Here is a 144,179-nt window from a genome sequence, read left to right as displayed (position 1 = left end):
CCATCTTGCGAATAGCTTTGTCATGTCCAAATGTTGATGCAAAATATTATGTACCCGTTCATTCGAGATGCCCACAGCACTAGCAATCTCACGCACCTTCACTTTTCTGTCATCCATCACCATATCATGGATTTTATCAATGATTTCTGGAGTAGTAACCTCAACAGGGCGTCCAGAACGTTCAGCGTCACTTGTGCCCATATGGCCACTCCGAAAATTTTGAAACCACTTATAAACTGTTCTAATCGAAGGTGCAGAGTCACCATAATGTTTATCAAGCTTCTCTTTAGTCTCCTCAGGCGTTTTGCCTTTCATAAAGTAGTGTTTAATCAACACACGAAATTCTTTTTCGTCCATTTTTTGAAAATCACTCGACTTCCTCGATTCAAACGAATGCCAAACACAAAGAAATAGACCGATCTGGCTGAAACTTGGTGTGTGTTCTTTTGTGTGTGCAAATACTTTTGTTACTGCTAATGGAACTCTAAGTAGAAGGTATTTTCGCGTTTTTGCAAACTAAGTGCATTTTATTATATATTAGAATTTATTGCACCTTAAATACTGCTCTTTAAACCATCATCTGCATAGAACTAGAAATTATTTTAGAAAAAAAGGGTAAAATTTGTTTTACACTAAACATCTAATTTTCTCGACATCTAGACATCTAATTTTTTTATTACTAATCATTACTCGATTTAAAGTTTCACTTCTTCTAGAGAATTGGGAGAGGTTTACCGGGATGTGATGCTAGAAGGATAGTTCTTGAAGGAAAGTATTATGTACTTGAGGTTTATTGAAAGAATGGAGGGGTTCTGGATTCCCAAGGGAATACTAAATGGCCACTAAAGGAGGGTCTAGAAGGAGGTGAAGATCTAAACTGCAGGTTGTGGTGGATTAGGACTTGACAATTTTCCAGATATAAAGATGGAGGAGGATTGCCTGGATAGGGGAATAGCAGTCGAAGTCCTTTGGAAGTCAGTAAAAACCAATTAAAATAAATATTATATTAGAGAAAATCTTACCTATTTACAGTTTATTTCAGCAAAAAAAGGTAATAAAATATCTTACTTTTGTGGTACATTATTTAGGAATATTATCAGGAGTAGAGGTCTAATAAACACACAACTCTGAGCAGTTGTTTTTGATTTGGTGCCATCAATATTTTCTTTGAAATTAAACAGAAAAGAAAACAATTCTGAAAAAGTCGAAGAAACAAGAGCAATCAATCGACCAAACAAAAACAAAGGAATTATCTCGTATTATTATTATTTAACTATTAAACTACTCTTCATCTTAACTTTCAACAGATTGGACGCGATGAAGTGAGCGTTGCTGAGTCTATGAAATATAAATAAAGTTTGTGTCCGGACGTACTTCCAAGGCCGAGCTTGAACGTGACCATGGATGGGGCTCTCCAGTCAGGATACATGGTGTGTAATACATAAATATTCATAGTTCCCAGTATTTTTAGTTTATTGTTTGCACTTAAGAATTGTTAGAAAATTTTCGTTGAGACTTTTTCTTTTTTATTAACCATTAATCTTAAAAAAAAGAAAAGAAAATAGAGATGGATTTAAGGCCTTGGGAAATTGAAGCTTTTAAATTAATGTAAGAAAATCCTGCTTATAATTTTCTATATTACATAATTCTGTATAAATAGGAACAAAACAATGTTTTCAATAATAATGATGTTAATGCTCTAATGAGCACATCGTTTCGTGTTAAAAAAAAAAAATTGTTGGTAACAAGTGTTTTGACCCGTCGTCGATAACATATTGTTATTTTTGAGGAATATTGAGTTTTGGTCAGTTTAGAAATGCATAATTCTAAAATAGTTCGTCTTCTAGGACTACAAATCAAAAAAACAAGAGATCTAAGTGTTTACAAAGACGGCAGAAATTATTAACAATTCAGCTTAAACAAATTATGAAAACAACAAACGGTAATCCAAAACTTATTCCATATACAAATAGAGAATAGCAGTAATTACTGTAGAATAAGTTTTGAATTACGAGGGTCGTTTGAAAAGTCCGTGCAAAAATAAAAACTACTTAATTTTTTGGGGTAAACCATTTTTATTTTTCAACATAGTCTCCTTTTAGGCTTATACACTTCGTCCAACGCTGCTCTAGTTTGTTGATCCCTTCCGAATAATAGGATTTGTCCAAGTCTGAAAAATAGCCATTCGTTTCTGCAATCACCTCCTCGTTTGAATAAAATCTTTTTCCCGCCAGCCATTTCTTCATATTGGGGAACAAATAGTAGTCCGAGGGAGCCAAGTCTGGAGAATAGGGGGGATGTGAAACGAGTTGGAACCCTATTTCCATTAATTTTGCGACCACAACTGCTGAGGTGTGAGCTGGTGCGTTGTCGTGATGGAAAAGGACTTTTTTGTGGGCCAATCGTGGGCGTTTTTCTTGCAGCTCGGTTTTCAAACGGTCCAATAACGATGAATAATATGCACCTGTAATAGTTTTACCCTTTTCCAGATAGTCGATGAGGATTATTCCTTGCGAATCCCAAAAGACAGTCGCCATAATCTTTCCGGCCGAAGGAACGGTCTTCGCCATTTTTGGCGCAGATTCCCCCTTGGTAACCCATTGTTTAGATTGTTCTTTGGTCTCAGAAGTGTAGTGATGTATCCATGTTTCATCCACAGTGACGAAACGACGCTTAAAGTCCTGCGGATTCTTCTGGAACAGCTTGCAAACCGTCCTTGCAACACTTCACAAGATTTCGTTTTTGGTCAAGCGTGAGCAATCGCGGCACCCATCTTGCGGATAGCTTTGTCATGTCCAAATGTTGATGCAAAATATTATGTACCCGTTCATTCGAGATGCCCACAGCACTATCAATCTCACGCACCTTCACTCTTCTGTCATCCATCACCATATCATGGATTTTATCAATGATTTCTGGAGTAGTAACCTCAACAGGGCGTCCAGAACGTTCAGCGTCACTTGTGCGCCCATATGGCAGCCACTCCAAAAATTTTGAAACCACTTATAAACTGTTCTAATCGAAGGTGCAGAGTCACCATAATATTTATCAAGCTTCTCTTTAGTCTCCTGAGGCGTTTTGCCTTTCATAAAGTAGTGTTTAATCTACACACGAAATTCTTTTTCGTCCGTTTTTTGAAAATCACTCGACTTCCTCGATTCAAACGAATGCCAAACACAAAGAAATAGACCGATCTGGCTGAAACTTGGTGTGTGTTCTTCCAAGAGATGCTACTAACTAAACATAACCTCGATACGCGCCAGTGGTGCTATCTCTCTGACTTTGCACGGACTTTTCAAACGACCCTCGTATAGCGTTAATTACTGTAGAAAAGTTATTGGAGTTATTGTTTATTGTATCAAATTATGTTTAAGCTGAATTATGAATAATGTCTTAAGTCTCCTCATTGAATTTGTAAACACCCAGATCTCTGATTATTTGTTTTTGTAGCTTTGAAGATTAACTAAATATTTCTAAATTTTGGCGATAAAAAATTTTGTATTTCTAAACTGACCAAAACTGAAGAAGATTCCTTAGAAATAGATAATACCAACGATATTATCTAGCATCGCAGACTTAAATTTTTTTTTTATCAGTCAGATGTTATAGCTTTCTCTGACTGTAATAGATAAAGGACTGATTGTGCCAGACTGTGAAATATTTGTTGTCAGAATAACTGAAAATCTAAAGACTGCTGGGAAATTCAGTATCTGGTTTAGGAAAATTGGACACGAAAATTTATGGTTTTTGGAGAAAATAATTCAATTGAAAAATGCTAATTTAACGAGTTAATTTTTTCATATTTTAATATTTCATTAGATTGCTGTCTCTCATGATGTGACTATATCTCACATTTCAAAAACAGAAACCAACTAATCCATTATTAAATATTGATAAGCGATGAATGTGAAAAACTTAATTTAAACTGTCCTGTAGGACAGTGGTATAAGGGGTGATCGTTGAAAACTGCACGAAAAAGCGTAACGTTGAAAAACACCCAACTTTGACAATTTTTTTCTCTTTTTCTATAACAGATAAAATTCCCAAATTTTCTTTAAAATATAGGGCAAATCCTCCTTTATAACTGTAATTTTTTTGCAACAACCCAGATCTAATAGGTTTCGAGAAATACGTTGCTGAAAATGGGCAGAAACGGCAATTTCAGAAAATTGTTGTTGTTGTTGTTGTTCTTCTTGTTCTTCTTGTTCTTGTTACCTTTTTTTTTGTAAACAACGTAGCGCCTAAACGCGCGAACCGATTTTCATGAATATGTTAAAGAATTCTCATCCAAAGTGAAAAGTTTATAAAATGAAATTCAAAGATTCTAATATCTTCTTCCATTACGTTCAGCTCTCAATACTTCATATAAATTGCAAAATCTCTTCATAATACTAATAACTATACCCATTAAAGCAAAGATTTCAACAATATTGTACACATTGAATGTGCTAAGATCAATCGAGCATTTAAATGAGGCACTATATTCTGCATACTGATTGACAGCGTTTACCATTTTTTACCAACTAAATTTTCAGCTTAGTAAGCGAAATTCTGCATTTATTTTGAATATTTCAATAAATTGTTAAGGCAAACAATGGGTAGATCATTTCTTTTCTTTTTTTAATTAACAGATTTCATTCACAAAACTAGATCATTAATTTAAATTGTTAGTATTGAAATGTAAGTTATTTAAGCGGTGGATAGATAGAAATAATCCCACCTAAATGAGCCAGTTATTACATAAAATGCTGTGATGATTGCAACAGTTGCATATACATTGAGAAGCAACCAAATCCTAGAAACTAGTTTTCAGAAAATGATCAAAAACGTGAATAATTCTGGTGCATCTGGTTCAGGTATTTGCTTCAACCTTAATTTAACCTTTTTCTTTTTAGAAAAAACATCCTTTAAAAAAGTGCACAAGAAATAGCACCGTACATTGTGGAAAAATGGTATTTTAGACGGACTCTACTCTTTGGTAGAATTTTGAAGAAAACGTTGTTACGTTACTACGTTACAAAGAATTATTCTTTGTTTAAGCAGAAAATGTAATTATATTCATTTTAAAAAAGCAGTAACAGTTTATTAATTCAAACAACGCGCCGCTAAACAAACAATAACAAAATAAGGGAAACTAATAAAAATAAAATATACATAAAAGCAAATATAAAATACTTATTTATTGCACCAATTAATTTAAACAGAGATTTAATTTCTTAGAATAAAAAATGAAATTAAAAAAAACTAGTTGTTAATAACTTGGAAATATTTTATCAATTTCCTTATCTAAGCAAACTTAAGCAATTTTCCTTGTTATGTATTTTACTTTTTTCATTATAAGATATTATTCTGTTTTTTGTTCCGAACTAAGCTCTATTACGTAACCATTAGCGATATTTACTTATTTATTTCTTGTAACTACATATAGAAGTAAGTAAAGTAATCGCCTATTTTTTCAGGCGGGGCTTAACGTCCAACTACCAATTAGGTGTCGTGGACGGAGGCGACTAGCAAACATACTTTACTGTAAATTTCTTTTATTAACCATTAAATAAAATGCAAGGCCTAAGACCGGGAATCGAACCCAGTACCACAATACATATTAGCGTCGCAGGTCTCGCCTCTAACCCGCTCGGCTACCGTGGCGCCTACTACATATAGAATAGAATAGAAAACGGGGCGAAACCTACACGAAACCTCCCCTACTAAAGAGGTTGAAGACTTTCCCTACTAGTTCTTTTTGCGCTACTATCTCCTTAGGTCTCAACGTTCCAAAGGTTTCATAACACAAGCGCTCCATTGCAGCGCAATCGAACAAGTGAGAGGCCGTTTCCTCCTCTTCCTGACACAATCTGCTCAACGGTTCCGAACTGATAAGCCCCACCTTGTACAGGTGCTTTCTGAACCTACCGTGCCCCTGTGAATAGGCCTGTAATCAGGGTAATCTGATTTCTGCCCAAGCCCAGAGTCTCTTTGGTTCATTGTTTACACAGCAAGGGCATGGACACTCTTGCCGTTTTTGACCTCCAGGACACATCACCCAGTTCTTTTTATGTTCTCTCCAGATCCCAGTCTCTGAGAGCCACACGAACTGCACACCCTTGGTGACCTCCAGGACAGGCTTCGGGCCAATGGAAGGCGTATTAGCTTCATTCCTGGGCCATCTGATCGGATATTTCATATGACCCGGCACCCATTCCAGCCGAACTTCATTGTGCCGAGCCAGTTGTTCCAGGGCCTTTTTACATTCCCAAACCAGGGAAAAATTAGCACTGAAGGTAGTAGGTGCCTTCAGTGCAGCTTGGCTGTCCGAAAAAGGTGCAAATCTCCCTATTTCTAAGATCCATTCGCAGCTATTCTTCAGCTTAAGACGGTGGCATTTCTCCCAAGAGCTCTCTCAATGAATACTTCAGGTTTAACCCCATACACTCCAGCTCCGGTCCCACAGGCCATCAACTCTATAAAAATGGTTCATTCAATCAAAAGTTGAAACTGAAATTGCGCTTATAATATCAAGTGAAGACAACTAAGTAATTTCCGACAACTGATTAGTGAATTTAAGCTGCTTTATTCAACCTTTTTTTGCCAAAATCTCGGATCATCTAGGTCTAAAAAAACGTTTACGGTGAGCATAATGCCAAAAAAGTGCAGCCAACTGGAAGCACAAATAGCAGCGCTAGGTGGAAGACTTCAGGAAGGTCGAAAAAGTTGATTACGGCATTACACCACGTAGTTAAGCATTAGCATGCTTCTTGACAGATGGTATGGCTAGTTGAGTCAACATCGTACGGCCACTGTACGAATTGGGTATTTGCTGGCAATGTGAGAGGCATGTATTGTTAAGAGTTCGGCATTTTGGTGAAGAATGTACTCGTGCCTTCAGGTTTTTTGAAAATTCTAAAGAACGGGTACTCCAACTAGAAGATGCTATAACAGATCCTCTGGTTCACGATGCCAAAGCCCCACAAAGTCTAATCTAAACTTACCTCCAATATTTTTATATTAGAGAATGACAACAAGAACTTAGATAACAGATAGTTACATACATGTTTCTTTACTGTTATTGGAGAATTAAGCCACTTAGCCTCAGAGATGGCATTTCTTTAACATTGGACTTCTTAAATTTGTTTCAGAATACAGAAAACATTTAATTTTTACGAATATATTGTAGGTAAGGATCAATCCCTAACTTTCCTTGGATCTATGTATGTTCAAAGTTATGCCAATTTTTATTTGATTATAATGTTCACTGTTTACGAAAACAATGCAATTTTTCAGCAAACAAAGATTCCAAAAAAAAACTAAAGTTTAATGGCCTATAATTTCTTTTTAAAGATGAACAAATTTTTTTAGTTTCTAAACACTAATAAATAGAGAAATAGTAAAGTACGTTTGCTATTCGCCTCCGTCCACGACACCTAGTAAATGGTAGTTGGACGTTAAGCCCCGCCTGAAAAAATAGGCGATTACTTTACTTTTTACTTTTACTAATAAATAAATCAATAAATTAAAAGAATTTAAAAACAAACAATTTTTTTTAGTTTCTAAACACAAATAAATAAATCAATAAATTAAAAGAATTTAAAAACAATTTTTTTAGTTTCTAAACACTGATAAATAAATCAATAAATTAAAAGAATTTAAAAACAAACAATTTTTTTAGTTTCTAAACACTAATAAATAAATCAATAAATTAAAAGAATTTAAAAACAAACAATTTTTTTAGTTTCTAAACACTAATAAATAAATCAATAAATTAAAAGAATTTAAAAACAAACAATTTTTTTAGTTTCTAAACACTAATAAATAAATCAATAAATTAAAAGAATTTAAAAACAAACAATTTTTTTAGTTTCTAAACACTAATAAATAAATCAATAAATTAAAAGAATTTAAAAACAAACAATTTTTTTAGTTTCTAAACACTAATAAATAAATCAATAAATTAAAAGAATTTAAAAACAAACAATTTTTTCTGAATAAGCCAAATAAATTGCGACAGTAAACAAACAACCGGCGTAAATCATTTTTCACACTAATATATCTTTTTTCTTTAAACTAATTTAGTTACACTATTTCTTTTTTTTCCACATATTTTAAAAAACTTATATGCCTAATGTTGTTATAGATCGTAAAGGTCATATTTAAAAAGTAGAAACTGGTTCTATTTTTATTTAATTGGACTTTTGACTCAGTTTTGTGCAATAACAAGTTTATTGCCAAAGATAAGGTTTTTTTTTTTATTTATTTATTCTGAAATAATCCAAAATATTTCCATAGCTCATAAGTGCTCTTTCTTATTCTTATAAAATGCTTCATTTTTCTTTTTCTGTTTGTATTCTTTTAATTTAAAGAGAAATTATCTTAAGGTACAGGTTATCCGAAAGTAAGCTTTTTGAAAAGCAAAAACTATCAAAATTGATTAATCTTTAAATTGCATTAATTATTCTATTCAATTAAAGCACTACAATTATTTGCTTTTAAATTTTCAGCCATGCTGACGCTGGAGTTCCGCAAGGCAGCATACTAGGCCCCATTCTGTACACAATCTACTCTTCAGACATACCTACTCATCCTCAAACTACTCTTCTCACCTGTGCTGACGATACTGCCATCTTATCTACTGACAAAGACCCAATAATAGCTCATAGAAACCTTCAGTCTCACCTCACCTCCTTAGAAAAATGGTTCAAATAATGGGCTATCAAACTGAACGAAACTAAATCTCAAAATATTACTTTCACTCTTCGACGCATCACTCTTCTTCCTGTCTTTTACAATCTTATTCCTTTACCAGCTGTCAACGTAGTCCGCTACCTTGGGCTTTACCTTGACAGAAGACTCACATGGAACCCTCATACTCGACTTAAGAGAACAGAACTGAACAGACGCTTACGACAACTGAAAAGACTACTCGACAACAGATCAAAACTCACTATGGACAACAAAAGACTTATATATGTAAGTATACTAAAGCCAGTCTGGGCTTATGGCATCGAACTGTGGGGTTCAACCAAACGCTCAAATCTGCAAAGGATCCAATCCTTGCAATCTAAAATTCTTCGCTCTATAGTAAACGCTCCTTTCTACGTCACCAATCAAACCATTCACACAGACTTAAACATTCCTTTCGTCACACAAGTTGCAAAAACACGTTACAGAAAATTCCATCTTAACATTCGAACACATCACAATCCACTTGTACAACATCTATCTACCAGAACATTTCCAAACAACACTTCTAGGACAGTCTTAAAAGACAGTGGCCTCGCGATCTCCTCTCTGATGAAGAGAGTCAGTAGAATTTAGAATGTTTTTGGAGTGCTACGGCTGGGTAACTTCTCCACTCTGATATTCTGTTATTTATTGTTATCATTGTTGCTTATAACGCAAAATGCGTTGATTGTAACTAAATAAATGACTAAAAAAAAAATATTTTTTCCAAATTTGAATACTTAACCAAAGTAAGTAAAGTAATCGCCTATTTTTTCAGGCAGGGCTTAACGTCCAACTACCATTTACTAGGTGTCGTGGACGGAGGCGAATAGCAAACGTACTTTACTATTTCTCATTTAACCATTAAATAAAATCCAAGGCCAAGACCGGGAATCGAACCCAGTACCACAATGCATATTAGCTTTGCAGGTCTCGCCTCTTAACCCGCTCGGCTACCGTGGCGCCTAACTTAACCAAAGTTTAATTGCATTTAATTTCCTAAAACAAAATAAAATTAAAAAATAAATAAATAAAGTGGTGAACGTATTTTCTTCTTATCACAAGTTAAACAGAGATAGCTTAAATCAACTTCTGTTTGGTTATTATAATAAACTAAATAGGTTATCCTAAAAGCTTAGTTCGAAATAAAATATTTGAACCGTCCGCAAGTTTTAGTTTAGTCAATTATAAAGTTGGTAGATTACTCTAGCTGGGCCACTTACGCTGAATGGAAGTGTCAAGGAGTCCCCAGGAAAGCGTAAGTGAGTGATCCAGGTGGCCACCAGCAAAAGACCCAGATCGTAATGGTTACAGATTCTGAAAGATGATTAGCATTAGAATGTGATTAGACAGTGGCGGTGATGAGCAGGTGATAGTTTGGCAACACTTGCTGGAAGACGCCAAGGTTCAAGGTAGTGCCGTCGAAAGAAGATAATGTTTTACTTTAATTAACACGAACAAAATATAAGTATGTATGTATTTAGGACTTTATGTAAACAGAAATGTTTATATAACCCGTCATGGGTGAATAATATCTACTTTTCGGAATCATTAATGCATAAACTTCTCAAATAATTCCAAAAAAATAAATATTTTGTCAAAATAATACAAATTAGGATTCATACTATTCTTATTGTAAAGTACAAAAAAAAAAAAAAATCTGGCAAACAAAAAATAAGGTTTCATTATGTCTATGAATATTTTATGATTGAATTATTGTTTAGAATAAAATTATGGAAACTTTTTATTTAAACAAAACAAATGAAAACCTTCACATTACCTTCTTTTACGTAATTGCCGTAATGAAATTTCGTTGAAACTGTTTGAGTGAAAAAGAACTTAAACTAAAAATCAAAAATTTATTCATTATATCTGCACTTTTGCTGAAAATTTGCTCTTAAATTTTGACTTCTATTTACATACTTACTCCCCTGTGAATATTACAGATAACATAATGTGAGGTTGCAAATACGTAGCTCTTGAATGACAACTTAATAGAAAGCTTTATCCATCTGTTCTTTAGAACTAACTTAAGATGCATTTTGCTGGAAAAATATTTTAGATAATTGTTACAGATTTTGATAAGATAATCGCTGATAATTCAATGCTTAACGACTAATTGTTAAAGCTATAATTAGTGGAAATTTCAAAAAAATCAATCAAATAGGCAGTGAAGATGAGTAGATATTGTTCAAAAATTTTACTAATAAAATAAAATATAGTTTCATCTTTTCATGAATTTCCGTTGTTTAGTTATGGTGGCCCTACTTTATACATACTGGAGCTTACTATTTACTAAACTTATCGAGCTTTCCCCTTATCGATTTGCCGTCCAATCAGAGCTTTCTATTCTCCCAGTCTATGGATCGAATCTCTTTCAATTTCTTTTTCTCCTTGGGGAAGAAGTGTACACTGCCTTATTTGAATTGGCCATTCATTATAAGGTATACGGCATAAATTTTTTAACTTATTCCTAGTTGCACTTTCTTTACTATCCATTGCTTTTAGCAGAAATTTATTTTTAACTTTGTCAGATAATTTTGTCTTAGCTCGCTCTACCAGTTCATTTCTACTGCAATACATTCATCCTTAATTTACTTCCATTGACAGAGGCAAGTTTCAGCCATATAGGATGATATTTCCTCAAGAATAGTTCCTTTTTTTTATCGAATCTCAAAATTGAAAGTTTAAATTGGAGATTTCAATCGATGCTATCTTTAGCTTATCCCGTAGTGCGCCATTTTTATATATTGTGCTGTCTTGCCACCTACTTAATTTTGCTGTGAATCAAATTTAACATGTTAGATTTAAACAAAATCAAATAATGATAAGTACCGCTTCACTAAACGAACTCTTACGGTAAAAAGATAATCCAGAGATAGATAATGAATTTACGAAGTAATGACCAGAAAGAGAAGGATGAACCGTGATCCGAAATCGTAGTTCACATCTTCTAGGTCCTCCTAAACTTACTTCTAAACAAAGAGTACACAAAGCTTCATCGCCTTGCCGCTCCAACCAAATGGACACTATTTATCCTTAACAATTCCGTTCAAATTCCAATGAGCCAACCAACCAAGGACTCGTTAAGTTTGATTTTGTGTTTACAATATGGCCGAAATGGGTTCTACAGTAAATTGATTCACTCTACGAGACTGTATCCATTATCCCCTATACACTCTTATATCCAAAATCGTCTGCTGAAACTCCTTTCCATCCTGGACTGTCATCCTGTCATCACTCTGCCGCGACATAGCCTCCTACAGATCTTTCTATTCCCTACAGACACAAAAGACTAAAACACATCCTTCTCTAACTTCTCTACCCTGCATTCTGTAACCTTCACATCTTAAGCTTTCCCAATATTATTGTTATGAAGGTTATAATGTATTGTGTACATACTTATAATAAAGATTAAGTAAGTAAGTAAAGTAAAGTAATCGCCTATTTTTTCAGGCGGGGCTTTACGTCCAACTACCAATAAGATGTCGTGGACGGAGGCGAGTAGCAAACATACTTTACTGTAAATTTCTTTTATTAACCATTAAATAAAATCCAAGGCCTAAGTCCGGTAATCGAACCCAGTACCACAATACATATTAGCTTTGCAGGTCTCGCCTCTAACCGCTCGGCTACCGTGGCGCCCTATAATAAAGATTATTTATCTAACACTCTATCTGGGTTCTACAGTCAGCTTTGTCTTTTATTAGTGTTTTGTAAAGAAGGAAACGCTCTTTCCGATAGACAATTTGCATTTTATCCATCAATGAAGTCAGTCGTGATTTCCACAAATTAAGAACAACCGAAGTTGCATTAAATACCATCGAATACTTCTAATTACCTTTTACTTTTTGAAGCGGAAAAGGTGGTTGTTGAGAGATTGTCTTAAATTATGATAGAGAAAGCATCTTAATTATATCAGAGACAATTTATTTCTAGATTTTAATGAATGTCGCTAGTAAATAATTTGGATGTAGGTGCACTAGCGCCCACAATAGAAATTACAGATTTAATGTTGGTAGAAGAATAATTAATTTTGTACCTAACAGAACAATAAGGTTTTTATTATGTTTGACTCAGTTAATAATATATATATATATATACACAAAGAGAATGGAAACAACAGTTAAATGTCCATGAACTGACACATTGGTTCAATAAAAACATTTTGGTCTATCATCAGACTGTCCTATTGTATGATTGTCTCTAGAGAGGGAATGTTATGGTGAATGGCCACAATGTCCTCTCCTTACGAGAGACTCTTAACGCTTTAGCCCAGGACCTTCTCCAGGCAGTGTTCTCGACGACCTTGGTCAACTAGTATAATATCCATACTCGCTATAACTACATATCTAAGCGTGCGCCATACTAAACATTATTATGTCTATAACAACAATCTAACTACAACATATAATTCTTTGATTTGTGTTTGTGTTTTTTTGCTGCATTTTGGCCATGACCTCTTATTTATTTGTTTTTATTAAATTTATATTCTTAAATATTATGTCATAATGCATTTTTTTTTTTGACTGTTTTTGTGAAAACAAATGTCCTACTTCTTTTAGGAACCTACTCCAAAATTTAAGAAAAGATTAAATCATTGAGAATTCAACAGCGAAAAATGTACAACCTCAACTTTATAATTTTGCACTGGTAAAACTAGTGTATGATGCTCACTAAATGTTAAACTGTCATCAGCCATTTCATTGTCCTCTACTAAGAGGTGGAAGAGCACTTGATGTTTCCGCAGGTGTTGCTGGGTCAGAAGTGATTGCAAATATAATCAAACAATCAGTAACTCAGCGAATGAAAACAATGTAAGACCAACCTCGTAATAAAGCAGCATGTGGCTTGCTTAGTATTTTTTTATGCAGTTCACGTTAAAAAATTGAATTATCAACTGCAGGGTTGCATCGCTTCGAAGTCTGAGGGCCAGAATTTGTTTTTGATCAAGGCCAGTAGTTGCAATGCAATTAGTACAGTCGAACCTCGCTTAACGAGCATAATTCGTTCCAGAACCTTACTCGTTAAGCGAAACAATTTTTTTCATTTAAATTAAAATAAAAGGGGATAATTGGTTCCATGCAAAAAAAATATTGATAAAATTTTTTTTTATAACATTTATTTCGAAAAAATTATATACATATGTACATATGATGTAATATAATATAAATTACATATATTAATTGAGATAAATATGTACATTCATAATTAATCCTTTTTAATTATAAATTTGTCCAATGTTCCTTGTTTCTGCCGTCGCTTCAAAATGTCTTCAAAATGTGACACAGCATTATCATTAAATAAATTTATAGATCGCATAGCCACAGCCTTATTCGGGTGATAGTTTTCTACGTGTGTTGCAACAGTTTCCCATGCTTTCAACATTTCTCTTATTGCGCTGGAAGATTGTTGTTCCTCTGATATTTTCTCCTCTTTGTCTAATAAATTCTCTTCCACCAATTCTTGTTGTGAAATGTGTTGCAACTCAACAAGTTCCTCTGTGGATAGCTCTTGACTATGATCTGCTACAAGCTCATCAATATCATCTTTATCAACTGTCAATCCCATATCCGTGGCCAAAGACACAATTTCATTATCTAGAGATTCCACAGGTTCGGATTCAATCGCCTCAAAACCAGATTCGACGAGGATTTCAGGCCAGAGCTTCTTCCATGCAGAAATTAGAGTTTTTTTGGTAACCCCGTCCCACGCCTTGTCGATTATCTTGAGGGATGTAACAATATGGAAGTGGTATTTCCAAAATTCTCGCAAAGTAAGGTTTGTCTCTTCAGTCACATCAAAACAATGTTCGAAGAGACCTTTAGTGTACAGTTTCTTAAAGTTGGAAATTACTTGTTGATCCATAGGCTGAAGTAACGGTGTAGTATTAGGAGGCAGATATTGAATTTTGATAAATTGAAATTCGTCAAGAAGATCATTTTGTAGACTTGGAGGATGAGCGGGAGCATTGTCCAGTACAAGCAATCTAAGCCTTTCTTCTCTGCCCAGGTCAACTTCGTTACAATATTTAAACACAAATGTCACTATATGGACTTTCCCTATACACCACTCATTCGGTGAAGTTCGGTTTCGACTGTATCAGTGCATTAGATACGTGGAGAATATGAAACGCATATGCGTAAACAGGAATGACTAATCGAAGAATGCGCAGTTTTCGATGAGTCAGCGAAAACTGCGCAGTCAGCGAAATGTCATTAGAAAACTATCGTTATGCGAAACATCGCTCGCTATAAGAATCAATTTGTTTTACTCGTTATGCGAATTACTCGTTAAGCGAGGTGCTCGTTATGCGAGGTTCCACTGTATTTGACACTTTACATCTCCTTATACAACGTACAATATATTTATTTAGTGGTATATGTTTGACAGAAATCACTATAAATACATTTGTAAACACTATTATACAGGGTGTATACGAAGGAGTGGTCGAAACTTCGGGAGGAGATTCAGCAGCTCGAATGCAGCAAAAAATATTCTCTTTACTTTGGCCCGATTTTCAATAGTGTCCAAGATATTTGCATTTTTAACTTTTCCGTCGATATTCGCGTTTTTCGCCATAAAAACGGCCGTAACTTTTCTATCCTTTATCCTACATCAAATCTGCTTATTCCAAACGAAAGAGCATTAAATTTCCTATAAATCTGTTACTTCCGTTTTATTAAATAATAATTGTTCAAAACTAAAATGGTTACTTTTCTTTTTGTTCCTTCTCCAAAAATTGACATTTGAGTAAATTAATAGTGAAAAGTCGGTTACGCAAACATCCCAGTTTTCTGCATTTACACCCCTCTATTCCGGGTAGGGTTTTATTCAAAACCAAAAAAATCCATATGGTCTTGAAGCTCAATAAATGCGCAATTTTTTCTGAAATTATGTGATTCCTTGATTCATTACTAATTGAAAAAATGCAGTTGAAAAGTTTAACAGAAATCATCGAGAACGAATTTTTTAGACATTAAAGTAAAAATTTCATTGTTATAAGAATCTTTTTGTGGCTCTGGGTTAAGCTGATTTATAGGAAATTTAATGCTCTTTCGTTTGGGATGAGCAGATTTGTTGTAGGATAAAGGATAGAAAAGTTACGGCCGTTTTTATGGTGGAAAACGCGAATATCGACGGAAAAGTTAAAAATGCAAATATCTTGGACACTATTGAGAATCGGGCCAAAGTGAAGAGAATATTTTTTATTGCATTTGAGCTGCTGAATCACCTCCAGAAGTTTCACCACTCCTCCTTATACACCCTGTATACACAATCATTACCTAGATGCAAAATTTGTCCATACATTCACTACCAATCCAGCATACAAGAGGAAAGAAGCTACCCAGCACTCTCTACAGGATAATGACCCCAAGAAAATTTTCAGGGCCTCTGGCGATTCAGTCGATTGTCAGGAATCACATTGGAGGCGAGAATGTGTATGGAAATTTTGATATTTCGTCTTGGCGAGTAGTAATTATTAATGATCGTTGTTAAGAATAAGGTTAGCTTCAACTATCTGTCGGAGCAGTTTTGATTGGAATCTCTGGTTTGTATGTATTTAGATTTTGGCTGAAATGCCATGACAGTATCGTGTATCAATCGACGAAGTATGTAGAAGAAAGACTCGTTTTTTATGTTAATAATAATGCAGGATGTTAAACACAATCGAAGGATCAAAAGAACTTGATCAATACTGTTCTCTCTTTCCAGTGCTGAAGCAATAACATCAACAACCCGGTGGCATTGTTGAACAGTCCTATGATGACTCCTGAAACCAAATTGGTGGTCTGGTATAACACCAAACTTCGCTAATATCGGGGTTAATACGTTAAATTAACAGTTCTTCCAGAACTTTTTCTAGAGTCAGCAGTAAGCTGGTTGGTCTGTAGGTTATGGAAAACGTGAGCAGGTTTACCAGGTTTCGGAATCATTCGCACTACTGAATACTGTCAGGGTAGCGAAAAGTATGTAGAACGAAGGACCTAGTTAAAATAATACTATGTTTAAATAAAACATAGAATTAATAATTGAATAAATAAATGCTTTATAATATCTCTTGATTGAAACATGATTTACTCATTATGTTCGACTATATGGCGGTCTGGAAAATGAAGCGGCGTGCAGCGGATTGCCCGCAGCTGTTCAAGGGTATCTAAATCATCAATTGAAATAAATTATCCTCTTTATATATAAAATAAATTTATTATTAACAAATAATAATACTTTTAAGTTAACTTAAAACTTTTACTTCTACACACAATTCACGAAAAACTAATTTAAAAAGGGTAAAAAGATAGTAAGTAGGTAGTTTGAGAGAGGTGCCATTTCGATGTAGTGCACGATTTTGTAACCTATTTACTGTAAAGAGGGTTCTTTATATTCACATAAGATTTGATTTGTTTTCTAATAGAAACCATTAAATCCATGAATCTCGTAAGCGCATAGTTTAACTCTTTGCGGCTAGGTGGGTTAAAAACTGTCCCACCTTTTGCTTAGCTTTTGCTGCAAGGTGGGATATATTTTAATCCACCTCGAAATGTTGAAGTTATTCACACATACAGCTTAATATGTTATTTAAAGTTTTTCATTCAGTTGGCAGTGCTATGCACCAATGGTAAATGCGTAAATAAGTGAAATAATTTTTATATTTATTATAAACTTGACCGATAGTAAAAAATGGTGGCACCGCATACTGTTCTATTATTTGGATGCAGCTGTTGTTAATTCATATATTGTTTATAAAAAATTGGGTCAAAACATGGGACTTGAAACATTTCAAGGAACAGTGCGCTGAAGGACAGTGTAAAGTTCCGCTTTGTTTTGGTAAAAAGTTGTGTTTGAATGAACATCATATAAAGCATATTAGTTGCTTAGTGGTATTATACAATACCAGTGTCCCACACTGAAAAAGGACTATTGAAATGGTATTAATTTTTTTCTTTTCTTTTTCTCGTATTTCGAGAGTAATGATTACGAGGGTCGTTTGAAAAGTCCGTGCAAAAATAAAAACTACTTAATTTTTGGGGGTAAACCTTTTTTATTTTTCAACATAGTCTCCTTTTAGGCTTATACACTTCGTCCAACGCTGCTCTAGTTTGTTGATCCCTTCCGAATAATAGGATTTGTCCAAGTCTGAAAAATAGCCATTCGTTTCTGCAATCACCTCCTCGTTTGAATAAAATCTTTTTCCCGCCAGCCATTTCTTCATATTGGGGAACAAATAGTAGTCCGAGGGAGCCAAGTCTGGAGAATAGGGGGGATGTGAAACGAGTTGGAACCCTAATTCCATTAATTTTGCGACCACAACTGCTGAGGTGTGAGCTGGTGCGTTGTCGTGATGGAAAAGGACTTTTTTATGGGCCAACCGTGGGCGTTTTTCTTGCAGCTCGGTTTTCAAACGGTCCAATAACACCTGTAATAGTTTTACCCTTTTCCAGATAGTCCATGAGGATTATTCCTTGCGAATCCCAAAAGACAGTCGCCATAATCTTTCCGGCGAAGACCGCTTTTTTGGCGCAGATTTCCCCTTGGTAACCCATTGTTTAGATTGTTCTTTGGTCTCAGGAGTTTAATGATGTATCCATGTTTCATCCACAGTGACGAAACGACGCTTAAAGTCCTGCGGATTCTTCTGGAACAGCTGCACACCGTCCTTGCAACACTTCACACAATTTCGTTTTTGGTCAAGCGTGAGCAATCGCGGCACCCATCTTGCGGATAGCTTTGTCATGTCCAAATGTTGATGCAAAATATTATGTACCCGTTCATTCGAGATGCCCACAGCACTAGCAATCTCACGCACCTTCACTCTTCTGTCATCCATCACCATATCATGGATTTTATCAATGATTTCTGGAGTAGTAACCTCAACAGGGCGTCCAGAACGTTCAGCGTCACTTGTGCGCCCATATGGCCACTCCGAAAATTTTGAAACCACTTATAAACTGTTCTAATCGAAGGTGCAGAGTCACCATAATGTTTATCAAGCTTCTCTTTAGTCTCCTGAGGCGTTTTGCCTTTCATAAAGTAGTGTTTAATCAACACACGAAATTCTTTTTCGTCCATTTTTTGAAAATCACTCGACTTCCTCGATTCAAACGAATGCCAAACACAAAGAAATAGACCGATCTGGCTGAAACTTGGTGTGTGTTCTTCCAAGAGACGCTACTAACTAAACACAACCTCGATACGCGCCAGTGGTGCTATCTCTCTGACTTTGCACGGACTTTTCAAACGACCCTCGTATTATTTGGATGCAGCTGTTGTTAATTCATATATTGTTTATAAAAAAGTGGGTCAAAACATGGAACTGGAACATTTCAAGGAACAGTGCGCTGAAGGACAGTGTAAAGTTCCGCTTTGTTTTGGTAAAAAGTTGTGTTTGAATGAACACCATATAAAGCATTAGTTGCATAGTGGTATTATACAATACCAGTGTCCCACACTGAAAAAGGACTATTGAAATGGTATTAATTTTTTTCTTTTCTTTTTTTCGTATTTTGAGAGTGATGATTATTTGAGAGAGATGATTACATATGGAAAATAATGGAAAAGAATGTTTATTTCCATTTTTTTTATAATAAAAGAAATTCTGTGCAACTGGGGCTTTTATTTTCTTTAAAATCGTGTGCCTCAAAGAGTTAAGATTCTAATTAATGATTCATTTTAAAAAAATTCTACCAAACGTAGATCTAATCGTAAATACAATATAAACAATGATATTTTTACGAGTTCAAAAAAAAAAGAAGGTAATATATTATGATTTTATTTGAAATGAAATCAATGGCGACCCAATTGTTTAACAGTTTATGTAACATTACAGGACATAATTTCTCTTTTTATGTCAGAAACATAAACTAAAATTTTACAAGAAACAATTAACACAAATAAAATGAGAGTAATAAAATTAAGCCTACAATGGAAAAATTAAAAACAAAAGCTAACTAACGGTGGAGAAAAAGAATGCTTTTGTTTATATATTTTTTTAATTGTTGTTTTATTACTGAGTTACTATTAACAATCTGATGTTCGAGAAGCGGCAGTAACCATCTTCAGCTTACATCATCGGCATTGATTTTAAATAATTGATGCTTACATAAAAACAAAATCCATTAAAGTATTGTGTAACTGGAACTAATAAATCATTTAAGTCTTAGCTTGTGGAAGAACCAACTGTAACTGCTAAGTACGCAGAGCTTTGCTAGATTTCTAGCTTAAATACACTGCTCCACAAAAAAAGTGGCGCACTTTAAAAATGCGTTATTTTTTTTCTCTGTAACTTTTTTATTCTACATTTCATTTTAGTTAGCAAATATAAGAAGTATAAAGTTAAGGGAGGGCTAAAATTAAATAAAAAATTATCTAAAAGAAATAGAAACCTTTAATTTAACGAAAAAGTACTTCTCGGCAAAAAATGAATTTGAAAAAAAAAGTATTTCTTCCGATTAAAAAAAGAGAAAAAGAATTTTAGTAACGTGTATTGCTCGCATTACTGCATCCAATCTCCTCGGCATACTCCTTATTTTTCTCACGAAATCTTGTGTTAATTCCTCCCATATCTCCACCAGAGCACCTCGCAACTCTTCTAAGCTCCTGGGAGGATTATTTCTCCATCTTAATCGCCTACCCAGCTCATCCCAAAGATGTTCAATTGGATTTAAATCCGGGCTGCGTGCTGGTCATCTCAGAATACGAATGCCAGTATCGTGGAGATATTGAACAACACAGGCGGCAGTGTGTGGTCGGGCATTGCATAAAAATAAAATTTTCCCCAATAAATGGTGCATAGGGTATCACATATTGCTGCAAAGTTTCCCTCACATACAAATCTGTATTCAAGATTGCCCTGTTCAACACGTGGAGCTCAGTATAAGCCCCCATAGAAATCCCAGCCCATACCATCACTGAACCACCTCCGAATGGTAGTCTACCAAAAATATTACACGGAGCGTAGCGCTCCCCAGGCCTTCGGTAAACTCGTCGCCTCCCATCAGGTGCGTAGAGAGCAAAACGGGGCTCGTCTGAAAAGAGAAAGTTTCTCCAATCGTTCTCAGACCAGTTGCGGTGTTCCCTAGCGAACTCTAGACGGGCTCTCCGATGGTCTACGGTGAGCAATGGTCCTGTGGCTTGCTTCCTAGATCGTAAATTCATTTCAGCGAGCCTTCTTCGTACATTTTCGGCACTAACTGAAACTCCACGAACAGTAAGCAGTGTTTGAGCTGATTCAGAAGCAGTTGATGTACGATTTCTCTGAGTGTGAATTCTAATAAATCGGTCATCCAGTGCTTCTGTGGCTCTTGGTCGACCCGAACCTTGTCTGCGAGTGCAGAGGCCTGTCTCCCGGTAACGATGGATGGCTCTACGGACGGTGCTCTCAGGCAACCCTAACGTTCGTGCTGCGTACCGCTGACTCCGTCCATCCTCAACTAATGCAATAATACGGGCCACTTGCTCTGCTGTAATTCAGAGTTTGCAATGCTTTCAGCTTGAAAAAAGTAGAAACGCAACTGTAGGGGTCAATAAATTTATTTACTGATGAGGTAAAGTTCACGTTGTTGTTTACACAAAAAGACCGAAGGGGATTAAACGAGGAATTGCTTCTCTATTTACAAGAAACTTTGGGCCTTGTTTCGATCAATTGTTCCCTGACAGTATATGAAAATAATTAAAACTAATAATCTTTCCCCAAAATGTGATAAAACAAAAAATAAACGCTTTTTTCAAAGTGCGCCACTTTTTTTGTGGAGCAGTTTATTAGAAATAATTTTCATCTTTTTCAAATTATTCAAGTTTGGTCAACAATTCATCTATATTTATATATAATATAAAAAATATATCACGGTTCGCCTAGAACGATTTTAATTGAAAAGTTCACCAACATGAAAAATTTTTCTTTCTCCTTATTATTTGGGTCAAAACTAACCAAAATCCACTGAAAACCAAATCGGTTTACGTTGCGGATTTTTTTTTTAAATTTTTTAGGTCAAAAAACGGCTTTTTTTTTTTGCATTGTTAAGCCTAATAAGGAAAAACAATACAGTTTCAGAAGCTGAGGGAATTTCAGACAGATTGATGTATTTTATAAATGATAAAAATGAAATTTCGATATTCAAAATCAATAAAAAAGACATTTTTGAGCAAAATAAGGCAAAAACAAGGGTTTGTTCGCATTTCAAAGCTTACTTAACAAATAAATCATCGTTTTTGTGTGGAAGGGAATGGGACTTTTTAAAAATGAGAAAAATTCCTGCAAAATACAATATTTATACACTGGGAAAAGGGAAATTTTCCAAGTCAAATTCATTTAATGAAACTTTTTGGATTAAATGAGACCAAATAATTTTTTATCGCATTGCAGGGCTTAGTTTGAAATGCGATCAACCCTTGTTTTTGCCTTATTTTGCTCAAAAATTTCTTTTTTATTGATTTTAAATGTCGAAATTTCATTTTTATCATTTATAAAATACATCAATATGTCGGAAATTCCCTCAGCTTCAACATGAATGCATTGGTTTTGCAAAAAACTGTATTGTTTATCCTTATTAGGCTTAACAATGCAAAAAAAGCCGTTTTTTGACCTAAAAAATTTAAAAAAAAAAATCCGCAACGTAAACCGATTTGGTTTTCAGTGGATTTCGGTTAGTTTTGACCCAAATAATAAGGAGAAAGAAAAATTTTTCATGTTGGTGAACTTTTCAATTAAAATCGTTCTAGGCGAACCGTGATATATATACTATTATATTTGCCCAATTTTGAATATTATTTTTAAATTTTTCTTATTTCGGCAAATAGATTGTCTTTCTCAAAAGCTGTCTTTTATTTCCAAAAAATATTACACTTATTTTAACTGAAAAATATCTATAAAAAATATAAATAAATAAAATCTGTAACACACCAAAAATTCAAAAAGTATTTTGGTAACTGGTGAATACATACATATCTTCTCAAACTCAAATGACAGAAACGATTACTTTACCTTCTTTTACTCAGTAGGGAAAGTGAAAGTAAAAAAATAAGCAATGCCTATTTAAATATCTCCAAAGAAAATAAAAATTATTTTCCTCAAACATTTTTTCTCTGTGTACAAAATGGTGAACAGCCAGAAGAATGCAGAGGATAATTATTGGTGATTCAGAGAGGCCGTGCCAATTGTACAAACATTTGTACACTTTGTTCAGTTCTTTGCGTCGCCAAACTACAGGTTTTTTTTTTATTTTTCCACAGTGTAAACGCAGATCAAATATTATTCAGCTCGAAATGTACATTGTACGTGATTCTTTCAATTTTTGCAAACAACATTTCTGGGAATATTTAACGAAATATATAATTTTGGGTTGGATACAACTATTTTGCCTCGTTCTGACTTCAATGAATTCTTAACCAAATTGTAGAGAAAAGTTAACTCTATAACTGGTTCAAATTGCAATGTTTTAGTGATAATAGGTAATGAGATATAGCAGGTTAAATTTTAGGGATTTGCAAATACGTCAAATTTCAAACCTTTATATCTCTCTTTCTACTGTTGAGAATTCAATGAATTCTTTACCGAATTGTAGAGAAAAGAAAGCTCTATAACTGGTTCAAGTTGCAATGTTCTAGTGATAATAGGTAATGAGACAGCAGGTTTAATTTTAGGGATTTGCAAATACGTCAAATTTCAAACCTTTATATCTCTCTTTCTACAGTTGAGAACTCTATAACTGTTATAAATATAAAAAAGTTATCAGATATAGATGGTTAAATTTTAAATAAAAGATATGGCTGTCGTCGGTCTCGACGCTGAACACGGTCATGGAGAGACATTTGCCCCACGTATGTAAAGCCCCCTCTAAAACTATTTATACAAATTACTCTGTAAATCTTATTCCGATTTTTATAAAGTTTGGCCGGAAGTTAGGGCTTGTCTACGTGACATTTAAGTATTATTATTTATTTACACCTACTAAGGGAGAGTACTGCAATCGTTCACATTATGGACGCGTGTACCGATTTACGTGAATGGATTGTCATTCGATGCGAAATTTTATGTGGATATAGCTTTTGTGGATAACCACGTCTTCAACTTTGTTGTGTTTGCCCCACTTAATTAAGGCCCGTTTTAATAATCAATAAATATGTCCAGAAAATTTGTAAACCAGATATGAAACTTTGCAGAAGGGACAAAAAGGAAAATCTATCCAAAAGGTATGAAAATGTCTTTATAAACAGAAACTTAGTATAAAAAGTAAAGTATAAGGGTTGATTAAATTCCAAAAGGTACAGAAATCAACTAGACCCCAACATTTCGTTCATACTTCATTGATATCATTTGAACAATTTTGCTTCTGTAACTTTTCATTTATATTTTTGAGAATTTAATAGATGTCACAGACCCTTATGCTTGTTGGTGTAAACATTTTTTTAAAGCAATTTTTGAATCATTTTGCCTAATATTTACTTTTATTTTTTATAAAGTTTTTATTTTTTTTTAACCTGTGATTAACAGTTTGATTATTATAGATTAATAGATAAAAGCAGTCAATCTAAGTTAAATGGTGAGCTACTTGAACAAATCTTTTGTACATGAATTTAGCCAGCATTAGGGTCTGTGTCGTCTAATAAATTTTAAAAAATATTAATGAAAAGTTAATACAATAAAATTACTCAAATGATATCAATGAGTTGTTAGGTACTTGCTGATTTGTGTACCTTCTAGCGTTTCAACTACCATTATACGAGTACTTAACTTTTTACTTACGAGTACTTTATACGAGTACTTAACTCGTATGTACTTAACTTTTTAAACCGCAAGTTTTTGTTAAAGAGATTGTATTAATGAAGGTAGAACTTACAAAATAGTAAGTAATTCAAGATACACAAATATTCTTTTAAATTAACATTTTTTTACATAATTCTGTATTACATTAGAACATATAATTTGGTTTTAATTGCTTAATTTAATTAGAAGTAAAGAAAGTAAAGCCTTGATGAATAATTATTTTGTTTTAATGTATTTTGGCTGGATGAAGTTGACTGAACAGACGGATATTTTTTAAATAAGATGATGTGAACTGGAAAATAATTATATAATTCATGTTTTAATGAATTGTTTATGAAGTATTATTATGAAGTTTGGAGAAGGTTTCTTTGATGTTACTTAACTTATTTTGAGAGCATTGTGAATTTGGTATTGTTCAATGTATTTTTTTTTCCTTTATTGGTCACTTCAACGTAACATAATTAATTTGTTTTAAAAAAAACAGAAAAACAGGTAAAAAGATTACAAGTATTATATTATCTTAAGCTCGATTCGCTATAAATTCCAAAAGTGAAAATACCAAAATAATAATTTATAAAGACGTATTTAAAATAAACGAAAAGTAAAACCAAACAGATCTTTTGGGTGCCGCCTGTATGTTATATTCCTTTTGATAATGGTTGTCCTTGAGAGGGATAAATAAATGTTACATAACTATAACTGTATTGTAGAGACTTCGAAAAGTCATGTTCTTAAATTTTAATGATCATGGACCCAGCATCCTGTATATTATACAACTTGTTTATTAGAAGGTGCCATTGAAAATGGGAGCGAACATTTTTATTTGACTTTTTTAAAGCTTAACAATTTTTTCATGTCACTAAGTAGAACAACATTTTAGAATATAAATTGCTTTTTTTTTATTTTAATCTAATAAAAACTTTAAAGAGTTTTAACATTTAAAAGGCCCACAAATTTCCAAAACCAATTTGTGGACTAAGACTAATTGTACTAATATCTAAGAAATAAAAGAGCAACTGAAATGGATTATTGCGGCAGAATGTCGTAAGTTTCACTTCGTTTTATGTAAATCTCTTGATCGATTACGTACCATTTTTAGTTGGGTATTTTTTTTTTTTTTTTTTGAAAATTTGGTTAGGTTGGCAGTGCTGGATAATATCTTTGACTTCATCCTTCAAAGCACGGTTATCCCAGGTTGATTTGGGTTTTTATCAAAGATAATTAAAAGCTGAGGAGCATTGCCCAACGAAGCAACGAGGACAATATGGAATGTCCTCAACACATCCGGAGCAGAGAAGTTACCCAATCTTAACTCTCAAATAACACTTCTCTTGTTTTGACTTTCGACATCTAAGATTAGTGATCGCGAGGCCCACTAACTTTTAAGGCCTCTGCAGTGTTTTCTGGTAATGTATTGGAAGAAAGAAGTTGTACCAACAAAAGGGAACATAGTTCTGTGTGAATGGTGTGATTGGTAAGTTGAAAATCAAATGAAGAGCGCAAATTGTTGATTGCTGAAGACTCGATCTTCAAAGTGATGCAAGTTTAATTGTACTAGACAGTTTGAGGCCACAGTCTCAGAGTGGGTTTTAATAGAATAACATTCAAAAGCCTGTTATTGTCCAGGAAGAGTTTCGATCTATGGTCTGGTAGTCTTCCAACTTGTTGGAAACGTCTATTTTCTTAAGTTTTGTTTGAAGGAGTCTTGATGCCTAGAGGGTCTTGATGTACTTCGATTATGTTCTTGTTCAACGGTATCTCTTGGAACTCAGATCTAATAGTGGCCAAGTCGGTTGATAGCAATAGAGGAGCCGCTAAAATTGTCCAGATCGCCATTTGCACTTTGCTTTGGTCATAGCTTAATCCAAAGTTACCTATTATTAACTGTAAAAAATATGTGTAACAAACAAATCTGTAAATATTTTTATAGAGAACATCGCAAAGGACTGAAAAAACGATAAGCTGGATTCGAACCCGGGACCTCCGCGTGGGAGTCCAGTATGCTAACCTCATAGCTATTCCGTTCCCTATATAATTTTTAATAACGTAAATAACTTAATTGTACTTTTTATTTCATTATGATTATTTTGATGTTAGATCTTGTATTATACACGGTTTCATGTAGCAGAAATCTACTTCACTGATATAGTTAGTCAAATTAAATACGTTTGGAAATTCCTAATTTGAAAAAATATGTAAGTTAGAACTTCAAGAATTAGTAGGAGAAAGTATAATGATTGTTTAAACAAGGTTTTATAATTTATTTATTTAATTTTTGTTTAAAATTTGTTAGATAATTATTTCAGTAAAACTTTTAACAATATCGAGTACAAAACATGTAAGATTTTTCCCTACAAATTAATTAACATTCAATTAATACATCGTTATTTAAGACAATGAAGTAAGCGAATATATGCAGCAGGCAATCAGCCAAGGACTGGGACACAGCCTCATATATCATCATCTTGACAATACTAATGGCAACTGCAAATCTGTTTATTTTCCCCTCTTTTTATTATATCCCATGGAAACGTTCTGATTCATATTAAAAACAAAGAAACCAAATTAATTACAATATTGGCGCCAACCGTCGCCACACAACTATTACATCCGCTATGAATTAATATTTCACAGAATGCGTTTTATGAAGCACAATTACTATTTTTTCAACTATTCGCTGTCTTATCAACTTCCATTGTGATTTGTGATAAATTTATATTTATTACGAATACATATATCATAATGTTACCTTTTGCGTTACGCAATAATACGAGGGTCATTCGTAAAGTAAGGTTCCCATGATTTTTGAAAATAGAAAACATGATTTATTTCCTTAGCATTATACATCATTTTAAAGCTTAAAACTTACGCTATTTTTCTACATAATCGCCCTTTCTGTCCAGGCACTTTTGCAGACGATGCTCCAGCTTTTGTATACTAATGTCATAAAATTTTGCCGCCAATCCCTTGAGGAATCGAATAACCTCTTCTTTGACTTCTTCATCGGTAGTGAAGCGTAAGCCACCCAAGTGTTCCTTTAATTTTGGGAACAGGTGGTAATCACTTGGGGCTAGGTCCGGACTGTGGGAGGTGGGGGTGGGGCATAACTGTCCAGCCAAAATCTCTCAACAGTTCCTGAGTTTGACGAGAGGCATGAGGTCGAGCGTTGTCGTGAAGAAGCCTCACACCGGTGGACAATCTTCCTCTACGGCGGTTCTGAATTGCACGTCTCAGTTTTTTTAGTGTGTCGCAATACCTTTCAGAGTTAATCGTCGTTCCACGAGGCATAAAAAACGATCAACAGTAGGCCTTTCCTGTCCCAAAAGACGGTTGCCATGACTTTCCCTGCAGACTGCGTTTGTTTGAACTTTTTTGGCTTCGGCGAAGTTGAGTGACGCCATTCACGTGATTGCTGCTTGGTTTCGGGAGTAAAGTGAAATGCCCATGTTTCGTCGCCTGTAACAATGGAATCCAAGAATTCTTCTTTGTTCTCTTCACATTGTTGAAGAAATTGTTGGGCACACTCGACACGTTTCTGCTTATGGTTTTCTGTCAGCATTCGCGGCACCCACCGCGCACACACATTATGATAGCCTAATTTTTCGGTTAAAATCTTGTGGGCTGTGGTGTTCGAAATGTCAGGAATATGAAGAGCAAGTTCGTTAATTGTGATCCTTCGATCTTCAAGCAGTATGCTCTGGACCTTTTGAACAATTTCATCTGAATCTGATGGCCTTCCGCTCCGGTCTTCATCGTGAATTTCAATGTGACCTTCACTAAATTCTCTACACCATTTGCGCACATGTTGAACTGATATTCACTTTTTACCATACACTTCGATCAACTGACGATGAATTTCAGTAGGTAAAATCCTTTTTGCGTTTAAAAAACGTATTACTGCGCGAATTTCGCATCTGGCGGCAACGGCGATAGGGAGCTCCATCTTCAATGGCTGCCAAGCCGGCGGTGATCGGCGTAGCGACACGGGAATGGTGGGGATAGAGCGCGCGAGAGTTGCTGAATGTGCCAGTGTAGCCAGATTTCACCCAGCACTTCGCGTTGCTCCGGTACAGCATAGGGAACCTTACTTTACGAATGACTCTCGTATGTTGGTACGATTTCAATTAAAAACTATAATTAAAGTATTTCTTTCTCTATTCTTATCTAAACAATTTATTGAAACTTTTTGCAATAAAATTGAGGCCCTTTAAGTTGGAAATGTTGTTTTTAGAAAACTGAGAGGGAGCGAAGTAAAAGTGTTTGTAAAGGAAATATTTCAAAAAGGAAAAATTGTAGGATGCTTAAATTTAACCTTGGTTTGTGAATTATTATCTCCAAGGGATCTATTTTGGAAACATCCATGTGCAAACATGGCCAAAATCCCTTGAACTGGTAGTAGCCCTTAGTCAATTGAGGGTTCATGTATTCTTTTAAAAGTAGTGGTTTGAAAATTCAAGATATTAATGCTTGTACACTATTTAAGACGGTTAAATGTGTAGCTAAACTCCCGCATATTGTAGCCATATCAGAATTCTTACCAATGTAAGAAAAATTACGGCTGCGATGTGATGTGGGCACAATGTTAAAAAAAAGAAAGAAAATAATTTGCCATTTTCAAAAATAGGTACAAAAATTGAAAAAAATGCATCCAGTTTTAACATTTTAAGAAACATTAAGCATCTCAAGTTACTCACATAAGTCAAAATAGAGTAAGATGGGCCAAAAATTCCATTTTTCTAATAAACCCTCTGTAAGGGCCAGCTTGAAATGTTGGCTAAAATGCTGCTTCACTCAAAGTCATGGTCTTTAGGAGGCTTTAGAAATGATTGTCAGGCGTAGAGTGTTAATGAAAGTCGAAATAACAAGAGTTATTTGACGAACTGCATTAACATTCGGCCGAGGCATAGTGGTAAACAAGCGTTGTTGAAAGCATTTGATTATTTTTCGAAAGATTTTGAATTTGAATGATTAGATATAGTAGAAATTGAAATGCTTTGTTGGGCCCAAAACATCATAGTAGTTTGAGACTTACTCATAGTGGTTGTTTATCATTTCACAAAAGTCTTCCAAAACGAAGAAAGTAACGAACTCACTCTAAGTAAGATTCTAAGGAGAAGATATCTATCCGGTAATTGTACTGGATTGTAAAAAAAAAATTAGGAGCAAGAAGAACTAATTCTTGAGAAACTCCGGCTTGAATTTTAGGATTGTAGCGGATTAGGAAGAGATGAGTGGATTTAGAAGAAGCGGCTTTTCAGAAAGATTACTTTTTAACTTCGAAGCATAAAATGATGAAGATAATGATGCGCCCGATTGGCTGGCAAAAAAGGAAACTTTGCAGCAAATAGATGGCACTGAATCCTCTTATATCATCGCTTAAACAATCCATGTTAAGCCAATTTGATCACATAGTATCAAATGGTAGCTGGAAAAGTAAAGGGAAAAGATTCTTGATTCCTGCGAGGCTTTGATTCAAAGTTTTGATTAGAAGAGGGTTCCTTAAAATATTTAAAGATTTAACACAAATGCTTAAATACTGGATATGTGTTCCGCAAAGAGGAAGGACTAATGTGTAGAACCGGTGCACATATAATTGCGCAGTTTAATTGGCAAAAAATTATTTCCTCTATCCAGGGCCGGAATTAGATGAAAAGAGGCCCTAGGCTATTCCACTTATGAGGCCCTTTCACCTCCCATTTTTAAGTTTATAAATTACATGAGAGATAATGAAATAGATCACTACTGTGATACGAGTACACAGCGTGATCCATTAAAAACGCACCAATCGCTAATAACTTTTTAGGAAAGCGAAATTTCGAAAAAACTCACGAAGTAAACTATATGTTTTTTTTTTGGTGTAGTTTTCAAATTTTCCACCCCCGATACTGTTTTCATTTTTGGCGGAGTTACGGCTAAAAACCCAATTGGGGTTTTATAAGGACCACTGGTTTTGACAATGATTTTGAAAACTACATAAAAAACTGAAAAATGACGTTAAACCCCGTTTCGATATCCCTAATATTTGTCAAGAGATTTATGATCAAAGTTACAATTTTATCTAATCCATATTCTTACCATAATCATAGGTCAACAAGTCTTGCATACTGGGTGCATTAAAATGATCTGATGATTGCATTTATTTGATGATAAAACAAATTTATCCTTATTTACCCACAACCATTAAATTACACTTCATGTTTTAAAATCTTCAGTTATTATTATTTTTTTACTTTGCATCACAAATAACATTTTTTGCAATCAGAGGAGCTCCCAAAACGTGTATTTCTGGTGGAAAATTAACATTGAAAACCGTTCACGAATAGATAAAATTGTAAATTTGATCTTAAATATATCGACTAATATTAGGGATATCAAAACGGGATTAACGTCATTTTTCACAGTTTTTTATGTAGTTTTCATAATCATAGTCAAAACCAGTGATCCTTATGAAACCCCAATCGGGTTTTTGGCTGTAACTCCGCCAAAAATTAAGATACAGCATCGAGGGTGGAAAATTTGAAAACTACACCAAAAAAAACATATAGTTTACTTCGTGGGTTTTTTTCGAAATTCCGCTTTCCTAAAAAGTTATTGGCGATTGGTACGTTTTAAATGGATCACCCTGTATATCAAAATGTTAAATGAAACATGTTGTTATTGGTACTATTTTTAGAATAGTGTAATTTAAATCTTGAGGCCCTAGGCTGAAGCCTAGTTAGCCTATAGGAAAATCCGGCCCTGCCTCTATCGCAAAATGCGAGAGGTAGTAAAAATACAAAAACTTAAGGAAAATATATAAGGCAATAAATTAGAATTTTAATCATCAATAAACATCACAATATTCCAGCATATTTACTACTTTGCCAGCAAACTTACAATAAAAACAAAAACAAATCTTTACCATCAGTAAATGAATTGATGATTATAGGCATCATTGAGCGGAAGTCACGCCCCTGATGATTATTTTTCTAACCGTTGTTTTGGGATGGCCCACACAACCATAATTTGCATATTTTAACAACTAATGTATCATAACAATGGCAAATGGAAAGGGTTTTTTTTTGCTTAAGGAAGGATATTTTTTTTATCCTTTTTCAAGGAAAGTATATTATAGAAAACAGCGGTCAGGTACAGCTGATTACTTCGGCACGTCCGGGTATTATACTCTATTAAAGAATCGTGCCATTTTCTAGGTAATATTAGAGATAGGGACTTATATCACAGTTGTAGTTATATGACAGGAAATTGACTTCCTAATTTTGTTTATTACTGTTTATATTTTTCTAAATTGTCTTAAATAGGATGTTCCTTTCTCTAAACAATAGAGGTATTACAATCTAAGAACAGTATACAAATAATTTTTTTTCAAAGAAATCCAGAATTATATTTACAATCGAACTTTATTAATTATTACTTTACCTTTTGGAGACATCTTGAAAAAAATAAATGAATAAATTAATGAGGGAAGAACTCAGAAAAATGTTTTGAGAATTAATATAACAAAAGACATCTTCAACGTTCTAGAATGATTTCATAAGCAGTGTTATAACTTAGGTTATCTTGTTCAGGTTATCTTGTTAAGTAGTACCATAACAAGTTATTCTGGGATCAGCTGAAGTCTAGATCATGAAGGCAGGCAGTAAGCGGCTTAGGTAGTACAACCCCAAACTAAAAATTAAAAAACTAATTTTGTATTATTTTATCATAACATTAATTAACACTTCACATTAACAATAATGACTTTGATGTAATTAACAAAATAACTATCATTTTTTATCTCTTAAGAGGCATTTCAGAAACCTGCCAATTAATTTGGCCTCAATTTGGTTTCAAATTTTGATTTGAGAAAGTTGTTTATATACTTAATTTGTTCTAGAGAATGTAAAAAAAGAAGACAATCTTTAATTTACTTATAAAAGGAATTGTTCAGAATGGTTACTTCTAATTGTAATTGATTTAGTTTGTACTAAATAGCAATTCACAAAAATTACGCTTTTTTTTTAATTTCTAAAACAAAAAGTAATTTTAAATTCTTATCAGTTTCAAATAGATCAAAGTTTGTGCACTCTCTTATCATTCATTACATTGTACATGTCTGGAAATGAGGATAGAATTTAAGCACAAACAAATTTAAGTTTGTTTATAACAATTAGGTTTATTGTTGTTTGTTGACAAGCTTTATAAATCTTCAAAAGAATGGATTACGCTTTATAATGCTTTCTAGCAAAAGAGATATTACCAGATATATGAATTATATAAAGAATTTTCCTTACATATAGAGATTTAGCAAAATAATCTGATGTAGCCTTAACGTTCGCCTCAATAATATTGCCCCAATTTTAGAAATTTTATTTTAGCCATGTACAAACATAAATGATATGTGTTAGGCTGTATCCCTCAACTTTTATCAACAAAGTGTACCCTGAAATTAATAGCACGTATTAATTTTGTTTTCCTTATATCATTTTGGCGTATCTAACCTTTTTCCTTTTATAGTTAGGTTCCTTACTATCTTTACAAGGACATCAACGTTAAGAATGAAAAATAATTAACAAAAAAGACTGAAGTAGTAATGAAAAGATTGAACAAACTCAAGAATTCCACTGTAACCATAATAGGTAATGATCGCATTTATATAAAAAGAAAATTCCGATCTATAATCGATTCTAATTATGACATTCACATTCTTTTTCTGTAAAATTTTCCTTTTCTAGTGTCATTCTAATGTAATATGCAGTTTTTTATAATGCAGATAATTTTAGTAATAATTAAATATGTTTTATTATTCAGATTTTTAAAAGTTTAACGCTCGAAAGTAAGTGTACGCCGCATGTAATTGATGCACCAGAATTTATTTTTCATTATTTGAAATTGAAAAAGTTTATTTACAATTTAAAAACAGTTTTACAAATATACGAGGGTCGTTTGAAAAGTCCGTGCAAAAATAAAAACTACTTAATTTTTTGGGGTAAACCTTTTTTATTTTTCAACATAGTCTCCTTTTAGGCTTATACACTTCGTCCAACGCTGCTCTAGTTTGTTGATCCCTTCCGAATAATAGGATTTGTCCAAGTCTGAAAAATAGCCATTCGTTTCTGCAATCACCTCCTCGTTTGAATAAAATATTTTTCCCGCCAGCCATTTCTTCATATTGGGGAACAAATAGTAGTCCGAGGGAGCCAAGTCTGGAGAATAGGGGGATGTGAAACGAGTTGGAACCCTATTTCCATTAATTTTGGGACCACAACTGTTGAGGTGTGAGCTGGTGCGTTGTCGTGATGGAAAAGGACTTTTTTGTGGGCCAATCGTGGGCGTTTTTCTTGCAGCTCGGTTTTCAAACGGTCCAATAACGATGAATAATATGCACCTGTAATAGTTTTACCCTTTTCCAGATAGTCGATGAGGATTATTCCTTGCGAATCCCAAAAGACAGTCGCCATAATCTTTCCGGCCGAAGGAACGGTCTTCGCCTTTTTTGGCGCAGATTTCCCCTTGGTAACCCATTGTTTAGATTGTTCTTTGGTCTCAGGAGTGTAGTGATGTATCCATGTTTCATCCACAGTGACGAAACGACGCTTAAAGTCCTGCGGATTCTTCTGGAACAGCTGCAAACCGTCCTTGCAACACTTCACACGATTTCGTTTTTGGTCAAGCGTGAGCAATCGCGGCACCCATCTTGCGGATAGCTTTGTCATGTCCAAATGTTGATGCAAAATATTATGTACCCGTTCATTCGAGATGCCCACAGCACTAGCAATCTCACGCACCTTCACTCTTCTGTCATCCATCACCATATCATGGATTTTATCAATGATTTCTGGATTAGTAACCTCAACAGGGCGTCCAGAACGTTCAGCGTCACTTGTGCCCATATGGCCACTCCGAAAATTTTGAAACCACTTATAAACTGTTCTAATCGAAGGTGCAGAGTCACCATAATGTTTATCAAGCTTCTCTTTAGTCACCTGAGGCGTTTTGCCTTTCATAAAGTAGTGTTTAATCAACACACGAAATTCTTTTTCGTCCATTTTTTGAAAATCACTCGACTTCCTCGATTCAAACGAATGCCAATCACAAAGAAATAGACCGATCTGGCTGAAACTTGGTGTGTGTTCTTCCAAGAGATGCTACTAACTAAACATAACCTTGATACGCGCCAGTAGTGCTATCTCTCTGACTTTGCACGGACTTTTCAAACGACCCTCGTATATACAAAAGGAGGTTTCATGCTGCAGTGCCTATATACTCTCCACAAAACTTTAATATTTACATTGGTTAATAAGTCGAACTTAATACTAAGGCAAAAAAAAAATCTTTAAAAAAACTTTACTATATACCAGGGGTAGCCAACAAGTCGAAAAGCGAGGTCAGTTTTGGTCGATCGTCGATCGCTCGCAATGTCTGGGGTAATATTCCGTGTACCATGGACTTTGAAACGACTGTAGAAGACAAAACTTTCTAGCAATAGTTTAGTGCATTCTGGGAATTTGCCAGACACTTAAAAATTGCAGTTGATAAAAAAATTAAATAGCATTTTAAGTTAGTAAAAATCTATCTTGAAAAAGTGTCGGAAAATAGATTTTTTTAGGTACCGCATGTACGGAATGCTGCTACCAAAAGTTGAGCCTATATCTCGAAAACTTAATAAGTGATTTAAAAAAATAATATATTTTACTTATCTACCCATAACTCGTTGGAATGCACCTTATACTGAAACACAGTGTATAAACGTAGTATGCATTTCACACTCCTTCTTTCCCCTTAGACTATGACAACAAGTCGATCGCGACACACTTTTAAGATAAAGAGTAGATCTTAACATATTTACAGAAAAGTTGGCCACCCCTGCTATACAGGGTGTTCATTTTAAGACGGCTGAAATGCATTTCATGCTTAAACGGTTAATCTAAGCGAAAAATGGGTAGAGGAAAAATTTGTTGCCCATCACCTCTAGTTTCAGAATATGTGACTTGATTTTAGATTCCTGCCCGCATACGCGGCTGACGCGTGACCAAAAGTGAGGGTTCGCAGTTGACCCCCATTTTCATATACACAGTTTTAAAGAGTATAAAAAGTTGTGAAAGAAACCGGAACCCGCAATTTGATATCTTCAAAATTAAAGGTGCTAAGCCACTTCAAAATCTGGTATTTATTAATCATATTTCAATTTTTTAACTTGTTATCAAAGAGAAAGAAGAGCACGCGATAGGTCATTTTTATGTATTTTTTCATCCCCTTTCTTCTGAAAATATTGCCAAGGCAGTAAAGGTAGTATTTTTCTTAATATCGGGAAATAAGTCGGGATGAAAAAATACATAGAAATGACCTATGGCGTGCTCTTCTTTCTCTTTGATAACAAGTTAAAAAATTGAAATATGATTAATAAATACCAGATTTTGAAATGGCCTAGCACCTTTAATTTTGAAGATATCGAATTGCGGTTTCCGGTTTCTTTCATAACTTTTTATACTCTTTAAAACTGTGTATATGAAAATGGGGGTCAACTGCAAACCCTCTCTTTTGGTCGCGCGTCAGCGGGCAGGAATCTAAAATGAAGTCACATATTCTGAAACTAGAGGTGGCGGGCAACAAATTTTTCCTCTACCATTTTTTTGCTCAGATCAACCGTTTAGCATGAAATGCATTTGAGCCGTCTCAAAATGAACACCCTGTATACAATTAATTAAAGCAAGATATGCTTAAACCTTTTATGCTTAAATTTTTTTATAACTGAGTGAACTTAAGTTGTTGTCTACAATACCTCTTAGTATTTTTCATTAATTTTCCTGTACAAAACTGTCACTTGTCACTTCTTTACTGATTCCTCAATCAGCTCAACGCTATCAAATATTAAGATGTAGCTCAGTTTTCATATGGAACATTTATTATTAGCACTTTTCGTTGCAGAATAAATGCACGCTAAAATGGATAACAAAACTATTTATTTAAATTAAACGTAGGAGTAACTCTTCAAAGAGTTTTCAAGCTACCGTTTTATTTTGAAAACACAATAAATTAGAGTTCATGCCATTATTATATAAAGAAAAACTAGAATAATTTTCTTTTTTTTCTATTAGTTGCCATTATTAACACTTATACGCCTGTATTTGATTTTTTATCTTTTCAGTTAGGGTCTGTTCAGTTTATGTGCACGTTTGTGGAAGTGTCTAGAGAATTTTTAGAAGTAAATAGAAGAAGCACTCCAGTCGTCAGTCTACCTGATCGTGACATGAAGACTAGATGGAGTTTGTAGGTAGTCCCCAGCCAGTAGGATGCACGTCTAACAAACATTTCCTTCAAAAGCGTGGCCAGAGTAATAACACACCAAGTCTAGACTAACTACTAACTACTAACTTGATCTCAGTTTCATTCATTTTTCAACTAGTATTTTTTTTTTTTTATTGTTCTAGGTCTCCTTTACATTTGTTCACGAATGATTTTTGTCCTTGTTTTCCATTCTTTGAAAATACTAATTAGAATTCAGCGTGGTACCCGAAGAGAATATGGTAGCAAATGTCTTAGAAAATACAAGTGGTCTAGAAAGAGTGCTGGTGTCTTCAAGGGGGGTCTGGACAAATTAATAATAAAAACAAAAAGCAAAATGAAGACATCAGTGGCCAACACAACAACTTCTTTAGTGTCCAGGCTGACGGAGGCATTATTGATGGTGTACGGGATGGTCTGCAGTCTCTGATCTGTAACTAAGACTCATCAGTACGTCGACGAAACTAAGACTAACTTAATTAATTAAAAGACTAGTTTTGAACGTCGTGATGCACGGTTATGTTGATGCCTTCTGTACTAACAAGACAATGTTTGATTTCGTTTATAAAATAGCTATTTACTCTTAATCTACTTTATAAGTTTTAGAAGCGTGAATATCCAGGGTCAGGCGACTCTGTGTGGTCCACTGATGGCTTCAAGAAAGAAGAAGAAATGGAAGCAAGAATCTTCTATCTTTCGATTTCAGGTGAAGCTAGTCGCAATCTATCCTTTCGCTGCCGGAATCTTAAGACATCCATTCATTGCCAAGACGACATCTTCTCTGACAGCCAGGCGGCGTAACAAGTTCAATAAATTCTGTTTAAGGCTATCATGGACTGTTTTGAAATTCTGACGAGAATTGGTAGCCAGAATCAGGTCTTCTCGGCTGGATGCTAGGATATTTGGTATACAGAGATAATGGATCTAGCGAATCGCTTGATTCAACGGACTGCAACAGAGATTTTATGAGACAAAAACTCTTTATTTTGTGTGCAATACCCCGCTAGTGCAGCCATCAAAGTATATAAGTGCAAAAGGTCCAACTGATGGCGCAAAGAATGGTGTAGATATCAATAGTTTCTCGCCCAAACTTACTTTGGCATTACTCTCCAAGGCCGTTGCGGCCATCCAGATGATCGTATGCCACTTACTTGGGCGGTTTTACAGAATAAAGAAACACAAGGACCTACCTTTGTTAATTCTGATCAGCAGGAAGAGTTTAGGGTGTTGCCTTTTCAGCCTTGTCAGAAAAGCTCCTGGCTTACTGCAATGCCCAAAAGCTCACCAGTCTTCCAAGTCTCATTAAAAGATGTTTGTAACTGTGAGTGACTCGAACAGACTCTTTAGGACACCATCGTGTTGTCCCGATTTTGGCCCAACCTCGAAGAATCTAATCTATAAATAATTTTAAGTAATCCATTAGCGAATATTTTTGCTTCTTAATAGGATTCGCCTTCTGCTTTTAGGACCCTATAATCTACTGAAAAAGTTTATCAGTAACCGAGTAGAACGAAAAGCAGAATTATTAAATTATTAATTATTTCACTAATACAATTTTTTTTTTTCAATTTATTAAGTTATCTACAATCTGTATTACATATATACAATAAGTAAATCTGGAAGTACTAAGATTTTAATTGGTACGTGAAGAGCAGGAGGAGAGAAACTACCCAGCACTCTCTACGGGATGTAATAATCTTTAGGTCTTCAGACCTCAAGGAAGTCGCGAGGCCACTGGCGTTTCAGTCTAGAGGATTGTCAGAGGAGACGAGAGACAGTACAAGAGGATTGGAGCTAGTCGAGAGAGCAGTATGGAATTTTTGATATTTAATCTTGGCGAGTTGGTGTACGAAGGGGATGTTGAGGTTGTTGTGAAGAGTGAGGTTAGTCACCGTAGAAAGGAGCGTCAGCTTTCTGTCAGAGGAGTTTTGACTGAAATGTCCTGTTCAGTCTGTAAGTTTGTAGGTTTGGCTGATTCCCACAGTTCTAGTCTGTAAGTCCACATAGGTTTGAGGATAGTGTTGTATATTAAACGTTAGAGATCAAAGGGCAATTTGGAGCGTCGTCCAAGTAGTCTGTAGAGCAGTTTCGCACGTCTCGTCATTGCTTGTCTTTTAAGTCTAGTATGTGGGTTCCACGTGAGTCGTTTGTCCAAAGACAGTCTTAATAACTGATGAAAGTCCATATCCTTTGTTTTGATTAATAACATCAGTAAAATGTGGAATATTAACCCAACCAACATTGTTTTAAACGGAATAGTTTATTTAAAGAAAGGTTCACAATAAGTTAGTGCTGCTAGCATTCCAGATTTATTAGGAAAGATGTTAAATCCCAACAAGAGTTTACGTTCAGTAATTTTGCGAAAAGTCACTAATACAATGAAGACACATATAAAATTAAAATATTGATTGTTGCAATATTTTTAGCTATACTTTGTTACAATGATTGAAGGTAACGCTATATTAATTTATTTTATTATGAAGTAAAAAAAATAAATAAAGCAAAAAATATGGTTTGATAGCAAAAAATAATAAATTGTTTTCATCTTGTAACCAGATATGGCGAGAAAATGTTTTATTTGAATTGTAAACTGAGACTCCTTCTTACGAGAAATGCCTGAAGCCAAGTTATTTATATATTTTTCTTTTCTTTTTTTGTGTATTTTTCCAGAGGGCATATCTGTTTCAATTATTATTAAACCCTAAACCGACCAAAGTTACAGTTTATTAAAATTATGAATACTTAATTTGTTTGTATAATGTTTGCTAGAGATGTTGAATCTTGCAAAGTAAACGATGTGATAACAAACCAAATTGCTTTTCCTCCCTTGTAAATCAAAACTACTGATGTTCTCATCACTCAATTAATGTTTGCGATGTTTGCTTTCTCATCTTCAACATCTTGAATATATATGTATTTAAACAATTATAGGTTATGTCTGTAGCTCTCCAAGAGATCTGCTATTAGTACTGAACGCTGAATTAAATCGATTATATACAGGGTGTATACGGAGGAGTGGTCGAAACTTCGGGAGGTGATTCAACAGCTCAAATGCAACAAAAAATATTCTCTTCACTTTGGCCCGATTCTCAATAGTGTCCAAGATATTGCCATAAATTGACATTTGAGTAAATTAGTAATGAAAAGTCAGTTCGCAAAATCCCAGTTTTCTGCATTTACACCCCTCTGTTCGTGGTAGGGTTTTATTAAAAACCAAAAAAAATCCATATGGTCTTGAAGCTCAATAAATGCGCAACTTTTTCTGAAATTATGTGATTCCTTGATTCATTAACCATTGAGAAAATGCAGTTGAAAATTTTAATAAAAATCATCGAGAACGAAATTTGTAGACATTCAAGTAAAAATTTCATTGTTATAAGAATCGTTTTGAGGCTCTGTACCCTGCAAATTTATAGGAAATTTAATGCTCTTTCCTTTGGAATAATCAGATTTGATTTAGGATAAAGGATAGAAAAGTTACGGCCATTTTTATGGTGAAAAACACGAATATCATCGTAAAAGTTAAAAATGCAAATATCTTGGACACTATTGAGAATCGGGCCAAAGTGAAGAGAATATTTTTTGTTGCATTTGAGCTGCTGAATCACCTCCCGAAGTTTCGACTACTCCTCCGTATACACCCTGTATATTATTTATTATTTGCAGTAAATTATAAATTATTATCGATACTGCAAATTAAAGCATCAGTATCACTGTATCACTTCTAACACCTTCGGCGAACTACGTACTGCGAATAAGTTACAAAAAACAATTGCAATGAATTATGAATTACTTATTTTTTTAAAAAAACAAAAAATACCTACAGAAATCACTAATTGTTTTGTTAGCACGAATATTACCAAATCTAATTAGTATTTACTTATAGCTATTTTGCCAAACTTGAATAAATATTGTCACGCCTGCATCTTTGAAATTGAATTCATTCAGCCAATTATCGCAAACAACGTTAGCCTGTCCTTCATTAGATGAAACCTCATCAATTGACGACACTAAAACTCCTTGAATTTACAATATGTTGGCTTTTGCATGACCTTTGAACTATGAATAATCGAAGATGTGGAGAATATTTTTCAAAAATTTGGTGGAAGGTTACAAAATGAATTCTGTCCCAAATAATGTTGTAATATTTTTACTTTTTTGGCACATCAACTTCTTTGGTGTCACCAAATAATGTAATATAAAAAGAATTTAAAGGCAATTACAGTGGCAGTGGAAAGGCACTCTTCTGTATAAAATTTTTAATACAAATTGAGCATTTATTTTTAAATATTCCAATTACCCCAAAAAATATAAATTAAAATGCTTAAAATAAATACTTTCTATTTTAAAAAATATCGATTTGTTAAACAATGTTTGTTAGAAAAATAAATAACACTCTAATTATTTGAACGTTCATGAAATTATCTTAATTAATTACCATTCGTGCAATAATTTTGAATAGTTAGTTAACTCTTGCCTTATTTCTCTATTAGACTCTTAAATTGTTTGGATTGATGCACAATTTGATTTTCAATATCACTTGGGCGATCAAATTTTTAACAAGCCAGCCATTTAATCTACACAAAATTACCAGAAAAATTACAGCACTCCTTGTTATCGCATAAAATGACCAAAATATCTTGTTGGCACTGCTGTCAATAAAGTACTTTAAAGACATAAAATAAAGGATTTATTAACTAACGGCTATAATAAACCAAAGATACTTTTTCCTCATGCGGTTTATTTGAAATACAATTTTCCTTGATTTTTATCTATTGTAATTGCATTCTATTTCCGGCAAAAGAAAATATATGTTCTGATTAAACTTTGGTTCGAGGAAAACCGCAATCATTTCTGCTCTTAATTGATAATGGTTTGTATCTAAAACTTTTTATTATTTCACTTTCAAATATAATCAGTAATTTTGTGATTATAAGTTAGACAGACAACTGATTAAAAATCATGCAGAACAAAGGTACGCGATGATGCAATACGATGGATTTTATCAATGATTTCTGGAGTAGTAACCTCAACAGGGCGTCCAGAACGATCAGCGTCACTTGTGCCCATATGGCCACTCCGAAAATTTTGAAACCACTGTATAAACTGTTCTAATCGAAGGTGCAAAGTCACCATAATGTTAATCAAGCTTCTCTTTAGTCTCCTGAGGCGTTTTGCCTTTCATAAAGTAGTGTTTAATCAACACACGAAATTCTTTTTCGTCCATTTTTTGAAAAATCACTCGACTTCCTCGATTCAAACGAATGCCAAACACAAAGAAATAGACCGATCTGGCTGAAACTTGGTGTGTGCTCTTCCAAGAGATGCTACTAACTAAACATAACCTCGATACGCGCCAGTGGTGCTATCTCTCTGACTTTGCACGGACTTTTCAAACGACCCTCGTACATGATTTCCTCTTGTAATTTTTGTTTTTGTCAAGAGTATCGTACCATTTCAACCTATTCTCTAGTCAGCATCACTCAAATTTCGGTCAATCATTTATCTCTATCAAGCAATCCCATCTCAGCAGCTTTGGGTCAGGTACCCTTCCTTGGTTACTGGAGCAATCTCTAAGCATTCTTTGGGCTAACTCCAGGTTCATCCTCTGCGCTAGCTCTTACCTTCATTTCCTGGTTTTGCCCGAACTCCTGTGCCCGATTTTATCTTGTAATTACAAGACTTTATAGGAGCCACAAAGTGCTAGCTGGGTCCAGGTTCATGAATTGGGTTTCCATTCTAAGATACCTGTTACTTAAATTTTACCTTCTCTTGGGGCTGAACCAGTGGCAACAACCCAATGGCTGATCTTAGCGATTCTCCTCTCCAACTTTAGCTTTTTGGACTGGAGAAATGGTTACTTAGGGCCAGAAAAAGCGACATTCAAGTCTGCAACACTGCCCTCTAATTAGCCTTGGCAAATGGTAAACTCCAACGCGGAGCAGCCCAAGACTTGATCCAGTTAAACATGCCAACGCTGACTTAATCTACAGGTCACAGAAATCGATTTAAATCTTCACAGAACCGATTACTGAACAACTCAGAGCTCCTGTGTGAATTTTATCGGGGAGTTCACTTCGCTTGTCCATTATCTCTCTTACGTTCCACCACAAACCTAAGGGAGTAAATATTTACTCACTCCTTTCATTATTCTAGCTCAAGTTTTTTTAAAAGTTCCTGTTTTTTAAAGATCTATTTTAACTAAGTAATAAAAAGTATTGAAGCAATTTGAATTAATAAAACAGTCTACCGCATATTTCAAGGTAAAATATTTTAATAACCCAAAAAATTGTCAATTTAATACGAATAAAATTTAAAATAAAACTAAAATATTTCATTTTTTTAAGAATCGTTAGTATAATCATTGAACTCAATGATTTAATTGGCTATTTATTTAATGTAGAAGTAATTACAAATTATTATTTAATTAGAACGTAGTAATTTCAAAAACTTACGTGACATGTTGCATGCAAACACATCGTAACATACATACACATGCATGCAACATTTTATATATTATAATTACTATCAAATGTGATTGTGGTTTCCGTATAACAACTGATAAATTAAAATAAAATAAAAAAGATCTTTTGAACTTATGATAATTATTTTTTAAACATTTTTTTGATCGAATTTTATTGTTATTCAATTAACTGAATACGTTGATCGAATTTTGTAGGGCTGAACATTTACAAAAGGTTTTATCCGCTGGCTTTTTTGAACATTTTTAGCGATTTGAGACAATATAAGATCTTTTATTCATGTGTTTTTTTGAATATTTTGATCGGTTTTAGATTTCTATTCAAAAGATTGGTCGTGATAAGTTTTGTGGAAAAAAAAAAAATCATCTCCACTTGTGTTAAGTTTCTGGTTCATAATCAGTTCGAACTAGAGTAAGTATTTTTTTTTTTAATTAGAAATCAAAATATTTCGTACTAAAACTGATGCATTTCGGTAGATGGTTGATAATACGAACGAATGATTTGAATTTTTTGGGAACCAATCGTTTCTTCTCCTCATTTTAACTGCATTATTATTCTTGACCATTTCAAAACTACACTGCTCCACAAAAAAAGTGGCGCACTTTAAAAATGCGTTATTTTTTTTTTCTCTGTAACTTTTTTGTTCTACATTTTATTTTAGTTAGTAAATATAAGAAGTATAAAGTTACGTGAGGGCTAAAATTAAATATAAAATGATCTAAAAGAAATAAAAACCTTTAATTTAACAAAAAAGTACTTCTCAGCAAAAAATGAATTTGGAAAAAAAAGTATTTCTTCCGATTCAAAAAGAGAAAAAGAATTTTAGTGACGTGTATTGCTCGCATTACTGCATCCTATTTCCTCGGCATACTCCTTATTAAATTTCTCACGAAATCTTGTGTTAATTCCTCCCATATCTCCACCAGAGCACCTCGCAACTCTTCTAAGCTCCTGGGAGGATTATTTCTCCATCTTAATCGCCTACCCAGCTCATCCCAAAGATGTTCAATTGGATTTAAATCCGGGCTGCGTGCTGGTCATCTCAGAATACGAATGCCAGTATCGTGGAGATATTGAACAACACAGGCGGCAGTGTGTGGTCGGGCATTGCATAAAAATAAAATTTTCCCCAATAAATGGTGCATAGGGTATCACATATTGCTGCAAAATTTCCCTCACATACAAATCTGCATTTAAGATTGCCCTGTTGAACACGTGGAGCTCAGTATAAGCCCCCATAGAAATCCCAGCCCACACCATCACTGAACCACCTCCGAATGGTAGTCTACCAGAAATATTGCACGGAGCGTAGCGCTCCCCAGGCCTTCGGTAAACTCGTCGCCTCCCATCAGGTGCGTAGAGAGCAAAACGGGACTCATCTGAAAAGAGAACGTTACTCCAATCGTTTTCAGACCAGTTGCAGTGTTCCCTAGCGAACTCTAGACGGCCTCTCCGATGGTCAACGGTGAGCAATGGTCCTGTGGCTTGCTTCCTAGAGCGTAAATTCATTTCAGCGAGCCTTCTTCGTACATTTTCGGCACTGACTGAAACTCCACGAACAGTAAACAGTGTTTGAGCTGTTTCAGAAGCAGTTGATGTACGATTTCTCAGAGAGTGAATTCTAATAAATCGGTCATCAAGTGCTTCTGTGGCTCTTGGTCGACACGAACCTTATCTGCGAGTGCAGAGGCCTGTCTCCCGTTAACAATGGATGGCTCTACGGACGGTGGTCTCAGGCAACCCTAACGTTCGTGCTGCGTACCGCTGACTCCGTCCATCCTCAACTAATGCAATAATACGGGCCACTTGCTCTGCTGTAATTGAGAGTTTGCAATGCTTTCAGCTTGAAAAAAGTCGAAACGCAACTGTAGAGGTCAATAAATTTATTTACTGTTGAGGTAAAGTTCATGTTGTTGTTTACACAAAAAGACCGAAGGGGATTAAACGAGGAATTGCTTCTCTATTTACAAGAAACTTTGGGCCTTGTTTCGATTAATTGTTCCCTGGCAGTTTATGAAAAGAATTAAAAATAGTAATCTTTCCCCAAAATGTGATAAAACAAAAAATAAACGCTTTTTTCAAAGTGCGCCACTTTTTTTGTGGAGCAGTTTATTTAATTGTTCGTTTAATCATTTTAGATTTTCTCTTCCTAAAACCTTCTTACAGCTCACTGTTCGGCGATGGACAATGTTTTCTGTACGAGAAAATACTGTCCGGTGCACAGGAAAAAATAAAAGCACCTGGCGCAAAAGACCACAGATATTAACGCGCCTTAAATAACAAATATTTTAAATAAATGGCGAACATCCGTAACCAGTAATAAATAATACAAAACGTCGTGCTTTGTCGGATAAAGACTACAATAAAACATATAAATGTTATTAAACAGTTTTTTTAAAAATACTCAGACCATACGTAGACTGATTAAAAAATCTTTTTCTCATTCAGGTGTCTTCAAAACGTGAATTTCTTGTGATAATATGAAATCTGGGCTTCTTAATAAAAAAAAGAATAGGTTATCTAATTGTTTTGAACGAATACTAATAATAACTGAGCCGTTCACTGCACAAATCGATTAACTCCACTTTTTTTAAATATCTTAAATTTAAGTGTCAAAGCAAAGCTTTTTATATTTATAATAAAATTTCCTAAATAATAAAGATGAACACCATTAAACGACCAAATTTTTTTGGTCATTGAATAATAAAAAATTTATTTCAGCAGCCATTTTGATTAATTCCGTGCTCTAATCTAAATCGATGCAATAATTCAACTCAAATTCAGTAGCAGCCGCTAAATGATAACGGTATATTTATTTGAATTTATATTATAAACAGAATTTTTTTAAAAAAGTAAGTACATTACTTTATCGTATTGCTCCATTTTTTATTTTGATGGAGTTAATCAAGTTGTGAAACGAACGGCTCAAATAATTCTGAATATATTCTTTGGCTGAGGCGATACATTAACCTATTTTAAGTGTACACGACTGAAATTTATTTTAATCTATACATTTCTGTTATATTATATAATTTGTATAAATTTAGAATTCATGAAATTTAACTAGACATTTAAATATATTCTTTGTAGAAAATAAAGGAACGTTGGACTATGTCATCCATCAGATCTAGTTTCAGAGTATACAAGTATATGTGTCTTTCAACTTATATAAGATAGTGTATATATGTGTATGTAAATGTTTATTTTAACAGTATGTGTAGTAAAGTTTATTGCCCCTAGGTTAGAACCCAGGGCAGTTGGCAAACAGCCCTTGAGTTCCTTACCTGAGCGACCCTATTAAACGATATTTAGTTTGGCACTCTTCCCTGACAATCTTTCGTCTGCAACGTGCATTATTTTATCCAGTAATAAACTTTCTATTATTACTTATGTTAGGCCAGTTCAATGATGGCACATTTTTTTTTTCTCAATTTAAAATGAAATAGTTGTTAGAAAATTAAACACAATCTGATGTGAAAAATCTTAAAGTTAAGGCTTTCTTTTACTGCAATTCTAACTTCAAACTTACAAATTTTTTCAAATTCAAAATACTTGAAATGATATTTCATTCTTACTAATATTATACAATTTGTAAACCGTTGTTATATTTATCAGAGCAACTGGAAATTACGGATTAGTACTTAATGTGTGTTAAAGAAATATAGTTTTGTTATTAACTGGGAAAGCTAACTTTTAAATGATATATTTTAATAAATTGTGTGACATTTGTACTAATTTGTACTAATATAGGGTAAGTACAGAGACTGGAATCAATGAACGAGTTGTTGGAATTGATTCCAACCCTGGAACTGATTCAAATCCAACGACTCCAAAGGTACTAGTACTACAACCCACTATTGCAGGGGTCGGCAACCTATTTCAAGTAGAGAGCCATTTCTCCTTAAATAATTTTAGTAAATCTTACCAAGAGCCGCAAGGATGATAGTTTTTTTTTTTTTTTTATGATTTAAGGCGCGTCAACATCTAAGGTTATTGGCGCCCGGAGCTTTTTTCAGTGCACTGCCGGCCTCCGGACAGTGTTCTCTCGTTACAGACAACACTGTCCATCACCGGACAGTGAGCTGTAAGAAGCTCCTAGGAAGAGAAAATCTAAGGGTCAGCAGCTGGATTCGAACCCAGGACCTCCGCGTGGGAGTCCAGTATGCTAGCCTCATAGCTAATCCCTTCCCTCGCAAGGATGATAGTGTAAACAACTCTGTAGATCATTTGTATTCAAAAATTATAATTTGATATATTCAATTATTTGATGATATTCAATAACATTTAAATGTTTTGTGTATTTATTTTCACATATTACAAAGTAAATAAACAAATAAATAATAACTAAACCTGTATTTGAATGAAAATGGCGGCAGTCCTATATATTACGTACTGTATTTTAATATAATTCTATTCAATTTCAAACCTATCACATTTAAAATTCTTTTTGAAAAAATATCTTTACTTTAATAAATGAAATTTGCATTTGTTTCAATAAAATTGAAATATACAATTTATTTTGGACAGGCAGAAGAGCCACCAAATTTGGATGAAAGAGCCGCATGCGGCTCGCGAGCCGCGGGTTGCCGACCCCTGCACTATTGAAATTGTTATGGAGCGCCACCACCAAGCAGAACTGATGAAGTAAGGTTTGTTTTGTTTATAAACTAATGGTATTTACGCATCATTTTGTATTTTACTTCATTATAGAAATATGAGGTTATACTATTTTAACTTATAATTAATTTTAATGCAACGCCATTATAATTTTTTGCCAAATCTGGGCTTCTTCTTAATAAAAAAGAATAGGTTATCTAATTGTTTTGAACGAATACTAATAATAACTGACTCGTTCACTGCACAAATCGATTAACTCCACTTTTTTTAAATATCTTAAATTTAAGTATCAAGGCACTTGGTTCCGTAAAAGCTTTTTATATTTATAATAAAATTTTCCTAATAATAAAGATGAACACTATTAAACGAACAAATGTTTTTGGCCATTGAATACTAAGTAATTTATTTCAGAAGCCATTTTGATTAACTCCTGAGCTCTAATGTAAATCGTTGCAATAATTCAACTCAAATTCAGTAGCAGGCGCTGAATGATAACGGTAAATTGATTTGAATTTATATTATAAACAGAATGACACTTCTACCGTAGCCGTGGCACATAGGTTGGGAAGCACTGCTCTAAAGTATGTACCGATACAAACATCTGTTACAATAATCAGAATATGATTGTTTTTATTTTCTTTCTGTGATAATTGATGCAAAATACACGAGAATAACTGATAAATAAGAGTTGAAGACAAATTCTGAACTCACTTTGGCTTAGGTCATTAGATTCCTTTTACTACGAGGGTAGTTTGAAAAGTCCGTGCAAAGTCAGAGAGATAGCACTACTGGCGCGTATCGAGGTTATGTTTAGTTAGTAGCATCTCTTGGAAGAACACACACCAAGTTTCAGCCAGATCGGTCTATTTCTTTGTGTTTGGCATTCGTTTGAATCGAGGAAGTCGGGTGTGAAGTGTTGCAAGGACGGTTTGCAGCTGTTCCAGAAGAATCCGCAGGACTTTAAGCGTCGTTTCGTCACTGTGGATGAAACATGGATACATCACTACACTCCTGAGACCAAAGAACAATCTAAACAATGGGTTACCAAGGGGGAATCTGCGCCAAAAAAAGGCGAAGACCGTTCCTTCGGCCGGAAAGATTATGGCGATTGTCTTTTGGGATTCGCAAGGAATAATCCTCATCGACTATCTGGAAAAGGGTAAAACTATTACAGGTGCATATTATTCATCGTTATTGGACCGTTTGAAAACCGAGCTGCAAGAAAACTGCCCACGATTGGCCCACAAAAAAGTCCTTTTCCATCACGACAACGCACCAGCTCACACCTCAGCAGTTGTGGTCGCAAAATTAATGGAAATAGGGTTTCACATCGTTTCACATCCCCCCTATTCTCCAGACTTGGCTCCCTCGGACTACTATTTGTTCCCAAATATGAAGAAATGGCTGGTGGGAAAAAGATTTTATTCAAACGAGGAGGTGATTGCAGAAACGAATGGCTATTTTTCAGACTTGGACAAATCCTATTATTCGGAAGGGATCAACAAACTAGAGCAGCGTTGGACGAAGTGTATAAGCCTAAAAGGAGACTATGTTGAAAAATAAAAAAGGTTTACCCCAAAAAATTAAGTAGTTTTTATTTTTGCACGGACTTTTCAAACGACCCTCGTATACTTAGTATTCTTCTAAGCCCTTGTTAAGTTCTAATGCCTAAGTCAGCGTTTCCCAAAGTGCGGGTCGCGACCCGGCACCGGGTCGCAGAAAAATTCAGCTGGGTCGTGGCTAAAATTGTAAAAACACAAAAAACCTATAACATTTTTCTCTAAATTTAATATTTTTCGTAACTTTTTCAAGTACTGCAGGTGTCAACCCTTTACCATCGTTTCCTACCGGACCGTTTAAATTCGGATGCTCTGATTGGCTGATTTCGATTCGTCATTCAGTGCCTTCTCCGGTACATGCGCCGTAAACTCACGTGTATCAAAACAATAAATTAACATCATTAAGTCCTAATTTGAAATTACTATGTGATGAAAAACAACATCATCCATCCTTCGCACTAAGTTCAAAATATGTAAAACAAAATTTACTCTATTTACTTTAAGTTTTAAATGAAGATAATGGATTGTCTTTAATTACTTGTTTTTGTTATATAATTATTTTGCAATTTTTGTGTATGAAATAAACAAACAAATAACTTGAATTTTGATTTTTATTAAAAAATAAAATTTGTTTTGTAAATAAATGTTTTTTTTATAAGGTGGGTCGCGAAAAAATTTAAAATCTCGTACCGGGCCACGGTCAAAAAAGTTTGGGAAACGCTGGCCTAAGTCATTCGATTGCCCAAAAGATAGGAAATTCAAGTCCTGTTTGGTAGTAGAAATAGTCTGTTATTAAATATAACATTAATATGATAAATTGGTTGTTATTTCATTGCTAATTTTAAGGATCTCCATTATCAGTTGAGAGTTGAATAAAAGGAAAAAACCTTACGTTAATTTAATCTCCAAAAAACATTTAATTAAAAAAGCGAAAGGCTAAAAAAAAAAAAAAAAAATTAAAATGAAAGTCACTTTAGGGTCTGATAAATTTATTATTTAATTTGTCATGAAAAGATGCTCATTAAAAATAAGTATAATATAACCATCAACAAAAACGGTTATAATTTTTTAAGGTGCTTCTTTATTTTAATGTTATTACAAAATAATATGCTGAATTTTGAGATATTGACATAATTTTTTGGCATAAAGAAACTAAAGGACAACCAATATCTGTATCATACAGAATAAATCTGCTGCTGATTACACATCTTCCATTTACTTTAAATACATACATTGCGCGTAATAATCAGCAAAAAAGTAAAATAAAAATAAAACGTCGTTCCCAAAATAATTATTTGCTCGCATGAAAGCACTTTTTGCTGTTACCATTCAGATTTAGGGTACTTTCATAGTCCAATTCATGCTGATTAGCATTTAAGTAGTTACGATATTCCAAATAGTCAAATATTAATCTCTAAACCTCCATTTAAAGCACTTGCTAAATTTAGATTATAATTTAGACAAGAATTCTTCCAAAATGCGTGGTTGGATACATGAGGTCTGTAAATTAAGTAATGAGACTGATGAATGGTCTAACTGTTCCCTCAAGCTGACGTAGTACGATACTTAGGACTGTACCGTAACTTTCAAAGCCTACTAAGCTCTTCATTATAATCCTCTTGTCCAACAACTCTCTTCTCCTTACCTTTCAGACAATCCTGCTCGTCGCTGGAAGCGGAAGTGGCCTAGGGGGAACCTACTGATGTGAGTATGAACCACCGAGAAAGAGTTTTACTACACGATGATTACTCTAACATGACTTTTATGTTACTAATGTTAAGTTTTTCTTGTCCTTTTACTAAGAAAGAACTTTACTTACACAACTAATGCCTGCCACTAGTTACGTTAAATATTATGTGGGTTTGATAAATAATAAAACTCGCTAAAGTTGTAAGTAATAACCTGATTTATTAACACATTACCTTTACTCACATTAACATTTACTAGCAACTAACGCTATTCATTACAGTCACCATTTACAACAGTCACAACAGTTTTCTGTTACTTACTCACTACGTAACGCCACAAAACTGTTCCCTGACTGACCACTGGTCCGCACTGCACCGAATTGCACTAGTCTCTGCTACACAAACAAAGCTCTACTCACTAACTGACTAACCGCCTGACTAGCTACCACTTTGAATTACTCCGCAACACTGACTCTCTCAAAACTAACTCATAAACTTGACTAATAACTCTAAACTCTAATAACTCTTTAAAACTGATTAACAACTCATTAAGAACTCCTTAAAAACTGACTTCTCCAGCTGTGTCTGCCTCCTTTTAACTGCGTGCCTCCCTCCAACTGGGACTGCCCTCCTCCAACTCTCTGAGCATAAGTTTCCACGCCCTCCTGACGTTCATTGGCTGGAGAAAACATACTGCCACCACCTCAGCTGGGGCCGCCCTCCTCCTACTCTCTGTCTCGCTCCTACCTGTCAATCACTGGCTGGGAAAACACATATGCCACCACCCCAACTGAGGCCTTTCTCTTAGCTGGCTTTTACACAGGTCACTAACTCCTTGAACAATCTAGCCCTTTCCTTTCTAGTTCAGGTAGAGACCGGCCCTTTTGTCTACACAGTGGTGGCCTGATACCGAATTTGGTCGCTTAACCCCTAGAACAATCTAGGCCTTTCTTCTCTGCCACAGGTAGATACCGCCCTTTTGTTTATGCAGTGGCGGCCTGTTACTGACTTTGATCGCTCAACCCCTAGAACAATCTAGGCCTTTCTTCTCTGCCCAGGTCAACTTCGTTACACTATGTTACAATGTTTTGTACACTGACACTTCATGCTTTTTTTTTTGTACATAATTATATTGCAATAAAGATTTATTAATGACTTTTAAGTGAACTGAACCAGTAATATCAAATTTACATAATACAACATTTGTTAATAAAGTGAAAAATAAAATTTAAAGAAAAAATCTTAAGACCTGAATTGAATTTTACTATATTTTTATTTATTTATTCCGTCTAATAAATAATTTTTTATACCAGATTTCCGCTGCCATCATTTCAAGAAGATTAAGTATTAGGTAGGTATTTATTTACCTAATGAAAAATTATCATGCAATAATAAAAACTGCTGTCATGACGTAAATGCTAACTCAAACAACATACACAATTTTATCTTGTGTTTGTACGATAAACAATGTTTTCAGAGATCATATGAAACAATTCTGCCTCACCAGTAGGTATATATCATTTTAAACGTAGATAACGAAAGTTTTAAAACTATGCTTAAAATCTGTTTTCACTTAAACATTATTCTATACACTATAATTGCATAAGACCCTAGGTTTGTTAAGTGCAGAGTTTGTAAGGACAAATCAGACTGAAGCCTATCACAAAAGTTAGATGTTCTTGTGGTATTTAGTTTCTTGACGGATCAGTAAGTCGTGCATAAGAGTTGGTACGTTAAATAATGGTATAATTTTTGAAATTGCCTTTAATGAAAAAAAATATTTTAGTAACTATCTTGTTAAATCAACATATGCACCAAATATCTAGCTTTTTACAAAACTAGCGTAGTCACTAGAGTAGGTTTGCAATTGATTCTCTTACCCTTCAATCTTGGGTAGCTAACACCCGTCTACACCATTTAAAGTGCTCCCGTATTGAACAGGTAACCTCAACTATGCTATAACCAATAATCAGCTCTAACAACTTCCCCAAATCAAGTTTGCTTAAATTAATCAACACTAAATAAATCTGTGTTGCGACTTTTAAGCATGAATCTTATAGATTGAACAAGCAAATCGAAAGATGGCGCAGATCTAGTTCTCTCATTCGTTAATTTTGGTATTCAAAAATTTCCATCACAAGTAGAGTTAAAGGAAGTAGAGGCAGCGGTCGAAGAGTTTGGATTGGACTGCCATAAAATCAAATATATGGTTGTGTCCAGGAAGAAAATGATATTACGGACCTATGGTTGGAGAAGTATACCTTTCAAGGTGTAAAAGATTTCAAATCTTTGGGAGTCAGTGTTAACCTCCAAAAACAATGTAACAGCAGATATTTGTGGAGGGATGGCTGCTGAAAATAGATGCTTGTGGGTCCTTTAAACGATGATTAGAAGTAAAAAAAATGTGTCGAGAACAGCGAAAATAAGGCTTTATAGAGTCAATACTGAGGATGGTAGCCAGTTGTAGCTCAAAAACGTGAGTTTTGGCACGAACCCTATGGAGCAAAGATTACGCATAGAGAAATGAAAATCTGATAGAAAAAATATTTGGAACTACGAAGGCAGAGGAAGACTTCAGAATTAGTACGAACCAAGAACTAGCTGGCTGTTTGGAGAATCTAACATTGTGTCTAGTATAAAAAGCTGGTAGGACTGCAATGGTTGGGACACATTCACCGGATGGTGGATGAATCGGGGTCCAAAGAAAGCTTTATAGAGGCATCCTGGTGGGAGAAGGCAGAAAAGGCTGAGATGGCTGAGGGACATGGAGCACGACTTGGAGGTCAACGTAATGGATGGAAAACTACAGTGTCTGAGGCTCAGGTCCTTCAAGTGGCAGAAAAAGGGCTTTGACGAAGAAATACCTTCGCAAATATCTTCTCAAAAGACGTCACGTTTAGGTAATGTGACCAAGTAAAAGCAGAAGGACTTCAAAAATTGATTGAACTCTTAATTTAAAATCCTTACATCTACTCTTCCAACTATAAATATTGATAATCTTATTTGAAAATAAGCTCCACTCTCCTGTATCAGGTGACGAATGGTCAAAAGGTCCATGAAGAATTCCTGAGATAATTGATTGGCTTCATTGTCGCTGAAGTACCGGAAAAACTTCCTTCCTGAGGGCCGATTGCTGTAAAAGCATCTTAATCAGAACCATACAACTAGTTGATTGAAGTACAGAAAGAATCTATTGAGAGTATCCCTTAAGAGTATTAGTGAACATTGTGACAAGACTTATGAAGGACAGTTACGTCTTTGACCGGAGGGTATTTACTACAGGAAGGTAAACAACTTCAAGCAGGTTATATGTATGATACGTAGTAACGAATCCACTTCAGCAATCAGTCATAGCCTATGGATGTTCTCAAAGGCTTTTTTTCGAACTCGGCAAATGTAATAGTAGCTAATGAGCAACAAATTTAATTTTCCTACATACTGAACCCTCAACACTCAAAAAAGAAGCCTATCCAATTTCCCTGGGTAAATCTTCCAAACAAACATTGTAGGCTACCATTAGCAAAGAAAATTATTAAAGATATTTTCAAGAAAAACTACAAAAAATGGGAAAAATAATCATGATTTTATTTTCTTTTTTAAATAAAATAATAGACTCAAACGGAAAGAAGTGAACAGACGATTCAAACTTCTCTCTAGACCTCTCGACAAGCGATCTAAACTCTCACTACAGAATAAACGACCTATCTACACAATGATAGTGAAACCTGCCTGGACTTACGGAATGGAACTTTGGGACTCAGCCAAAGCTTCCAATATCTATAGAATCCAATCCTTCTAGCCAAAAACACTCGGTCGAATCGCTAATGCTCCTTACTTTGTATCTAAACTCTACCTTGCACCGAGATTTTCTTGTTCCTTATGTTTCAAAAGTTGTAAGATCCCGTTATGTTAAATTCCATACTTCAATTACCTCACATACTAATCCAATAGTGTCCCAACTTACTACTCTACCAGGAAATCCTCCAAGACGGCTGAAGCGCAGGTGGCCACGCGATCTTCTAAATTAAGTAAGTATGCCAGTCGACAATAGTGAACTGCACCACTTTGGGAGTTTCACCAATGGGTGACTTCTCCCTTCATGTATTTATTATATTATCATGTTGTATCAGCTTCACTTGTTGCAGAATTATACTGCAGTTATGAAAATAAATAAAGTAAAAAAGAAAAAGAAAAATGATAGCAATTTCTTATCTAATTAAAAGAAATAAAAAACTATTTCTATTACAAATAGAAAAATGCCCAGATTTTTGCTACCCACTGGACAAAACTATTAAGTTGATGGACAACTAAACTATTTATTTATTTTTCATTACAGTAAAAGCTCTGTATTCGCGGGGTATATGTTCCATAAATATGCCGCGAATACAGAAACCGTGAATACGGAATGGTAATTTATATGGGATTATAGGGGATACGTTCCTAGGTGACAAAATAAAAAAAAAACTAATATATAAAAAAATCAATTTAATTGAAGTTTTTGAACATTTTGATTAATTATCTTAAGGCTTAGGCAATGGTTTGAAGAATTTTGTAATTTTCTCTTGCTTGGCAGTTTTTAAAAGCTTTTGTTTGCAGTCAAAGTTTGAACTTGCCACTACAACTACCATCAGGTTCTTTAAAATGAGCGTAAAGATACTTTGCCTTCTCCCGGACCATTGGACCACTCAGGGGCACCCTTTTTTGGTTGCGGTCTTCGATCCATAATGACAACGCCACTTCCATTTTTTCTATTGCTGGATCACGAACAATTTTCGCTGACAGTGAAGTTGAAGCTACAGACGATCTTATTTTATCTTCGGATTTTTTTATCGATCGTACAGTTGATTCGTTGACATTGAATGAGCGTGATATGGATGCAAATGACTCTCCAAGGCGTAAATGATCAAGCATTTCTATTTTCACTTTTAGCGGTAACAGATTTTTTTCGTGTCGAAACTCGTTTCTCATTTTTTTTAGTTGACATTATAAATTAGAAAAAGAGCGGTAGAGACGTGTTACTCGATCACAATTTTTGTAACGAATGTGAAAGACGAAACAATAAAACACGCAAAGCGGCTTTTACCATAGAACGGAACAGCAACATTTAAAAATATACTTTATTCATCGAGTAATAAGGTTGCTTTCATTCTGTGCGTTTACATTCTCAAAAACACTGATCGCGGCGAGGGCGGCTTATGCCAAAGTCCTCGGCGATATCATTTAACAACATACTTTAGGCAAAGTTATAATAAGATCTATTTTACTTTTTTTATTAGTCCATTTGACGGCATTTACAAAGGATATTGGGTTGGATACCTATTGGAATCCTTTTATTATCATAGTGTACTTCCGCGAATATAGGAATTTGGTCGCATTTTTTTAATCCGCGAATAGTGAAAACGCGAATGAAGGAAGCGCGAATAAGGAGCTTTTACTGTATTTATGAAAAAATACCTCAAAATATTGATGCAACGAATTACAGTAGTTTCTCGTTTAATTTTCTAGAAGAATAAAACTAAAGCAAAGCTAATGAACAGAAATAACAAGAAAGTAAGAATAAAGTCAGCTAAACATAGGTCTACAGGACGATAAAAATAATTTTTATTGCTAGTCATAAAAGAGAAATGATAAGACTGCAATAAAAAGTATGGAGAAAAAAAAATTCTTTAATAAAAATTTTATTGTTATTTTTTTAAATTATCTATTAAAATAAAAAATTGTTTATGGACGAAGAATTTATATTGTTGATACAAAAATAGTTTCAATTGGGAATATTAATGTCATTATGTAATATTTTGAAATTATTATTAAAGAATTTCTCATAAAATAGTTTCAATGCAATGCTGAACTTATTATAGAGAATAAAATAGACTGAATTTTTTAATTTTACCAAAGTGACCTCAATTGAAGTGGATGAAGCACATTGCTACTGTTTACTGGATAAAAAAAATCTAATAATAAAATGAAAATGCTATTTAACAAGATGGCGGAATGTAATTACATCAACAAATTTGTTGAACATGATCCAAGGCTGTAAACTTCATTTACGAAATTATTTGAGAGGTCAGGGATGATTGCAGGGAAATAAAATAAATTTGGCAGCCATATGCTGGGACTCTACCCTCCACCAAAACTAACATTAAATTTTGTTGTCGACAATCAGTCAATTCATTATTTATGCATTTTATAATTTTATTTTATTTTTTGTATTTGGTAAAAGAGGCATTACCGCTAATGGATCGATTTCCTTTAAATTTGAGGTTTTACTTACAGATTTAATACCTCAAATTATTAAACAGGCAAGTGACTGCACATTGCATTAAAAGTGGCACTTTAAGAAGTGCTAATAGGCTTTTCAAAACTGTCTTAAGAAAGATTTTGAGAAAAAATTTCGAATAAAAGTTTTAGATTTAGTAAAGTAAAGTAATCGCCTTGTTTTTTCAGGCAGGGCTTAACATCCAACTACCAATCAGGTATATCGGAGGTGGAAGCTCATACTTAACTATATACAATTTTTTCTAATAAATAAAAAGTAGTAGAACTAGGGATCTCTCACTTACAAAGCCACGCTCTTGACCAAAAGTTCTGCAATACATCTATGTACTTGTAGGTATACAACGAGTTCTAAAAATTTCAAAGAAAATCATTGAAGCCATTCAACAAACACAAGAATGGCACCTTATAGTTGGCTAATCGGAGGAAGATTTCTTTCGTTGCATTCTGAGAAATGGTTATTATAAAAAAAAATAAAGAAAAAAAAGTTGAATTTATCTTGTCGGCAATGTTGTTGATGGTACTTTGCTTTGACGTACTGCAAGTGGTGATAATATCATTTGCAGGAAAAGATAGAAAGTTGCTGACATTCGTTCGCTCCTCAAACACTATCAGAATGATATATAAGTTATCTTCTGCCTAGGTAAGTTAAAATATTTCTTTGACACAGAGAAGATTTGAGATAGCATCTATTCCATTTATATAAACGCCTGTGGACAAGATATGAAGATACATGCTGCTTAGGAGTTAAGTCCAAACAAAACAAAAAATTGCTCATGATTTAAGATTAGCTGTACTAATATAAAAGATAACTTTTATCTAGCTGCTTCAGAATGTGGAAACAAGCAAACCCTTGATGAAAGGTCTATTATTTAATCAAATTATTTTATAAATGCACATATTTATAATTACTAACCTGCTTGTATTTAATCTAGTTAAGTTTCAATATCCGCCTTTTAAGAACTATATTGGATCCAGATCAAACACCAGGATTATGGGCAACGGAGTTTATTCTCTCGTTTCTACAAACAATAAATATTTTTGTACTTATGTGAATAATAAATGCTAACAAATTAACAATTAATATGGTATTTACCACATAAATCTAGATACCAAATTAACCACAAAACTTAACATACAATTCTGAATACTACTAATGTTGTTAACACACAAACCACATGATAGTTATTCCAATACTCTAAAATAGAAACCCATATGTTGTGCACTAACAAGAACATATCATCTCCCATCACAAGTAACAATTGATAACCTCCAGAGGAGGTTTGTCAAAGAGTTGGGATTGTTATAACTTATAACCTTATAGAGATAGGGAAGAAGGAAAGGTTAAGCTGCCATGTAAGTTCTTTTAAAACTGATTGGGTTTGTGGTCAGTTTTCGAAACTTGAAGAAAAGAAACGACTCATTGCAACCTTCAAGATTATTGTCCTCTCTTAGTGGGTGTAATGAAACCTTACAATTCCCTCTCAGTTCCAGATATCCAACAAATATTGGAATATGTAAGACCGGCTTTAGGAGGGGATTATATAACCTCATCCAGCAACAGGTAACTACTCAGGTTTCTAAAATGTTTTTAGATAATGGTATCTCAGTTAGCTGCATGCTCCTTAGAATCTGCAGGTGCCAATGCGTTCCAGTACTCAACTTCTTCAGGAGCCTTTTTCCAGTCGACAATGCCTGGTGAGTAAACCATGCTGGCTTAAGCAATTTATTTATTCTGGATAAAAACTTGTCACAGATCTGACCTCAGACTTCAGAAGATTGGTCCAGGCTGTAGTTCAAATCCAACACCTTTTGGGGAAAACCCAGCTAAAGGGTTCAGTGCCCGTTAAAGAGGATTTGGCCTCGCAAGAGTGTCGACCATCTCATTTTCTACCGAACATACCCAGGCTACCCAAAATTTGGTAACTGCCAAGTTCGTTGAGTTTTTCTAAAGTTAGCTATCTCCTTGATCCTGATTGTTTCTTTCGATTCGGATTCACTGATGGTTAAACCGATTTTCATGTTTTTAGCAGTGCAACAAATTTCAGTTTAACGGCCTACATCTCTTTATCTTTCATTCTATCAGAACATCTCTCTCACAGTATTGTACGAAATAAAAATTGAACAAAACTGATTTATACAGAATTAGTGTCAATTGGAACAATTGAACCAACGTTTGTACTGATTCCTATAAAAATGACGAAACAATCAGCGTATTATGAGATTAAGTTTTAAAGTGAGATTATGTTAATAAAACAAAACTCGAATTAAATGGATTAATTACTGGAACGGATCAACAGCTTACAAAAAAAAACCATAACTCCAGCTTATGAGGAAAAAAGAATGAAAACAAATCCATCGAATTGAATTCCGCCATAAACATAAAAACAAACGCCGTTTATTTAATTACATTTCATAAAACGACTGCACCATTCAAAGGCTTCATATGTAATGCAAAACTTCGTTGTTTGTCCAACCGAAAGTATCCACCCTAAGAATTTCTGGATTTACTGTAGGCTGAACAGAATATCTCGGGATTAAGCTGTTAAGCTAGAGTTCATTCGTTAAAAAGCCCGGTAATGCTGGCTATTATTTTGTTAAGGTGATTGCTTGCTTCATTATTAAAAATAAAATTAGGTGTAATCACACTTCTATAAAACAATAGTTATTTATTTAACAAGTGTGGAAAGTAGTACTTTTCCTCACTCGAGGGTTTGCACGCACGAGCGAGCGAAGCGAGGCGAGTGCAAGTACAAACTGCCGAGTGTGAGGAAAATACTTTACACTCGAGTTAAATATTATATTTTTTCTGCAACCATTAGGGTTATTAACTAAAAAAAAAACTAAACAGGAATCACTAGAATCCATTTTAAATTTCTATAAGGTAACACTATAACCTTTTTAACTGTTATAATTAAAAATATCTAATTATTTATTAAAATATTTTTATTTCTATATTCCTTTCAATTTGTATTTTATTTTTTTAATATTCGTTTTTTAATTATTTAGATAAAATAAATTTAAATAAGCTTATTAAAGTTTTACAGAAAATATTTAATAACAAAACTTCTTATATCAAGGAAGCACAATAAAGTTTTTTCTCTAATGGGAATTTTCCCCACTAGTGAGGTAAAGTTGGGCATTACACAGCTGATTTTAATTGAGTAATGAGAACATTCCTACATGGTTGCAGAAAAAAGTACTTTAACTTAAATTTTAACTTATAATACCAAAATTTAAGTTAATTCTAATTAATTTTTTTATAATTAATTTTTTAAGTTAATTCTAAGTGATATCAAGTTGATTGGAGTAAATACAGTGTTGAGCTGATATAATACCTTTTTCTGATGTATAAATTATAAATAAGCAATCGTATGGCAGTAGGCTTGTTTAAAGCAAAATGTGGTGCTTTAAAAAACATTGAAGAAAGCTGTGTGGATCGAAACCCTAACTTTTTCCACACCTAGAAGGGCTCTAATCTCTAATTCAAATTTTCTTGTAACGATTATTTGAAATAGCAGTTGTACATCAACTTGTTTACAAACATGTATGCACAATTTAAAGGAAATCCATTGAAGCCATTTTCGAGAAGTCATACAAAACAATTGAAAATATATTTAGTTAATATCTTACTTCCGGAAGAGGGATTTTGGTGGACTCAAGGCTGGAATCAGAGCCCCCTAGTCAAAACCCAATCTAAATATAAAGTATTTTTTCCCCTATCCTTGCAATTTTTAACTTTTTATTTTATATACTCACTAACGCAGATCATTTTCTTAAAAATATTTTTACAGACAAAGGGAAATTTTTGATGAAAAATTTGACGAGATTGCAATCATACCTAAAAAAAGGCAAGTAAAAAAAATGGATTGAGTAATTTGATAAATTTAATTATTTTACATAATGACTAATTTCTGAAATTATACATATATAAATAAGAGATTTTTTGGAACAGGTTTATCACTATTCCGACTTAAAGACTGGATGGCAACTAATTATAGATCGCGGAAGTAGCTTGAAGGCAATAGTCCGTCCACTACGTATTGCAAACACTGGTGGGCTTTTCTCCCAAAATCCAAGTGGGGATGCAGTGTAACTGGTTAGAGGGGGAATTATTGCGCAAGAATAATGGAAGAGAAAGTGGAGATATCACATGGTTTGTGGTGCACAGACTTTGGTGCATATTACTCATAAGACTTGACTTGTTCTTCGTGTTGTGTTACGGTTAAGATGTTTTGGTTTGTCTGGAGACGAGTTAATAGAACTACTTGTACATATATATACACGGGCTTGTCAATGTTGGAAAAAAAAACAGTATTGGTTGTTCAAAAAAAAGTTTAAACCAAGATGGCGACGGCGGAGATGAATTGAAGGCTTGGTGAAAGTGATGTTACTGGCCTTACACGAGTGGTGTGCGTGTGTGTAATAACAAGTATTCGTTCATCACCGCTGCAACTCGGCCAGCGGTTACACAACTAGCGCCAGCACTTTCTCCTAACACTAACACACGTCTTATCTATACCAATATAACAAACACAACGACAATATCTTTTTTAACCATTCTACCCAACAGTTAATCTACACAAAAGTAGTATACGCTAAATATAGCCAGCATTGGGTAATGGCAACAATGGATGTTTATCGAACTACTTTTACTTTAATATTACGCGTATGCTACAATTCCTCATTACTTCCGGCAATCTAAACACATATCAAATAATAAAACTCAATATTCGCAATAACAAGAGGTAAACATTAGAATTTAACTTTTAATTTTTAAAAGTTTAGGTTACTTGACTATACTTGAACAACGATCTAATCTTTCACTTAATAACAAACGACTGATATACACGGCTATACTAAAACCCATCTGGACGTGCGGAACTGAACTGTGAGATTCAACGAAACGCTCCAATCTTCAAAGAAATCAATCTCTTCAGTCTAAAGATCTACATACGCTCCATTTTACGTTTCGTTATACGGCTTGAAATCGCTATAAAAGCTTTCATCAGAACTTACAATCTTATTCGAATTCTCTTGTCCACCATTTATAATCTCATAACCTTCCAGATTATCCTCCTAGGCCAGGGGTTGGCAACCTATTTCAAGTAGAGAGCCATTTCTCCTTAAGTAATTTTAATTAATCTTACCAAGAGCCGCAGAGATGATAGGGTAAAAAGCTCTTTCATTGTTTTATATATTTATTTTCACATATCGCAAAGTAAATATACAAAAAAATAATAACTTAACGAATGAAAAGGCGGCAGTCTTACAATATAAATCAAGTACTTTATTTTGATACTGGATAATTCCATTCAATTTCAAACCTATCACATTTAAAATTATTTTTGAAAAAATACCTTTAATAAATGGAATTTTCATTCGTTTCAATAAAATTAAAATATACAATATATTTTGGGCAGGCTGAAGAGCCACACAATTTGGATAAAAGAGCCGCGGGTTGCCGACCACTGTCCTAGGCGATAGTGGCCCCGCGATTTATTCTCTTCTGAAGAGAGTAATTAATCCTGGAGATGACTTAGGAAGTGTTACCTCTGGGAATGACTACTCCCCTCAGTTATGAGTGCGTCATAGTGTCAATTATTCTCATTTTTACTAATAGTGCATCTAGTGCACTATTGTAACTTTCAAAGTAAATTAGAAAAAAAATACCTTGAAGAATTGTATGAACAAGGCCGAAGCATGTATGCATTTACAAGATACATCCATAATGTGAAGTTTAACCTTAATCAAATTATTGATTGAAGAACAAGAACCCAAAGAGAAATGACTAGAAGTGGCTGAACGGGGAGTGACTAGAAGAGGCTGAACGGGGAATGACTAGAAAAGACTGAACGGGGAGTGACTAAAAGAGGCTGAACGGGGAATGACTAAAAAAGACTGAACGGGGAGTGACTAGAAGAGGCTGAACGGGGAATGACTAGAAAAGACTGAACGGGGAGTGACTAGAAGAGGCTGAATGGGGAATGACTAAAAAAGACTGACCGGGGAGTGACTAGAAGAGGTTGAACGGGGAATGACTAGAAAAGAATGAACGGGGAGTGTAAAAAAAATTTATTTTTAAACGCAGAGAGGGCTTATTTATTCAATTCAACTCCGCCAACAGAGTAAATATTTTGCCCAAATGTAGGAATTAGTTTATAAAGTCGGACGTATTAAAACTATAAATAAATTTTGCCAGTTCCTATTACAGAATCGTTTATTAAATTATCAAAATGAAAGACATTTTATAATGAACTGTTGGTTATCAAAATGCAGCTACCCACACATAAACATTTATTTGTGTTGAATTTATCAGCAAGGCGTGGGCGGTTCTAGATAAATTACTTTTTTGTATATATATTTTCCCAGGCATCGTTCGCTGTCCACTTCATTTGTTATTCCGTTGTGTTTGATTGTGCTTCTTTTTTTTTTTTGTTTAATTTCATTTCTAAATGCAAGAACTAAAGACAAAAAATATTCTCCTGCTTTCTTGTTCCAGTTGGGCTCAGGGATGAATTCAAGGCTCAGTATTTTGCAGTGTCGCCGGTTTTATGAGGCTGCGGGGCTTTCTTACTTAAAAGGCTTATTTAAATAACTAAATATTGTACTGAATGCTTGATTAGCTTCAAGACCGAAGTGGCTTATGTTTGCCACGGCTGGTGTCATAATAATGTTTACTGGACTCCGTTTTTCATACTTCAGTTAATTCAAAATTAAATTACTGATAAATTCACTATTTCTAACACTATTATAACTATAGTTCCTTTTGCAGCATATAAAAAAAAAAAAGAGAGAGAGTAAAATTAGAAAAGATAAATATCTGGCAATAACTACTGGTTGCACATGTGCGTCGGCGCAACCGAAAGGTCAACATTTCAAAATAACGATTTGTCGAAGGATAATGAGGTTACAGAGATTAATGGCTACAGAACTACCTCCTGTACTTAGCGAAAGTACCACAATAGAACTAGCTCACTTAATTAATCTCAGTTAATCTCTAAATAGCAACAAATTAACTCTTAATTTTTTAATGGAATCGGATGCACAAAAAAAAAAAACTTAAATGCTGGAAAGTAGTTATATAAAGAAAGATCTGATTAGTTTAGAATTCTTTAAATTAGGTTAAATCCAAATGACAGGAAAAGCGCCGCCATTAAAATAAAAGGAGAAAATTATTCTGAAGAGATGGAAGTATTTTCACTTTTTGTTTGAAATTTTCAACTGTTTTTGGATATAACACGTGAAGATAATATATTTAAGTGGCTATTTAGTTTGATTGGTTCTCTTAAATGAAATTCATCCATTGATGACTATCATTAGGCAGTATAAGGTCGCGGCGCCATTGTTGTAGTGGGATTCTGAGAAGAGTGTATCAGAGCTAAAAAAATTTAGAGAGAGAGGAAACGTTGAAAGAAATTAGGGCTATAACTAGGGAATCTACTATGTAATTAAATAATTGCAAAAGGAATATGTTGATTAGGTCAGCGAACTACCAATATTTGGAGTATATAGTATTGGAATAATCTAGTTGAAGCAGCAAGTTCTGTATTTGAAAATTAAGAACTCTAATAAGTTTGTGATAGATACTTTCTTCTGTTTTTATATGTAAACTTGAATGTTAAGATTACAGACCACACTGGCACATTCTAATGTAGGATGAACTAAGATTTGGATAGAGTTACTGTTTGATTAAGATTAAATGCGAATAATAAAGCAATTGCAATTGTTGATTTATAAACCTATCAACTACAAGCATTGAAGTATAATTTGAAGTCAAAGATTGCTTCCAAGGCCTTTACGATATTGTCTGTTGAGTTATGTTATTGAGTATACATTACAAATAGAATTGAGTTTTTTTGGAAGAAACAATCGATTTGGAATTCTACACAGATAATCCTAAAATTTGTAATTTAATTAGAAAATTTGTAGTTTCATGAAATGAGTGGAGGAGATATTGGTAATATAATAATTTTAAGATCATTGGCATTTAGGAGGAATGGTACCATTATTTATGTAGATTAATGGACAAAATTGAGACCCTTGTGGTTATTCCAGACATAGCCATATAGGGGTTCAAGATTATGGGGGTTCATCATGACTTTACTTAAACAATTTGATATCTTTTATTTGATAACTTCTTAGCCAGCATAACAAAGTGTCTTCATGAAATATGCACAGACAAGAGTTTTGTAATCAGAATATTGTGAATAACTCTTATCAAAATTGTTTTATAACCTCCAAAATTTTGTGTGAAATTTACAACAATAATAACAAGAAACTGGCACAGATTTTACAGTTCTACATTACAGTAATAAGTTATGGCTTAAGACCAAGATAATCAGTAAAAATATAATCTCCTGTACATTTAATGTTGCGTTAAACTGAAGTCTAATAGACATTCCAAGTTGAAGGAAAGATGATGTTTGTAACGCTGATAATTGTTATAAGAGAAATACTTGTAAGCTGTGCTCGCCGTACATCTGCCTTTGTTGTTAATCTTGAAAGAACACTTAACAACCAACCTTTAAAGAAGGGTTCACATACGTTTTTAGTAGCCGGTCTGAAATCCGGCTTTATATATATATGTAGAGATATATATACACTAATTTAAATTCATGAATACTAAGTATAGTTGAATCTTTAGGAAATTTCCACTTGCTGGAAGAATGGCCATTTGTCTGGACGCTACTAATGAGTCACCATAAACTTGGAGGTTTCTCCCGACCGAAACGTAAATTTAAAAAATACGCTGTTCTATTTATTAAAAAGGGTAGAAAGGAAGATTTGGAATTTTTTTTTCCTGGTTCTGTGGGCGTTATCTCAAATCAAATCAAAATACTAAATCTTTATTGCAAATAAAAATTTCGGTAACAGGTTTCAAGTCAACAATAAAGGCTCGTGTGATTTATTAATTTTTATATTTTACTGTTTACATTTAAACAAGTGCAATAAAAATTTTGTTGGTTCAACTTTTATCTAAAAAATTTTTGTCTGTTGGAGGAAGAATGATCTAATTGCTAGCTACAAAGGCTAAGATGGTTTGAATTTTATACTGTCTTAGGAATTTTCTTATAATAATTTTAATTGCAACTGGTACTCTAAATAATTCTTATGCGATAAATGATTAATGCGTAGTCCTTAAAAATAATTTCAATCGCTTTATGTGTACAATCATGTGAACTAACTGTACCTCTTTTATTTTTTAGACTGAAGAAGAACTCTCGAGAGGTTCAAAATGTTCTAGTGTAAGTAAAAAAATTAGTAAACTTTAGAGAACTTTTCATTATTTATTTGACTTCTTATGATTTTATAATATAAAACAGTCTACACACTCGATAATATTTGTTCTTCTAAAATATAGTGAGGTTACAAGGAGGAGGGTTATCTCCGAAAGGGACCTTTTGCCTGTCTACCTGGTATCCGTCTCAAAGAATTGTTTGGATAATCATCGCTTTTTGAACTCCTATGTGCACTTTTTTTTTTGGCATTGGCTTTCGCCATACAGCCAGCATCGTCTAGATCAGTGGTTCCCAAACTTTTTTGACCCATGGACCCCTTTTTATAGTCAAAACTTGCCCACGGACCCCCCAAGTGAAAAAGCTACATAAATGCATAGTCTAAAAATTACAAATTTAAAAAAGCATTTTGTTGAAGAAGTATTTATTGAAATTATAACTTTTGTTCAAGATAAAATTTAAAAAAATTAATAATGTGTATGGACGTGATGAGATGTTATGAGTGTTATGAGCGGCTCAATGTTTGCGAGTAGCTACCGCAAATCCCCACGAGTAATCTTCGGTTCAGGTCTGCATGAAGAGACGTTAAGTGTTCGACAGTAAGCAAGAAAAATCTTCATCTCTTTTTGAGAGATTCAAGAAACTGAGAACATTCTCCTCTTCCCAAGTTTTGTTTTTACAGAAAACGTTTTGCAACAAACGAAGATATTACGCTTTTAGTGTTGATTAAATTTAATTGGTCACCTTGATAGTTTCTAATTTCCATAATAATAAAAATGGATCACAGTTTTATTATTTTATATTGAATCTTGCGCGGACCCCCTGACGTTGTTCAGGGACCCCCCAAATCAATTTTAATTTTCCACGGACCTTCTGAATGATACCGGGGTCCCCTGGGGGTCCGTAGGGACCACTTTGGGAACCACTGGCTAGATGCTTATCACTAGAATATCACTCACTCTCCATTCTTACTTATAAATACATTCCCTTCACACATTCATCCCTCTACTATGTACAACTATTTACGTACATAAATTACAACTAATGGATGAATCAGAACTCTATATTTCTGCCATCCTTATAGCTTAACCGAAATTAAAATCACGTAATCCTTCTCTAATCATTTTCTTCCATTCATTCTAATCGGCTATAACTTTTAAATACATTCATATTTCTTTGCTAGCTCTGCTAAAGATTTAAGCACATAGATGTTGGTGGAGATTATTATGTCTTCCTAGCGAAATGGTGCATCTAAATACCTGTATATGTCGTCAAACATTCGTTTCCTTTCTACCACATAAAGTGGACTTATTATTACTATGTGCAATTACTTCGTATAGTTTTTCAAATTATCTGTTAAGTGATTCATTTACAACTGGCCAACGAGTGTTATTTTCCACACCTCGAAAGTACAGTCGCTAACTTTGTCCAAACATCTGAAGAGTGTTGTTATGGAATGCGATGTTCCTTACCAACTCCTTTAATGGAAAAGATGTTGCTAACCGAGGCGTGCATAGAAAACACACTTATCTTAAACATTTACAGTTCTATACTCCCTCGATGATCTGGTTTCATATTTGTTACCATTACCTATCGTACCGAACGTGGACTGGGCTACATACATTATGTTGAGATATTCTGTTGTGATTAGAAATCTCTCAGAATAGCCTCTACTCCGGATTTACGATGAACATAGATTCTATCCTTTCTATCTCTTTTTCAAATTTGTTGTATCTGGAGTATTTAAGGAAGATCTGATCTATTTTGATCTGTTCCATCTTAGATTTCACAGTGTTTGAACTTCGTGTCATCAGCCTTGACACACATCCCTAATGACATCTTTGTTTACCTTCCTAACAACCCACTGGCAAACGAGGTAAGAATTGCTTTTTACTGGTATACAGTCGGATAAAAGAACATGGTGTCTGAGAAAATGTAATTAAAATTGCTTGATGAGAGGTAACTTGTTGGAGCAATAGAGATGCAGTATTTGAGGAATTTGGTTATAATATTTATTATTATTATTTTTTTTTTTAGCATCAGGCCGAAGATAAGAGCAATTTTTCAAAATATTTGATATTTATATCATTTATACTGCTTTCTGCTCCCCAAGAAAGGTTTCAGCGGTGTACAACACATTCCTGTCCAGAACTTCCATTGCTTATTCACTATGGAAATGATTCAAACACTGTAAAGATCACAAATTGTTTTTCACCATTCTAAATGCTATTTTTTATTAAAAGAAATTTAATAATTATTAAATTATTAGTCCGACAGTCATTTATTTCAACTTAATGCTAAAATCACTGTGATGATTTCTATGAATTAAAGTGTTAAAACTAATCTAAAATAAAACAATAGAGGCAATTTATAGAACTACTTATTACAAACATTCTGCACCAATATTTCTTGCGAGAGATTAAAAATTAAAATCCCGGATAATAGAAAATCTGTTAGGCCTCTCTTGCTAGTACAGCCATTCGTGCACATTAACTTCCCACATAAGGAAAAATAAAAAAAAATTAAATGTTAGGCTTTATAAACAGCTGTAACCTCCCATTTTTTTAACAATAATTATTATTCATTCAGTTTGATTAAACAATAAAGGAAGTGCATGCACTTGGTTGCAATGTCATTGACATTGGACTCTCAACCCTTGGTTGCAATATTTTTAGGTCAACTTCTATAGAGACTGTTTAGTGCAATGAACTAATTGTAAAATAAAACAAAAAAAAATTACAATGCTATTGACAATGAAATTAATATTATCATTTATTCATTAATCTTTTTTTAGTTACATTTTAATTTCGATTTTATTCATGCATTATTATTTTCAAAATTTCAAACTCAAAAGATGTGTATGTTAAGATGATTCCAAGTAAATGTCTGTTTTAAGTAATCTGGGCAATCATAATTCTATAAACGTTGAAAGTTATCTTTAACCAGCCATTTTTTTAAATTCAAATTTTCCAGTCTAACTTAGTGTAGTTAGTATTGCAGTGTAGTTAGAGATTCAGACACAGTCGTTGATGGAAAAGGTGAAAAAGATTCTGGTTAGTCACAAGAATATTCAGTGGGACAACATTTATTTGGCTTATGTCCAACTGTTTTAGTGAAGAGATCCAGCTCTGCTTAAGATTAGAATAGGGAAAATATAATAAATTTTTAAGAACGATGTTCAGTCTAAAAAAATGCATTAAAAAATATTTTATTGTTAGTCAGTTAATTTGATAATTGATTTTTAAAATTTATGTAAAATATGTTGCAGTTATTAAGTTATTAAACTGTTATTAAAATTATTATTATAAACTCAAGAATTATATAAGTAGGAGCTGTAATAAATTCAATAAGAAGATGTAGGGAAAACCTCACACATTCAGGTCGACGACCCTCGTATTATATTACATACAACCATTTATGTGTCTGTGTGCATGTATGTGTATGATTCGAATTGTGTCCCCCTTTGAAATTCAATCGGAACTCATGAATATGAAAAAGCCGTTTATATCTTGTCCAGATTGTAGATGGGAAGAAAAAAGACATAGGCGATAGATGAAGAATAATCATTGGTTTGTTTTACAATGACACAATAACAACAACAGCTACAAGTTTTCTCAAAATTGCTTATTTTCTTTATTGTATTTATTCAATGACGTAAATGTTCTTTTTATTTGCAATTGTTATTTTGTAATTGTCTTTTTTTTGTAATATTTTACTACAAGAACTTTCTTTAACTTTATTTCTTGAACTGAACAAAAGCCTTCTTTTAACCTTTTTAGACTCGCAAGTTCTCCTACGTTACCAGATAGTTCAGTAAGGTCTTTTATAGCCAATATAGTGTGACATATCACGTTGAGATTTGGAGTTAGTTTCTCTCTATTTATTGGCCTCACTTTAATATTTTGTGGCCTATAAGAACTTAGCTTGTTTCAGTTATTCAGAACTCCCCGTTGGAGAAAGTGATAGGAGAATCAGATATAGATAAAAGTTGGCAATTTTTTAAAAAAAGCATGTTATGTTTTAGAGGTCTTTGAAATCCCAAGAATCAATTCTGTTCAAGAACTCGGGAGTTCTCATTGACTCAATGTTCTCCTTCGACCAACGCATTAATTATTACAGAAACAGTTCATACAATATATACAGTATTGGCATTATTTATGAGGTATAAATTCAAATTTTCAACTTAGGATTGAAGATTTGCGAGGAATCGGTCAAATAAAACAACTCGTCTTTTTGCCAACGTTTCGACAAATATATTGTCCTCTTCAGGGCCTGGATATTACAAAAACAAAACAATTTACTGAGTCAGTAACATAGAAAATCAGTAAAAATCAGTAATACAAAAATAAACAGTAAAATACACTAAATTCTTTATAATTATTGAATCTTACGTGGCTCTGCGGGTTGGTTGAGTTACAGAAACCAAGTGCCAGAAATGGAGACGCAGATATACATACACAGATATAGCGGGACTTACACGGGAATTTTGGTAATTACAATTGGACAGATACAATAGACTAATTACAACAAAAGAGTAATTACAATAAATATTGGGAAATTTCTTTAAACAACAAAAACCGTTAAACACAAAACACAGGAGAAACCAAATAACCCTTATGCACTAAATAACAAATAACCAAAAGATTTGAAGTAAATTTAAAAAACCCAGCAATAATTATGTACGAATTTTGGTTATCTATTTATTTTTTAATGATAAAATTGTAGCAGTTGGCTAAATTCAATGTGTCTGTCCTAAAGTTAACTGTGTTGTTCTGTTTTACTTTAGGACAGGCACGTCAAATTTAGCCAACTGCTACAATTTTATCATTAAAAAATAAATAGATATCCAAATTTTGTTTGTATTAATATATTTGTCGATTTTAGTATATAAATATATTTGTCGAAACGATGGCAAAAAGGACGAGTTGTTTTATTTGACCGATTCCTCGCAAATCTTCCATCCTAAGTTTAACAATTTGCGGTCACGAAAACTATATATTCATATTCAAATTTTCTCTAACATTAACTGCACTTCAGTCTAATTCCCACTTAGAAATCGCTACTCCAGTCCTGGTCTGCTTGGTTTCCATACACATTTATTCCATCGAAAGAATTCAAATCAAGCTAATCAGAAACATCGCTTTTTTTAAAAAAGTGACACTCCAATTATGACAATTAATTAAAAAAAATAAATTTAAATTCTTGTCATTCTCGTAGATTTTATTTGGTGCTTGGCTCATTTATGTCAGGCATTAAAAGGATTCAATTTATGTACTTATTGGCCATATTGTTCTAAACTTGTTTCAAATATAAATTCCGAATCAAAATACCTGGATAAATAGTTTTTTTTAATATAAATTTATATAAAGAAATGATTCTTTTCAATCTTCCGTTCCAAAGGTTTGAATTTTTTAAACATTCCAAAAGATCTGAATAGAAATCCAGAATAATTTCTTAATCGTTTTCTATCAGTGTTAATAATTAGAATTATATTTTCTTTTTTCTAATGTAAAATAGCCTTAATTTATCTACTTATGTAATTTAATCAGACTATTATCAGTAAATAATATTGCAGTTTATGTCAGTTATATAACTATTAAATATTATTTTCTTGATTTGTATACTATTTTTTGCATGATTATAACATATAGTGTGCATATTGCAAAGCTTTGTAAAAGGATTCAATTTATAAAAAATTTAGAATAAAAAAGATTCCTCAAAAGATAGGATAGCAAAGATAGGATAGGATCAGCAGATCAACGAAAAAACTTAAAAAGTTTGTTTATTTAGGATCCCAAATTAACTCTTGTAATAAAGTAACCCAATAAATATAACATCGAATATTAACTGTGATCAGAAGTTATAACAGATTGCTACAAAATTTAGGTCAAGATAAGTAAATAGACATCACAGAACTCTATAAAAAATCGTTGATGAATTCCTTAGTGAGGATTGATGAGCTCTTAACAAGAGTGTGTTCGAAAGAGAGATCTTAAGGTGAACTTTTGGGCCTATAAAGAAAGGTAATTGATAATCCAGTATAATTGGAAAGTGAATAGTTTTACAGTTGCAAGAGAATAAAATTGGGTAGGTTAAGTTGGGCAGGTCATGAGGTAAAAATGAAGGAAGATGAATTAACTAAAACATTTAGCAAAGCACGCCAATAGGTAAGCGTTGCATTGGCAGACATAAATGCATTATATAAATAAATAAAGGTAAATATATGCTAAGCATAAATGCATAGCTAGACCATGTAAAGATGGTGTATGATTGATCTTCAAAGACGCAGAACAGGTATGATTGACAAAAATGCTTGATGAACATCATTGAAAAATTACTGCAATGCCAATGAGGTAAGTGGAAAGAATTTATCAGCTCCCAAACTTTTGTAAACATCGTAAGGTGAAACCATACAGTTGGAGCCCCAAAGTTGACTACATAAACGCGTCAAAAGATATCTTGAAAGGACTATCTGTAAGAAGCGCACGAATAATGAGAAATAATAAACATCAAACTCAGCTTGAACATTTCGTGGGAAGCAAGCGACCTTCGTTTAAGCACTGGATCAACTGACTTCTTAAACCAATTTACAAGAAGCAATTAGCCTTAGAAGAATAAAAAAAAATAAAGAAACAATGAGGATCAGTAAGCTTTCAACAACTTTATCACAAAGCAGCTTAAAACTTTAAAAAACCAGTTTACAGTTTGCTTCGGCCACAGTCGTTTTCTTCCTAACTTAACTTGTTCGTAGAAAGTGACGCACATATGCAGATGTAATCTAGTATAAGTTATATTAAAAGGAAATTCTTGAAATCAGTAACACATAATCAACTTTTAAATTATGGATTCCTCGAAGAAAACTACTTCAATTTATTGTACATTTCGTTCTAGGAAAGAAACAATCAATAGTCTTCTAAAGCCAAAATTCCAATTAGAAATTCCTCTTAAACGTAGTTTTATCCATCATAGCAGTTTGTTTATCTTCAGTCTTACAGCTTTTGAATTTCCATTAGACTTCAGAGATTGCTTTGAAAGTACATTGTAGAGGATCTGACTACTGCTCATAATTTTTCTTCCTCAATGTCACTAAAGTTTTTTAGGATACAATAATGGACTCAACCTAAAATACAATCCAACTATGTTACTAGGATTTTTTTCCTTTTCAGAGTTGTGCCCAAGTAGGGTCCTTTTATAAACCACGAAACTCATGAACTACTACATATTTATGACTGATCATTAAGATTATTTGGTAGTTTTTGATGGACAGAAATAATTTTAAATGGTACAAGGACCCTTAAGGGGGCAGATGTGTGAGGAATGGGGACCAGGGTAGGTGATCAAATCTAATGCGGAGTTTAGTTAGTAGCATCTCTTGGAAGAACACACACCAAGTTTCAGCCAGATCGGTCTATTTCTTTGTGTTTGGCATTCGTTTGAATCGAGGAAGTCGAGTGATTTTCAAAAAATGGACGAAAAAGAATTTCGTGTGTTGATTAAACACTACTTTATGAAAGGCAAAACGCCTCAGGAGACTAAAGAGAAGCTTGATAAACATTATGGTGACTCTGCACCTTCGATTAGAACAGTTTATAAGTGGTTTCAAAATTTTCGGAGTGGCCATATGGGCACAAGTGACGCTGAACGTTCTGGACGCCCTGTTGAGGTTACTACTTCAGAAATCATTGATAAAATCCATGATATGGTGAAGATGCGTGAGATTGCTAGTGCTGTGGGCATCTCGAATGAACGGGTACATAATATTTTGCATCAACATTTGGACATGACAAAGCTATCCGCAAGATGGGTGCCGCGATTGCTCACGCTTGACCAAAAACGAAATCGTGTGAAGTGTTGCAAGGACGGTTTGCAGCTGTTCCAGAAGAATCCGCAGGACTTTAAGCGTCGTTTCGTCACTGTGGATGAAACATGGATACATCACTACACTCCTGAGACCAAAGAACAATCTAAACAATGGGTTACCAAGGGGGGAATCTGCGCCAAAAAAGGCGAAGACCGTTCCTTCGGCCGGAAAGATTATGGCGACTGTCTTTTGGGATTCGCTAGGAATAATCTTCATCGACTATCTGGAAAAGGGTAAAACTATTACAGGTGCATATTATTCATCGTTATTGGACCGTTTGAAAACCGAGCTGCAAGAAAAACGCCCACGATTGGCCCACAAAAAAGTCCTTTTCCATCACGACAACGCACCAGCTCACACCTCAGCAGTTGTGGTCGCAAAATTAATGGAAATAGGGTTCCAACTCGTTTCACATCCCCCCTATTCTCCAGACTTGGCTCCCTCGGACTACTACTTGTTCCCCAATATGAAGAAATGGCTGGCGGGAAAGAGATTTTATTCAAACGAGGAGGTGATTGCAGAAACGAATGGCTATTTTTCAGACTTGGACCAATCCTATTATTCGGAAGGGATCAACAAACTAGAGCAGCGTTGGACGAAGTGTATAAGCCTAAAAGGAGACTATGTTGAAAAATAAAAAAGGTTTACCCCAAAAAATTAAGTAGTTTTTATTTTTGCACGGACTTTTCAAACGACCCTCGTAGTTCTTTATTCAGTTTCTTTAAGCTATGAGACTTTCCAAATGCCTTTAAGATCAAAGCACCCGCAAGGAATCTATTCCAAAGATTTAATGGAGCCTAAACTTGTCGCCAATAGTATTTTTTGTTGTTCTTTTTTTTCAACTTTTGTGGAGAAAGGAGGTATTATTGCAACTTCACGCTTAGCTCTCAACAATCTCACAATGTTTTTCATTTGCAAAAAAAATAAACAACATGAACCTAAAAAGCCGGTTAATCCGGTTTTTCTACAAATATTTTTTTTTTGTTTCAATTTAATAATTAAAAATTAGTTTATCGTAAATTTTAATTTATTTAAAAACTAGGTGGGGCCTTGTTCCCCTAAGGACACCAATGAATACCAGGATAAATTTTGTTTTCTTCGCAAAGTTATTTAAAAAGAATTTATTCTTTTCAATCTTCTATTTCGAGAATCTAAGATTTTTAAACAATTTATAGGAAAGCGTGGATTTATTCTGGCTAGATCTAAATAGAAAATCCAAAATAATTTCCTTAATTACATTTTCTAACGGTGTTATTAATTATTATTGTAATTTGTGTTGTTATAATTAATTATAATTATATTAATGTATCTATTTATGTATTAAAACCAAATATTATTATTGTAGTTCTTTGTTAGATATATATAGTTCACTGGAGGTTCTTTAAAAAATAACATCTTTATTCTTATTCTATATTTTCTAGATCACTACATTCGCAATGTGAAGTAAAATGAAGAGGCGATGTAATCAGTATTTAAACAGTTCAGCAGTTAAAAAATGATTTTAATTTCATTCATTTTGTAAAATAATCTGATGACAGCACTAAGTTGTCCACAAGTAATCTTGTTTCTCTGGTATTATAATCAGCTGAGACAACAAATCCACCTAAAGCAGGCAAGTTGGCGTGTTAAACATTCATTAAACTTCATTGCAAGCTACTTAGAAAATAAATCATTCGATTGCATTTACTTAAATCTGATACCAAAAATTATATCTTATTTTTTTTAATCGTATTTGAATTTGTAATGTTTTTATTTTGTACTTTTTTCGTATAGCTAGTATCTTCTGACGTTTAATAATTGCATTTAAACTTAAAAAAAAAGTAAAAATAAAATACCAAATAAATGAGCGGAATTAAGATTGAACACAATGATAAGTGTAACAGCTTCCTAAACTAGAGATGGTTTCTCTCTTCGTGAGGAGGGAAGTAGGAACCAGTTTTGTTATTGCTGTGGACCAATCCAGTGACAACATCCTAAATTTAGTCAAGGGAGTCGTAAATTTTTTGCAGGATGCTAATTTTTTATGCTCCCTCCCACAGTAAACATTGGAAATAAGAACTAGTCCCCCTTGTGTTTGTTTGTATTTATATACACATAATTCTAGCCATGTTTTTAGTTAAAGAAATTTATTTTATGGAACACGTGGTTAGTATAAATTGTCAGCATAATGTTTCTTTCGGTAGGAATAGAAGTAGTGATACCAACAATAATTAGGAACATTAATTTTTGAATCCAGTGTTTTCATTGTTATTATTGTGGGCAAAGGCTTAATGGCTTAGCCACTGAGAAGAAAAGCAAAGCTTTTGTGGGTTCAGAAGCTCTATCTGTCGAGTTGGCAGCTATACATGCCGGGTTAGAAGCTCTATCTGTCGAGTTGGCAGCTTTACATGCCGGGTTAGAAGCTCCACCTGTCAGGTTGGCAGCTCTACATGTCAGGTTAGAAGCTCTACCTGTCGGGTTGGCAGCTTTACATGCCGGGTTAGAACTGCTACCTGTCGGGTTGGCAGCTTTACATGCCGGGTTAGAAGCTCCACCTGTCAGGTTGGCAGCTCTACATGCCGGGTTAGAAGCTCCACCTGTCAGGTTGGCAGCTCTACATGCCGGGTTAGAAGCTCCACCTGTCAGGTTGGCAGCTCTACATGCCGGGTTAGAAGCTCTACCTGTCGGATTGGCAGCTCTACATTCCGGGTTAGAAGCTCCACCTGTCAGGTTGGCAGTTCTATATGCCGGGTTAGAAGCTAAAGAGAGAGCAGACTAGTTAGCTCTAAGGTGGTATCTAAACTCAGCGGATATCAAGAAGCTATTTGTGAAGAAAAATTAAAAAATATGGGGACAGAGGATTAAAGAAAGACTGCTGGCACTCACAAGGCTAAAATGTTAAAAAAATTAAGCAGGAACGTAAAAAGTACTGGGAATTCATCCCGGAGTTTGATTCTCACTGGATCAAAGGTAAAAAAAGGGTTAAAAGTGCCGATAATGATATCCCTTCTAGGGTATAGATCCTCGTTCTCTCGAAGAAAGTTTACTATGTAGCGGAGGACTCATATTGCAGTAGCAAATACCAGTTATCCTATGCACCTGCTAAATCACTCGATTAGTACTGGAAGAATGTCAGAAATATCGTTTAATACCTTTGGTCTGCATGCGTTTGGGCCTTGGAAAATGGAAAACGAAGAGATTAGTGAGATTGGCCCAGTTGTTAGTACCATGTTCTTCCAACGGACGGAGATTCCGCGTTCGATATTATCAGATATTAGTTTTTCTGTTCTAGGAGCCTTTTGATGCATAGTGTTGTGAGTAACGGAACTGTACAGTCCGGTGCCAACCGCCTTAGCTAATGCATTTTAATTCAAAGTAATAATCTTATTTTGCCTAGCCTGGATTCACTGTGATTTCAGCACTAAATCAGGCCAGGCCTCAGTCTTGTCCCTACTCAGGGGGTCCCGGTCGCCATCCGCTACTCCTGATTATGCTACTCCGACCCGGGCCTATGTACTGTCCGACGGCCAGTGAGCGCAAGAGTAGACACCCAGTTTTTAAGCTGTACCCTCCAAGGGTAGCCACAAGCACGGGGAGCATCCCCTTTCCCAAGAGAGGACAAACCGAAAGCACAAGGAAAGGTAATGGGGTAACAGTATGTGCAAAGATTGGAGGAGAAAGGGAGGATAACAGGTATCGGGTTAACGGTCTGTTGCCCCTTTAGACGCCTCTTACGTCAAGCGGAGGATACTGTGGGTCTATTCTACAACCCCGGAACCACTGGGGGATAAATAATAATCTTAATAACAATAATGGTTGTATTAATTCAGACTTCATCAAAGTCCAGTTACCTAGTACTAACCTTCCTATTTCCTTTTTTCAGATAATACTGTCCGTCACCGAACAGTGAGTTACGAGAAAGAGAAAATCTAAGGGCTAGCAGTTGGATTTTGAACTCAAAACCTCCAAGTTGGAATCAATACGCTAATTTAGATTTTCAATGCGATTTACTATACGTAAATAAAATATTCGTTAAAAATTAATTATAAACAGGGTAATTATTTATGCTTTGCATGTAAAGTGTTATAGAAAATATCATGAAGGAGAATAGTTTAATTTGTAAAAGATTTTTGCAAACAGCATTTGAACATGCATTAATATTTTAGACATAGAAAGCGTTGACTTTTATGACGAACAGCTTTTAGATTGAAACGATTAGAACGTAGGAAAAAAAGAGATTTTTTTTAGAGCATCACAGTTTGGTTTTACAGGTACCACATTGGTATCAAAAGTGTTTTGTAGATTTAGTTTGTCTTGGCCAGATAAATAAGTTCAATTAATGAACATTTGGTAGTTTTAATTGGTTTTTGTCAGTTAGACATTAGTAGTTTGTACTTGTAAATGTAATTTACTAATGTAATATGAAAAAAATATTTGTTTAACAATTCTGTTCTATCTATATTATTTTATAAAATTGCTTTTTTACACTTGACAGTTTACAAGATGTGTAGAATTATTCACATTGCATAAACTGCCTAAATAATACCTAAGATATTTTCTACAAAGTAACTAGACATTAGATAAAATGAAAAGTTTGCACATTTATATGAAATTCAAATGATTGGAAGACGTAATGCCTACCTGAAAAAAAGTAGACATTTCTTTTTTTCTTTTCATTTATCAAGCGTAGGATATTTTTCTTTGGATAAAAAAGAATAAAATGCATTGTTTTGGTTTAAAAGAAACTGTAGACTCAACTAAAGTTAATAACGTTTAAATATGCAGTAAATATAAATGACTAAACAATAAGCATAATGAAATTGCGTTGTTTTCTTCTATAATACTGGTTAACTGGTATATTATAATTAGCATTAATATTTTATTTTTTCTAATTATTAGATTTTTTGGCCAAAAAAGTTTATTTTACTCCACCGTTGCACAAGTAATCGTTTTATCCTAACTTTTATCCTACACTAGGAAGAATTTATGAATTTACAGGTAAATTCCCTTTTTAATTAATGTTTTCTAAACTGAAACAATTTTGACAGTTTTTAATCTGGTACAAAATATTCTCTCTGCCTTTATTATTATTATTATTATTTTTTTTTATATAAAATAAATTTTTTAAATGTTTTCAAAGTGACTGTAAAATTCAGTGAGATGAAAAACAGTAAGATGACAAGTTTTAACATTTTCTACATCGCCAATCATTTAAGGATTACAGAACCAGTTTCACAATGTTGATTACCTTCATCCAATGCAAGAGATTATGTCACTGAACACGATTTTTTTAAAAAATCTTTTACGTTTTTAAAATCCAATTTTTTTTAGTCCAAACTTTTCATAATACTGATACTATTTTCACCCATCACCAATCATTTGATAGCGAGTGATAAAGACAGATGAACGTTTTAATATTTTAATGCTCTCTTAGAAATTAAGCGTATGAGTATTATTAGGTTATTGATGATTAGAATAATAATAACAAATATCCTATTAAGAAAGGACTTCGGCAAGTTAGCCCCCTTTGACATAACACCCACTTTACTATGGTACAGGCACGGCATAATTGGCAAAAATAAATGCCGAGGTAAGATGTGACAGCAGGGTATTTCGTTTCATACACCCTGCACTTCGCTGACGATCAGATCCTAATAGCTTTAGATGAAGAAGATGCTTCTTATATGATGAGGAAGCTGCAGGAAGAATGCACAAGATGGGGGACTAGAAATTAGCAAAACATAGAGTACATGCGAGAACTGGTCGGACAGACATGTTCAATTAGATGAGATTTGACAGCTGAATCTAAGCACATAACTTAAGTAACTTGGCATACATTTATTTAGAAGTGATCCTTGCTATAGAACATTTAAGCAAACAAATCATTAAAGTTAAAAATATAATGAAGACACAGAAGTCCTGTGCTCAGGAGTAGCAACAATTGAGATGGAGATAAAAAAAAAAACTTTCAAGATGCAACGCTAAAAGCAGCAGAAACATGGAGCGTTACAGCGCATTAAGAAGAATGAAGATAGATTAATGTAAGGCGGAGCTGCTTTGTCTGAAGGCAAAAGATGAGGTGTTTCAAGAACGAGTTGGGTTAAGGAAAATTGGTAAAAAACCCGTCTACTTCAATTGTCTGGACATGAGGATAGAAGATATAAAGTTGCCTTAAAAACCTCATCCTTCATTCGGCTTAAAAAACGAAATAGAAAGGGGAAGTGGAAGAAGGCAGGGTTGCAATAGGATGAGAGATGGTGAAGCAAGATTGGGCTGGCTGAAAAATAGGCATCAGGGCATAATAATAAATGTATAATAGCATCCGATGAGAAAGCTGAGTCAATTATCTACCCGTGTTGACTCACAGTTTTCGACGAAACTGTGGAAGAGAAGCAAAATTACGGTGCGAGGATGGCACTAAAATAAAACCATAGGCAGACAAAGGCAACTGCGAGGAGAAAATGTTTATTTCATTCTCTTATACCTACGAAAGTGGCCACAGCTTCGGCTGATTTAGATATTATGTATTTGTATGTATAATGTTTAATAAATGGCTATTATTATTATTATACTTACGAAAAGCAAGTACTGCGATCGTATCTAGTTTCTAAAATTAATTTTTCAACACTACACCTTTATAAAAAGAGACTTTTTTAAACGACACTGTAGGTGCTAAATAATAAAAGCTCGCCTGTTTACAAGATTCAGGTTTATTTCTTTTGCATTCCAAGTGCCATAGACTTCATTTACAAAGTAGCAAAGTAATTATAACGAAATTCGGTAAGGTATAGCACATCTCATGATCTTACTAAATTACAATAGATTTAAGGAACAAACTTCATTACTCATTTATAGAAGGGTACCATTATTAGTCACTTTTTAACACTGAGCAATTACATTGTGGTTATTATTTAGTCTCGCTGCTGATAGGTGTCTCTAGTGTTGGTAATGGAGATACTTAGTATTGTGAAGATAATCTGATATAACCCTACAAACATTATTTTTTTAATAGAATAATTAGCCATTAAGAACTTAAAGCTACCCTCTGAAAAGAACTTCAGTAAAATGTCCTGTTCGCAGATCTGGCAGTAATACTTTCAAAGCTCTAGCTAGGCAAATCTCTTTTTCTCAAAAACAAATATGGCGATAACAGTCCCATAACTTTCCCTTATTATAAATATTTAGTAAATATTCTTCTTGTTAGTGTTTAAGTTCTAGGACAGTACATTTCACTGAAATAGCACTTAAGTAGTAAACCTAAGCACCCTATCACCAACAGTGCCTTTAATGGAACTTCCATCGAAAAATGTTACAGTAAATGTAGTAATAAGTGCAATTAGTGTCACCAGTTTGTGAATATCTTAAAAAAACCAACTCAACGCTAGAATACAAGTTTGCATTAAGGTAATCTTTTAGACTATAAATAAATACAAATTAATGATCTGAAATTTTTATTTGGCCGTAAAAGTTTCCTAGTTAAACGTTAACAAGAAACAAATTAATTAACCATTTCAGTGACTAAATATTCTATTTCTGTCATTTACATCAGCCCTGTCTTTTAAGATGTTAACACCAACTGACTAATGAATGTAAAATAACTTTTTAAATATATTAGTCGACTGTTTGGGCAGCAGTACTCGTTAACACAATTCATGTTTTATTTATTTTAATTAGATTTTCTAAAACTTTTAAGGCAAAAAATAAATAATTAAAATGCTGCGTTTTACACTCGTATAAAATAAAATGAAAACACTTTTAGTAGTAAATAATATGTTATAAGCTGGGAGACAGCGTTTGAAGAGATTGAAGAAATGTTATCCCTTATTTAGTAATTCTAGGTGATTTTTTTATTTTTGTAATCCTTCTTATAATTCTAATTCCTTTCTGCAAAGGCTGTTCAGAGAAAAGAGAAAATTGAACTGTCTAGACTTCTCTTTTAAGTATCAAATTTAATGGGAGAATTATGTTCCCAAGTTTATATATGTAGGGATTATAACTGCACAATTTCGTGCCCTTTTTTACCAGAATGAGGTATAGGTACCATTCAGTATTATACTAAGTGAATGCTAGGTACAAATACTCCACGTTTTACGCCAGTTAAACCCTCTGTTAGTTCAAACAATACACAAACTTACTACGACTTAATTATAGCAAAAATTCTTGGCCATCTTTGATTTACATTTATAACTTAGTTCTCAGTTCCATCATATTTTCCCTTAACTTTGAAATTCTCAGCAATAAAAATTTAACATCTTTCAACGTCTTACCGATCTATCAGTGAAAAGAACCAAATTAATTGTTAAAAATGTTGATAGATTTATTTTAAAAAAAACTGTAGCTAGTTGTAAAATAAAGTACTGAGTAAAATCTAAAATCTGAAATAAACTATCATTTCAGAAAACTTGCTAACCTGTTCATTATTAAAAGAATAGATAGAGCAAATTCATCAAAATTTTTTTGCTAATCATGGTTATTGCTAAAACAATCAATTTGTCGCGAAACAAATGGAAGCTAAGTGTCGGCACAATTTATTTAGAATCAATCAACAGTAAAAAAAAATTAAAATAATTATTAATCTTTTCCATCAAAATTATACTTTAATCTCACCTTTTTTTTTATTCTTAATTTTGGAGTAAATTAATTTATAAATAATTTGTTGAATACTGACAATTATAAAAAACGATACTTCACTAATTTTCTATTATTTCACTTCCTGTTATAAAGGGAGTTATCGGGATCATGAACTATTTTTAGACATCAAGTTTTCGTCGAATATTTCCGTTCTTGCACAAAAAGGAAGCCATAAGATCATCGAGAATAAAAGCAAAAGCTGCTAGTTTAGAAAATCTCCAGCAGCTTGCGCAGTTGTTCACTCCAATTTGTGATTATTGTTTGGTAATATTGAAGGCACTGAAACTTCATTCAGATAACCGAAATAGCATTTCGTTTAATCATACTATCACTTATAAAATGTAAAACTTTTCTAAATACTCAGTCTTTCAAGTAAGAAAGACCGTTTTGTCATTTCCAGCCCAATGTATCATTCTTTTTTTGCTGAATCATCGTGAATATTTACATATGAGATTTAAGAACTACAGTAAAATAGAATATGAAAATTACGTAATTAGTTATTGTTGAATCATTATTCTAATTGTGAAAAACTAGCCGATACAAATAATATCGATTTAATTGAAACTGAAAAATTTAATAATTACGTTAATCTTTCGTTATAGAGTTAAAAATAACTGAGAGATCTGCTCCTAATGATTTTTCATAAAAACTAGACAGGAAATTTCCAAAAAACAATTTCACATGTACTATTCTTAACTGTAAATTTGAAAAAGATTATTTAGATTTTGTTTAAATTAAGCGCTGAATTAAACATTTTGCAAGAAGTTCTTCCACAATGAGGAAAAAAAAGCCAATACAGCTTCTCAATATTTAACGATCATACAGTGGTAATCCCTAAATATTTTTTTGGGATTCATTAAGAGAAAATGATCTAAATTGTTCGACAGGTCAATATCAAAAATATTAAATCGCATACCTTTTAGAATGCCACAATATCTTTATGAATATTGTTACTAGAGATAAATGAAAGTGAAATCAGGAAATTATAATTTTTTAAGTCTTTCTTGAAACACGACTCTAAAGATTCTATTTGGATCTTTATACCCCCTAGAAAAAGGTGTTTCACTGGTCTGGAATTCATCGCTTCAGCTTTATACGAGGTGTGGCTATTAAATAACGAGACTGATGCTGCTACAGAAGAACTATGCATGCGCCAAATCCTAACGACCCGACAGCTGTGCAGCGTAAAGCCTTCTCTTTCGATTGCAGCGTCTCACGTGTTTGTAGAGAAATCAGTCTGATCGGAACCGTCGTTCGTGTAAGAGGTGTTAGTTTCGTTTTGCCGAAAACAATTATACTACACATTTAGTAGAGTAACGTGAAATTTCACATGAAACTTGGTAAAACCGCTAATGAAACTTATCTTTTATTAAAAGAAGTTTATGGTGATGAATGTTAATCACGTGCGCAAGTTTTTGAGTGGTTCAAGCGTTTCCAAGATGGCCGAGAAGACGTCGGACATGATGACCGCCCAGGTCGCCCTTCCAAGTCCAAAACGGATGAAAATATCGATTTTAATTAATCAACATTACTACCGTGAGCTGCTTCAACTCCGTGAAAGAGTAAGGAAAAAAACGACCCGATTTGTGAAAGAACAAGTCATGGAGTTCTCCATCAAGACAACGCGCCAGCTCACACTGCATTGCCCTGTCAAGACGTTTCTAGCCAAGTACAACATCCCAGTTTTTTAGGCCATCCGCCTTATTCGCCTGACATGGCCCCCCATGTGACTTTTATCTGTTCCCCAAAGTCAAATCTGCATTAAAAAGGAACACGATTTCAGTCCGTTGAAGCTGTGAAAGAAAAAGCGGCACGCGTCATGTAGGAGCTCGCAGAAAAAGACTTCCAGCACTGTTTCGAACAATGGTAAATTCGCATGGAGCGTTGTAGAGATAGGGGAGGGGTGTATATTGAAGGCAATAGTCTCGTTATTTAATAGCCACACCTCGTATTTAAGAGCCATTGCTGGTTGGGATTGGATCAAAAAGTGCTGCCACCATTTTTTTTGTATAAATACAAGGTTTGAAACTGTTGTCCATCGTAAAGATAATTATTTTATTTATATACTGATACATAAATGGCGAATCAAAAAGTCCAACCTCATTTTTAAGCGGAAAATTTTACAAAAATGGAGAACTGTATAATAGCTATTTTTTTTGAGGGATTGTCCATTGCATGAGGCAGACTAATTATAAGCTGACGCAAGCACGAGAACTCAGTTTTTTTTCGCTTTAAATGATTTTCCTCTGTGATCATATTTAAAAATAAAAAATAAAACTATCATCACAGTTCGTCTTGTAAAAGAAACGTTATTTGGTGATAAAATAACATTATATTTAGTAAATGAGGTGAAAGTAACCTTCGAAATGGTTTTATTTCTATTTTATAAAAACGAACTGTTTAAATTACAATAATATTCAGGATGTTTACAAATGCTTTGTTTTTTTTTAAAATATATATACATTAATATACGAAATGCATGCAATATTTTACACATGTTAGGAAACTCAACAAACTACCACACACGCGGCCGCAACACTGTAACTAATTTAATGAAATAGCAGAACTTGTACAACTTCAAATAGCGCTCTTTGTACATAAAGTAAAAAGGTTTCTTTAATTTTATTTTTAACCAAATAATTAAGATTATTTCACTAACTGATGAGACACGTATTGGGCAATGTTTTGTTTTTAGTATAAAATTGGACTGTAATAGCATAATGCTCCAAGAAATTATTTTAGTAAATACATAAAAGTTTGAAAGTCGTTTGAAAAGTCCGTGCAAAGTCAGAGAGATAGCACCACTGGCGCGTATCGAGGTTATGTTTAGTTAGTAGCATCTCTTGGAAGAACACACACCAAGTTTCAGCCAGATCGGTCTATTTCTTTGTGTTTAGCATTCGTTTGAATCGAGGATTTTCAAAAAATGGACGAAAAAGAATTTCGTGTGTTTATTAAACACTACTTTATGAAAGGCAAAACGCCTCAGGAGACTAAAGAGAAGCTTGATAAACATTATGGTGACTCTGCACCTTCGATTAGAACAGTTTATAAGTGGTTTCAAAATTTTCGGAGTGGCCATATGGGCACAAGTGACGCTGAACGTTCTGGACGCCCTGTTGAGGTTACTACTCCAGAAATCATTGATAAAATCCATGATATGGTGATGGATGACAGAAGAGTGAAGGTGCGTGAGATTGCTAGTGCTGTGGGCATCTCTAATGAACGGGTACATAATATTTTGCATCAACATTTGGACATGACAAAGCTATCCGCAAGATGGGTGCCGCGATTGCTCACGCTTGACCAAAAACGAAATCGTGTGAAGTGTTGCAAGGACGGTTTGCAGCTGTTCCAGAAGAATCCGCAGGACTTTAAGCGTCGTTTCGTCACTGTGGATGAAACATGGATACATCACTACACACCTGAGACCAAAGAACAATCTAAACAATGGGTTACTATTTCTTCAGCACTGAACTCGAAGATAGTAACAATGAATTTAATGCTCTCATTTTCTTTTATAAACATAAAGAATTTGGGAAGAATTAAAAAGCGGCTTATTGGCAAACTTTCGAGTGAAATCCAGTCTCTTCATCCCATTGATATCACTAATAAATTGTTTCTTCCTTGCAGTTCTATCTTTGTAACTCGCTGCATATAGGCGATTTCGGAAGGTCTGTGGCGTAACAAGGGTCCCTGAAGTTTACACTAGGCTTTCCGTGAGTTGGCGTGCTCATCGAAAGCACATACTTCTTTCAACAGGATAACGATCCCCAAACATATAGCCAAAAATACTAAGGAATGGCTGCTTTATAATGCCCGGAAACAACTTCTCACCCCTCCACCGTCTCCGTATATAAGCCCTATTGAAAATTTATGGTCTTGTTTGGAGCGGAAAATTCGAAAATTGAAATGTTCTTCCAGAAAAGAGCTCAGAACCAATTTAAAGAAATCATGGGCAGAAATCACATCTCAAGAGACACTAAACCTGGTGGAATCCATGCCAAGGAGGCTTCAGGCGATAACAAATGCAAAGGGATTACTTGGCAATATTTTTATTAGAAAGGGGATGAAAACTGACATAAAAATGACCTATCGCGTGCTCTTCTTTCTCTTTGATAACAAGTTAAAAAATTGAAATATGATTAATAAATACCAGATTTTGAAATGGCCTAGCACCTTTAATTTTGAAGATATCAAATTGAGGTTTCCGGTTTCTTTCATAACTTTTTACACTCTTTAAAACTGTGTATATGAAAATGGGGGTCAACTGCAAACTCTCACTTTTGGACGCGCGTCAGCCGCGTATGCGGGCAGGAATCTAAAATCAAGTCACATATTCTGAAACTAGAGGTGACGGGCAACAAATTTTTCCTCTACCATTTTTTTGCTCAGATTAACCGTTTAAGCATGAAATGCATTTGAGCCGTCTTAAAATGAACACCCTGTATATCACGGTTCGCCTAGAAGAGTGATGGGCAAAGTACGGCCCGCGGGCCAACTCCGGCCCGCGAAAGTATTTAATCCGGCCCGCCGAGGGTCCATCGACATGGATAGTATATGGCCCGCTATAATTACGTTTTGACGGTCGAGAATTATAGAGTAGATTCTACTTAGTAGAATAATAGATGCATAACCTATAGGTGAAGCTAAACTAGCCGCGTAGTTACACAAGTGTGTAAAGCTGTAATGTTTTTATAATATTATGATTAAAAGCTTTAACACAAAATGCATTTTATCTATAATTCTGGCCCTCCTCTAGAATTTCTTAAACTTTGTGGCCCCCCCATTAAAAAAGTTTGCCCACCACTGGCCTAGAACGATTTTAATTGAAAAGTTCACCAACATTAAAAAAAATTTTCTTTCTCCTTATTATTTGGGTCAAAACTAACCAAAATCCACCGAAAACCAAATCGGTTTACGTAGCGGATTTTTTTTTTTTTTAATTTTTCAGGTCAAAAAACGGCTTTTTTTTTGCATTGTTAAGCTTAATAAGGAAAAACAATACAGTTTTTTGCAAAACCAATGCATGCATTTTGAAGCTGAGGGAATTTCCGACAGATTGATGTATTTTATAAATGATAAAAATGAAATTTCGACATTCAAAATCAATAAAAAAGACATTTTTGAGCACAATTAAGGCAAAAACAAGGTGTTTCTCGCATTTCAAAGCTTACTTAACAAATAAATCATCGTTTTTTTTGTGGAAGGGAATTGGACTTTTCAAAAATGAGAAAAATTCCTGCAAAATACAATATTTATACACTGGGAAAAGTGAAAATTTCCAAGTCAAATTCATTTAATGAAACTTTTTGAATTAAAAGACAAATGATTACAATTTTTCATGTTGGTGAACTTTTCAATTAAAATCGTTCTAGGCGAACCGTGATATATTTTTTAAAGTTAGCAATTGAAAAAAATGCATGAGTTAGAACCATGAAAAAGTTTTATACCAGATTATAATATTTTTTATATAAATATATAATAATTTATACCAGAACAAAATCTTTTTGTGCTATTTTTATTTTTCAGTATGTTAAAATTTCTCTTTTTTATTGTATTTTTTTTTGACTGACTTTTAAATATTTTGGACCAAAACTTGGTGCATATCCTCTACGAAATCAATACACCCGTTATACAGGGCAGAGGGAAAATATTAAAATACAATATAAAAAAGGTTTCAAATATCCTCTTTTTTTTATATATTTTAGCCCGAAATATATTGCTGTAAGTTTAGGTTGGCTACAGCAGTTTTTAATGGTCCAACAAATTAAATTTAGGGATTGAAATGAAACAGAATGCGAACAACTGTGTTTGTGGTTACTAACAGCAAAATAAACAGAACATGCGTCCTGATTTCGTAACATTCTGTCGGAAATGTTTTAAAAGCTGAATTTAATGTTCACCATACTAATAGTTACACGCCTTTAAACAAATTGAAATTAATAAAAATAACTATAGTGACACCAGCTGTAACATTTAAGCTTTGGAATTAGTGTCAAGATTACTACAACCTTAACGAACATTTTGTTGGTTTTAATTACATCCACTTGGCGCCGAACATAATGCTTTCAGTGTGAACGTCCGTAAGGTTGTTGTTTTGAGCTAGCATAGTCAAATAAGACACACATCTGACATGGACATTTTTTTTAATATATGATTTAAGGCGCGTCAACATCTAAGGTTATTGGCGCCCGGAGCTTTTTTCAGTGCACTGCCGGCCTCCGGACAGTGTTCTCTCGTTACAGACAACACTGTCCATCACCGGACAGTGAGCTGTAAAAAGCTCCTAGGAAGAGAAAATCTAAGGGTCAGCTGCTGGATTCGAACCCGGGACCTCCGCGTGGGAGTCCAGTATGCTAACCATCTGACATGGACATAGTCTTACTGTAACTAACTTTCTACTAATTCTAAATTTCTAACTAATACTGAATTTTACTGAACCTCCTATAATTGTACCTAACTACGAAACAGGACGGCGGCCATTATCAACTAATTTATGAGCTACCATAAATTTCACTTGCAACGAGTAGTTACACTACCAATTACCCTGCAGGAGTCACCACCAAATTTGGGAGGATTATACGAAATAAATCTATGCAACCTAAGCTCAGTGCAGAGTTGGGCAAAAATTTAATCAATTAAAAAACAATTGAATTAAACCGAAATTTAATTTTAATCATGATTAAAATTAAAAAATTTAATCGGCCAAAATTAGTTGATTAAAATTAAATTCACTTTTAATTTAATCGGAATTTAATCAATTAAAATTTTTAATCATAACTAATAATTAAGATTAAATTTTTTTTTTTTTTTTATATCTTTTATTTGAAATTTACACCTGCACTCGTGCAGTACAATAAGTAAATATGCTGTGCGTACAATAAAAATGGCCGTCTTCGGGGGTTGGAGGGAAGTGTGGTTGAGAATAGGTTTGCAGCTAAAGGATTAGGGTGAAATGATAGTTTTTGGTGGAATGTGTTGTAGCGGATTTTGGCAAGTTCTGGTATAAATGGAATGTTGAGGTCTGTGTGTATGGAGTGGTTACTGACATAAAAGGGAGCGTTTACAATGCGGCGGAGTATTTTAGATTGGAGTGTTTGTAATCTGTTGATGTTAGATCGTTTAGCTGTCCCGTAAAGTTCAAGTCCGTAAGTCCATATTGGAGCAAGAAGGGAAGTGTACAGTCGACGCTTGTTCTGTAGTGTTAGTTTTGAGCGTTTGTCCAGTAGTCTAACAAGGAGTTTGTATCGTTTGTGTAATTCAGCCCGTTTAAGTCTCGTATGAGGGTTCCAAGTTAGTCTTTTGTCTAGGTACAGTCCAAGGTACCGCACATGGTCGGCTGGTGGGATAGGAGTGTTATATAAGAAGACAGGTCCAAGAGTTGTTCGTTTGAGCGTGAAGACTATGTGTTTGGATTTGTTTGGGTTGATTTTTATTCGCCATTTTTGTAGCCAGGGTTCTAGTGAGTGAAGGTGAGATTGTAGAGAACGGATAGCGAAGACAGGATCAGTATGTGTGGAGAGAATGGCAGTGTCGTCAGCGAAGGTGTATATGGAGGTGTTGGGATTTGAAGGTAAGTCGGCTGTAAAGATTGTGTAGAGAAGAGGAGCTAAGACGCTACCTTGTGGTACACCAGCAAGGACAGGAAAAATAGATGATCGAGAAGAGCCTTGAGTTACTAGGAAGAATCGGTCGGAGAGATAGGATTTGAGTATAAGATAGTATGTGCTTGGTAGAATACCCTTAAGCTTCCATAGCAAACCCTTGTGCCATACTCGGTCAAAGGCCTGTGAGATTAAAATTAAAATTAAATAGTCGTAATTTTAATTGATTGAATTAAATTCCGAATTTAGTTTTAATCACTTTGGACGATTAAATTTTTTAATTTAATCAAAATATGAGAGATTAAATTTTTAAAACCAAACATTGCCAACGGTTAAACCAGATTCCGACTAATGCATCTTTATTCCGCCTAGCTGGTGCCTCTTCTCTATCAATATTATCACCTTTTCCAAACTTGGCACCTTCATTCTACCAGTCTGGTGTCTCATATATACCATGTTGGTGACTCTCAAGACTTATAAAGGACCACCTTACACACACATTTAACCATGTTTACCACTCACTATACTTAGATAGGACCACCTTACACTCACATTTAACCATGTTTACCACTCACTAGACTTAGATAGGACCCCCTTACACTAACATTTCACCATGTTTACCACTCACTAGACTTAGATAGGACCACTCACATTTTACTATGTTCACCACTCACTAGCCTTAGATAGGACCACCTTACTCTCACATTTCACCATGTTTACCACTCACTAGACTTAGATAGGACCACTTCACACTCACATTTACCCATGTGCAGTGGTTCATAACCTTTTCATAGACGCGGAACACTAACATTAAATAATTTGAAATTCGGTATTTAGCAAGAACTTAAAATTAAATTCAAATTAAAAAAGAAGGATCAATTTTTTGTTTTCGTATCTTTCCTAAGTTTATAAATTTCAATACATTTAAAATTGAAACTTCGCGGAACACTTGGACCATATTCGCGGAACACCGGTTAAAAACCACTGCTTTATATCTTCTAAAATTATAGATCTGTGCACAAAATAACTATAGTTTATAATTCAAAAAAACAAAGTGTACAGGAGAAATTTCATACGAATATGTGGTTCACAGTGGGAGATATAGAACGGCCATAATTTTACAGAATTTCATGACCCAAAAATTTTTCAACCTTTTATATCTTCTACATTTATAGATCTGTGCAAAAAATAACAATAGTTTATAATTGAGAAAAACAAAGTGTACAAGAGAAGAAAATTCCATACCAATACGTGGTTCACAGTGGGAGATATAGAACGGTCATAATTTTACAGAATTTCATGACCCAAAAAATTTTCAACCCTTTATATCTTCTACATTTACTGATCTGTGCACAAAATAACTATAGTTTATAATTGAGAAAAACAAAGTGTATAAGAGAAAAAATTACATATCAATACGTACATCACAGTGGGAGATATAGAACGGCAATAATTTTACAAAATTTCATGACCCACAAAATTTTCAACCCTTTATATCTTCTACCTTTTTAGATCTGTGCACAAAATAACTATAGTTTATAATTGAGAAAAACAAAGTGTACAAGAGAACAAAATTTCATACGAATACGTGGTTCACAGTGGGAGATATACAACGGCCATAATTTTACAGAATTTCATGACCCAAAAAATTTTCAACCCTTTATATCTTCTACATTTATAGATCTGTGCACAAAATAACTATAGTTTATAATTGAGAAAAACAAAGTTTACAAGAGAACAAAATTTCATACGAATAAGTGGTTCACAGTGGGAGATATAGAACGGCCATAATTTTACAGAATTTCATGACCCACAAAATTTTCAACACTTTATATCTTCTACCTTTTTAGATCTGTGCACAAAATAACTATAGTTTATAATTGAGAAAAACAAAGTGTACAAGAGAACAAAATTACATACGAATACGTGGTTTACGGTGGGAGATATAGAACGGCCATAATTTTACAGAATTTCATGACCCACAAAATTTTCAACCCTTTATATCTTCTACATTTATAGATCTGTGCACAAAATAACTATAGTTTATAATTGAGAAAAACAAAGTGTACAAGAGAACAAAATTTCATACGAATACGTGGTTCACAAGGGGAGATATAGAACGGCCATAAATTTACAGAATTTCATGACCCACAAAATTTTGAACGCTTTATATCTTCTACATTTATAGATCTGTGCACAAAACAACTATAGTTTATAATTGAGAAAGAAAAAGTGTACAAGAGAACAAAATTTCATACGAATACGTGGTTCACAGTGGGAGATATAGAACGGCCATAATTTTACAGAATTTCATGACCCACAAAATTTTCAACCCTTTATATCTTCTACATTTATAGATCTGTGCACAAAATAACTATAGTTTATAAATGAGAAAAACAAAGTGTAGAAGAGAACAAAATTACATACGAATACGTGGTTTACGGTGGGAGATATAGAACGGCCATAATTTTACAGAATTTCATGACCCACAAAATTTTCAACCCTTTATATCTTCTACATTTATAGATCTGTGCACAAAATAACTATAGTTTATAATTGAGAAAAACAAAGTGTACAAGAGAACAAAATTTCATACGAATACGTGGTTCACAGTGGGAGATATAGAACGGCCATAATTTTACAGAATTTCATGACCCAAAAAATTTTCAACCCTTTATATCTTCTACATTTATAGATCTGTGCACAAAATAACTATAGTTTATAATTGAGAAAAACAAAGTTTACAAGAGAACAAAATTTCATACGAATACGTGGTTCACAGTGGGAGATATAGAACGGCCATAATTTTACAGAATTTCATGACCCACAAAATTTTCAACCCTTTATATCTTCTACATTTATAGATCTGTGCACAAAATAACTATAGTTTATAATTGAGAAAAACAAAGTGTACAAGAGAACAAAATTTCATGCGAATACGTGGTTCACAGTGGGAGATATAGAACGGCCATAATTTTACAGTATTTCATGACCCAAAAAAATTCAACCCTTTATATCTTCTACATTTATAGATATGTGCACAAAATAACTATAGTTTATAATTGAGAAAAACAAAGTTTACAAGAGAACAAAATTTCATACGAATACGTGGTTCACAGTGGGAGATATAGAACGGCCATAATTTTACAGAATTTCATGACCCACAAAATTTTCAACACTTTATATCTTCTACCTTTTTAGATCTGTGCACAAAATAACTATAGCTTATAATTGAGAAAAACAAAGTGTACAAGAGAACAAAATTTCATACGAACACGTGGTTCACAGTGGGAGATATAGAACGGCCATAAATTTACAGAATTTCATGACCCACAAAATTTTGAACGCTTTATATCTTCTACATTTATAGATCTGTGCACAAAACAACTATAGTTTATAATTGAGAAAAACAAAGTGTACAAGACAACAAAATTTCATACGAATACGTGGTTCCCAGTGGGAGATATAGAACGGTCATAATTTTATAGAATTTCATGACCCACAAAATTTTCAACCCTTTATATCTTCTACATTTACTGATCTGTGCACAAAATAACTATAGTTTATAATTGAGAAAAACAAAGTGTACAAGAGAACAAAATTACATACGAATACGTGGTTTACGGTGGGAGATATAGAAAAGCCATAATTTTAAAGAATTTCATGACCCAAAAAATTTCCAACCCTTTATATCTTTTACCTTTTTAGATCTGTGCACAAAATAACTATAGTTTATAATTGAGAAAAACAAAGTGTACAAGAGAACAAAATTACATACGAATACGTGGTTTACGGTGGGAGATATAGAACGGCCATAATTTTACAGAATTTCATGACCCACAAAATTTTCAACCCTTTATATCTTCTACATTTATAGATCTGTGCACAAAATAACTATAGTTTATAAATGAGAAAAACAAAGTGTAGAAGAGAACAAAATTACATACGAATACGTGGTTTACGGTGGGAGATATAGAACGGCCATAATTTTACAGAATTTCATGACCCACAAAATTTTCAACCCTTTATATCTTGTACATTTATAGATCTGTGCACAAAATAACTATAGTTTATAATTGAGAAAGACAAAGTGTACAAGAGAACAAAATTTCATACGAATACGTGGTTAACAGTGGGAGATATAGAACGGCCATAATTTTACAGAATTTCATGACCCACAAAATTTTCAACCCTTTATATCTTCTAATGTTTTAGATCTGTGCACAAAATAACTATAGTTTATAATTGAGAAAAACAAAGTGTACAAGAGAACAAAATTTCATATGAATACGTGGTTCACAGTGGGAGATATAGAACGGCCATAATTTTACAGAATTTCATGACCCACAAAATTTTCAACCGTTTATATCTTCTACATTTATAGATCTGTGCACAAAATAACTATAGTTTATAATTCAAAAAAACAAAGTGTACAGGAGAAATTTCATACGAATATGTGGTTCACAGTGGGAGATATAGAACGGCCATAATTTTACAGAATTTCATGACCCAAAAATTTTTCAACCTTTTATATCTTCTACATTTATAGATCTGTGCAAAAAATAACAATAGTTTATAATTGAGAAAAACAAAGTGTACAAGAGAAGAAAATTCCATACCAATACGTGGTTCACAGTGGGAGATATAGAACGGTCATAATTTTACAGAATTTCATGACCCAAAAAATTTTCAACCCTTTATATCTTCTACATTTACTGATCTGTGCACAAAATAACTATAGTTTATAATTGAGAAAAACAAAGTGTATAAGAGAAAAAATTACATATCAATACGTACATCACAGTGGGAGATATAGAACGGCCATAATTTTACAGAATTTCATGACCCAATAAATTTTCAACCCTTTATATCTTCTACCTTTTTAGATCTGTGCACAAAATAACTATAGTTTATAATTGAGAAAAACAAAGTGTACAAGAGAACAAAATTCCATATCAATACGTGGTTCACACTGGGAGATATAGAACGGCAATAATTTTACAAAATTTCATGACCCACAAAATTTTCAACCCTTTATATCTTCTACCATTTTAGATCTGTGCACAAAATAACTATAGTTTATAATTGAGAAAAACAAAGTGTACAAGAGAACAAAATTTCATACGAATACGTGGTTCACAGTGGGAGATATAGAACGGCCATAATTTTACAGAATTTCATGACCCAAAAATTTTTCAACCTTTTATATCTTCTACATTTATAGATCTGTGCAAAAAATAACAATAGTTTATAATTGAGAAAAACAAAGTGTACAAGAGAAGAAAATTCCATACCAATACGTGGTTCACAGTGGGAGATATAGAACGGTCATAATTTTACAGAATTTCATGACCCAAAAAATTTTCAACCCTTTATATCTTCTACATTTACTGATCTGTGCACAAAATAACTATAGTTTATAATTGAGAAAAACAAAGTGTATAAGAGAAAAAATTACATATCAATACGTACATTACAGTGTTAGATATAGAACGGCCATAATTTTACAGAATTTCATGACCCAATAAATTTTCAACCCTTTATATCTTCTACCTTTTTAGATCTGTGCACAAAATAACTATAGTTTATAATTGAGAAAAACAAAGTGTACAAGAGAACAAAATTCCATATCAATACGTGGTTCACACTGGGAGATATAGAACGGCAATAATTTTACAAAATTTCATGACCCACAAAATTTTCAACCCTTTATATCTTCTACCTTTTTAGATCTGTGCACAAAATAACTATAGTTTATAATTGAGAAAAACAAAGTGTACAAGAGAACAAAATTTCATACGAATACGTGGTTCACAGTGGGAGATATACAACGGCCATAATTTTACAGAATTTCATGACCCAAAAAATTTTCAACCCTTTATATCTTCTACATTTATAGATCTGTGCACAAAATAACTATAGTTTATAATTGAGAAAAACAAAGTTTACAAGAGAACAAAATTTCATACGAATAAGTGGTTCACAGTGGGAGATATAGAACGGCCATAATTTTACAGAATTTCATGACCCACAAAATTTTCAACACTTTATATCTTCTACCTTTTTAGATCTGTGCACAAAATAACTATAGTTTATAATTGAGAAAAACAAAGTGTACAAGAGAACAAAATTACATACGAATACGTGGTTTACGGTGGGAGATATAGAACGGCCATAATTTTACAGAATTTCATGACCCACAAAATTTTCAACCCTTTATATCTTCTACATTTATAGATCTGTGCACAAAATAACTATAGTTTATAATTGAGAAAAACAAAGTGTACAAGAGAACAAAATTTCATACGAATACGTGGTTCACAAGGGGAGATATAGAACGGCCATAAATTTACAGAATTTCATGACCCACAAAATTTTGAACGCTTTATATCTTCTACATTTATAGATCTGTGCACAAAACAACTATAGTTTATAATTGAGAAAGAAAAAGTGTACAAGAGAACAAAATTTCATACGAATACGTGGTTCACAGTGGGAGATATAGAACGGCCATAATTTTACAGAATTTCATGACCCACAAAATTTTCAACCCTTTATATCTTCTACATTTATAGATCTGTGCACAAAATAACTATAGTTTATAATTGAGAAAAACAAAGTGTACAAGAGAACAAAATTTCATGCGAATACGTGGTTCACAGTGGGAGATATAGAACGGCCATAATTTTACAGTATTTCATGACCCAAAAAAATTCAACCCTTTATATCTTCTACATTTATAGATATGTGCACAAAATAACTATAGTTTATAATTGAGAAAAACAAAGTTTACAAGAGAACAAAATTTCATACGAATACGTGGTTCACAGTGGGAGATATAGAACGGCCATAAATTTACAGAATTTCATGACCCACAAAATTTTGAACGCTTTATATCTTCTACATTTATAGATCTGTGCACAAAACAACTATAGTTTATAATTGAGAAAAACAAAGTGTACAAGACAACAAAATTTCATACGAATACGTGGTTCCCAGTGGGAGATATAGAACGGTCATAATTTTATAGAATTTCATGACCCACAAAATTTTCAACCCTTTATATCTTCTACATTTACTGATCTGTGCACAAAATAACTATAGTTTATAATTGAGAAAAACAAAGTGTACAAGAGAACAAAATTACATACGAATACGTGGTTTACGGTGGGAGATATAGAAAAGCCATAATTTTAAAGAATTTCATGACCCAAAAAATTTCCAACCCTTTATATCTTTTACCTTTTTAGATCTGTGCACAAAATAACTATAGTTTATAATTGAGAAAAACAAAGTGTACAAGAGAACAAAATTACATACGAATACGTGGTTTACGGTGGGAGATATAGAACGGCCATAATTTTACAGAATTTCATGACCCACAAAATTTTGAACGCTTTATATCTTCTACATTTATAGATCTGTGCACAAAACAACTATAGTTTATAATTGAGAAAAACAAAGTGTACAAGACAACAAAATTTCATACGAATACGTGGTTCCCAGTGGGAGATATAGAACGGTCATAATTTTATAGAATTTCATGACCCACAAAATTTTCAACCCTTTATATCTTCTACATTTACTGATCTGTGCACAAAATAACTATAGTTTATAATTGAGAATAACAAAGTGTACAAGAGAACAAAATTACATACGAATACGTGGTTTACGGTGGGAGATATAGAAAAGCCATAATTTTAAAGAATTTCATGACCCAAAAAATTTCCAACCCTTTATATCTTTTACCTTTTTAGATCTGTGCACAAAATAACTATAGTTTATAATTGAGAAAAACAAAGTGTACAAGAGAACAAAATTACATACGAATACGTGGTTTACGGTGGGAGATATAGAACGGCCATAATTTTACAGAATTTCATGACCCACAAAATTTTCAACCCTTTATATCTTCCACATTTATAGATCTGTGCACAAAATAACTATAGTTTATAAATGAGAAAAACAAAGTGTAGAAGAGAACAAAATTACATACGAATACGTGGTTTACGGTTGGAGATATAGAACGGCCATAATTTTACAGAATTTCATGACCCACAAAATTTTCAACCCTTTATATCTTGTACATTTATAGATCTGTGCACAAAATAACTATAGTTTATAATTGAGAAAAACAAAGTGTACAAGAGAACAAAATTTCATACGAATACGTGGTTAACAGTGGGAGATATAGAACGGCCATAATTTTACAGAATTTCATGACCCACAAAATTTTCAACCCTTTATATCTTCTACTGTTTTAGATCTGTGCACAAAATAACTATAGTTTATAATTGAGAAAAACAAAGTGTACAAGAGAACAAAATTTCATATGAATACGTGGTTCACAGTGGGAGATATAGAACGGCCATAATTTTACAGAATTTCATGACCCACAAAATTTTCAACCGTTTATATCTTCTACATTTATAGATCTGTGCACAAAATAACTATAGTTTATAATTGAGAAAAACAAAGTGTACAAGAGAACAAAATTTCATACGAATACGTAGTTCACAGTGGGAGATATAGAACGGCCTTAAATTTACAGAATTTCATGACCCACAAAATTTTGAACGCTTTATATCTTCTACATTTGTAGATCTGTGCACAAAATAACTATAGTTTATAATTGAGAAAAACAAAGTGTACAAGAGAACAAAATTGCATATGAATACGTGGTTCACAGTGGGAGATATAGAACGGCCATAATTTTACAGAATTTCATGACCCACAAAATTTTCAACCCTTTATATCTTCTACATTTATAGATCTGTGCACAAAATAACTATAATTTATAATTGAGAAAAACAAAGTGTACAAGAGAACAAAATTTCATACGAATACGTGGTTCACAGTGGGAGGTATAGAACGGCCATAATTATACAGAATTTCATGACCCACAAAATTTTCAACCCTTTATATCTTCTACCTTTTTAGATCTGTGCACAAAATAACTATAGTTTATAATTGAGAAAAACAAAGTGTACAAGAGAACAAAATTACATACGAATACGTGGTTTACGGTGGGAGATATAGAACGGCCATAATTTTACAGAATTTCATGACCCAAAAAATTTCCAACCCTTTATATCTTCTACCTTTTTAGATCTGTGCACAAAATAACTATAGTTTATAATTGAGAAAAACAAAGTGTACAAGAGAACAAAATTACATACGAATACGTGGTTTACGGTGGGAGATATAGAACGGTCATAATTTTACAGAATTTCATGACCCAAAAAATTTTCAACCCTTTATATCTTCTACATTTATTGATCTGTGCACAAAATAACTATAGTTTATGATTGAGAAAAACAAAGTGTACAAGAGAACAAAATTACATAAGAATACGTGGTATACGGTGGGAGATATAGAACGGCCATAATTTTACAGAATTTTATGACCCACAAAATTTTCAACCCTTTATATCTTCTACATTTATAGATCTGTGCACAAAATAACTATAGTTTATAAATGAGAAAAACAAAGTGTACAAGAGAACAAAATTACATACGAATACGTGGTTTACGGTGGGAGATATAGAACGGCCATAATTTTACAGAATTTCATGACCCACAAAATTTTCAACCCTTTATATCTTCTACATTTATAGATCTGTGCACAAAATAACTATAGTTTATAATTGAGAAAAACAAAGTGTACAAGAGAACAAAATTTCATACGAATACGTGGTTAACAGTGGGAGATATAGAACGGCCATAATTTTACAGAATTTCATGACCCACAAAATTTTCAACCCTTTATATCTTCTTCATTTATAGATCTGTGCACAAAATTACTATAGTTTATAATTGAGAAAAACAAAGTGTACAAGAGAACAAAATTTCATATGAATACGTGGTTCACAGTGGGAGCTATAGAACGGCCATAATTTTACAGAATTTCATGACCCACAAAATTTTCAACCCTTTATATCTTCTACATTTATAGATCTGTGCGTGCACAAAATAACTATAGTTTATAACTGAGAAAAACAAAGTGTACAAGAGAACAAAATTTCATACGAATACGTGGTTAACAGTGGGAGATATAGAACGGCCATAATTTTACAGAATTTCATGACCCACAAAATTTTCAACCCTTTATATCTTCTTCATTTATAGATCTGTGCACAAAATTACTATAGTTTATAATTGAGAAAAACAAAGTGTACAAGAGAACAAAATTTCATATGAATACGTGGTTCACAGTGGGAGCTATAGAACGGCCATAATTTTACAGAATTTCATGACCCACAAAATTTTCAACCCTTTATATCTTCTACATTTATAGATCTGTGCGTGCACAAAATAACTATAGTTTATAATTGAGAAAAACAAAGTGTACAAGAGAACAAAATTTCATACGAATACGTGGTTCACAGTGGGAGATATAGAACGGCCATAATTTTACAGAATTTCATGACCCACAAAATTTTCAACCCTTTATATCTTCTACCTTTTTAGATCTGTGCACAAAATAACTATAGTTTATTATTGAGAAAAACAATGTGTACAAGAGAACAAAATTACATACGAATACGTGGTTCACGGTGGGAGATATAGAACGGCCATAATTTTACAGAATTTCATGACCCAAAAAATTTCCAACCCTTTATATCTTCTACCTTTTTAGATCTGTGCACAAAATAACTATAGTTTATAAATGAGAAAAACAAAGTGTACAAGAGAACAAAATTACATAAGAATACGTGGTTTACGGTGGGATATATAGAACGGCCATAATTTTACAGAATTTCATGACCCACAAAATTTTCAACCCTTATATCTTCTACATTTATAGATCTGTGCACAAAATAACTATAGTTTATAATTGAGAAAAACAAAGTGTACAAGAGAACAAAATTTCATACGAATATGTGGTTAACAGTGGGAGATATAGAACGGCCATAATTTTACAGAATTTCATGACCCACAAAATTTTCAACCCTTTATATCTTCTACATTTACTGATCTGTGCACAAAATAACAATAGTTTATAATTGAGAAAAACAAAGTGTACAAGAGAACAAAATTTCATACGAATACGTGGTTAACAGTGGGAGATATAGAACGGCCATAATTTTACAGAATTTCATGACCCACAAAATTTTCAACCCTTTATATCTTCTAACTTTTTAGATCTGTGCAAAAAATAACAATAGTTTATAATTGAGAAAAACAAAGTGTACAAGAGAAGAAAATTCCATACCAATACGTGGTTCACAGTGGGAGATATAGAACGGTCATAATTTTACACAATTTCATGACCCACAAAATTTTCAACCCTTTATATCTTCTACATTTATAGATCTGTGCACAAAATAACTATAGTTTATAATTGAGAAAAACAAAGTGTACAAGAGAACAAAATTTCATACGAATACGTGGTTAACAGTGGGAGATATAGAACGGCCATAATTTTACAGAATTTCATGACCCACAAAATTTTCAACCCTTTATATCTTCTTCATTTATAGATCTGTGCACAAAATTACTATAGTTTATAATTGAGAAAAACAAAGTGTACAAGAGAACAAAATTTCATATGAATACGTGGTTCACAGTGGGAGCTATAGAACGGCCATAATTTTACAGAATTTCATGACCCACAAAATTTTCAACCCTTTATATCTTCTACATTTATAGATCTGTGCACAAAATAACTATAGTTTATAATTGAGAAAAACAAAGTGTACAAGAGAACAAAATTTCATAGGAATACGTGGTTCACAGTGGGAGATATAGAACGGCCATAATTATACAGAATTTCATGACCCACAAAATTTTCAACCCTTTATATCTTCTACCTTTTTAGATCTGTGCACAAAATAACTATAGTTTATAATTGAGAAAAACAATGTGTACAAGAGAACAAAATTACATACGAATAGGTGGTTCACGGTGGGAGATATAGAACGGCCATAATTTTACAGAATTTCATGACCCACAAAATTTTCAACCCTTTATATCTTCTACATTTTTAGATCTGTGCACAAAATAACTATAGTTTATAAATGAGAAAAACAAAGTGTACAAGAGAACAAAATTACATAAGAATACGTGGTTTACGGTGGGATATATAGAACGGCCATAATTTTACAGAATTTCATGACCCACAAAATTTTCAACCCTTTATATCTTCTACATTTATAGATCTGTGCACAAAATAACTATAGTTTATAATTGAGAAAAACAAAGTGTACAAGAGAACAAAATTTCATACGAATATGTGGTTAACAGTGGGAGATATAGAACGGCCATAATTTTACAGAATTTCATGACCCACAAAATTTTCAACCCTTTATATCTTCTACATTTACTGATCTGTGCACAAAATAACAATAGTTTATAATTGAGAAAAACAAAGTGTACAAGAGAACAAAATTTCATACGAATACGTGGTTAACAGTGGGAGATATAGAACGGCCATAATTTTACAGAATTTCATGACCCACAAAATTTTCAACCCTTTATATCTTCTAACTTTTTAGATCTGTGCAAAAAATAACAATAGTTTATAATTGAGAAAAACAAAGTGTACAAGAGAAGAAAATTCCATACCAATACGTGGTTCACAGTGGGAGATATAGAACGGTCATAATTTTACAGAATTTCATGACCCAAAAAATTTTCAACCCTTTATATCTTCTACCTTTTTAGATCTGGGCACAAAATAACTATAATTTATAATTGGGAAAAACAAAGTGTACAAGAGAACAAAATTCCATATCAATCCGTGGTTCACACTGGGAGATATAGAACGGCCATAATTTTACAAAATTTTATGACCCACAAAATTTTCAACCCTTTATATCTTCTACATTTATAGATCTGTGCCCAAAATAACTATAGTTTATAAATGAGAAAAACAAAGTGTACAAGAGAACAAAATTACATACGAATACGTGGTTTACGGTGGGAGATATAGAACGGCCATAATTTTACAGAATTTCATGACCCTCAATATTTCCAACCCTTTATATCTTCTACCTTTTTAGATCTGTGCACAAAATAACTATAGTTTACAATTGAGAAAAACAAAGTGTACAAGAGAACAAAATTTCATACGAATACGTGGTTAACAGTGGGAGATATAGAACGGCCATAATTTTACAGAATTTCATGACCCACAAAATTTTCAACCCTTTATATCTTCTACATTTACTGATCTGTGCACAAAATAACAATAGTTTATAATTGAGAAAAACAAAGTGTACAAGAGAACAAAATTTCATACGAATACGTGGTTAACAGTGGGAGATATAGAACGGCCATAATTTTACAGAATTTCATGACCCACAAAATTTTCAACCCTTTATATCTTCTAACTTTTTAGATCTGTGCAAAAAATAACAATAGTTTATAATTGAGAAAAACAAAGTGTACAAGAGAAGAAAATTCCATACCAATACGTGGTTCACAGTGGGAGATATAGAACGGTCATAATTTTACAGAATTTCATGACCCACAAAATTTTCAACCCTTTATATCTTCTACATTTATAGATCTGTGCACAAAATAACTATAGTTTATAATTGAGAAAAACAAAGTGTACAAGAGAACAAAATTTCATACGAATACGTGGTTAACAGTGGGAGATATAGAACGGCCATAATTTTACAGAATTTCATGACCCACAAAATTTTCAACCCTTTATATCTTCTTCATTTATAGATCTGTGCACAAAATTACTATAGTTTATAATTGAGAAAAACAAAGTGTACAAGAGAACAAAATTTCATATGAATACGTGGTTCACAGTGGGAGCTATAGAACGGCCATAATTTTACAGAATTTCATGACCCACAAAATTTTCAACCCTTTATATCTTCTACATTTATAGATCTGTGCACAAAATAACTATAGTTTATAATTGAGAAAAACAATGTGTACAAGAGAACAAAATTACATACGAATACGTGGTTCACGGTGGGAGATATAGAACGGCCATAATTTTACAGAATTTCATGACCCAAAAAATTTCCAACCCTTTATATCTTCTACCTTTTTAGATCTGTGCACAAAATAACTATAGTTTATAAATGAGAAAAACAAAGTGTACAAGAGAACAAAATTACATAAGAATACGTGGTTTACGGTGGGATATATAGAACGGCCATAATTTTACAGAATTTCATGACCCACAAAATTTTCAACCCTTTATATCTTCTACATTTATAGATCTGTGCACAAAATAACTATAGTTTATAATTGAGAAAAACAAAGTGTACAAGAGAACAAAATTTCATACGAATATGTGGTTAACAGTGGGAGATATAGAACGGCCATAATTTTACAGAATTTCATGACCCACAAAATTTTCAACCCTTTATATCTTCTACATTTACTGATCTGTGCACAAAATAACAATAGTTTATAATTGAGAAAAACAAAGTGTACAAGAGAACAAAATTTCATACGAATACGTGGTTAACAGTGGGAGATATAGAACGGCCATAATTTTACAGAATTTCATGACCCACAAAATTTTCAACCCTTTATATCTTCTAACTTTTTAGATCTGTGCAAAAAATAACAATAGTTTATAATTGAGAAAAACAAAGTGTACAAGAGAAGAAAATTCCATACCAATACGTGGTTCACAGTGGGAGATATAGAACGGTCATAATTTTACAGAATTTCATGACCCAAAAAATTTTCAACCCTTTATATCTTCTACCTTTTTAGATCTGGGCACAAAATAACTATAATTTATAATTGGGAAAAACAAAGTGTACAAGAGAACAAAATTCCATATCAATCCGTGGTTCACACTGGGAGATATAGAACGGCCATAATTTTACAAAATTTTATGACCCACAAAATTTTCAACCCTTTATATCTTCTACATTTATAGATCTGTGCCCAAAATAACTATAGTTTATAAATGAGAAAAACAAAGTGTACAAGAGAACAAAATTACATACGAATACGTGGTTTACGGTGGGAGATATAGAACGGCCATAATTTTACAGAATTTCATGACCCTCAATATTTCCAACCCTTTATATCTTCTACCTTTTTAGATCTGTGCACAAAATAACTATAGTTTATAATTGAGAAAAACAAAGTGTACAAGAGAACAAAATTTCATACGAATACGTGGTTAACAGTGGGAGATATAGAACGGCCATAATTTTACAGAATTTCATGACCCACAAAATTTTCAACCCTTTATATCTTCTACATTTACTGATCTGTGCACAAAATAACTATAGTTTATAATTGAGAAAAACAAAGTTTACAAGAGAACAAAATTTCATACGAATACGTGGTTAACAGTGGGAGATATAGAACGGCCATAATTTTACAGAATTTCATGACCCACAAAATTTTCAACCCTTTATATCTTCTACCTTTTTAGATCTGTGCACAAAATAACTATAGTTTATAATTGAGAAAAACAAAGTGTACAAAAGAACAAAATTTCATACGAATACGTGGTTCACAGTGGGAGATATAGAACGGCCATAATTTTACAGAATTTAATGACCCACAAAATTTTCAACCCTTCAAATCTTCTACATTTATAGATCTGTGCACAAAATAACTATAGTTTATAATTGAGAAAAATAAAGTGTACAAGAGAACAAAATTTCATTCGAATACGTGGTTCACAGTGGTAGATATAGAACGGCCATAATTTTACAGAATTTCATGACCCACAAAATTTTCAACCCTTTATATCTTCTACCTTTTTAGATCTGTGCACAAAATAACTATAGTTTATAATTGAGAAAAACAAAGTGTACAAGAGAACAAAATTACATACGAATACGTGGTTAACAGTGGGAGATATAGAACGGCCATAATTTTACAGAATTTCATGACCCACAAAATTTTCAACCCTTTATATCTTCTACCTTTTTAGATCTGTGCACAAAATAACTATAGTTTATAATTGAGAAAAACAAAGTGTACAAGAGAACAAAATTTCATACGAATACGTGGTTCACAGTGGGAGATATAGAACGGCCATAATTTTACAGAATTTCATGACCCACAAAATTTTCAACCCTTCAAATCTTCTACATTTATAGATCTGTGCACAAAATAACTATAGTTTATAATTGAGAAAAACAAAGTGTACAAGAGAACAAAATTTCATTCGATCACGTGGTTCACAGTGGGAGATATAGAACGGCCATAATTTTACAGAATTTCATGACCCACAAAATTTTCAACCCTTTATATCTTCTACCTTTTTAGATCTTTGCACAAAATAACTATAGTTTATAATTGAGAAAAACAAAGTGTACAAGAGAACAAAATTACATACGAATACGTTGTTTACGGTGGGGGATATAGAACGGCCATAATTTTACAGAATTTCATGACCCAAAAAATTGTCAACCCTTTATATCTTCTACATTTACTGATCTGTGCACAAAATAACTATAGTTTATAATTGAGAAAAACAAAGTGTACAAGAGAACAAAATTACATACGAATACGTGGTTTACGGTGGGAGATACAGAACGGCCATAATTTTACAGAATTTTATGACCCACAAAATTTTCAACCCTTTATATCTTCTACATTTATAGATCTGTGCACAAAATAACTATAGTTTATAAATGAGAAAAACAAAGTGTACAAGAGAACAAAATTACATACGAATACGTGGTTTACGGTGGGAGATATAGAACGGCCATAATTTTACAGAATTTCATGACCCACAAAATTTCCAACCCTTTATATCTTCTACCTTTTTAGATCTGTGCACAAAATAACTATAGTTTATAATTGAGAAAAACAAAGTGTACAAGAGAACAAAATTTCATTCGAATACGTGGTTCACAGTGGTAGATATAGAACGGCCATAATTTTACAGAATTTCATGACCCACAAAATTTTCAACCCTTTATATCTTCTACCTTTTTAGATCTGTGCACAAAATAACTATAGTTTATAATTGAGAAAAACAAAGTGTACAAGAGAACAAAATTACATACGAATACGTGGTTAACAGTGGGAGATATAGAACGGCCATAATTTTACAGAATTTCATGACCCACAAAATTTTCAACCCTTTATATCTTCTACATTTACTGATCTGTGCACAAAATAACAATAGTTTATAATTGAGAAAAACAAAGTGTACAAGAGAACAAAATTTCATACGAATACGTGGTTAACAGTGGGAGATATAGAACGGCCATAATTTTACAGAATTTCATGACCCACAAAATTTTCAACCCTTTATATCTTCTAACTTTTTAGATCTGTGCAAAAAATAACAATAGTTTATAATTGAGAAAAACAAAGTGTACAAGAGAAGAAAATTCCATACCAATACGTGGTTCACAGTGGGAGATATAGAACGGTCATAATTTTACAGAATTTCATGACCCAAAAAATTTTCAACCCTTTATATCTTCTACCTTTTTAGATCTGGGCACAAAATAACTATAATTTATAATTGGGAAAAACAAAGTGTACAAGAGAACAAAATTCCATATCAATCCGTGGTTCACACTGGGAGATATAGAACGGCCATAATTTTACAAAATTTTATGACCCACAAAATTTTCAACCCTTTATATCTTCTACATTTATAGATCTGTGCCCAAAATAACTATAGTTTATAAATGAGAAAAACAAAGTGTACAAGAGAACAAAATTACATACGAATACGTGGTTTACGGTGGGAGATATAGAACGGCCATAATTTTACAGAATTTCATGACCCTCAATATTTCCAACCCTTTATATCTTCTACCTTTTTAGATCTGTGCACAAAATAACTATAGTTTATAATTGAGAAAAACAAAGTGTACAAGAGAACAAAATTTCATACGAATACGTGGTTAACAGTGGGAGATATAGAACGGCCATAATTTTACAGAATTTCATGACCCACAAAATTTTCAACCCTTTATATCTTCTACATTTACTGATCTGTGCACAAAATAACTATAGTTTATAATTGAGAAAAACAAAGTTTACAAGAGAACAAAATTTCATACGAATACGTGGTTAACAGTGGGAGATATAGAACGGCCATAATTTTACAGAATTTCATGACCCACAAAATTTTCAACCCTTTATATCTTCTACCTTTTTAGATCTGTGCACAAAATAACTATAGTTTATAATTGAGAAAAACAAAGTGTACAAAAGAACAAAATTTCATACGAATACGTGGTTCACAGTGGGAGATATAGAACGGCCATAATTTTACAGAATTTAATGACCCACAAAATTTTCAACCCTTCAAATCTTCTACATTTATAGATCTGTGCACAAAATAACTATAGTTTATAATTGAGAAAAACAAAGTGTACAAGAGAACAAAATTTCATTCGAATACGTGGTTCACAGTGGTAGATATAGAACGGCCATAATTTTACAGAATTTCATGACCCACAAAATTTTCAACCCTTTATATCTTCTACCTTTTTAGATCTGTGCACAAAATAACTATAGTTTATAATTGAGAAAAACAAAGTGTACAAGAGAACAAAATTACATACGAATACGTGGTTAACAGTGGGAGATATAGAACGGCCATAATTTTACAGAATTTCATGACCCACAAAATTTTCAACCCTTTATATCTTCTACCTTTTTAGATCTGTGCACAAAATAACTATAGTTTATAATTGAGAAAAACAAAGTGTACAAGAGAACAAAATTTCATACGAATACGTGGTTCACAGTGGGAGATATAGAACGGCCATAATTTTACAGAATTTCATGACCCACAAAATTTTCAACCCTTCAAATCTTCTACATTTATAGATCTGTGCACAAAATAACTATAGTTTATAATTGAGAAAAACAAAGTGTACAAGAGAACAAAATTTCATTCGATCACGTGGTTCACAGTGGGAGATATAGAACGGCCATAATTTTACAGAATTTCATGACCCACAAAATTTTCAACCCTTTATATCTTCTACCTTTTTAGATCTTTGCACAAAATAACTATAGTTTATAATTGAGAAAAACAAAGTGTACAAGAGAACAAAATTACATACGAATACGTTGTTTACGGTGGGGGATATAGAACGGCCATAATTTTACAGAATTTCATGACCCAAAAAATTGTCAACCCTTTATATCTTCTACATTTACTGATCTGTGCACAAAATAACTATAGTTTATAATTGAGAAAAACAAAGTGTACAAGAGAACAAAATTACATACGAATACGTGGTTTACGGTGGGAGATATAGAACGGCCATAATTTTACAGAATTTTATGACCCACAAAATTTTCAACCCTTTATATCTTCTACATTTATAGATCTGTGCACAAAATAACTATAGTTTATAAATGAGAAAAACAAAGTGTACAAGAGAACAAAATTACATACGAATACGTGGTTTACGGTGGGAGATATAGAACGGCCATAATTTTACAGAATTTCATGACCCACAAAATTTCCAACCCTTTATATCTTCTACCTTTTTAGATCTGTGCACAAAATAACTATAGTTTATAATTGAGAAAAACAAAGTGTACAAGAGAACAAAATTTCATTCGAATACGTGGTTCACAGTGGTAGATATAGTACGGCCATAATTTTACAGAATTTCATGACCCACAAAATTTTCAACCCTTTATATCTTCTACCTTTTTAGATCTGTGCACAAAATAACTATAGTTTATAATTGAGAAAAACAAAGTGTACAAGAGAACAAAATTACATACGAATACGTGGTTAACAGTGGGAGATATAGAACGGCCATAATTTTACAGAATTTCATGACCCACAAAATTTTCAACCCTTTATATCTTCTACCTTTTTAGATCTGTGCACAAAATAACTATAGTTTATAATTGAGAAAGACAAAGTGTACAAGAGAACAAAATTTCATACGAATACGTGGTTCACAGTGGGAGATATAGAACGGCCATAATTTTACAGAATTTCATGACCCACAAAATTTTCAACCCTTCAAATCTTCTACATTTATAGATCTGTGCACAAAATAACTATAGTTTATAATTGAGAAAAACAAAGTGTACAAGAGAACAAAATTTCATTCGATCACGTGGTTCACAGTGGGAGATATAGAACGGCCATAATTTTACAGAATTTCATGACCCACAAAATTTTCAACCCTTTATATCTTCTACCTTTTTAGATCTTTGCACAAAATAACTATAGTTTATAATTGAGAAAAACAAAGTGTACAAGAGAACAAAATTACATACGAATACGTTGTTTACGGTGGGGGATATAGAACGGCCATAATTTTACAGAATTTCATGACCCAAAAAATTGTCAACCCTTTATATCTTCTACATTTACTGATCTGTGCACAAAATAACTATAGTTTATAATTGAGAAAAACAAAGTGTACAAGAGAACAAAATTACATACGAATACGTGGTTTACGGTGGGAGATATAGAACGGCCATAATTTTACAGAATTTTATGACCCACAAAATTTTCAACCCTTTATATCTTCTACATTTATAGATCTGTGCACAAAATAACTATAGTTTATAAATGAGAAAAACAAAGTGTACAAGAGAACAAAATTACATACGAATACGTGGTTTACGGTGGGAGATATAGAACGGCCATAATTTTACAGAATTTCATGACCCACAAAATTTCCAACCCTTTATATCTTCTACCTTTTTAGATCTGTGCACAAAATAACTATAGTTTATAATTGAGAATAACAAAGTGTACAAGAGAACAAAATTACATACGAATACGTGGTTTACGGTGGGAGATATAGAACGGTCATAATTTTACAGAATTTCATGACCCAAAAAATTTTCAACCCTTTATATCTTCTACATTTACTGATGTGTGCACAAAATAACTATAGTTTATAATTGAGAAAAACAAAGTGTACAAGAGAACAAAATTTCATACGAATACGTGGTTCACAGTGGGAGATATAGAACGGCCATAATTTTACAGAATTTCCTGACCCACAAAATTTTCAACCCTTCAAATCTTCTACATTTATAGATCTGTGCACAAAATAACTATAGTTTATAATTGAGAAAAACAAAGTGTACAAGAGAACAAAATTTCATTCGATCACGTGGTTCACAGTGGGAGATATAGAACGGCCATAATTTTACAGAATTTCATGACCCACAAAATTTTCAACCCTTTATATCTTCTACCTTTTTAGATCTTTGCACAAAATAACTATAGTTTATAATTGAGAAAAACAAAGTGTACAAGAGAACAAAATTACATACGAATACGTTGTTTACGGTGGGGGATATAGAACGGCCATAATTTTACAGAATTTCATGACCCAAAAAATTGTCAACCCTTTATATCTTCTACATTTACTGATCTGTGCACAAAATAACTATAGTTTATAATTGAGAAAAACAAAGTGTACAAGAGAACAAAATTACATACGAATACGTGGTTTACGGTGGGAGATATAGAACGGCCATAATTTTACAGAATTTTATGACCCACAAAATTTTCAACCCTTTATATCTTCTACATTTATAGATCTGTGCACAAAATAACTATAGTTTATAAATGAGAAAAACAAAGTGTACAAGAGAACAAAATTACATACGAATACGTGGTTTACGGTGGGAGATATAGAACGGCCATAATTTTACAGAATTTCATGACCCACAAAATTTCCAACCCTTTATATCTTCTACCTTTTTAGATCTGTGCACAAAATAACTATAGTTTATAATTGAGAATAACAAAGTGTACAAGAGAACAAAATTACATACGAATACGTGGTTTACGGTGGGAGATATAGAACGGTCATAATTTTACAGAATTTCATGACCCAAAAAATTTTCAACCCTTTATATCTTCTACATTTACTGATGTGTGCACAAAATAACTATAGTTTATAATTGAGAAAAACAAAGTGTACAAGAGAACAAAATTACATACGAATACGTGGTTTACGGTGGGAGATATAGAACGGCCATAATTTTACAGAATTTTATGACCCACAAAATTTTCAACCCTTTATATCTTCTACATTTATAGATCTGTGCACAAAATAACTATAGTTTATAATTGAGAAAAACAAAGTGTACAAGAGAACAAAATTTCATACGAATACGTGGTTAACAGTGGGAGATATAGAACGGCCATAATTTTACAGAATTTCATGACCCACAAAATTTTCAACCCTTTATATCTTCTACATTTACTGATCTGTGCACAAAATAACTATAGTTTATAATTGAGAAAAACAAAGTGTACAAGAGAACAAAATTTCATTCGATCACGTGGTTCACAGTGGGAGATATAGAACGGCCATAATTTTACAGAATTTCATGACCCACAAAATTTTCAACCCTTTATATCTTCTACCTTTTTAGATCTTTGCACAAAATAACTATAGTTTATAATTGAGAAAAACAAAGTGTACAAGAGAACAAAATTACATACGAATACGTGGTTTACGGTGGGGGATATAGAACGGCCATAATTTTACAGAATTTCATGACCCAAAAAATTTCCAACCCTTTATATCTTCTACCTTTTTAGATCTGTGCACAAAATAACTATAGTTTATAATTGAGAAAAACAAAGTGTACAAGAGAACAAAATTACATACGAATACGTGGTTTACGGTGGGAGATATAGAACGGCCATAATTTTACAGAATTTGAAGGGAGCTTTAGACCAGGAATGGGCCTTTAAGAGGGGAGGTGTGCCTTTGGCAAAAGTAAAATGATTCTAAGTGCTGAATTGGTTAGGAAATAAGGCGATATGTCATTTGCCGAAGGATGTTGGCTGTGATAAGATCAGAAAGATTCAGGATAGCATACTTAACATCAGAAGGAGAGAAAAGTCGAATGTTCGGAGTCAGATATGCCAGGTTGGGGTTTAAAAGTGGAATGCAGATGTTAGGAGAATAGATCAGCTTTGCACTTGAGTACCTAAAGACGAAAGTAAAGTGCCACAACTAGAGGTGACAGAAAGTCAAAAGACAAAAAAATGAAAGTGACGGTTTTATCAGACAGTGGAATAAGTAAATCTAAATAAGAATTTATATCTTCATATGTAACAATGAATACACATTAGAACTGGTATCTAGTTAAGGTAAAATGACTACATCATAGTTGCAAATGTTATGCTAGATGACGTGGTAGAAAGCCCCTGCTGACGTAGGTAATTGTCTGTGACGTACTCTACGATAATTATAACTAAGTGTACTATGTAGTTATTTGAGTGGAGGCTGTGTTGTTTGTAACAACTATATGTTGTTATGTGTAAGTGAAATTTCTTCCAAGGTGATGAACATCTAACTACACAGCTCTCTACATTGCAGCAGGATATCTTGTGAATTACGCAATTCAAATAATCTTTGATGAGTGTTACAAACGGACCACGTTCGTCATACAAAATTGAAAGTCACGTTTTAAATATATTTATTTATTTTTATTAATATTTTTCTTGTATTCAAGTGTTCAAGCTCAAGACGGTGCTATTTCTTATTCCACGAGTGATGTTAGCTAACATTAAAAGTTATTATTATTATAAATCATTTAAAAATATACATATTTTTGAGTTTGGGTAGTTCAAAGAAAATTCTGGCACCCATTTTCGAGAAAAATACAAAAAAAATTAAATAGCTATTTAGCAAAAAGCCACTCGATCGTTAGCAGTGAATTTGTCAATATTAAAATTAGTTGAAATAACCTATACATAAGATGTATTTAGAATAAATTGTTACAATTTAAAATTATAACAAAGATAATTTATTTGTTTACAAAATTGTTGTAAATGCTAAATAAACTTCAAGGATTTATATTTTTACAAATAATAATTATTCAGTCTTACTTATTTTTCCAATAAATATTGGTTATAATTAAATTTATTGAAAGAAGTTGTTATAAAAATTTAAATATCAATAAATAATTTACCCAGTTTATTGCGACTATTATCCAAATGGCCTTGAATTATTGAGTGCAATTATACATTGTATAGATGATAAAATATTCATCATTCATTGGTAAACAATACGCAATTGTGATGAGGAATTACTACTAAGTACTATATGGGTTATATCAAGCAAATGGGCGATATTCACGAGTGGCTGTGCTGTAGTTGTTATATTGAATACTGTAATGCGATATACAATTATAATTTTGTGCTTACAAATATTAGAGTTACATATAATAAAATTATATATGCATAAATACAATATATATTTATACAATAAAAGTATAATTAATTATTACCTAATTACTTTCTCTACTATAATTATTGTACTTGGTGAGTGGAAGTGGCTATCGATCGTGACAAAGTTTCTATTTCGATTTTCTACGAGAATATCCGTTTCATGCGTACTCAGAGCCCCACAATAAGTTTATGAGTGTATTTCTGTATATCTGTGAAGTATGGTCAGCATAATACAAAAATGAAAAATAAGTTCTAATTTGAAATCTGATTTAGGTGGCATTATAGGACCCGGACATTACTATTTGGGGAAAAAATCGATTTAATCGATATTGCAATTTTACTGTATCCATTTTTAGTTTATGACATTTACTCGATAATACCTTCTTCGATTTTCTTGAAACGTACTGTACAAATACAGTTTTGACTTAGTATACTTATTGCACCTAAATATAGTTATGTTAGAACATTTTCCGGCGAGAATTTTATTAAGATCGTTTCAGTGCAAGTCCTTAAAAGCGCTATTTCAAAGAAATATTTGATTTTTTCAAATATTAATAAGGTTTAAATATGTAAGAAAAATTGATAGATTGGAAGATTCATTTTCCTAAATCGATTTTTTTAACCCATAGTACCTTTAAAACAATTATGTGTAATATTGAAGTCAACAATTTTATCGTAGATATTGTAATTTTCAAGAAAACTTAATTACGTAAATCGCAATTAGACAAAATCGTGTGTTTGCTTACACCAGATTAGTTGTTTTTGTTTTCAAATTAGTTATATTAAGTTAAAATGAGATTTATTAGAGGAAGTGGTGGTAATATGGAACCCTTCTTTGTTTTTGACTTACCTGTGCTAGACATTCCAAAAAATTGTATTGCTTTCTCTGATAATTATTAGCTTTATATATTAGTCTTGCACTATTGTCTTCAAATTTACTCTCCTCCAACCTCCAGATGAGCAACCTTCAATTTTATGGAAAAAGTGGAAAGTGGTGCCTCTGACTTGAGGTGCGAGTAATATGTAACACCTTAGTATTTTTATTGCAAGTCGCCGAAGAGTGGGTTTAGGTTCAAGGAATAGTTTTGCAGCTTTTTTTTGAGCCCCATTTTAGATTCTTTTTTTTCACCCAGAAATATGAGTGATTTGCTCGTAATGCTTGCAATATGGAACCCCATGTGGAACAGGGTTCCATTTTACCAGCACCCATAAATCAAACATCGTTATCTTGGATTTGATATGTCACCCACAAAAAATTGGGAGACATAAGAACTGACTTACAAATGAAAATCGCTGCAAATACATCCCTTTGAACCAATATATAGTGCGGATAACTACCACTATTTTGATAACAAAACCAAAATAACAGTTTGAACTTCTTAAAGTTTTCAAGAATCGAGGAAAACAAAATTTGAACATTTCAAAATGAAAATATAGTAGCAATTGAACCAACCACCTGCTTTGCACACTACCGCTATCTAGCTACATTTTGAGCCCGGATACTGTTGTTAACACACGATCACTTCCTGCCAAAATATTATAGGGTTCCATAATACCAGCAGGGTTCCACATTATCACCACTTCCTTCTAAGATAAAGGAAGCTTAGAAGTGTTACTACTCTTACATTTATACTTTATCGCGTTTTCTGTAATTTTTATTATGTATTGTACGAAAAATGAAGGAAAACTTAGTAACTATTTTAAATACTGCATTACCTACAATAAGGTGGCCTGGGCTGTAAATTATTTTAAGCCCTATAAATCCCCGGGTCCTGATGGCATTTTCCCTGCCCTTTTGCAGCAGGGGAAAGATTTAATTACTCCTATTTTATGCAGGATAATGAGGGCATGCTTGGCACTCAACCATGTCCCTAGGGCATGGAGGCCTGTAAAAATTATCTTTATTCCAAAGCCTGGGAAGAGAACTCATACCCAGGCGAAGGAATTTAGACCAATTAGTCTAACATCGTTCATGTTGAAGGTGCTAGAAAAACTGATTGACATGTATATTAAGGAGGTGGCTTTAAAGCAACGGCCTCTGCATGCCAATCAGCATGCCTACCAAACAGGCAAATCTTGCGAGACAGCCCTCCATTGTCTGGTTAAGGAGTTGGAGGCTTCGGTATTTTGCAAGGAGACAGCTGTGGGCGTGTTTCTGGATATTGAGGGTGCCTTCAGTAACACTACCTACAGTTCAATTGCCTTGGCGATGGATAGACATGGCGTAGAGTCCACTGTTTCAAGATGGATCTGTAACATGCTATCGTCAAGGAGAATCACAGCGACCCTTTTTGGGGAATCGCTGGAGTTAACGACAGTTAGGGGGTGCCCTCAGGGGGGGGTTCTATCCCCGCTCCTTTGGTGTATGGTCGTAGATGAGTTACTTGAGGTGCTAGACCTTCGTGGGTTCTCGGTCCTTGGCTATGCAGATGATATTTCTGTAGTGGTCAGGGGTAGACATGAGACAATCGTGGCTGAACTCATGCAGGAAGCTCTCAAGGTTATAGAAAATTGGTGTAGAAGGGTAGAGCTTTCAGTGAACCCTTCTAAAACTACTCTGGTCCCCTTTACAAGGAGAAGGGATAAGGAGAGCTACAAAAACCTTCGATTTTTTGGTAAAACTCTGGATGTGTCGGGTGAGGTCAAGTATTTGGGCATTGTCCTGGATACCAGACTCACTTGGAAGGCGCAGATTGAGAGAGTTACATTAAGGGCTAAACAGGCCCTTTGTGGAATAACTAGAACCTGTGGGAAGACATGGGGTCTTAGCCCAAAGATGACCCACTGGCTCTATACACGTACAGTCATACCTATCATCACCTACGGTTCAGTGGTGTGGTGGAGGAAGACTGAACAACAGACGGCAATTAAGGCTCTAGCAAGGGTGCAGAGACTGGCCTGTCTGATGATCACGGGGGCCTTTAGTAGCACCCCTACTGCGGCGCTGGAGGTACTTCTGGGGTTGGCTCCGCTTCAATATGTTATTCAGGCGGAGGCAAGGGCCAGTGCGTACAGAATGGCAAGCAATGGGCAATGGAGGCGTATAAGTTCCTGCATTGGCCATATGATTATTACAGATAAGGTCGACCCTGGGCCGGTTATTGACATGGCAGGGGACAGTATCTGTCCTAAATACAGTTTCGAGACTCCTTTTCAGGTGTGTATTAAACCGAGGACTGAATGGAGGGTAAACTGGACGGATCAGTACCGGAAGGGAGGCATTTGGTTTACCGATGGCTCCAAGATGGACTGTGGGACTGGGTCTGGAGTGTATGGGGTTAAACCCGAGGTACTCATTGAGAGATCTCTTGGGAGATACGCCACAGTCTTCCAGGCCGAGGTTTTTGCTATTAAAATATGTGCTGAGGAAAACCTGCGGATGGAACCTAGAAATAGGGAGATTCGCATCTTTTCGGACAGCCAGGCTGCACTGAAGGCTCTCGTATCGTTCAGAATCACCTCTTCCCTGGTCTGGGAATGCAGGAAGGCCCTAGAACTACTGGCGCGGCACAACAAAGTTCGGTTGGAATGGGTGCCGGGTCATGTGGGTATTGAAGGGAATGAAAAAGCTGATTATCTGGCCAGGAATGGGGCTAACACTCCTTTCATCGGTCCAGAGCCTGTCCTGGGGATCACCAGGGGTTCGGTTCGCGCGGCTCTCAGAGATTGGATCTGGAGGGAGCACGAAAAGAACTGGGTGATGTGTCCTGGGGTTAAACACAGCAAGACTTTGATGCCTTGGCTGTGTAAGCAAAGATCCAAAGAGACCCTGTGTTTGGGCAGAAATCAGATTACTCTGATTACAGGCCTATTCACGGGGCACGGTAGGTTCAAGAAGCATCTGCGCAAGGTGGGGCTTATCAGCTCGGAGCCGTTGTGCAGATTATGTCAGGAAGAGGAGGAAACGGCCTCTCACCTGTTGTTCGATTGCGTTGCAATCGAAAGTTTGCGCTATGAAACCTTTGGAACGTTGAGGCCGAAGGAGATAGTAGCGCAAAAACAACTAGTAGGGAAAGTCCTTGACCTCTTTAGGAGGGGAGGGTTCGCCTACTAGAACTAAGAAGGGACTGGCACAATAAGTCTTCTGTGGCTGCGGTGCCTTGGGGTATAGGTCCCGTCCCATCTACCATCTAATCTAATCTAGTAACTATTTGTTAGTTTGACCAGTAAAAAGATGTTTTGGAGTTATATTTAGGCCAGTAATAAATGTTACATCTCTAGGGTAGAACTTTTGTCTCCTGTCATTGCGAAACAAAGTCAGAAAACTTTGGAACTATCTACTGTTTTGGCCTGAAAAAACGATGTTTTGGGGGATGATGAAAACAGTTATTGAGGCCAGTTCTAATTGTTTACAACTACGGTAAACCTATTTCTTTTCAAATATGGCGTAAAACGAAGGAAAATAAGAAAGTATCCAGCTATTATCAGCCCAGAAAAAGGGATGTTTTTGGTTAATGGCGATAGCTATTTAGGCCCAATACTAATTGTTTACAACTGGAACAGACCATTTTTTCTTTTCAATTATTGCGAAAACTATGGAAAAAACTTCACAACTATTTGCTATTTAGGCCAGAAAAAGGGTAATACTATACTATTATTATATTTTAATTCTTTTTTTTTCTTAATTTACGATAGTCTTACTAATTTTTTAGTAATTTAATTACGGAAATGGCCGTAAAAGGTCGTTTGAGTAAACAATTGTTTTTTTAACTTAATGTTAATGCATCAAAATTTTAGTTAAATGACTAATAGAAGCATCTCCGCCTAGACCAGTGCCTTATTAATCGAATTTTGCCGCAAAATTGTATCAGATTAAAGTGGTCGAACTACTTGTATGAACTATTTATACAAACTACAGAAAAATCATACGAGCAATTTTGGGGAAAATTAAAAAAAAATTGTACAATTGATTCAAAAGTGTAACTTTTGGTTCGCAGATTTTTTCAAAAAGGTAATTAATTGTCGGGTAGAACAGTGGCATTTAAACCACAATGAACTAGCACAGCGTTTCCTAAAGTGTGGGTCGCGACCCGGCACCGGGTCGTAGAAAAATTCAGCTGGGTCGTGGCAAAAATTGTAAATACACAAAATATCTATAACATTTTGCTCTAAATTTAATATTTTTCGAAACTTTTTCAAGTACTGCAGGTGGCAACCCTTTACAACCGTTTCCTACCGGACAGTTTAAATTCGGATGCTCTGATTGGCTGATTTCGATTCGTCATTCAGTGCCTTCTGTCGATATTGAAAAGGAAGAAATGCTTAATCTTAGTGAACAAGAAGTTGATAATTTAATTGAAATTTCATGCGACACCGATCTTAAAAAAGTGTTTGAAACTGTACCACTAATTAATTTTTGGTTGCGCTGTCAAAAGGAATATCCAAGCGTAAGCGAAAAAGCGATACAATTTTTAGTGCCTTTTGTCACCACTTATACGAGTGAAACTGCGTTCTCAGCCTTGGTGTACTTAAAAAATAAGTATCGAAAGAGATTGGATGTCGAACCTAATTTGAGAATAAAATTAACATCATTAAGTCCTATTTTGAAATTACTATGTGATGAAAAACAACATCATCCTTCGCACTAAGGTCAAAATATGTAAAACAAAATTTATTCTATTTACTTTAAGTTTTAAATGAAGATAATGGATTGTCTTTAATTACTTATGTTTTTGTTATATAATTATTTTGCAATTTTTGTGTATGAAATAAACAAACAAATAACTTGAATTTTGATTTTTATTAAAAAATAAAATTTGTTTCGTAAATAAATGTTTTTTTTATAAGGTGGGTCGCGAAAAAATTTAAAATCTCGTACCGGGCCGCGGTCAAAAAAGTTTGGGAAACGCTGGCCTAGCACTTCGTTTTTCAACAACTTTTCGTTTTTGGAGTTTACTCGCTCACAAATACAGTCCTATTTAGTAAAAAAATGTAGTTTTTGGAACCACAACTTACTGTGAAAACCGAAAATCTAAAGTTAGAATCGATCTCAATACTTCTTAGCATAATAAAAGAAAAATAAAAACGGCATTCGTCAAAAATTGGAATACAAAATTACCTTTTTTGTTCTACAATAAAATTCTTATTTATTTATTTTGTAATTTACAATGTATAAATATTATATACAATAAGTGAATAGGAGGTGAATGAGATGAACTGGTGCGGGAGGAGAGCAGGAGGAGAGAGACTACCCAGCGGTAGCACTCTCTATAGGAGAGAGGAGAATACGAGGAGGAGAGAGGAGAGATTTAGTTCTTCAGACTGTAAGAAAGTAGCGGGGCCACTGGCGATTCAGTCGGCGAGGAGTATTAGGGATGTCAGAGGAAGCGAGCGACAGTACAAGAGGATTAGAGCTAGTCGAGAGAGTAGTATGGAATTTTTGATATTTAATCTTGGCGAGTTGGTCTTTGAAGGGAATGTTGAGGTCGGTGTGAAGGGTGAGGTCAGTCACCGTAGAAAGGAGCGTCAACTACCTGTCGGAGGAGTTTTGACTGAAATGTCTTGTACTGTCCGTATGTTTGTAGGTTTGGCTGAACCCCACAGCTCTAGTCCATAGGTCCGTAGGGTTGAGAATAGTACTATATATTAAACGTTAGAGATCAAAGGGCAATTTGGAGCGTCGTCCAAGTAGTCTGTAGAGCAGTTTCACACGTTTCGTCATTGCTTGTCTTTTATGTCTAGTGTGTGGGTTCCACGTGAAATTATTAAACATAAATCTTTTTCCTAACTATCTGACAAAGATCATCTAAAATGTAATTTAGATAAATTAGTTCTAAAGTAGTTTATGACTGTTAAACGACCTTGGTTATTAAACAGTCTTCAAATGATAAAAGTAACATTTCCATAATTAACTTATGGGTTAACATCGTTTTGATTTCATCCATATAGTTAGCCTAATCTTAATGAGTAAATCATAACGTCCTTGAAAACTAACAAGAAATTTTATAACTTTAATAATGTATTAAAAAGATCCATTTGGTGAATAACTCTAGTAATTTTATCCAATAATTTTTATAATTATTGTATTAGTTATGGTTAAGTTTTATGGTCACAAAACTAGTTAAGTTAGTGAACACTGTTTCATAAACTAGTAACTTTTTGTAGCTTTAAATTAACTTTAAAGTTTTATTATTTTAGACTAATCTTATTGCTTTATTCCTCTCTCAAAAAGTAATAAAATCTTTAAATAATTTTTATTTTTTTTTTTATCATTTATTTAGTTACAATCAACGCATTTTTCGTTATAAGCAACAATGATAACAATAAATAACATTCACAGATATCAGAGTGGAGAAGTTACCCAGCGGTAACACTCCAATAACATTTTACATTCTACTGACTCTCTTCATCAGAGAGGAGATCGCGAGGCCACTGTCTTTTAAGACGTCTGGAAGTGTTGTCTGGAAATGTTCTAGAAGATAGATGTTGCGCAAGTGGATTGTGATGTGTTTGAATGTTAAGATGGAATTTTCTGTAACGTGTTTTCAGCCACTTGTGTTGCACGAAAGGAATGTTTAAGTCTGTGTGAATGGTTTGATTGGTGACGTAGAAAGGAGCGTTTACTATAGAGCGAAGAATTTTAGATTGCAAGGACTGGATCCTTTGCAGATTTGAGCGTTTGGTTGAACCTCCACAGTTCGAGTTTCATCTATCTCCTCATTGAATCTGCAAATACCATCGTGATTCAACTTCTTCAGATACTTGCTGAATCGACAATGCCCAGTGAGAAAACCCATCATCCATTTTATGGAATTTTTCAGGCTGATGAATTTTTTTTTTTCAGAACAAGTTATAATTTTCTAAACAAATCATCGCCTGTTTTGGATTCTTGATGATTCATTCCCTTCCTCGCCATAACCTAGGCACCTATAGGAGAGTTACTATGTTATCTTTTAAGTTTGCTGAGGGATTCCCAAGACTAAGTTTAAGCTGCAAACTCATGAACTTAGGGACTTTGTTGGCCATTTGGCTAGCGGAAAGAATGATAATCTTTCGATTCCGATTGTTCCTATCGTGATTCAACCGAACGTAACTTCTAATCGCGTGTATTTCTGGCTGGAATCAGCTTGGGAACTTGAGTTCCGTGTACCTGGTTCTTGATCCAAAATGTACCTAGTTCCGTCGTAGTTAGGAAAGAATATAATGTAGAATTCCCGGTCTTAGGCCTTGCATTTTATTTAATTGTTAATATTAGAACTTTGTAGTAAAGTATGTTTGCTAGTCGCCTCCGTCCACGACACCCAATTTGGTAGTTGGACGTAAAGCCCGCCTGAAAAAATAGGCATTACTTTTTTTCCCCCCCATTTTTAGAACTACGAACATTGCAGTCAGAGAAAGTAATGAAAATATTTAATTACAGAAGTAAGAGAAAATGATATGAATGTTAACAGCACATTTTGTTTTTCTGTATTAACTTTACTAACAATCGTTAGTTATTTAAGCTTTTAATCTATTTTAATGGCGGTGCTAACAAGCTACTAAATTTTACTGTCGACGTAACTAAAATGTCGCACAACAATGCCTCAAATCCAAAACCTTATTGTTAAACAAAAAAATGGGGAAAAAATGTCTCCACAAATAGAACGAACGTGTTAATTTCATTTTACTGTAAGTGAAGTTCTTTATTCGCAAATCTTGTGTTGCATTTGTCTGAATAAAAGACAATATCGTGACCTAACTCAATATCAAGTAAATCATTAAAATTTGTTTAATTCTCAGGCGCATTTCATTAATGGAAACAAATAAATCACTTTATTTTTATGGCTAGCAATTAAAAGAACAAAAACAAGGCTGTATAACTGATGGAATTCATTATTACATGAGATATTTTTAACAAGTGAAAAGAGTATTAGAAACGTGAAAGCCAGAAAAAATTAACATTTACTTTGTCTTTGATGTATTTGACAGTAATTTTTGCGATTTTTAAATATTATTTTAGTCGCTGCAGGAAACAAAAGCGAGAATCACGTGACAATGATACAGTAATATGGTATGTATATACTACAATAGTTGTGGTAAAAAACAATGCAAGGAAAACCTCCATTGTTAGGAGACGATGGGAAATTGGTAGCTATGTACAGATTAGTGGGGAATTAGTAATAACTGCCACAAAGTAAAGCAATTTTGCTTCTATCGCACGTTTGAAGGAGATAATGATTTGTACGGCTTCTACGGAGCGGTAGACACTTTTTGTGAAAATACTGATCGATTTGTTATATTCTATTCTTTACCTTTCTTTTTATTTTGTATTCTATATTATAGTAAGGGGAAGGTACTGTAATCGTGCAAAATTCTTTTTTGAGATTCACTAAACGCTTTACGTGAAACCCCTGATCAAAAGACTAATCGACAAATGATCCAAATTGTTTCTAACGAACAAAAAGAAACTCTATACAACCCTACTAGCTCTTAGACTGGACATAATACTTGAACCTTACGGTAAATTCTGCAATATTAACCGCATCCAATCTCTCCAACCGAAAATCGATAACGCACCCTATCAGACTAGTCATACTGACCTAAAAATCTCTTTTGTTCATGTCCTTTTCAAAGTCCGATACATTAAATTGCATTCCCAGCACTGTACTTTGAAACTTCAATGTACCAATACCAGTTCTTTGAGTAGTTCAATTAAAATTCCTCATATGATTCCTCAGAAACATATGATCCGAAATCCACGGCAATCTATTAAATAAATATCATATCTTCTTAAACCTAGATATACTGCTTTTATAAATTCTAATTCTTATACAAATGAAAGTAAAAAATTCTGCTTATTTACCTGATTCTCTTGAGATGAATTCTGAATTCTGTCTTTTAAAGGTGCAGCTTCTCCTGTTTTAGTCATTTCTTTAATTTTTGGTGAAGCTTTATCCTAAAACAAATGATACCTGCTCATACGCAACCTATCTTAAGCTAATCTCCCCTAAAAATTCATCCCGCAGGCTGAAGCGTCGATTGCTTCGCGATCATCTGATTGCATGTTAGAAAAGGTGAATCCTTCGAATTCATTTCATTGGTATTTAGGTAACCGAGCCATTGTCCGTCATATTTGGATGGTCCTCATTCAATTCTTTCAATTTATTTTGATACCCAGAGCGTCAAGATGTGGGCGCGCTTATGTATGTGTACCACGTAACTCTTTCAATGGCACTACAACCCAGTTAGTTGGGTCCTGGCCTCCTCGATCTTACTCCGCTAGTAGTCCTTCTCTCTTGCAGCCGCCATCCAGTTTCTAGTGCGCAATAGCTGCCTGGCATCCTGCGACACACTCGGACTCCTAACCCTCCTTTTGCGGTCAGGGACTTCCTGTAGAAGCTTATAACAGGAACTGTTTTCCTGGACCATTCTCACGACATGTCCGGCCCCTCTAAGCCTGATTGGTTTAATTCACGCTATAGTATTCGGCTCTTTCATCAGAGCATACAGCTCTCTGTTTGTTCTGTGGTCGCCATGTCATGTTCTCATGTAGGTATTGGGCCGAATATCTTAGGCAGTATTTTTTTCTTTCGATTATTAAAAGGCGTTGTTCATCTGTTTTCGTGACTGTCCAGGTTTCGGAGATGTATAACAGTTTTATAAATTCTTAGCTTGGTTATCCTGTCCAGCCACTTACTTCTCATGTGCCTATAAAGATCGAAATAGCACTTATTCGCGGATATGATCCTCCTTCTGATCTCGCTCGAGACTAGTTTCTCAAAGGAGTAGCCGCCGACTCTAAAAAAGGCCTTCAAAACCTTTGATCATTAGTTAGAAACTTAGTCTTACTTCCGTTTACAAGAAAGCCCATACTTCTGCCAGCCTTTTCTATCTTCATAAAAGCAGTTCTTACAGCATCGGCAGATCTTCCTAAACTGTTAACATCGTCAGCAATACGCCAGGAACTCTCCGGATTTTCTAATAACTCACTCCAAAGCTAGGTTAAACAATAAGCAGGCTAACGCATCGCTCTGTTTCAACCTTATTAGAGGCCTGGAAGTGTTAGGGATATATCCGACTGAACTTTCACAGCACAGTTGATGGAAGACAATAGTCATAGCAACAAGGCTAACTAACTTAGCTGGAATGCTGAGATCTACCATCGCCTGGTACTACGTAAAACTACAAAAACTAAAAAACAGCAGGAAGTTCAAATTTGATATTTAGCAAAAGTACTCAACAAAAGACGCCTTAATAAAAAAATTTGGCCATACTTTTCTCAAAAAAAAGTTTAACCAATTGTACATGCTAAGATCTATAAACATACTTTGGCTTAAAAAAAATCAAGGAAAAGTTTATTAAGGTCATTTTGGTGAGACGGAGGGTACTTAGGCTAACCATTAAAGTGTCTATCGTGTAGATTGTTCAGTATTTCCAACTATATAATATTATCGGCTTACCGGAAATGCGATTTTTGCAATATTGTGAGATTTCCGCGAAAAGTGGCGACTACGCTTTCATTTTGGGCTCAGAGAACTTCCAAAGCAGATATTTATGATTAAAAAAATAATCGAAAATTCGACACTATCCTGTTACCTAGTGCAGTACGAGAAACTTTTAAAACTCGATTATTTTACTACTAATAATAAAATAAATAAATAAAAAATTATTATGCCATGTCCTAGAAGAGTTATCAAATTGCATGCCCTGTACTTCATTCTGTTTCCTTGAAAATTTCCTTGTAAAAACAACACAGAGAATGGTAACAATGGCGGCATTTCATCAAAGTCTTCTACAAGAGATGCTTTTCATCAATATGTGTTTTTTTTCTCACACGCTTGGATAGAATACAAATACGGGAATGGGGTTTTGCTTCTTTGTAAACAAAAACAACTAAGAGTAGCTATTGAAAGAGGTAGCTGTCGGCAAATACAGAGATAGTAAAATAAAAAATAGAATTTTACTCTAGGAAAAATTTAAAAATCTGTTTATAATTTGCTGGCTATATCTATTAACATTTTAATTATTTACTAGTTTCTATGCTTAGCTGGGATATGAGACAAGACGAAACAATGAAGAGTTCTTAGTTTCAAACACAATCAATAATACAAGTATTTACTTAAGATTCAATCCCCAGGCCCGAACCACTGGCCGTTTTTTCGAGGAATCTACTGCGGTTATCTCAGCCTAACAGCGTGAACATTCTCGACGTTGGCCCCAAGATCTCGTTTCCCAACCACTTTTTCTTTTTTTGGCATTGGCTTTCGCCATACAGCCAGCATCGTCTAGGTGCTTATCACTAGAATATCACTCACTCTCCATTCTTACTTATAAATACATTCGCTTCACACATTCATCCCTCTACTATATACAACTATAGTACATACAAACTTAAAACTAATGGATGGATCAGTACTCTATATTCCTGCCATCCTTATAGCTTAACCGAAATTAAAATCAAGTAATCCTTCTCTAATCATTTTCTTGCATTCATTCTAATCGGCTATATATATAACTAAATACATTCATATTTCTTTGCTAGCTCTGCTACAGATTTAAGCATATAAATGGTGGAGAATATTATGTCTTCGTAGCGAAATGGTGCATCTAAATACCTGTATATATCGTCAAACATTCGTTTCCTTTCTACCACATAACGTGGACATATCATTATTATATGTTTGAAATCCTCCTCCTCATTGCAATCTACGCAAAGAGGAGAGGGGCCTTTTGTTGATCCAGAACCACTTCTTGCAACGTATAGAGTGTTAGCTGATTTTTTATTGGCTCCCAGTTGTGGTGCTTCAGCTATCTCCGGCGTCAAACATGTTGTATGATTCCTTTTGCTAATGTATTATATTGCAAATAAACAAGACATAAATAATTTTTTATGCACACAGTATGCACCATCTCTGCAGTTTCCAAGGTACGAGATAGCATAAGGCCGAAAATCGTAAAGATTTCTGTATTAGGTTTTGATCTATTACTTTAGGTAACCTGGAGAACGTAGTGTACCTGCTTCATCAGATCTTCATGTTTGTGTCCAGAGCTAGGGATTCCTTGCAGGTCAACCAACCTCTGGAACATACAAGACTTCATTCATGAATCTGATTTTTTTTTGGTCATCGAAGACAATGTTGCTACAAAACAAAAATTGTTTCTGCAAGTATAATAAGGAGGTAGAATTCAATTTTCACTCCTTTGTTTTCAAATTATGTTTATTGTTCTAAAATGGAAAGTGTTGGAAACAATTAAATTAAAAAAAAAAAAATGACATGGTTCAAGACAATGTAAACGATTATTATATATTTTTCTTAAATACGATTTTTTCGAATATATACGAGGGTCGTTTGAAAAGTCCGTGCAAAGTCAGAGAGATAGCACCACTGGCGCGTATCGAGGTTATGTTTAGTTAGTAGCATCTCTTGGAAGAACACTCACCAAGTTTCAGCCAGATCGGTCTATTTCTTTGTGTTTGGCATACGTTTGAATCGAGGAAGTCGAGTGATTTTCAAAAAATGGACGAAAAAGAATTTCGTGTGTTGATTAAACACTACTTTATGAAAGGCAAAACGCCTCAGGAGACTAAAGAGAAGCTTGATAAACATTATGGTGACTCTGCACCTTCGATTAGAACAGTTTATAAGTGGTTTCAAAATTTTCGGAGTGGCCATATGGGCACAAGTGACGCTGAACGTTCTGGACGCCCTGTTGAGGTTACTACTTCAGAAATCATTGATAAAATCCATGATATGGTGATGGATGCCAGAAGAGTGAAGGTGCGTGAGATTGCTAGTGCTGTGGGCATCTCGAATGAACGGGTACATAATATTTTGCATCAACATTTGGACATGACAAAGCTATCCGCAAGATGGGTGCCGCGATTGCTCACGCTTGACCAAAAACGAAATCGTGTGAAGTGTTGCAAGGACGGTTTGCAGCTGTTCCAGAAGAATCCGCATGACTTTAAGCGTCGTTTCGTCACTGTGGATGAAACATGGATACATCACTACACTCCTGAGACCAAAGAACAATCTAAACAATGGTTTACCAAGGGGGGAATCTGCGCCAAAAAAGGCGAAGACCGTTCCTTCGGCCGGAAAGATTATGGCGACTGTCTTTTGGGATTCGCAAGGAATAATCCTCATCGACTATCTGGAAAAGGGTAAAACTATTACAGGTGCATATTATTCATCGTTATTGGACCGTTTGAAAACCGAGCTGCAAGAAAAACGCTCACGATTGGCACACAAAAAAGTCCTTTTCCATCACGACAACGCACCAGCTCACACCTCAGCAGTTGTGGTCGCAAAATTAATGGAAATAGGGTTCCAACTCGTTTCACATCCCCCCTATTCTCCAGACTCGGCTCCCTCGGACTACTATTTGTTCCCCAATATGAAGAAATGGCTGGCGGGAAAAAGATTTTATTCAAACGAGGAGGTGATTGCAGAAACGAATGGCTATTTTTCAGACTTGGACAAATCCTATTATTCGGAAGGGATCAACAAACTAGAGCAGCGTTGGACGAAGTGTATAAGCCTAAAAGGAGACTATGTTGAAAAATAAAAAAGGTTCACCCCCAAAAATTAAGTAGTTTTTATTTTTGCACGGACTTTTCAAACGACCCTCGTACATATTTATAAATTTGTCAGTTCTTTTATATGTGAAAGTTTTGTTATATATTAACGGAATGCAGCCAGATTTGTTCAAAACCGGGTCTGGCGACATTTACTCGCCGGGAACTTTGTGAAGCTACCAACCTAACCTGCCATCTAGAATCTTGAATATATAATTAATAAAATAAATAAAAATCAACTACCTAAAATAAATTTTTCCATTAAAAAAAAAAATATATATATATATATATATATATATATATATATATATATATACTATGTAACTGCAATTAAATTAGAAATATTGAAAAATATATTTCATATTCAAGGATTATTTTTCACAATTAACTAAATCATTACTTTTAAGATATTTTTAGAAGCTAAACTTTACTTATTTTGAATTCATTCTTTTTAATGAAAGTAATAATATTTTAAACATCTTGTTTATTGAGCAAAATACTGAATATTTTAAATTTATTTCAATTTCTTTATCAAGAGTTGCTGTTTTAAATAATTATTATTGAAGCAAGGGCGGGTCTTGTCTTGGATCAGTGAAACTTTGAAAGTTATTTTTGTAAATAAAAATGAATTTCAAGCAAATTTTAGTCGCTCATCTAAAAGCCTAGAATTGAAAAAGTAATCCAGAAAGCATAAACTTTTAAAAATAGTTTCAATCATTCCAGAAATAAACAAATTATTAATTATACCATGAGATGATGTATTTTATAATTATTGAATATAAATAAATAAAAAGTTAAATGCTATTATCTCAAGGACAGTGTTTGATAAACAAGCATTTATTTTATTTTATTTTTTTTTGTAGCCATGGAAACTGTTATGTAACATCTGATCATAATTGTACCTGATCGAAAAAGTTTATAATTTTTAGATTAAAAATAAAATCATAAATTATTCATAAATAAATATATGTTATTATTTAAGTTATATTCAATTATAGAACGAATATTTCTGGAATTAATTATCCACTTATGCTAAATTTGGTGGAAGATTAAGAAACTAAAATTTTACTTCACCATAAAAACGAATTACATTCTCAGAACTATAAAAATTAAATACTGAGCAATATTTCAAATAATTTGTTGTTAATAATTCTGATTTTTGAAACTCTTGTATTTTCTTAAGAGTAAATACGGCAGTACAGAAAGCGCTAAAGACGCCATTGACGTTTTATTTGATGCAACCAAAAGTTTTCCTCGCCAACAAACATTTGCTTGAATTTCTATAAATATTTTAATGGAAGAGGTAGTTACAGCACTAAGATAGTCCTAGCCTAGGAGTCGCCAAACGTTTTTGATCATGGACCCCTATATAATTTTTCGAAATCTCCATCGACCCCTATAAAAGTAATTTTCAGTTAATTAAGATAAAACTATCTATTAGGCACTGTGTTTGTACATTTATTTTATGATTTTAAACATTTATTAAAGTAATTTTACATTGTGTAACAATAGTTTTATGAAAAATATCTTAATATTTGAAATTTAAATACCTTAATATTTATTAAATAATAAGTAATTTTAAATACGTAAAGCAACTACAGTATTGCTTCTTAATTAATGAGATGGGTGTGCCTGGGGTTTCTTTGCAAGGTTCTCTATATTGGGTTCGAAATTGTTTTTTCTTCGACCCCCTGGCTCAGATCGACCCCTACTTTTGTTAAATAGTTTTATTTTAATTAACAGAAAATTACTTTTATATGGGGGGTCGATGGAAATTTCGACAAATTATATAGGGGTCCCATGATCAAAAAAAGTTTGGCGACCTCTGTCTTAGAGGATAGTTGGGAATGGAATTTTAGGTTATTGCATACGTAGAAAGGAATATTTACCAGGTTTGGATACGATAAAGATTCGAATGTTTGGATTCCTCGTATAGTTAGTTCTATTCCGTATGTTCCTGTAGGAGCTAGTAGTGAGTAGTACAATTGTATTTTGCTACGTAATGTTAGCTTCGAACGCTTGGCTAGCAGTTTTTAATAAAGTTTATATCTATTACTCAACTCAGCAGAAATTCGCTCAGGACTTCTTTTTTAATGACTTTGAGTAAGAAATAAGTAAATATAAGTAGTTTTTGAGGGAAATAATTAAGGAAACCAATGCTGGGAAATGGAAAACAATGTAATTCTTGTTCTTTTTTTTCCTAAATTGCAGGATGGCCACAAAGTGACCATTCTGCGAAGAAAGTGATTAGAATGGCCGGGAAGCGTGTGATTACAAGCAATAGAAAGCAGCGCTGAATGAGTCATTCTTCTTCTTGTTTGGAATGATTGAAATAAGTACAGGCTTGACCATGAATACTTGGGCTTCCTAGTAGAATCGTTTGGGCAGTCGTCCAATCGTCTTCCTCTCTCTCATCTACCATCTTCCTCACCACATTTGGCACATGATCAATTCTCAGACTAGAGGTTTTTTTTGTTTTTTTTTATGTTTGTTTCATTCCCAATCTTATTTATTTATTAAAAAACCTTTCCTTATTTTAAAAACCGGATGCAATTTATTTCCTTTATTTTTCTAGAATTGCTTTTAGGCGTGGCGGATTTATAATTTTATTTCAACATTTCCTTCTCTAATCCATTTCAGGGAATTACCATCTTATAAATACATATTAATACTTATTATTAGGAAGTATTAATAAAAATATTTAACACAAATTTCATCTTTTAAGAGTTTATTTGCAGTATATCAATGTTTAAAGTATGTAGAATCAATAGACCAACCCCTTGTTTTAATTCTCACCGACAGCAAAAGTGTTCTCCAAAAACTACAGAATTTCGGAAATGCACCCACTTCAATCTAAGAAACTTCCAAATTATTATAATTTTTTTTTTGCGTTTGTTTATGCTACAATCAGCGCGTTGGCGCTATAAGTAACAGTAAATGATAAGTAACGAGTGGAGAAGTTACCCATTGGTAACACTCCCAAATATTAGATGGTTAGTCACTCTCTTCACTGGAGAGGAGATCACGAGGCCACTGTCTCTTTAAGACGTCTTGTCCGGGTTGTCAGAAAGAGTTCTAGAAGAAAGATTTTTGTGCTAGAGGATGTATATGAGATTGCAGGTTGAAGTGGAGTTTTCTGTAACTTAGGTAATAAAAGGAAAGGTTAAGGTCACTGTTTATAGTCAGGTTGGAGACATAAAATAGAGCGTTCGAAGTATTAAATTGAAGAGATCCGAATCCTTTGGAGATTGGAGCGTTTGGTTGAACCCCACAGCTCTATTCCATACGCCCAGATAGGTTTTAAAATAGAAGTATAAATCAGTCTTTTGTTGTCCAGAGAGAGTATTGATCTGTCGTCTAAGAGTAGTCGATAGCGTCTGTTCAGTTCTGTTCTTTTAAGTCTAGTGTGGGGGTTCCAAGAAATTCCCAATTATTAAATAGTATTCTAAGAAAAGACAAATCGGAACATTTAATCTGGATTAAGGATCACACAGGTCTGAGAAGAAATGAAATCGTGGATCGTAAAGCCAAGGAAGCGATTTCCCTACAACATACACCTCCATTACTCAATGTTAGTCTCCGATATATTAAAAATTATGCAAAAGCGGAGTGCTATACCGGAATCGCAGCGAATATACGAATTGTCAAAAGCGAAAAAGGTCAATTTTACACAGCCATACAATCTAGTGTCACCAAAAGACCATGGTTTTTCAGATATATGAACAACAATAGGAAGTTTGTTAGCACACTCATTGGAAATGCGGTTTAATCACAAATTATTCGCTGCACCATCTAGCCCACGATTGGGGTGGAAACATCTCACCAGTGTTCCTGTACTTCTGGAATAATAGCAGACGCCAACCATCTAATCCTGGAATGTGCTAACAATACTAAAGGAAGAGAACGATTGTAGAGGGCTGTGACAGCGACTGGATGTCCTTTACCTGCCATGTTCATAAATCCTTTACCTGTTCATTAAAAAAAACAACGGGATAACTCTGTAAATATTCAGAATACTAAAGAAGCTTCGAAAGAAGAATTTAAATGGCTGATTTGCTAAGCTCAAGAGGCCAAAAACAAGGAAAAAAAAAAAACTTTTAAGAAAATTAACCGACTGAAAGTACCATTTTACTGAATTGTTTTCTTTATAATTTTTAGCGTTTTTTGGGGTAAAAATTAGTAAGTTTCAAAAGAAATTTAATTATGTGAACTGCGGTTAGAAAAATTCGTGTAAATTTAACGCAGCATTTTGTCCCAAAACAGTGAAAAATCTCAGAAATGATTTAAGTACTAAGATCTTCGAATATTCTCCGTTTAAAAATCAATTGTAAGAGAGGTTAAGAACTGTTACTTAAACTTCATAAAAAAAAAAACAAATTATTAACCAAAAACATTTTTGTTAACCGAGTGTAAATATGGAACTACAAAAATATAATAATAATAGGAGTGTTGTGGTTTTTCCCTGGTAATTAAATATGTTAGTGATGTTGCCATTGGTGTTTGGTAAAATTCCAAAAACAACACTGGCAGAATAGATTCGCAGTGAATAACAATATGTGAAGATGTCTTTGTTTATTTATTATTTTAGTATTTATTAATTTTAATTAAAGTAGCGATAAAAATAGTTATCAGAAAACAGTAGTTTTCTTCACTTATATTTAGTGCATACTTTTCTGATTTAAAAAAAATTACACCGTTCAATTTACCGAAATTAAGTCTGCTCTCAAAAATTAGACGGTAAGTGAGAGTATTAGGTTACTCTAATAACAATTATTTCTGAGGGAAAGGATTAGCTGAGTGGTTAGCGAATACTGGTTTCCAACACGAAGATCACTGGTTCAAATCCAGCTGCTGGCTCCTTTAGTTTTTTTCTCTTCCTACACCATTTTCGGTGCATCAATACAAACAAAATATCTGGTAACATTTTAAGAGTGCCACACTATTGATGATAGATGGAAATCTGAAATTAAATTATAAACAGGAAAAAATAAACGCCGACAATATTAAGCAGTTCTATGGTGCCAAACACATTATTTTGATAACGTTATTAAGAATTCATCTTGCGTCTAGATAATATTAGTAATAATTAAAGTTCTGATTATGTGTTAAAGATTTGCAATAATTAAATCATGTATTTTTATATGTAATAAACATGTTCAAAGTAAGATCATCCATAATCAATGAGCAGTGCATAGAACATGTACTTAATTTAATAAAATGAAATAGTAATAATAGGAAATAATGTGAATAAATAAAGTAAATATATATTATACTTAATAATTAATAATAATAATATGTTAAAGGGAGCTAATGACCTTATTATAATAATTTAATAAGAAAAAAAGAAAATGTTTAATTTACAACTGTTATAAAATTATTTTTTGTCTTTAGTTTAAACTTATGCTCATGTGTTTGATTTTATTAAATTCTTTAAGAAGTTTATTAATTACCATTTATTACTTTGTTAAAACGTTTATTATTTTGTTTATTGAAAAGTTTTATCTCTTATTGTATTTTTCTTTATCATTTTGTAACAATCTGCAATGTGCCCATTTGTAGGGCCTAAAGGCTTCACAAATTATAAATAAATAAATAAATAAAATAATTAAAGTTCGGTGTTTGATTTTTTAAACAAAATCTTAATTAATTTTTATACAAATTAATTAAATTTTTAACAAACAAATTAATTTTTTGAACAAAACAAAAGCTCGAGGATTTCTGTACAAGAATTATGTGTTCATCCCAGACTATTATTATTATTTTTTTAAATAATTTTTATATTATACAGCCTCTCCATAAATTAATAAATATTACGTAAAGTATTATATTAAACACTATAGTTTAAATAGTGCTCATATAACGGCCCCTACCACTATTTGTTGTAAATAACAGTAGCCTAGAAAGGTAGTACCACTGTCTAGAGGGGGAGGTAACTCCGCTTCACTCTAGTTCACTATTTGTTGCAACTTACTTGCGAAACACATGGTCGGGTCTTTCAACTCTGTGGCGGTCGGCATTCACAATCAATTCGGATTTCCTAGCGATCTAAAAAAAGAGGCGTGGTGCCCACTCTCTTACCCACTATTCTTGATGGTGCTCTATAGTGTAGACACAATTTGTTTGTTCCGTGTATTGTTATGATAATGATATGTTTGGAAAAATAAAAGCAAAACTCGTTTTTTTTTCTCTCTCTTGCTAAACAAAATACGGGCTTACTAAAATGCTAGATGGGTTAGGTAGAGCTAGGCCTCCATTTTCGTCTTAATTCCAAATGCTCTGCGTTGATTATTTTTGAATCTAAAAACCTCTTCTTTTACCTTCTTTAAACAGTTTTTGAAGGTTTTAAAAGTGATGTTTCAGACCATCTTGGGTACATCCTAAACATTACATTTTGGTTAATGCTTTCTGGCAGACGGTTGTTAGACCATGCTATAATTATATATAATCAGTTCGTGATTATAAATCCAAGAAGAGTAAGTGGCCATTTTGAAAAGTATCACCTGGAGTGGGAAAAATTACACTACAAGATCCTGGTGGACGATGGGAAATATGGTCCAGACATGTTGACCCAATAAGAACTGACCTAACAATCGTAATCAGTATTAATTAATATGTGTGGTTCACAGTGAATCACATGAGACTAATTTTCATAATATAATTAAAATGTTAATTATAAGGTATAATAAATACAATTTACTTAATAAGAAATCTTATTTATTTCACAGTGTTGCCTGTAACGAGAGAAAACTGCCCAGAAGCCGGCAGTGTACTGAAAATAGCACTGGGCGCCAATAAACCTCGCATGTTGATGCGCTTTAAATACCACAAAAAAATTAAAAAATAATTGTTATTTCCATTAAAAGTATGATTTTTCTTCGAATGAAATTATAGTGTTTCCTTTTATGTGTGCACTTCTTTTGTGGGAATTTTTCATACAAATTATCATTTACTGTAACCAAGTTTTTTTTTTTTTTTTTTACTAACATCTAATTGACAACATCAAAACATCAACATCAAAACATCAACATCAAAACATCAACATCAAAACATCAACATCAAAACATCAACATCAAAACATCAACATCAAAACATCAACATCAAAACATCAACATCAAAACATCAACATCAAAACATCAACATCAAAACATCAACATCAAAACATCAACATCAAAACATCAACATCAAAACATCAACATCAAAACATCAACATCAAAACATCAACATCAAAACATCAACATCAAAACATCAACATCAAAACATCAACATCAAAACATCAACATCAAAACATCAACATCAAAACATCAACATCAAAACATCAACATCAAAACATCAACATCAAAACATCAACATCAAAACATCAACATCAAAACATCAACATCAAAACATCAACATCAAAACATCAACATCAAAACATCAACATCAAAACATCAACATCAAAACATCAACATCAAAACATCAACATCAAAACATCAACATCAAAACATCAACATCAAAACATCAACATCAAACATCAAACATAAAAATCAACATCAAACATAAACATCAACATCAAACATAAAAATCAACATCAAACATAAACATCAACATCAAACATCAAACATAAAAATCAACATCAAACATAAACATCAACATCAAACATCAACATCAAACATCAACATCAAACATCAACATCAAACATCAACATCAAACATCAAACATAAAAATCAACATCAAACATAAACATCAACATCTAACATCAAACATAAAAATCAACATCAAACATAAACATCAACATCTAACATCAAACATAAAAATCAAACATCAAATTAAAAATTTTGTTAGAAAAGCAACAATTCAAGATTTCTATATGAATACAAATGAGGAAATGATCGCTTCCATAGTTATCTTGCAAAACGATCCACTGCAGCCAGATGACCAAGTAAAGCCGATTATAAACTTAAGTCAATTAAATAGAATAAAAAAAAAAAACAAAGTTTATAAACATTATATTTCGATCAAAAACTGTAGAAACCAATATTATAAACAAATATTAACAATTTAAGGAAGAAAACAATTCAAAGAAAAAAATAAATAAATAATGATCAATAATAAAAATAAAAACTATTGTTTAAATAATACATTTTCAAGCAACACGTTCCTTTCATAAAAACAAAACATTTTCAAAACAAAAGAAAAATAAACCAAACATTAATATTAAATTAGGATTTCATTATACTGTTGTTTATTTCTTCTTTTTATTATTATTATTTTCTAAACTGTTTGAACATCAGCGTGAAAAGAAGTTACTTTCAATCATACAGTCAAAGTAGAACTCCTTAAAAATATACTTCTATTTTATTATTTTTTTTTAAAGCGATTCTTGGTACTGATTGGAGATACATTTTTAATTTCTCTTTTCCTACTAAAAGAAAGTATTATTATTGTTCATATTTTTGATTTAATAAATAAATTACGTTAGACGAGTGGAAAACAATATTATTTACCACTATTTAAATTAAAGTTTAGGCTTCTTGCTTTTATTTCTCGGAAAGGATTTTGAGCTTATAAAAGAATATCTAAAGTTCTGCAAGTTTTTTTTTTTGTATTGTAACTTTTTAGCTTCAAAATACTATCAGTTTAAAAAAAGTTAAAACTTAACCGTCAATAATAATAATTTCCAATATTTTAATACTTTATGAAAGTTTAGGTTCTAAAAAAAGCAAAACAAAGTGAGCTTTTAAGATGATCTGCTGTTTTTAAATAAGAGAAAAACCGCGTTCATTTTTTTTTTCTTTTAAAAGGTATAATTTTAAGTGAACTTTATGGCGAGCAATAAATCTCTTTTATTTTACGTTTTTTTTTCTTTCTTTCTTTACTGATGCCGCCTTCTAGTCGCTTTTATCTTTTTGACTAATACCTTTTTTTTTTCCATAAAAACAAACCCTTAAAAAAAGTGTTATAAAAGTGGGCGTGATTTTTGTGTATGGCCAATCTTTAAATGCGTAAAAGTGTAGCAATACTCTTTTGAAAGCAGTTTAATTAATTTAAAATCCAATTCATTATTTTGAGCCGTTATTAAGTTTCTCAGTTCCAATATAGGCACTTCAAGATAGAAACATATATTTTTTAATATAGATTTTCAATTTAGTTTTATTTACTTCCACAGCTTCTGCGAGTGTTCCAAGATGAAATTCGTACTTAATTAACTCCTCAACATGTATCAGCCTTTTCTAAGAATAGTCTTTCGATTCAAGACTAACTTGTGACACATTTAACCCTTCTTTTTAAATCTAATTTATTGTTTTCTCAACTAATTTCACTTTTATACCGAAGTTATTCCTTTTCCATTCAAATTTAACTTCCTATTCAATCAAATCGAATCTTTTTTTAAATTTCAAATTGAGCTTTTTGTACAAATAAAGTCTACTTTTTACTCAAACTGGACCAAATACAAAAAAAAAATAATGTAATAGGCTATCCATTTATTGGCCCTTGTGATGCATGTGTTTACACATTCTGCAATGACCCTTAAAAAGGTCTGAATGGCCTCCCAGTTTTAAGTTTAAGTGATGCAATAGTAAACTTATGCGAAAGGCTAATGAATTTTTCGCCTATCTCTGGTTTGAAGATTTCAGTCACGACTATTTTTGTTGCATCCGCACTTTACTACTGGCTTTACACTAATTTTGATTCACATAATATGATTAATATCTTCAATGTTTTCATTGAAAAAGTTTTTTCAAATTTACTTACCCATCATTTGTAAACAATGCATTGAAAATAGATTTTATAAAACATATTTGGTTGGACAATATATAATAAAAAGCTTTCAAGGCCTGAGGCAAGTGCAGTATTAAGGGTCATTAAAAGAACAAAGGCCCTAGGGTATAAGGGCTGAGTTTCAGGCCCTAAAAACAATAGACACATTAAATAGAGTTGGCCTTCTGACATGTGTTTAAAAAGAAAAAAAATATTATTATTCGTTGGCTAATATAAACAACTTTCATTCTATTGTATGAAATCTTTCTTTTATTATTGTGAATTATTTATTAATAAATATTATAAAATTAAGTTTTTTTTATACATAATACAGTGTATTTCTTTTTTTTATAATAATTATTATGATGTGAAATAAAATAAAGTAGATAAAGGAAAGTATTGTTCAGAAGAATATAGAATTTTAAGCCATCTCTGTATGTAGACTGGAGTGTTTCATCATGAGCACTGTTTAGAATATTAATTATTATATAAACATACTGACAGAATAACCATCAGACTACTCATGCTGGCTAACTGTACAGCATGTAAACAATCTATGCCCACTAGATGTGGGTAGGAATTGATTGTTTATCATTCTGACTTTTGTATTTATACATGCATGCTTTATTTATCAAATGAATTATTTTTATGATTTATATTAAGTTTTGTTCGTATATAAGAAAGAAATCTTTAATACATTTGTGTACTATTTACCTATTAAATTTTCTCTTTGTACGGAAGGTTACGATGAAGGTTATACTAGGAAAGTGATGCAATCATTCACATTTTCGATTTTTCATTGGAAATATCGATTTTAAGAGAGTGAAAAAAATATCTCAAAACAAAACAAATCAAAAAAATACGTGAAGCTGAAAATTTATATTGTATTTCAAATATGTTCCTACCTGTGAGCGATTAAAATTAGTTATTATACTGGACTCCCACGCGGAGTTCTCAGGTTCGAATCTAGCTGCCGACCCTTAGATTTTACCCTTCCTAAGAATTTCTTACAGCTCACTGCCTTATCTATTCCAGAGGGGCCGGAAATGCAATGAAAAAAAAAACCTCCAAAGAACTTTAAAATGGATGGAGTTAATTCTCTGAATGTTAGACGGGTTTTGCAGTACGGATCCATAGTCCAGATCGGTCTCAGAAACGTTTTATCCAGTTAGTTTTTATAGAACATACATTAATTAAATTTATGATCATAAATCAATTAAATTTATGAACATATTTATTAATTAAATTTATGAACATAAATTAATTAAATTTATGAGCATAAACGTATTTATAGGGAAGGGATTAGCTATGAGGTTAGCATACTGGACTCCCACGCGGAGGTCCCGGGTTCGAATCCAGCAGCTGACCCTTAGATTTTCTCTTCCTAGGAGCTTCTTACAGCTCACTGTCCGGTGATGGACAGTGTTGTCTGTAACGAGAGAACACTGTCCGGAGGCCGGCAGTGCACTGGAAAAAGCTCCGGGCGCTAATGACCTCAGCTGTTGATGCTCCAAAAAAAAAAAACAAAAAAAAAACGTATTTATGTTATAATATTTGTAAACATTATTTAATTCGTAGTTATAAGTATTAAGTTCTCAATTTAAGGCTAATAATGTTTAATTTACCTTCATTTTTAATGAGATTCAAATTTAAATTATCTTTAATTTTTTTTTATTCTTTTAGGTCTTATTTTATTTAATGTTTTATTTTAAAAACGTAAAATTGTTTAATAAATACGTAAATCAGTTTATTTTATAAACATACTTTTTTCGCAATAGACATTTTATTAAAAATATAAAATTATACACATTACATAAACTATCTGAATTGGTTAGAGATTTTATAACTTATAACAAAGATATTAGATAAAATTTCCCGTTTATAATATTCTGCCAGTATCAGATACATTGAATGCAATTAGATTTATAATTTTTTTTTAAACATTTTTCAAAGAAAAATTTAAAGTAGTGCAGTTCTCAGGGAAGGTTAGTTGTAGGTTTCCTTGTAAGGTATCATATTATTGTACGGTTTTTCGTTCTGTTTAACCTTAGAATTAAATATTATTTCAACTGGTGCTTGATGAAAATTATTGAGATTGAAGCTTGATTGAAATATGAGTTAAGAAAAAATCCTATTTTTAGTCACGCTATTTTTTTTTTTGAATTTAAAGTCTTTTAAATCTATAAAAGTATCATTTTACTGGCAAATCATATTTAATGGCTACAAAACTATAAGAAATCTCATTAGTGAAAGTAACTAAAAGAAGTATTTAGTGGGTGTGTTATTTCGGCTCCATGGTTCTGCATTTCTGATCTACTCTCTTGACGCAGCGCTCACTACATCAACACTAGAGAGGATGTCTGGAGAGAAACTGCTTAAATAGAAAGTTAAAAAAACTTTCTTTCACAGCCACCATTATACGTAGGCAGTACTACCAACCTCTCTGGTAGGCAGGCATAAGATCTCAAGTCAGTTCTGTGTGAGGCGCCCACTGGCCGTTTGTATCTTTATTTATAACACTATCATCCCCTTTACGTGTTCGAGTTTATTTTTCATTGAGTGCGTAAGCTTTAATACCAATATCTTTGTATATTACCATTATATATTACAGTAAATTAGTGTTTTGTTTTTTTTCCCTTTGCTTTATTTATTTTTTTAGCAGTTTAAATAAAGATACATTATCAGAGAAAGTGTATGTACTCACGTTATTATCACCTTTATCTTAACCAGTCTTCTTTTTTTAAAAAATATTACGAGTGTGGTATGAGTTTTTAATAAGAGTCACGTAGTCGGTCGTGGATTAACAATTTATCTTCATCATTTTCAAAATTTATTACTATCTCTTTAACAAAAACTTACAGTTTAAAATGTTAAGTATAAGGGTTGATTAAACGCCAAAAGGTACACAAATCAGCGAGTACCCAACAATTTCATTAATACTTCATTAATATTTAAGTAATTCTACTGCATTAATTTTCATTAATAAGTTATTTTTTAGAATTTATTAGATGTCACAGACCCTAATTAAATTACAATTGAGAAATCAATAATTGTTGTTGAATAATCTACTTGTTATAACTGTGTGTTATTTGTGCTCACGAATATTTCGGTAAGACGAATTCAAGACAGTAGCCTACTCTAACTTTGTCTTTTTCTACTTTAACATGCATGTACATATATATGTGATTTATCATAATTATAACAAAAATATATTATAAATGAAGTGGCCAGCATAAGGGTCTGTGACATCTAATAAATTCTAAAAAATAACTTATTAATGAAAATTAATGCAGTAGAATTACTTAAATATTAATGAAATGTTGGGTACTCGCTGATTTGTGTACCTTTTGGCGTTTAATCAACCCTTATACTTAACATTTTAAACTGTAAGTTTTTGTTAAGGAGATTTTTGTACCTTTTGGATATATTTTCCTTTTTGTCTATTTCGCAAAGTTACATATCTGCTTTACAGATTTTTTTAAAATTTGGAATAAGCAATTCTATCATTATAACCAGATAAGGTGTTAAGTCGGAACCGTAACTACCACTGGAGAGATCTTTTTAAAGAATGATTATAGTTGCGGCACCCCAAACCATCCTCAATGACAATTTTTTTGAAAAAGCGTTTTGAATAACATAGGAAGGTATTTGTACGTAAATAGCAAAATTAAACTGCGATTTCAGTACTTCCTTTTGAGAGGAGTAAGAAAAATAAACTACGATTGCAGTACTTCTCCCTAAAAGGCAAAGAGGCAAAGATTTTTTAATCGAACGACAATTCATTGATTTAAATAGGTTCACTCATTGATAATTTAAACGATTGCAGTACTTCCTCTTAGTAGGTGCAAGAGCATCAGCAACGTAGAGGAGCTTTAACCACTAATTCGAGCTGAATTTCAACAACAACAAGAACAAGAACAACAATTTTTGAAAATGTTGTTTTTGCGCATTTTTCGCATAGTTTTTCTCGAAAACTATTAAATCTATGTTTTTAAGAAAAAATTACAGTTATAAAGGAGGGTTTGCCCTATATTATAAAGAAAATTTGGGAATTTTAACTTTTATAGAAAAATAGAAAAAAATTGTCAAAGTTGGGTGTTTTTCAACGTTACACTTTTTCGTGCAGTTTTTGACGATCAACCCTTATACAACTGTCCTACCGGACAGTTTTAATAATGGATGATATAAAACAGAAAATATCAAGATTCTATTTATATGTATATTAGTGTTTCATCATAATTTCTTGAATAACCAACTGAATAGGATAAAACCATTACTATTTACACTCAACATTATTTTAAAAGTCATGGTGAACTAAGCTTGTGCAAATCAATCTGGAAGGTCATTTATCTTCAAATTCCATTTCTGAATGTCTCTGCTCTGATAGATCAGAACCTATCACTATAATTGAAACATAAGAGAGGTTTCTGTTCCCCAAGGCACTGCAGCCAAAGTAGCTTAAAGTATACCACCAGTCCCTTGAAAGAAGGTATAGTAGTTTAGGGTCTTCCTTATTTACGAGATTCAGGGTTATTTTTTACTCACTGGTTTGGGACATGATCTCTTCTGGTATCAACATGCCCTATCATGAAGGCCACTTCTCGCTCCTCTTCTTGACTCAGACTGTTCAGAGTTCCGCCCTCCTAACTCTGAGAAGAAAAGAGGCTTATTGTGACCACAAATACTTCTCGGGATAATTGACTTATGCTAATACTGGTGGAGGAGATACAGAAAATAAAATTTCACTTGACCATCAAAAGAAAGAAATAACATTCTCTGAATTATAAAAAATAATTACAATTATTCAAATAATGAGTAAAATAATTTAAAAAAAAAGTTTTATTGAAATTTGCAACCGCAAGATTGTTTCAACAAGCAAATGTGATATAATACTACAACGTCGTGAATGAAAATAGGAGAAGACACCTAGTGGCGACACTCCATTAACGTGCTCTTGCTATTAACTGCTCATATGATGAGAGTAGATCGTGGGGCCATCTTCTCTTCAATCTCCTTAGAGGATTACCTGGTAATGTGGAAGAAGATAGATGTTCCATGTGAGGGTTTAGGATGAGCTGCTATAGAGGAATGAAATTTGAGAAAACGAGTTTTATTAAAGATCTTTAATGAAAGGGTATTTTGAGGTCAATATGGATGG

General features: G+C 33.4%; 1 long non-coding RNA gene across 3 annotated transcripts; it reads right to left on the bottom strand.

Annotated features, from left to right (window-relative positions):
- Window positions 1-31,085: 31,085 nt before the first annotated feature.
- Window positions 31,086-127,783, bottom strand: LOC141452368 (uncharacterized). 3 transcript variants are annotated; one of them, XR_012457355.1, is made up of 6 exons: window positions 127,720-127,783; window positions 58,278-58,383; window positions 37,933-38,137; window positions 36,240-36,397; window positions 32,752-32,900; window positions 31,086-32,146 (listed from the first exon to the last, which is right to left on the bottom strand). It is a non-coding gene; the product is annotated as an uncharacterized lncRNA (long non-coding RNA). The 3 variants fall into 3 exon arrangements; XR_012457354.1 differs by lacking the exon at window positions 127,720-127,783 and adding an exon at window positions 58,458-58,594; XR_012457353.1 differs by lacking the exons at window positions 58,278-58,383; window positions 127,720-127,783 and adding exons at window positions 41,181-41,319; window positions 43,198-43,293.
- Between the last annotated feature and the right edge of the window lie 16,396 nt (window positions 127,784-144,179).

This window comes from Rhodnius prolixus, unplaced genomic scaffold (genome assembly GCF_049639745.1).
Source record: "Rhodnius prolixus isolate KJV_2025 unplaced genomic scaffold, Rpr scaffold_3, whole genome shotgun sequence".
Classification (NCBI taxonomy): Eukaryota; Metazoa; Arthropoda; class Insecta; order Hemiptera; family Reduviidae; genus Rhodnius; species Rhodnius prolixus.
The sequence above is the reverse complement of the archived record's forward strand: the minus strand, read 5'-3'. Positions and strand labels throughout refer to the sequence as shown.